General features: G+C 43.6%; 4 protein-coding genes and 1 long non-coding RNA gene across 5 annotated transcripts; 2 read left to right on the forward strand and 3 right to left on the reverse strand.

Moving 5' to 3' along the window:
- Positions 1-25953: 25953 nt before the first annotated feature.
- Positions 25954-31366, forward strand: LOC133067994 (nucleus accumbens-associated protein 1-like). Its single transcript, XM_061159096.1, has 2 exons — positions 25954-26042; positions 29260-31366. Exons 1-2 carry the CDS (start codon positions 25954-25956, stop codon positions 30638-30640), a joined length of 1470 nt encoding a protein of 489 aa, XP_061015079.1. The 3' UTR covers positions 30641-31366.
- A 37836-nt stretch (positions 31367-69202) lies between these two features.
- Positions 69203-83478, reverse strand: MTHFS (methenyltetrahydrofolate synthetase). Its single transcript, XM_061158838.1, has 3 exons — positions 83348-83478; positions 76459-76720; positions 69203-69666 (listed from the first exon to the last, which is right to left on the reverse strand). Exons 1-3 carry the CDS (start codon positions 83465-83467, stop codon positions 69443-69445), a joined length of 606 nt encoding a protein of 201 aa, XP_061014821.1. The 5' UTR covers positions 83468-83478; the 3' UTR covers positions 69203-69442.
- Positions 83414-97274, forward strand: LOC133067852 (uncharacterized). The gene is made up of 4 exons (XR_009695420.1): positions 83414-83521; positions 91944-92110; positions 94690-94870; positions 97120-97274. It is a non-coding gene; the product is annotated as an uncharacterized LOC133067852 (long non-coding RNA).
- On the reverse strand, positions 96186-120863 carry BCL2A1 (BCL2 related protein A1). The gene is made up of 6 exons (XM_061158837.1): positions 120412-120863; positions 114148-114338; positions 110142-110238; positions 109136-109324; positions 106037-106635; positions 96186-96467 (listed from the first exon to the last, which is right to left on the reverse strand). Exons 5-6 carry the CDS (start codon positions 106547-106549, stop codon positions 96360-96362), a joined length of 621 nt encoding a protein of 206 aa, XP_061014820.1. The 5' UTR covers positions 106550-106635; positions 109136-109324; positions 110142-110238; positions 114148-114338; positions 120412-120863; the 3' UTR covers positions 96186-96359.
- A 21340-nt stretch (positions 120864-142203) lies between these two features.
- Positions 142204-142448, reverse strand: LOC133067995 (anaphase-promoting complex subunit 13-like). The gene has a single exon (XM_061159097.1). The coding sequence runs from the start codon at positions 142420-142422 to the stop codon at positions 142204-142206; it is 219 nt and encodes a 72-aa protein (XP_061015080.1). The 5' UTR covers positions 142423-142448.
- Between the last annotated feature and the right edge of the window lie 810 nt (positions 142449-143258).

A 143258-nucleotide genomic window follows, 5' to 3' on the forward strand; every position in this document is an offset into this window, starting at 1 on the left:
AATATATGCACAATACTATTTATAAAATCAGTCACCAGGACCCACTGTGTAACACAAGGAAACTCACTCCACACTCTGTATTAGCCTATAAAGAAAAAACCCAACAAATCACATATACATCTGTGTAGATGGGAAACAAGGCAGGCGTCCAAGTGGCCAATTGAAGAGATAAGTTTAACTCACGCCCTTTAAAAAATATAACATGAAAATATGTCAACATTGCTACTTGTTAGAAAAATGCAGATCAAAACTACAATGAGGCATTTCCTCACATGGTTCACAATGGCCATTGTCCAAAACTGGAGAAACAATAAATGCTGGAGAAATTGTGAGAAAAAGGGAGCCCTCCTAGACTGTCAGTGAAAAGGTAAACCAGTAACAGCCACTATGGAGAACAGCATACAGTTTTTTAAGAATTGAGAATCAAATTAGAATACTCCTTAACAGCATACACAAAAATAAACTACAAATAAAGACCTAATGGACAGATAATAGGAAACTCTTGAGGAAAAAGGTAGAACACACTTTGACATAGAGCGCAGCAAGTTCTAGTTTGACCCACCTCTTAGAATCATGAAAAATAAAATGAATAACTGGGACCAAATTCCCCTTAAAAATGATGGCAGACATACAACCCAGCAATCCCACTGCTGGGCATACACACCGAGGAAACCAGAATTAAAAGAGACACATGTACCCCAATGTTCATTGCAGCACTGTTTACAATAGCCAGGACATGGAAGCAACCTAGATGTCCATCAGCAGACAAATGGATAAGAAAGCTGTGGTACATATACACCATGGAATATTACTCAGCTATTAAAAAGAATGCGTTTGAATCAGTTCTAATGAGGTGGATGAAACTGGAGCCTATTATACAGAGTGAAGTAAGTCATAAAGAAAAACACCAAATACAGTATATTAATGCATATATATAGAATTTAGAAAGATGGTAACGATGACCCTATATGCCAAGATAGCAAAAGAGACACAGATGTAAAGAACAGACTTTTGGACTCTATGGGAGAAGGCGAGGGTGGGATGATCTGAGAGAATAGCATTGAAACATGTATATTATCATATGTGAAATAGATCGCCAGTCCAGGCAATGCATGAGGCAGGGTGCTCAGGGCTGGTGCACTGGGATGACCCTGAGGGATGGGATGGGGAGGGAGGTGGGAGGGAGGGTCAAGATGGGGAACACATGTACACCCATGGCTGATTCATGTGAATGTATGGCAAAAACCACCACAATATTGTAAAGTAATTAGCCTCCAATTAAAATTTTTAAAAATGATGGCAGAGCAGAGGAAACCATAAAGACGACAAAAAGACAACCCTCAAAATCCAACTAATATTTGCAAAAAAAAACCAAACCACCCATGAGGAATTTATCTCCAAAACACACAGTTTATGCCCCTCAATATCAAAGAAACAATGCAATCTAACAGGGGCACAAGATTTAAATGGACATTTCTCCAAAGAAAGCATAGAGGTGGCCATGAAGGACATGAAAAGATGCTCAGCATCTGTAAGTATTAGAGAACTGCAGCTCAGAAGTACCATGTATTATGCCTCACAAAGGTCAGAATGGTCAGAACCAAACATCTGCAACAACAAATACTGGAGAGGGTATGTAGAAAAAAGAAACCTCCTACCTGTCGGTAGGAATAAAAGTCAATACATTCATGAAGGAGAACAGGTAATGGTTCGTTAAAAGCTAAACAGAGAAGTTCTATAGCACCCAGCAATCCCATTACTGGGCATAGATCCAGAGAAAGCCATTATTTTAAAAGATAGGTGAACCCAATGTTCTTGGCAGCACTATGTACAATAGCCAAGACTTGGATAAGTGGATAAGGACAGATGAATGGGTAAAGAAGATGGGGTACATGCACAGTGCAATATTACTCAGCCATAAAAAGGGGTGACATCATACCATGTCCAGAAACAAGGAAGGAAGTAGAGAGGATACTAAGTGAAGTGAGACAAAGGAAGGCAAGTATCATATGATATCTCTTGGAGGTGGATTCTAAAAATGGATACAAATGAACTTCTTTACCAGCAGAAATGGCCCTACAACATAGCAAGTGAGTCACTCAGTTGTGTCTGACTCCTTGGCACCCCATTGACTATACAGTCCGTGGAATTCTCCAGGCCAGAATACTGGAGTGGGTACCCTTTTCCCTTCTCTAGGAGATCTTCCCAACCCAGGGATCAAACTCAGGTCTCCCACATTTCAGATCTTTACCAGCTGAGCTACCAGGGAAACCCACAACATAGTAAAGCACCTTGTAGTTACCAAAAGGGAAATGTGCTGGGCAGGGAGAAATGAGCTGGTGGAGGTGAACATACTACACTACTCTTTATGAAATAATCAACAAGGACCCCTCACCATTGTGCACTCAATAGCACACAACTATATGAGAAGAGAACCGAAAAAAGGACATGTACACGTCTGTGCATAAGTGAATCATGTTGCTGTCCACCTAAAAATAAAAACAAACAAACCCTACAACATTGTAAGTCACCTATACACCAATAAATACAAGTTCTAAAAAGTGAATGTCAGCTCTATTCCCCTGAGGCCTTGGTGACCCGGGCTGCAGTCACGTCCCTGGAGCCTGGGCAGGCTTGTTTCCCAAGGATGCACTGTCACGGGGCTGACGGAGCTGGGGAGGGTGTGCCAGCCAGTGAGCCCTGCCCCGTGGCCCTGTGAGCCTGTTTTCTGCACGGGCCCACAACCTCCACATCCAGGAGGACCTCCTGCAGTGAAACTACGCCTACTGCACCAAAGGATGTGGAGCCTCTGGGCTGGAAGAGCTTTGACAATCCCCGTGGGCTCCTGTCTCCTGGTGTTGGGTTCCCACCTCCAACCGCCTTCTTTAGGGTCGCCCCACCTGTGGATGAAAGCACTCTCCCCAGAGTGGTGTTGCAGGAACTTGGATGTGTCCAGGGGATGGGGTAAGGAAGGAAGAAGGAATGGGACACAAGCTGTAAGTGTTTCTTACGGCACTTTCCACTCTAATTGACAAACCAGGAACAGGACTTTTCTAAGGTCCGGTTCCCCCAGTAACTCAAATTAGGCATTAAGACATGCTGCCCCCTGGTGGCTATTTCCCATAACAACTGTAAAACCCACGCTCATGGGCCCTTCACATTCACAAAGCCTGAGGGGCTATAAATAAAAAACACCTGCCCTCAAGAAATGTCCTAAACGAGGTCAATATTCAAAATAGGGAAGCCATTCAAGAAGCCAATTTGAATAAGTTTAACTCACACTGTTTAAAAAAATCACATGAAAAGATACAAGCATCCACAAACATGAGAGAAATGCAAATCAAGACTTCAATGAGGTACCATCTCACACCACTCACAATGGCCATAGGCAGAAACTCTACAAACAATAAAATCCTGAAGAGGGTATAGAGCAAAGGGAACCCTCCTACACTGATGCTGGGAATGGAAATTGGGAGCAGCCACTGTGGAGGACACCAGGCAGGTTCCTTAGCATGAAGATGAGAATGAAATTAGACTACAAGCTAACACCATACACAAAAATAAACTGCATGTAGATTAAAGGTCTAAGTAAAAGGAAACACACACACACACACACAACATAAATAAATAAAAGGACAGATACAATGGAACTCCTAAAGCAAAAAGCAGAACATACTGTGACATGAAGTGCAGCAAAGTTCTGTTTCGATTCACCACTTAGAATCAGGACAAATAAAACAAAAACAAACAAATGGGACGTAGTAGACCTTAAAAGCATTTGCACAGCAAAGGAAACCATCAGTGAAAGAAAAAGACAACCATGAATGGAAGAAATTCTAGCAAATGAAGATACCCACAGGGAATTTATCTCCACACATACAAACAACTCATAAAGCTCAATATCAAAAAATAAAGAATCCAATAAAAAATTGCCAGAGATCTAAATGTGCATTTCTCCACAGAAGGTATAGAGATGGCCATAAAGTACAAGAAAAGATTGTCAGGATCATTAGTTCTGCAGTTCAGTTCAGTCGCTCAGTCATGTCCGAATCTTTGCGACCCCATAAATTGCGGCATGCCAGGCCTCCCTGTCCATCACCAACTCCCAGAGTCTACTCAAATTCATGTCCATCAAGTCGGTGATGCCATCCAGACATCTCATCCTCTGTTGTCCCCTTCTCCTTCTGCCCCCAATCCCTCCCAGCATCAGGGTCTTTTCAATGAGTCAACTCTTCGCATGAGGTGGCCAAAGTACTGGAGTTTCAGCTTCAGCATCAGTCCTTCCAATGGACACCCAGGACTGATCTCCCCTAAGGTGGACCAGTTGGATCTCCTTGCAGTCCAAGGGACTCTCAAGAGTCTTCTGAACACCACAGTTCAAAAGCATCAATTTTTCGGTGCTCAGCTTTCTTCACAGTCCAACTCTCACATCCATACATGACCATTGGAAAAACCATAGCCTTGACTAGATGGACCATTGTTGGCAAAGTAATGTCTCTGCTTTTTAATATGCTGTCTAGGTTGGTCATAACTTTCCTTCTGAGTAAGCATCTTTTAATTTCATAGCTGCAGTCACCATCCACAGTGATTTTGGAGCCCAGAAAAATAAAGTCAGCCACTGTGTCTACTGTTTCCCCATCTATCTGCCATGAAGTGATGGGACCAGATGCCATGATCTTAGTTTTCTGAATGTTGAGCTTTAAGTCAACTTTTTCACTCTCCTCTTTCACCTTCATCAAGAGGCCTTTTAGTTCCGCTTCACTTTCTGCCATAAGGGTGGTGTCATCTGCATATCTCAGGTTATTGATATTTCTCCCGGCAATCTTGATTCCAGCTTGTGCTTCATCCAGCCCAGCGTTTCTCATGATGTACTCTGTATATAAGTTAAATAAGCAGGGTGACAATATACAGCCTTGACGTACTCCTTTTCCTATTAGGACAGTCTGTTGGTCCATGTCCAGTTCTAACTGTTGCTTCCTGACCTGCATATAGGTTTCTCAAGAAGGGGGTCAGGTGGTCTAGTATTCCCATCTCTTTCAGAATTTTCCACAGTTTATTGTGATCCACACAGTCAAAAGCTTTGGCATAGTCGATAAAGCAGAAATAGATGTTTTTCTGGAACTCTCTTGCTTTTTCAATGATCCAGCAGATGTTGGCAAATTGATCTCTGGTTCTTCTGCCTTTTCTAAAACCAGCTTGAACCTCTGGAAGTTCACGGTTCATGTATTGCTGAAGCCTGGCTTGGAGAATTTTGAGCATTACTTTACTAGAGAAAGGCAACTCAGTTGTCCAATGAGGTAACACTTCACAACGATTAGAATAACCATCTCAAAAAAATCTACAATAAATTCTGCAGCAGGTGTAGAGAGAAGAAAACCCTCTGACAGTGTGGGTGGGAACGTAAATGGATACATCCACTATGCAGAACATTATGGAGGTTCTCTAAAAAACTAAAAATAGAAGTACCAAGTTACCCAGAAATCCCAGACCTAGGCATAGATCCAGAAAAAAATGTTTTTTACAGATACCTGCACCCCAGTGATCATGGCAACACTAGGTACAATAGTAAAGACAGGAAAGCAACTTAAATGTACAAGGACAGATGAATGGATACAGAAGATGGGTACGTATGCACAATACAATAATACTCAGAAATAAAGAAGGATGAAATAATGCCATTTCCAGTTACAGGGAAGAAATCTGAGATAATCATACTAAGTGAAGTGGGACAGAGAAAGACAGCTATCATAGGACATCATTTCTGATGGAATCTAAAAATGGATACAAGTGAACTTTTTACAAAAGAGATTTAAAAAACAAACATATTACAAAAAATAAAGGGGCAGAGAGCAACCAGCTGGTTCAGATTAATAGATACACAGGAAAACAGGTGCTGATATACTCTCAGAAGTCAAAAGTCCAAAAGGGCTGTAAATGACAGCTGCCTTCAAGAAGTGTCTCAGGGTAAAGCATCAGAAAAGAATTCCAAACAGGACCAAGTTTCAGCAAGCCAGATTCAAGAGTTAAATTGTACCCACAAGGTGCAAAATAATAAAAGCACGTGGAAAGATACTCCACATCAAGAATTGTTAAAGCAAATCAAAATTACAATGAAGTATCACCTCACATTGGTCACAATGGCCATCATTGAAAAGATCTACAAAAAATCAATCCTGCACAGGATGTACCGAAAAGGGAATCCTCTTACAGTCTTGGTGAGAATGTAAATGGTGAAGCCACTCTGGAAAACAGCATGTCGCTTCTATGAAACACTAGACATAGAGGTATCATATGAGCCTGCAATCCCATTCCCAGGCTTAGATCTAGAGAAATTCATCATTCAGATTACATGTGCTCCTCAGTTTTCACCATAGCACTATTTATAGTAGCCAAGACATAGAACCCACAAAAAAGGTCCATTGACAGAAAAATGAAGACTACGTGATGCATTTACACAGTGAGATACTACTTAGCCATAAAACAGAAAAAATAATTATATTGGCAGCAGCATGTATGGACTGAGAAATTTTCATTCTAAGGGAGGTAAGTCAGAGAGAAAAAGACAAATATTGTAAGATACTGCAGACAGTTGGAATCTATAAATTCATACCAGTGAACACTTTTACAAAACAGAAATGAACTCGCAGATTGAGAAAACCAAATTATGATTATCAAAAGAAAGTTAATTACTCAGCTATTAAAAAGAATGCATTTGAATCAGTCCTAATGAGGTGGATGAAACTGGAGCCTATTATACAGAGTGAAGTAAGTCTGACAGAAAAACACCAAATACAGTATATTAATGCATATATATGGAATTTAGAAAGATGGTAATGATGACCCTATATGCAAGACAGCAAAAGAGATACAAAGAACAGACTTTTGGACTCTGTGGGAGAAGGCAAGGGGGGGGATGATTTGAGAGAATAGCACTGAAACATGTATATTACCATATGTGAAATAGATGACCAGTCCAAGTTTGATGCATGAAGCAGGGCGCTCAGGGCTGGTGCACTGGGATGACCCTGAGGGATGGGATGGGGAGGGAGGTGGGAGGGGGGTTCAGGGTGGGGAACACATGTACACCCGTAGCTGATTCATGTCAATGTATGGCAAACCCACCACAATATTGTAAAGTAATTAGCCTCCAATTAAAATAATTTTTAAAGAAGAAAGTTAAAAGGGATAAATTAAGAGTTTCAGATTAAAATACATACACTAATAGCTATCAAACTATAGATAATCAAATAGAATCTACTGAATAGAACAGTGAACTCTGCTGAACTGTAATAACCTATATGAGGAACAAAAAGGAAAAGAAATAGATGTATGTCTATGTAAAATCAAATCAAATTCCTGTACACCTAAAACCAATGGAACAATGAAAATAAACTCTACTCTACTATAAAATAAAAAATTACCTGAGCTTAGTGAAAGGGAAAGTAGACAGTGGTGACCTATGAATTAGACATGTGATATGCTATGATATTAATGCGACACCTCCAAAGGTTTTCATTCTGAAGAACACAGCAGCAACCCACTCAAAGGTGCCTGACCTCATATGAATGTGACATGGTGAAGAGAAGAAAAAGGACCACAGGTTAATCAAGGCAACACCCTCAATTCAGATGCTGGGAATCTCTGAGGAGACAAGACACACTGCAGGTAAAGAGCAGATATAGGGTCTCTGGGTACAGATTCATGACCCATGTGGATGGGGTGAGACCCACACAATCCCCAGACCCTGCACCTGGGGTCCCACGATTGTTGGTTAGGACACGGTGTCTCAGCTGGTTGAGCCCCTAAGGTGGAAACAAGTGGGTTCCTGTAGCCTCCTGGAATGGTAGAAGTGTAGGGTCAGATTCCTCTCCCCACACTTCTCCCAGAGAAGTCCTCCTTTTTCCCTTTGGTTCTGTATGGTATTAACTCTTTTACAGCTGTCATGATAATCTCCAGAACAGTACCGTGGTTCCGACAGGCTCGGTCCTTTCTTGTTCCACTGAGGTGTTGAGAAAACACGCCAGCGGGCTAGGAGATGAGGGCAAGTCTGGTCTCTGCTGAGGAGGGACGGTCGACTTGAAGGCGATCACAGCAGCAACCTCACCTGCTGCCCACTGGATTTTTGCCTGATCCGTGTGCCCTGCATTCAGTTCACCAGGTGAACCTGCCTCCCCTCCCTCCATGGTCGTGCTGGTGAATTGGAGTAATTCCCAGGTGGCCACCCGAGGAGTCTCCAGGAGCCCCAGGGAGGGTGAACCCCGCAGGGGTAAAGAGGCAAACAGGCCCAGGCCTATATAAAGTGAATACCATAAAGCATTAATTCCTAAACACAAGTGAAGCTCTCGTGTATTCTTCCCTGTTTCTTAGTTTTGTTTGTGGTCTCCCCATACACATGATCCTGACCCATGCAGATAGAGTGAGACTCACACAGTGCCCAGACCTCCAAACTGGGGTCACACATCCCCTCAGTCAGGACACCATGGCTGTGGTTGGTGGGCCCCCAATGTGTGAACAAGCCAGGACCCTGGGGCCTCCAGGGACCCTAGAAAGAAGTCTAGGGTCCATCTCCTCCCCCCACAATTGTTCCTGAGAAGTCAGGCCCCTCCTGTTTTCACTTTGGTTCTGTGTGATTTTTGCTGGTTTGAAAGCTCATGCTAGACGTGAACACACTACCTCGGTTCTGGCAGGCTCTGTCTTTCTTGTCCCGCTGAGGTTCTGAGAAAACAGGAGAGCTGGGCTGAAAGATGAGGGGCAGCTCTGTTCTCTTCGGAGGAGAGTGTCGACAGGAAAGAGACCACAGCAGCAACCTCACCTGCTGCCCATTGATTTTTGCCGGATCCCTGTGCCCTGGAATCAATTCACCAGGTGAACCTGCCTCCCTTCCCACCATGATCGTGCTGGTGAATTGGAATAATTCCCAGGTAGCCACCCGAGGAACATCCAGGAGCCCCTGGGAGGTGAACCCGGCAGGGGACAGACTAGGAGCCCTACCGCAGCACTGACCCCGGGAGGGCCATGGAACCCCACTCAGAGGAGAGCAAGGTTACCCAGAGAAGCCCACCTCAGCCCCAGACCCCAGACATCTGAGCACTGACGTTCAGACGCAGGCATGGAGTTTTCTAGGACAGAGGCCAGGCCAGGTCTCTACCCCGGTCTCCATGTCCTAGTGCACAGAGCACAAGGTCAGGTCTAAATGTTCTCATCGCAGAAAGTGCATGGTCTTGTCTAAACATCCTTAGTGTACACAGGACTTAGAGAGGTCTAAACCTACTGTGTAGACAGAACTCGGTCAGGTTCAGACTAGTCTAGGGCTGGTCTCCCAGGAGGCACAGGTCACCCACATGCAGGGTCTCTCGTTGTTGGACACGGGGCTCACCCTCATGTGGGAACTAGGATGTACATTTCTTAAAGAAATCATCACTGGGCTCCACACTTCACCCACATCAGGAAACTGCAAGGATCTGTGTCATTACACATTTCAACAGGCAAAACAACAATGTTACAAATTTCTCTGGCCACATCATGGGGAGATCCAGGAATTTCTTACAGTGCCTCCCCATGTCCTATAAAGATAGACAGGAAGTGGCCTGATTCCAGTATCCCAGGTTTTCAGCAGGAAGCAGCCACACTGGAAGTCTTCTGGAAAAGTATATTCTTTATCAGAATAAAAATATATTGGTTTAATTCCAAGTATAGTTTAATTAATACTAGTTATTTGCAAACCTAAAATATTCTTAAAAGTTTGGAACCATGATTTTGCAGTTTTCATTGTTCCTTTGGTTCAGATTTTTTAGGTAGAAGCCAGCCATCATTTCAAATTACTTTCTTCTAATTCTGTTATTTGTTAGTATATGAATAAAGGGTCACACTTGAAAATAAAATCAAACTCCTGCAAACAATTAATGGCTCAAAGAGCATATGAGCTGCAGGGACTTAGTCTTCTCTAACAGTTTCATCTTTCTCCATGAAGAAAACAGAAAACTTAGGCCCCCTGTTTTTTTTGCTTCTTTGTTCAAACTGAGCTAGATAGAAATTGACATTTATATCAACAAGTAACAGGTCATAGAAGGAAACAGGACCTGGAGAAAGGGGAATGCTCCTAGGCTGCTGGAGGGAAACCACATCCAAAAAATAAGGCTAAGATTCAAACTGGATTTAATTATGACACTATAGGGTTACATGGAGTATGAACCAAGAGTCTAAATATAGCAGACAATATGTGAAAACAAATTCGACATTTCAGATATGAGAGTAAGGTTTCTTGTCAGATCTGCAGCTGGTATTCACAAATTCTTTTAGAATACTGCATGTATCTTTTCGAATTATGGCTTTGTCTGGATGTATGGCTAGAAGTGGGATTGTTAGATCATATGGTAACTATTCTTAGTTTTTTTTAGGAACCGCCATACTGTTCTCTACAGTGACTGTACCAATTTACATTCCCACAAAGTATGTAGGAGGGTGACCTTTTCTCCACACCCTCTGCAACAGTTGTTATTTGGAGAGTTTTAAATGATGGCCATTCTGACCAGTTTGAGGTGGTACCTCACTGAAATTTTGATTTGCATTTCTTAAATAATTAACAATGAGGAGCATTCAAGATGAGTCTTTAATTTTCAGATGTATAAAATAAATTAGGTTTGACATCTCAACTTGACAATTTTTTCACAGATAAGGATTTATGAAATATTTAGTTGTTTCCTTTCTTCTTAGTCTAACTATAGGGACATGCATTATCATGTTACTCAAGGTGATACACTCAGTTTTGCATTTTTGAGCAGTTTTAAAGATGTGCACTTGTCCCTTCAAAGGGAAGGCTTCTGGTGGGACCAATAAAACCTGTTCCTTGAGCCAATACTATCATAACCAAGGGGGCACACAGTGAGACCACCATGTCAACAGACACTTCCCACATCTCAGGCTTCAGTGTGACCATTCCATTTGAGGTTTAACAGTTTGCCCTGGTGATACAGCTTGACCTCTTTCTGTCTGACTAGGTGAGTTGTTAAGGACTTTTTAGGATTCTACTGGGGCTTCCCAGGTGGCACTAGTGGTAAAGAACTGTCTGCCAATGCAAGAGACATAAAGACACTGGTTTGACCCCTGGGTCAGGACGATCCCTTGAAGGAGGGTATGGCAACCCACTCCGGTATTCTTGCCTGGAGAATCCCATGAACAGAGGAGCCTGGTGATCTATGGTCCATAGGGTCACAAATAGTGGGACACGACTCAAGCGACTTAGCACACAGACACGCACACCCTCAGGAAAGGTCCTGCAGCAGATACTGCAGAAATAAATTACAAACACAACCAACTTTCAAGAAGCCAATGGCAAAAGGTAAATTTTCCTCACACCTGTAAGAAAAAAAAACCGCAAACTGTCACAGGATAATATGCTCAGCATCCTGAATTATTACAGGAGAAATACCAATCAAAATGACAACAAGAAATCAAATCCAACCTATCAGAATGACCATCCTCACAAGTCTGCCACAATACATGCGGGAGAGAGCTGGGTAGTGATGGAACCTACTTGACATAGTCAGTGGGAATGGAGATTGCCAACAGCCCTAGAAAGTACAGCCTCCGCATGCTAGAAAAAGATCTTCAGAAAAACTAAGCCTCGAATCCGACATACCTCCACATGGGCTTATATCTGAAAAATCACCATTCAAAAAGACACGTGCACCCCAACATTCGCTGCAGCCCTACTTACAACAGCAGAACACAGACCCAGGAAAATGTGCACTGACAGACTGAAGCTAAAGAAGACGCAGCACACATGGACCACGAGACACCGCCGCTGAAATCATGGAACTGCGCCCCCGGGTGCCACAGGGCTGGACCCTGAAGAATCTTACACCAACCAAGTCAGCCAGTCAAGGAAGACAATAGTATCCTGTCTCCCTTCTATGCAAGATGAAAAGAGAGATGCAATGGAACTAATTTACTACATAAAAAGAGACTGAGTATTCAAACAGAAAGTGTTCCCCACCCCTCAAAAAAAAAGTGAAGGGCTAGGGATGAATTAGAAAATTGGGACTAACATATAAATAGGAATATGAATCTGTAATAGATAATCCACAAGGAATATCTCCTACCTACCTTCCACAAATATAAAGAATCTGTATCTCTAATGTATACACAGAAATCTGTATCTATAATAGAAAATCCACAAGGATTACCTCCTTCCTTTTTCATATACACATAAATCGGTATCTTCAGTAGGTAATCCACAAGGAATATCTCCTTCCTTGCTCCTCCCTCCCATATAAACACAAAATCTGCATCTCTAACATATACACAGAAATCTGTATCTGTAATAAACAATTTGCAAGGATTATCTCCTTCCTTCATTCCATCCACATTTACACAGAAATCTGTATATCTAACAGATACTCCAAAAAACACCTGATATTCAGCACAGGGAACTTTGCTCGAATTTCTACAATAACCTCTAGGGCAAAACAATCCAAAAAAGAACAGATATGCTGTATATAAACATAAGTCATAACAGAATCAAGTGATTGAATACTGATGACAAGCAAAAAGTGGCAAATCAACTATATTCCCATATAGCATTGGCATTAGATTAAAGAAAAGGAAAGAAAAGTAATGCCTAGTTAATTTCCTCCCACCTTCCTGCCTTGGGCTGCTATCCCATCCCTGAAGTCTGAGCAGCCTTGGAACCCTGACGGCCCTGGAGTGGGGCTGAACAGCTGGGCAGGATGTCCTTAATCGAGTACTGTCTGGTTTGCTCTGGCTGGGACCAGAGCAAAGGATGGTCAACCTAACCATCTGGCCTCAAAGTCTGGAAAAGTAACCTGGACCAAGTCTAATTGGTGCTGGGGACCCCTATTCAAGCCTCCTTCTTGAGAGCGCAGCCTCCTAGGCACCTCACCCGGTGCACTGGCCCAGGTATGGATGGGTCTGGAGGGGAGGTGTGGAGCTTTCGGGGGAAGAAGCAGTGAGACACAAGCCGTTGGGTGTTTGCTCAGACACATTCCACTCTAATTCACACACAGGAAGCTGACTTTCCTAAGGATCAGACCGCCCAAGGAACCAGAATTGGGCATGAAAAGTTCCGCCCCCTTGTGGACATTTCCTATAACTACACCTTGATCTCGTATTTATCAGCACCTCCAACTCACAAGGCCTTTGGGGCTGTTGGGCTTACCTTGGCTCAGAGGTTAAAGCGTCTGCCTGTGTCTGCCCGCAATGTGGGAGACCTCGGTTCGATCCCTGAGTCGGGAAGATCCCCTGGAGAAGGAAATGGCAACCCACTCCAGTATTCTTGCCTGGAGAATCCCATGGACGGAGGAGCCTGGTGGGCTACAGTCCAAGGGCTCACAAAGAGTCGAACATGACTGAGCGATTTCACTTTCACTTGGGGCTGTTAATGACAGCCACCCTCTAGAAAGGTCCTGGGGCTGGTATTGCAGAAATAAATTCCAAACACAACTGACTTTCAAGAAGCCAACTGTAACCGGTAAATCTTCCTCACACCCCTTAACGAAAAGGAAAAAAAAAAAAGGCCACAGGACAAGATGCTCTATACTCATAAATATGATGTCAATCAAAATGACAAGAAATCACATCCCACCTGTCAGAATGGGCATCCTCACAAGATTACAAATATTACATGCAGGAGAGAGATGAGAGAAGAGGAACCCCCTTACATGGTCGGCGGGAAAGAACATTGAAAACAGCCACTAGAAAGGACAGCCTCCATAGGCCTGAAAATAAAATTCCAAGAGAGTTCAGCCCAAGATCAGACATACCCATACCTGGGCCTATATCTGAGAAAACTATCAATCAAAAAGTCACATGCACTCCAATATTCACTGCTGCACTAGTTATAACAGTCAAAACACAGAACCAGCGAGATGTCTTTTAACAGATTAAAGGTTAAAGATGTGGTACAAATATACAATGGATTACTATCAGCCATGAAAAATGGCTACTGAAATTATTAAATTATGCAACTAACTGTCACAAGAATGGGCCCTGGAGGATTATAAACTAAGTGAAGTCAGCCAGACAGAGAAAGAAAATAGCATATGATGTCCCTTGTAGGCAAAATTTAAAAACAGATACAAAGGAACAAATTTACAACACAGTAAGTGACTCTGAGAATTCAAACACAATCAGAAGTTTCCAAGAAAAAGTGAAAGAAAAAGGATGAATTAGAAGATCAGGGCTAACATATACACAGAAATCTGTATCTGTACAGAGATACAGATTTCCTTCCTTCCAAATATACACAGAAATTTCTAACATATACAGAGAAATCTCTTATCTGTAATAGATAATCCAAAATCATCATCTCCTTCCTTTGACATATGCACAGTAATCTTTATCTCTAACATACCCACAGAAATCAGTATCTATATTAGGTAATCCACAAAAATTATCTCCTGCCTTCCTTCCATGCACATATACACAGAAATACTTATCTCTAACATATACATAGAAATCTATAGCTGTAATAGATAATCCACAACTATAATCACAAGGATAATCTCCTTCCTTCCTTCCTTGCACATGAATAGAAAAAGGTTTAACTTTAATAAATGTTCCACAGGCACTGGGTGTTCAACACAGAGAACCTTACTCGAACTTGTTCAATAACCCTTATGGCAAAAGAATTTTTTAAAAATACAAATATGCTGTGTGTGTATACACACACACACACACACAGACACACACATATAAAACTGAATCAGTCCATTGCACATTTAGGACAAGCACACTGCAAATCAAGTGTACTTCAACATAGCATCAGTATGAGACTAAAGGAAAGAACAGTAATGCCTAGTTTATTCCCTCTGACCACCGTGACTTGGGTTGCTATCCTATCACTGGAAACTGAGTAAACTAGAGTCCTAGGGCTGGACTGGGGTGGGGTCAAGACAACACTGCAAGGTGCTCTTCATAGAGACTCCTCTTAAGCCTGTACTGTCTGGTTTCCTCTAGCTGGGACCAGAATCCCTGGTGCACCCCAACAATGGTGGCCTGACCCTCTGGTCTTGAGAACCAGGGTAACCTCACCAGGTACCAGGTCTCCTGGTACTGGGGTCCCCAGCTGAAGCCTCCTTCCTGAGAGGGCAGCCTCCTAGGCACCCACCAGGGAGTCGTTCCCCAGGTACTGGTGAGTCTGGAGGGGAGGGGTGAAGCTTCAGGGGTAAGAAGTAGTGAGACTCAGGCCCTTGGGTGTTTGCTCAGGCACCTTCCACTCTAATTCACCATCCAGGAAGCCTACTTTCCCCGAGAATCTGGCTGCAGATGGAACCAGAGTTGGCATGAAGAAGTACTGCCGCCTTGTGGACATTTCCTGTAATTACAACTTGGCCCCAGGCGCTTACTGGCATCTCCAATTCACAAGGCCTGTGGGGAAGATCCCCTGGAGGAAGGCATGGAAACACAAGTACTCTTGTCTGGAGGATCCCATGGACAGAGGAACCTCACAGGCTACAGCCCATGGGGTTGCACAAAGTAGGACACGACTAAAACGACTTAGCATGCACACACGTGTGGGGCTATTAATGACAACTGCCTTCAGAAAAGGTCCTATGGTGGGTATTGCAGACATAAATTCCAAACACAATCAACTTTCAAGAAGCCAGTTATAACAGGTAAAGTTTTCTCACATCCTTTAAGGGAAAAAAAAAAATACCAGACAGTCACAGGACAGGATGCTCAGCATCCCTAATTATTACAGGAAGAATACCAATCAAAATGACAAGTAATCAAATTCCATCTGAGAGAATGGTTATCCTGACTGTAAGCAAACAGTAAATGGGGGGGCGGGGGGGGGGGGACTGGAGATGATGGAATCCCCCTACATGCTCCATGGGAATGGACATTGGCAACAGCCCTGGAAAGGACAGCCTCCACAGGCAACAATGAAAAATTTCAAGAGAGCTAGGCCTAGGATTTTAATACCCACACCTGAGCCAATAATACAAAATAAAATCATTCAAATGACACATGCACCCCAGTGTTCTCTGCAGTGTCACTTCCAACGGTCAACACACAGACCAAAGAAACGTTCCATTGAAAAATTAAATCTTAAAGGAATGTGGTACATGTATACCTTAGGCTTTTGCTCAGACATGAAAAACCACCATGAAATTATGCCATTGGTCCAGACGAGGATGGATATTAAAGGATCATATATTTAGTGTACTCAGCAACATAGAAAAAATATAGCTGATGATATCCCTTCTCTGCAAAAAAAAAAAAAAAAAAAGACATACAGGGGAAGTAATTTACCACACAACAAGAGACACTAAGATTCAAACACAAAGCTTTCCAAAAAATGAAAGGACCAGGTATGAATTAGGAGGTTGGTACTAATATATACATAGAAATCAATATCTATAATACACAATCCACAAGAATTATCTCCTTCCTTCCACATATGCACTGAAATCTATCTCTAACATACCCACAGAAATCTTTACTAGGTAATTCACAGGGATTATCTCCTACCTTTTTCCTTCCTTTTCTTTCATCTTTCCTTCCATGTACATATACAGAGAAATATTTATCTCTAACATATACATAGAAATCTGTAGCTGTAATAGATAATCCAAAAGGACTATCTCCTTCCTTCATATCTTGCACATATACAAAATATCTGTATTTCTAACAGATATTCCACAAGGAGTGGGATGTTTAGCACTGAGAAATTTATTTCACCTTGTTCAATAACCTCTATGGCAAAAAAAAAAAAAAAATTAAGTACAACTATGCTGTAAGTATATGTCATAACTGAATCAGTCCCTTGTACACTGAGGACAAGCACAAAACTGCAAATCAGCTACACTTCAACATACCATTGGCTTGAGATTAAAGGAAAGAAAAGTAATGCCTAGTTTATTCCCGCCAACCTCCCTGACTTGGGATGCTCTCTGACCCCTGGAACCTGAATAGGCTTGAATCCCAGAGCTGGACTAGGGTGGGGCCGATACAGCCTGGTAGGGTGTCCAGCACTGGGACTCCTCTTAAACCTGTACTGTCTGCTTTTCTCTGTCTTGGACCAGAATCCCTAGTGCACCCCAACGATGGTGGCCTGACCCTCTGGCCTCGACAACCAGGATAAAGTCACCAAGTATCTAGGGCCCTGGCGCTAGGTCCCTAGCTGAAGCCTGCTTCCTCAGAGTGCAGCCTCTTAGGCACCTCAGCAAGGAGCAGTACCCCAAGGAAGGATGAGTCTGGAGGGGAGGGGAAGAGCTTTAGTGGGAAGAAGTAGTGATATTTAAACCCTTGGGTGTTTGCTCAGGCACATCCCTCTCTAATGCACAGCCCAGGAAGCCAACTATTCCTAAAACTGTGGTTGTTTCAGGGTTGGTATGGAGAAGTGCTGCCGCCTTGTGGTCATTTCCTGTAACTGCAACTTGCCAGTAACCGGTGCTTACCGGCATCTTCACTTCCGATTCATAAGGCCTCGGGGCGGGGGGCTGTGACTGACAGCTGTCCTCAGGAAAGGTCCCGTTACTGGTATTGCATAAATAAATTCCAAACACAACCAACTTTCAAGAAGCCAACTGCAACAGGTAGACTTTCCTCACACCTTTTAAGGGAAAAACACACACACTCACATCCACAGGGCAAGATGCTCAGCATCGCTAATTACTACGGGAGAAATGCCAACCAAAATGACAACAGGAAACCAAACCCCGCCTGCAGGATGTCCGACCTGTCTGCAAGCAGTAAATGGGGGAGAGAGCTGGAAGGCCATGGAACGCTCCCTACACGCTCCATGGGAGTGGACATTGGCAACAGCCGCTAGAAAGGGCAGCCTCGACAGGCAAACAGAAAATTTCAAGAGCGCTAAGCCTAAGATTTTAATACCTACATCTGGGCATATACTATGGAAAAAACATCATTCAAAATGACACATGTACTCCAAGGTTCACTGCAGTGGTACCTGCAGTACTCAAGATGCAGACCCAAGAAGAAGTCCATTAACAAGTTAAATCTTAAAGAAATGCGGTACATATGTACAGTGGGCAATTACTCAGACATGAAAAACTACCACCGAAATTATGAAATTATTCCAATTTTTCCCACAAGGATGGACTTTTGAGGATCATACACTAAATGAAGTCAGCAACAGTGAAGAAAATAGCAGGTGATGTTCCTTCTAGGTAAAATGAAAGAGATACAGGCAAAGTAATTTACAATACAAAAAGGGAATATGAGATTCAAACACAAATATATATATGATTTAGATAATCCACAAGGATTATCTCCTGCCTTCCTTCTTCTTTTCTTCCACACCTTATACACAGAAATATTTTTCTCCAATATACACAGAAATCTGTAACTTTAATAGATATTCCACAACAATAGGATCCAGCAATCCCATGCCTGGGCACGCTTCTGGAGTAATTCCAAAATATAAAAGACACAGGTACCCTTGGAATCTCGACCCCACAAGGTACAATAGCCAAGTCTGGGAAGCAAGCTAATTGTAGAAAATACAGATGAATGGATCCAGATAATGGACACAATGCAGTATTTCTCAACCATAAAGAAGTAGGAAATAATGCCAAGTACAACTATAGAAAAGAAAGTAGTCTCAACATCTCTCATTATCAGAGAAATGCAAATCAAAACCACAATGAGGTACCATTACACGCCAGTCAGAATGGCTGCTATCCAAAAGTCTACAAACAATAAATGCTGGAGAGGGTGTGGAAAAGAGGGAACTCTCTTATACTGTTGGTGGGAATGCAAACTAGTACAGCCACTATGGAGAACAGTGTGGAGATTCCTTAAAAAACTGGAAATAGAACTGCCATATGACCCAGCAATCCCACTCCTGGGCATACACACCAAGGAAACCAGAACTGAAAGAGACACGTGTACCCCAATGTTCATCGCAGCACTGTTTATAATAGCCAGGACATGGAAGCAACCTAGATGCCCATCAGCAGACGAATGGATAAGAAAGCTATGATACATATACACCATGGAATATTACTCAGCCATTAAAAAGAATTCATTTGAATCAGTTCTAATGAGATGGCTAAAACTGGAGCCCATATACAGAATGAAGTAAGCCAGAAAGATATACACCAATACAGTATACTAACGCATATATATGGAATTTAGAAAGATGGTAACGATAACTCTATATGCAAAACAGAAAGAGAGACACAGATGTATAGAGCAGACTTTTGGACTCTGTGGGAGAAGGCAAGGGTGGGATGATCTGAGAGAACAGCATCAAAACATGTATAAAATCAAGTGTGAGATCGCCAGTCCAGGTTGGATGCATGAGACAAGTGCTCGGGGCTGGTACGCTGGGATGACCCAGAGGAATGGGATGGGGAGGGAGGTGGGAGGGGGGTTCAGGATGGGGAACACATGTAAATCCATGGCTGATTCATGTCAATGTTTGGCAAAAACCACTACAATATTGTAATTAGCCTCCAACTAATAAAAATAAATAAAATACTGTGCTTAAGAAGAAAAAAAAATAGAAAGTAGAGATGATCATTCCAAGTGAAGTAAAGGAGACAGGGAAAGGCAATATTGTATGATATCACTTCCAGGTGCAATTTAAAGATGGATACAAATGAACTTCTTTCCCAAAGAGACACAACCTCTCAGACTTTGGAAATACACAACCTCTCAGATTTTGGTTACCTCTAGTAACCAAGAAAGAATGAGGTGAGTTAGGGAGAAATGAGTTGCTTCGGACCAACATGCACACCACTATCTATAAAATAAGTCGCCACGACCCACTGTGCAACACAAGGAAACGTATGCAACTCTCTGTAATAACCTATATGGAAAATAACCCCCCCAAAACCCATATGTACATCTATGTAGAACTGAATCAATTTGCGTTAGACTGAAAAAGGGGGGGAAACCCCCACAAGAGTGTAATTCATCAATATACTTCAATTCAAATTATAGAATAAAAACATTTTAAAAATGCTGACTCTGCTCCCCTCAGGCCATAGTGACATGGGCTGGTGTCACATTCCTGGATCCCGATTGCTTGGGGTACCTATGCTGGAATGTCCTGGGACTGAGGGAGCCTGGAGTAGGTAGCAGGTAGAGTGCCTCTTGCCCCCTGCAGAGACCCCAACCTCCAGATACAATCCGGATAAATTAAGAGTTTGGTAACATATATGTTGATATATATCAAATAAATGATCCATAGGAAATACTAAAAAGCAGAGGGAAGCTTATTGAATACACTGCAACCACCTATATGCGAAAAAGAACCAGAAAGAGAACAGATAAATGGCTACGCATAACTGAATCGAGATCCTCTACACCTGAAACAAACGCAAGATCAGACATGAACTCTATTCCAAAGTAATGTAACAAGGAAATTATAAGAAAAAACAGAAATGGTGTGTGCATGAAGAAGTGCTGCCGCCTAGTGGCCACTTTCTGTAACACCACCATGAAGACTTGTGCTGCTGGATATTTAACATTCACAAGGATCCAGGAGCTGGAAGTAAAAAAACATATGCCCTCAAGGAATGTCCTAGGGATTGTCATCGGAAAAGAATTTAAAACAAGGCAGGCATTCAAGTGGCCAACTTCAAGTGGTGGCTTAACTCACACCCTTTAAAAAAAAAAATCACAAGAAAAGATGTCAGCATTGTTTAACATTAGAGAAATGTAAATCAAAATTTGGAAACAATAACGTATTTGCTCACACAGTTCACAGTCACCATTGTCCAAAAGTCAACAAACAATAAATGCTAGATAAAGTGTGGAAAAAGGGAACCCTCCTACACTTTTCAGGAAAAGGTAAATTAGTAACGGCCACTATGGAGAATGGTGTGCAGGTTTTTAAAGAAATGATAATGAGAATACAATTACAATACTCCCTGACAGAATACACAAAAATAAACTCCAAACAGATTAAAGACCTAAATAAAAGGTTGGATACAATGAAATTCTTAGGAAAAGAGCAGAACACACTTTGACATAAAATGCAACAAGTCCTTTTTTGACCCACCTCTTAGAATCATAAAAATTAAAACAAAAATAAATAAATGGGACCTAATTACCCTTAAAAGTGTTGTAACAGAAGAGGAAACCATAAACAAAAAGACAAACCTCATAACGAAAGTAATGTTTGCAAACAAAGACACCCACAAGGAATTTATCTCCAAAACACACAAACAGCTTATGCACCTCAATATCAAAGAAACAACACAATCAAATAGGGGAACAAGATTTAAGTGGACATTTCTCAAAGAAGACAGAGAAGGCGATGAAGCACATGAAAAGATGCTCAGCATCTATAAGTATTAGAAAACTGTGGATCAGTAGTACAATGTGACCTCACAAGGTCAGAATGGTCAGCATCAAAAAATCAATAACAATAAATGCTGGAGAGGATATGAAGGAAAAAGAACCCTCCTCCCTGTTGGTGGGAATGAAAGTCAGCTAATCCACAAAGGAGAACCGGACAAAGGTTCATTAAAAACTAAACAGGGAAGTACCATAGGACCAGCAATCCCATTCCTGGGCATAGATTCAGAGAAAACCATTATTTTAAGAGACAGGGGCATGAAATGTTCAAGGAAGCACTATGTACAACAGCCAAGACATGGAAGCAACCTAAGTGGAGGAGGACAGATGAATGGATAAACAAGATGGGGTACACACACACAGTGCATTATTACTCAGCCATAAAAGGGTGACATCATGCCATGTCCAGCAACAAGGAAGAAGTAGAGACAATCATACTAAGCGACGGGAGACAAAGAAAGACAAGCATCATGTGATATCACTTAGTGCTGAAACCTAACGATGGATACAAATGAACTTCTCTACCAAACAGAAACTCTCACAACATAGCAAAGCACCTTATAGTTACCAAAAGGGAAATGTGATGAGCATCGAGAAATGAGCAGGTGGAGACGAACATACACACACTGCTCTTTACAAAAAATCAGTGAGGGCCTCTACTCCACACTGCATAATAAACTATATGGGAAGAGAACCCAAAATGGACATGTACACATCTATGCATAAGTGAATCATGTTGCTGTCCACCTAACAAAAAACAAACAAATAGACCCTACAACACTGTAAGTCACCTATACACCAACACAAAGTACAAATTATGAAGAGAATTCTGACTCTATTCCTCTCAGGCCTTGGTGACCTGGGCAGGCTTGTTTCCCAAGGATGGTCTGTCATGGGGCTGAGGGAGCCAGTGAGCCCTGCCCCGTGGACCTGTGAGCCTGCTCCTCTCTGCACGGTCCCACAACCTCCAGATCCAGACAAGTCCTCCTGCAGTGAAACTACACCTGCTGCACCCAAAGGAGCCTCTGGGCTGGAAGAGCTTTGAAAAGCCCCATGGGCTCCATGTCTCCTGGAGGTGGGGTTTCCGCCTCCAGCCTCCTTCCTTTGGGTCCTCCCACCTATGGATGAAAGCACCCTCCCCAGAGTGGTGTTGCAGGAATTGGGATGTGTCCAGGGGACAGGGGTAAGGAAGAAGAATGGGACACAAGAAGAATGGGTGTTTATTCTGGCACTTTCCACTCTAAAAGACAATACAGGAACAGGACTTTCCCCAAGGCTCTGGTTCCCCCAGTAACCAGAGTTGGGCATAAAGACATGCTGCCACCATGTGGCCATTTCCCATAACAACAACTTTGAAACCTTTGCTCATAGGCACTTCATATTCAAAATGTCTGGGGAAAGTGAAAGTGAAGTCGCTTAGTCACGTCCGACTCTCTGCAACTCCATGGACTGTAGCCTACCAGGCTCCTCCATCCATGGGATTTTCAAGGCAAGAATACTGGAGTGGGTTGCCATTTCCTTCTCCAGGAGACCTTCCCGATCCAGGAGTTTTGAACCCTGGTCTCCCGCATTGTAGGCGGACGCTTAACCGTCTGAGCCACCTGACTGTAAGTAAAAAGCACCATCTTCAAGAAATATCCTAAAAGAGGTCGTCAGAAAAATATTCAAAATGGGTCAGGCATTCAAGAAGCCAATTTGAATAAGTAAGTTTAATGCACAGTGTTGTAAATGCATGAAAAGATGTCAACATCGCTAAGTATGAGAGAAATGCAAATAAAAACTTCAATGAGGTATCACCTCACACAGGTCAGAATGGCCGTAGGCCGAAACTCTGCAAACAATAAATGCTGGAGAGGGTATAGAGCAAGGGGAACCCTCCTACAGATTCTGGGGATGGAAACTGGGAGCAGCCATCATGGAGGACACCAGACAGATTGCTTAGCATGAAAATGAGAATGAAATTAAACTACTCCCTAACACCATACACAAATATAAACCGCAGATAGGTTAAAGGTCTAAATAAAAGGACAGGTACTATGAAACTCTTAAGGAAAAAAGCAAAAAACACACTTTGACATAAAATGCAGCAAAGTCTTTTTTCATCCATATTTTATTCAAGACAAATAAAAAATAAACAAATGGAATTAATAAATGTTTTAAAAAAGCATTTGCACAGCAAATGACACGCCATCAGTAGAAGAAAAAGACAACCCTCAGAATGGAAAAGATTCTTACAAACTAAGATACCCACAGGGAATTTATCTCCAACACGTACAAACAACTCGACAGTGCAATATCAAAAAACAAACAATCCAATAAAAAATAAGCCAAAGGTTTAAATTTACATTTCTCCAAAGAAGGCATAGAGATGGCCATAAAACACAAAAAAGGATACTTAGCCTCACTAGTTCTTAGAAAAAGGCAAATCAATTGTCCAATGAGATATCACATCACATTGACCAGAATGACCATCTCAAAAAATCTACAATAAAATCTGTAGGAGGTGTGGAGAGAAGAAAACACTGCCACTGTGGGTGGGAATGTAAACGGGTACACCACTAGGGAGAACATTATGGAGGTTCTCCAAAAAACTACAGAGAAGTACCAGGTGACCCAGCAATCCTATACCTAGACGTAGATCTGGAAAAAACCAAAATTTTTAAAAGGTAACTGCTGCCCAATCATCATGGCAGCACTAGGTACGTTAACCAAGACAGGGAAGCAACTTAAGTGCAGAAGGACAGGTGAATGGATACAGAAGATGGGGTACATATACATAATGCAGGATTACTCTAACAAGGATGAAAAATGCCATTTCCAGTTACAGGGAAGAAACTCGAGATGATCATACTAAGTGAAGTGAGACAGGAAAGACAGTTATCATAGGATATCATTTCTGGTGATATAAAAAACAGGTATAAATGAATTTCATTACAAAGGAGAAATAGCCTCACAGACTTGGAAAAGAATCTCATGGTTACCAAAAAAAAAGTTGACAGGGAGCAGTTAGCTGGGTCAGATTAACAGAAACCCTGTAAAACAGGTGCTGAAGGTCTCTTACCAGTCAAAAGTCCAACAGGGCTTTAAAGGACATCTGACACAAGAAATGTCCTGCAGTAAATCATTGGAGAATTCCAAACAGGGCTAACTTTCAAGAAGCCAGTTTCAAGAGGTAAACTGTACTCACAAAGCATAAAATAATACAAGCATATGGAAAGATACTCCACATCAAAAATTATCAAATCATTGCCAATCAAAACTACAATGAGGTATCACCACACACTCATCACAATAGCCATCATTGAAAAGATCTACAAAAAATTAATACTGCAGAGGATGTACAGAAAAGGGAATTCTCCTACAATCTTGGTGGGAATGTAAATAGTGAAGCCACTATGGAAAACAGCATGGAGGTTCCCGGAAACACTGAACATGGAGGTATCATATGGTCCTGCAATCCCACTCCCAGGCTTAGATCTGGAGAAATTCATCATTCAAAATGACATGTGCTCCTTGATTTTCAGGGTAGCACTATTTACAATAACCAAGACATAGAATCCACCAACATGTCCACTGAAGAAAAATGAAGACTACGTGATACAACTATACAACTGAATACCACTCAGCTGTAAAACAGAAAAAATGACATTTGCAGCAACATGGATGGCCTGAGAAATTTTCATACAAAGTGAGGTTAAGTCAGAGACAAAACAACAAGTACTGTAAGGCATCATACACAAGGGAATCTGTAAATTCATACCAATGAGCTAGTGTAGAAATGAGAAACAGACTCACAGACTGAGGAAACCAAATTATGATCCTCAAAAGAAAGCTAAAAGGGAGGGATAAATTAATTTGGATTAATACATACACACTAGTATCTATCAAATTGATAATCAAATAGGACCTACTCAATAGAATCAGGAACTCTACTGAAAAAACTGTAATAACCTATACGAGGAAAAAATGGAAAATGAATAGATATAACTCTGTTGTCCTGCTGATCCTGCTCACAGTGCCAATTGCATCATTGTATCTCACTGTGCATGCTATTCATTGAACCAATGACAGGCACGGCATGGGCAGGGAGCTGGAAGAAAATGCAAGGAACTGTAGGAACTGCGGACACATTTATCCTCTCCTGGCTGACGCAGCAGCCATAGCAGCAGTCATAACATAACCTAATATAACCTCAAGGGCTTTCCAGGTGGAGCTTATATGTACTTACTGTACAAAAGTAGCCCATGGCCAAGCGAGTACCTTGTGACGCACATGCACAGTGCTCTTAAGTGATCTCAGCTGTTAATAATCATTATTTACAAAACGTGCGGGAAAAGCAAGAGGCCATGGGGCAAGAGAGTCTGAGATCACCATCTTGGCTAATTTGTTCTTTCCCTACATCTGTGTAAAATCAAATCAAGTTCCTGTACACCTAAAACCAACAAAATAAGGGAAATCAACTCTACTCCAATATAAAACAAAAATTAAATTACAAAGCAAATTACCTGAGGTTGGTGTAGGGGAAACCAGTGGTGACCCCTATGAATTAGATATGGGATATGCTATGATAGTAATATGACACCAAAGGTTTACACTGAGCAGAGCACAGAGTGACAACCCACTCAAAGGTGCCTGACCTCATGTGAATGTGACAAGATGACGAGAAGGAAAAGGCCATGGGTTAATCAGGGCAACACCCTCAATTCAGACACTGGGAATCTCCAAGGGAACAAGACACGCTGCAGGTAAAGAGCAGATATGTGGTTTCCGGGTACGGGATCCTGACCCATGTGGATGCGGTGAGACCACACAATCCCCAGACCCTGTACCTGGGGAAACACTTCCACAGTCTCCAAGGTGACACCACCTCCCCAGACCGTGCACCTGGGGTCCCAACGACCCTTGGTTAGGACAGCAGGTCTCTGCTGGTTGGGCCCCTAAGGTAGGAACGAGTGGGCTCCTGTAATCTCCTAGGATGGTAGAAACAAGTGTAGAGTCTGTCTCCTCCCCCCAGGCTGTCCCCGAGAAGTCCTCATCTTCTCCCTTTGGTTCTCTGTGATAGTAACTGTTTTTACAGCTGTCATGACAATGCTGAACGCACTACCTTGTTTCTGGCAGGCTCGGTCCTTCTTGTTTCACTGAGGTGTTGAGAAAACAAACATGAGGTGCAGGTCTGGTCTCTGCTGAGGAGGGGCGGTCGACTGGAAGGAGATCACAGCAGCAACCTCACCTGCTGCCCATTGGATTTTTGCCTGATCCGTGTGCCCTGCAATCAATTCACCAGGTAAACCTGCCTCCCTTCCCTCCATGCTCGTGCTGGTGAATGGAATAATTCCCAGATAGCCACCTGAGGAACATCCAGGAGCCCCAGGGAAGGTGAGCCCCGCAGGGGTAAAGAAGCAAACAGCCACAGGCCTGTATAAAGTGAATACCGTAAAGCATTAATTCCTAAACACAAGTGAAGCTTTCATATATTCCTCACTTTTTCTTAGATTTGAGTCTGTGGTCTCCCCGTACACATGATCCTGACCCATGCAGATGAGGTGAGTCTCACACAGCCCCCAGACCCCCAAAACTGGGGTCACACATCCCCTTGGTCAGGACACCATGGCTGTGGTTGGTGGGCCCCCAATGTGTGAACAAGCCAGGACCCTGGGACCTCCTAGGACCCTAGAAAGACATGTAGGGACCGTCTCCTCTCCCCTCAATTGTCCCTGAGAAGTCAGGCCCCTCCTGTTTTCACTTTGGTACCATATGATTTTTCACTCGTTTGAAAGCTCATGCTAGAGGTGAGCACACTACCTCGGTTCTGGCAGGCTCCATCTTTCTTGTCCCGCTGAGGTGTTAAAAAACAGGAGTTGGGCTGAAAGACGAGGGGCAGCTCTGTTCTCTTCGGGGGAGAGAGTCGATGGGAAGGAGACCTCACCTGCTGCCCATTGACTTTTATGCCTGATCCCTGTGCCCGGGAACCAATTCACCAGGTGAACCTGCCTCCCTACTCAACCTGAATGTGCTGGAAAATTGAAACAATTACCAGGTAGCCCACCTGAGGAGGCTACATGAGCCCCAGGGAAGGTGAACCTGGCAGGGGACAGACTAGGAGCCCTACCACAGCACTGACCCCCGGGAGGGCCATGGAACCCCACTCAGAGGAGAGCACGGTTACCCAGAGAAGCCCACCTCAGTCCCAGACCCCAGACATCTGAAAACTGACATTCAGACGCAGGCATGGAGTTTTCCAGGACAGAGGCCAGGCCAGGTCTCTACCCAGGTCTCCATGTCCTAGTGCACAGAGTACAAGGTCAGGTCTAAATGTTCTTATTGCAGAAAGCACGTGGTCTTGTCTAAACATCATTAGTGTACACAGGACTTAGAGAGGTCTAAACCTACCATGTAGACAGAACTTGGTCAGGTTCAGAAGAGTTTAGAGCTGGTCTCCCAGAGGCCCAGGTCACCCACATGCAGGGTCTCTCATTGTTGGACACGGGGCTCACCCTCATGTGGGAACTAGGATGTACATTTCTTAAATGACACTGGGCTCCACACTTCACCCACATCAGGAAACTGAAAGGATCTGTGTCATTAAACATTTCAACAGGCAAAACAACAATGATACCAATTTCTCTGGCCACGTGATCATCAGGACCTAGGGGAGACCCAGGAATTTCTTAAGAGTGCAACCCAGTGTCCTTTAAAGTCAGACAGGAAGTGGCCAGATTCCAGCATCCCAGGTTTCCAGCAGAAGGTGGCCACACTAGAACCCTTCTGGAAAAGTATATTCTTGATCAGAATAAAAATATATTGTTGAAATTGCAAGCATACTAGTTATTATTTGCAAACCTAAAATATTCTTAAAAAGCTTGGCACCCTGATATTTGCAGTTCCCATTGTTTCCTTTGGTTCAGATTTTCTAGGTAGAAGCAAGCCATCATTTCAAACTACTTTCTTCTAATTCTGTTATTTTTTATTATATGAATAAAAGGTCACACTTGAAAAGAAATAAGAGAAAATTCCTGCAAACAGTTAGTGGCTCAAAGAGCATGTGAGCTGCAGGTGGTTTTTCTTCTAACAGTTTCATTTTTCTCTATGAAGAAAACAGAAAACATAGGCCCCTGACTTTTTGCTTCTCTGTTCAAACTGAGCTAGAATGCAATTGATATTCATATAAACAAGTAACAGTTTTTGAGGTTTGAAATGTCATACCAGGGAAACAGGACCTGGAGAAAAGGGAGATCTCCTATGCTGCTGGAGGGAAACCACATCCTAAAACGAAGTCTAAAATTCAAATTGGATTTAACTATGATACGATCGGGTTACATGGAGTATGAACCAAGAGTCTAAATATAGCACACAATATATGAAAACAAATTTGGTATCTTAGATGTGAGAGTAAAGTTTTCTTTTCAGATCTGCAACTGATAGGCACAAATTCTTTTAGAATACTGCATGTATCTTTTTGAATTCTAGCTCTGTCTGGATGTTTGGCTACAAGTGGCATTGCTGGATCATATGGTAACTCTAGTTTTAGTTTTTTTGAGGAATTGCCATACTGTTCTCTACAGTGACTGCACCAATTTACATTCCCAGCAACAGTGTCAGAGGGTTTCCTTTTCCCCACACCCTGTGCAACACTCATTATTTGGAGACTTTTTAATCATGGCCCTTCTGACCAGTTTGAATCGGTACCTCAGTGTAGATTTGATTTGCATTTCTCAAATAATAAACAAGAGGAGCATTATAGGATGATTCTTTACTTTTCAGATGTGTAAAATAAACTTTAACATGTAAACTTGACAATTTTTTCACAGATAAGAATTTATTACATATTTAGTATTTCCTTTCTTCTTAGTCTAACTATAGGAACATGTGTTATGTTACTCAAGGTGATGAGTTTGGTTACGCATCTTTAAGCAGTTTTAAAGATGTGCATTTTGTGTAATGGTATTTTGAATTGATTTAAAGTTCAAATATTGCCGTGCAGCCCCAGTCCTTCCAGCAGATCCTCAGCTTCTGCTACACGGGCCGCCTGAGCATGAACATGGGTGACCAGTTCCTGCTCATGTACACGGCCGGCTTTCTGCAGATCCAGGAGATCATGGAGAAGGGGACCGAATTCTTCCTCAAGGTGAGCTCCCCCAGCTGCTACTCCCAGGGCCTGCACGCTGAGGAGGCCCCCTCGTCCGAGCCCCAGAGCCCCGTGGCGCAGACGTCGAGCTGGCCGGCCTGCGGCACTCCGCTGCCCCTGGTGTCGCGCGTCAAGACAGAGCAGCAGGAGTCGGACTCTGTGCAGTGCACGCCCGTGGCCAAGCGGCTGTGGGACAGCGGCCAGAAGGAGGCCGGGGGCGGCAGCGGGGGCAATGGCAGCCGCAAGATGGCCAAGTTCTCCACGCCAGACCTGGCTGTCAACCGGCCGGCCCAGCAGGCCCCCGTGGTGGCGGCGGCACAGCCCACCGGGGTGGCGGCGGGGGCGGGAGCCGGGCCGCCAACAGCGGGGGCGGCGGCGGCAGGCGGTGTGAGCGGGCCCAGCACGTCAGAGCGGACCAGCCCCGGCACCTCAAGCGCCTACACCAGCGACAGCCCCGGCTCCTACCACAATGAGGAGGACGAGGAGGAGGACGCGGGCGAGGAGGGCACGGACGAGCAGTCCCGGCAGATCTGCAACGTGTACACCATGTACCGCATGATGAACGTCGGCCAGACTGCCGAGAAGGTGGAGGCCCTCCCTGAGCAGGTGGCCCCTGAGTCTCGGAATCGCATCCGAGTGCGGCAGGACCTAGCGCCTCTCCCCGCCGAGCTCATCAACCAGATTGGCAACCGCTGCCACCCCAAGCTCTACGACGAGGGCGACCCCTCAGAGAAGCTGGAGCTGGTGACAGGCACCAACGTGTACATCACGAGGGCGCAGCTCATGAACTGCCACGTCAGCGCAGGCACACGCCACAAGGTCCTGCTGCGGCGCCTCCTGGCCTCCTTCTTTGACCGGAACACGCTGGCCAACAGCTGTGGCACCGGCATCCGCTCCTCCAGCAACAACCCCAGCCGCAAACCGCTGGACAGTCGCGTGCTCCACGCCGTCAAATACTACTGCCAGAACTTCGCCCCCAACTTCAAGGAGAGCGAGATGAACGCCATTGCGGCCGACATGTGCACCAACGCCCAACGCGTTGTGCGCAAGAGCTGGATCCCCAAGGTCAAGCCGCTCATGGCTGAGGGCGACGCCTACACCACCTTCATCAGCTACACGGGCAAGATAGAGCCGGACATGATGGGTGTGGAGCACGGCTACGAGACGGCCAGCCACGACGGCGAGGCCGGCCCCTCAGCCGAGGAGGCCCTCCAGTAACCCCCAGCGGACCCTCCCGCGGGGCCGCCACACTCCCCCTCCTGTCACACCCACCCGCCATCCTGGTCACGAGCTACTGTCTGTCCTTCCCCAGGACCCGCGGGGGGTGCTGCATGCTCCCAGCTCCTCTGCCTCCCCGTCCCATCCCCTGACCCCAAGCCGATCGGGGATCCGGGCTGGGAGAGGATGGCAGGTGGTGCGAGGTCCGCGTGGCCTTCTCTAGCACACACTCATGCACAGTCGGGGGGCTCTTGCTAACCCCTAGTGACTCTCTCCCCACTCACCAGGCCAGGCACAGGGAGGGGCCAGCCTGGGGGGGCTTGGGAAGACCCCCTTCCCAGGCCCTGGGCCACCAAGCGGGAGCATTCCTCAGCCTCCGCCCCCCCCCCCCCCCCCCCCACTGCAGCCCCTCGGGACTTGCAGGGGCCCCCGGGTTCTCAGGACCCCTCCCGCCACCACCTCCCAGTGCTTCCACGTTTCCAAAAGCGCCTTCCTGTTTCCCTCGTCTGTCCCTGCACCTGGGGGCTGGGGTAGGCGAGGCCGTGAGGACTGCCCATTTTACAGCTGAGGAAACTGAGGCTCAGAGAAACTGGCCGACCCAAGGTGGTGGGCGGTGGCAGGCCCAGCGCCCTTCTCTTCCCCTCCCCATGCTCAGCCTCTCTTGCCATCACCAGTCCCCTGGGGCCTGAGAGGGGCAGGTCCTGAGTCAGGGGAGCCCTTGGGGGCAGACCGTAGGTCTCTGAGGACAGGAGGAGAGGTTTCCGGGGCATGCAGAAGCGTGCGCGCATGCGTGTGTAGAAGTTTTGCTCTTAAGCAAATGAAGACAGACGAGGCAGTAGGACCGGGGTGGAACCCAGGGGAGCCGGCTAGGGGGAGGGGGCTGCTGCCTTGCCGCCCTTCCCCACCCCACCCCGCCCCCACGGCAGGGCTCCCAGCCCCCACCCCCTGTACATACTTTTTAAAACATTTTTTTAGCTAATGAAATATTGAAGTATAAGATTCCTTTTATTTTTCAAACCAATGGGACTGGGTCTGATGTCCCCTTTGGTCCCCGGAGCTGTGGAAGGCAGGACGGGGTGGGGGGCCAGGGGACAGGCTGAATGTGCTGTGCATGTGTGTGGAGTGTGGGTGTGCGTTTCCAAGGTGGGGCCCCCCAAGGCCCGCTCTGCCTGGGCTCCTGTGGGTCCGGCCAGCTCCCACTCACCCTTCGATGCCTCCCCCATGGGACTCCATTGCAAGGGTGTCCCAGGTTTTTGAGTTCTACATGTAAACTCAGAGGGTTCTTTTTTTTTTTTTTTTTTTTAACTCTACTCCCCTTCCCCCATACACACCCACTGGGTGTCATTTCTTTGCAATTTCACAGTTTTGTCTCCAGCCCTTGTTCTCATGCCTCTGTCTTCTCCCCAATCTGACTCGCCCATTGCTCCCAGCAGCCTCTCTCTCCAAAGGCAAGGGGACTACAGGAGGTGGTGGGGGCCCACTGGACCCTTGAAACCTGACTTGGAGGCCTGCCCCCCCAACCCCAGGAGCCCCCGCCAGCCTGTGGGGCTGGGGTGGGGAGGTCCTTCCTGACATCTGCTTGTTGCACGGGTGGGGGGATCAGTCCAGCTGGGGTCCCGGGACTCTGCTTTCGTGGCCTCAGCTGGCTCGAGTGTGTGGGGGGAGTCAACACCCCCAACTAAAGCACAAGCACCTTAGTCACACCTACCCTGCACCCCCCCAATCCTGGTCTCAGCACCCACCCCAGCATAGATCCCAAAGCACAATATCCTGGTCACTTGGCAAGCTGCTGGGCCGACCAAGGCCGAGGGATGGGGCTGGGGCTCCAGCCAGACCCCACAAGGAAGCCGGAGTCCCCAGGCGCTCCCCTCCTTCCAGGCCTTAGTGGGGGCCAGCTCTCTGGGACTGGGGTCTTCTCCCTCCCCACCCCCTTGTCCTGGGCAGGCCTCTGTCCAGCCCCTCCTCGCCTTTTTCCTCGAGCCCCTGCAGCACTGGGCTGGGTGGCAGAGCCCTCTTGTTTCAGGGACCCCAGGAGGCGCCCCCCCTGGCTCTCTGGACTGTGTGTGGCGGTCTGAGGGGTGGGGAGGGGTGGGGAGCGGGGCTGGGCAGGGGTGCAGGGGAGGAAACTCCTCACCAGGAGAGCCAAAGACAGGGTTGTGCCTTACCCCGGGAGCCACCCCTGCGCCCTCGCGCCCTGCTTCCTGCTCCTGGGTGGCCTGCTGCTTTTCCTTCTTACCTTCCCTGCTCCCTCCACCCGAGCCCACCCTGCCCTGCGCTGCGCTGCATGGACCCCCAAGCCCGGGCAGCCAGGAAGGAACATGGAGAACCACCGACCAACGCAAAAAAGACTGTGGGGGGGGCCCCCCCTCCCCCGCCGGCCGCCCATTCACCCTCACCTCTTTCACGCAGGACAGTCTGTCTGCGTGGAGTGCCAACACCCTCCCCGCCCCGGCCGTAAGTGAGATTGCGCATGACTACTGTAAGAGGAGGAGCCGCACTGGGAAATGTGAACCGTGAGGACATCAGTGATACTGATGAGGAGAATAAACTAAACGCCTTTGTAACAAAAAAAAAAAAAATAAAGTTCAAATATTTGTATCAATGATATGTGGACTCTTTTTTTGTATTGAAAACGGGTATATTTTTAATTGAAGAATAGTCGTTTCATGTTGCTATGCTAGTTCCAGGAGCATGCCAAATGGATTCAGTTTGATATATTACATATATCTAGTATATAATATACTTTATGTTTATTATATATAAACATACATAATACATACATATATAAACACACCTACATACATGCTTTCAGGTTATTAGGTGATTCCAAATATTGAATATAGTTCCCTGTGCTATACAGGAAGGCCTTATCTATTTATATATAGTACTGTATATCAGTTAATACCAAATTCCTAATTAATCCCCCATCCCTTTCCCCTTTGAAAACCCTAAGTTTGTTTTCTCTGTCTGAGACTGTTTGTCAAGAAATTCATGTGCATCATAGTTCAGAGTCTACTCATAAGTGATATATAATATTTGTCTTTCTCTGTCTTTACTTCATGTGCTAATGTCTACATCCATCCATGTTGCTGAAATGGCATTATTTCATTTTTACAACTGACTAACATTCCATTATATATTCTATGATATGTGGACTCTTGATTCAGGCCTTACGGATGTTACACACAGAACTGTTAGCATGAACGTCCTCTCATGGTGAGGGCTAAATCATGATTCCCCAGAAGAAACTTACCTGACGGTCCGGCCCTCCTGGAAGAAATCATCTGACATGGAGCCTTCCTTGATCGCCTTAACAGAACATCACACTGCCCCTTGAACCTGCCCAGATGGACTGCTCCAAACAGGCCACTTCCTAGCTCCTTCAACACAGTTCTCTGTTCACTTTGCAGTCCCCAAATTCCTAATAATGCAAGACAGGAGCACTTTAGGTTGAGAACAGAAGACTTTGGGGCTAAAAGCCTCACAAGTGACTTCCTCTCCAATGAGAATTTAACATTGGCAAGATGAAGTACAGCACAACTTTTTAAAAAATTGCTCAGTTAAAAAGAAAACCCCTGGTAATGTGGTCTTAAGACTTGTTAGACCACATGATATTGCCACTAGAACAATATTGTTCCTGGCATAGCTATAATTAGTGACAAGAAAGGATAAAGTTAAAAAAAATTTTTTTGCCAACCAGAGACATCTTGGGAAAACTTGGTGACAAAATGGGCTTAGTGTCCTTAGCTTGGTAAGGTTTAGTGTTAGATAGATTAATTGGCTTGACTGGACTAAGAAGTTCTTGGAAAGCAAAAATTACAATAGTAAAGCTACTTTATGTGATTTTTAAAATTCTCATCAAAATTAGTCTCTTGATGGAATCTTCTCTTTTTAAAATTTCCCCATTTTTATTTTGCTTATTTTTTTCTTTTTGATTAGTTTATTATTTTTGTAGGTAACCACAACAATTTTTTATATTGAAATACAGTTTATTTACAATACTATATTAGTTTGGGGTATACAACATAGTGATTCACTATTTTTAATGGATTATACTTCATTGAAAGGCATTACAAATAAAGACTATGTTTACTTGTGCTGTATAATATATCCTTATAGCTTATTGATTTTATACATAGTAGTTTCTATCTCCTAATCCCCTACACCTATCTTGCCCCTCCCACCACCCTATCCCCCTGGTAACCTCTAGTTCTCCATATCTTTGAGTCTGTTTCCATTTCATAGATAAGGTCATTGGCGTCATACTTTAGATTTCACATGTAAGTGATATTATATGGTATTTCTCTTTGTCTTTCTGACTTACATCACTTATTATGAAATCTTTAGGATTATACTGCTAAAAATGCCATTATTTTAATCTTTTTTATAGCTGAGTAGTATTCAGTATATTCAAATATGAAAACCTAGGTACAAAAAAAAAAGAAAACCTAGGTATATATTTCATATATGAATATATACATATATATTTGCAGATAAATATATATATATATTTTTCCTTTGCTATTGTTCTTTAACCAATAGAATGAAAGTTTTAGTATAACTTATAATGATACTAATTCTTACAACTTGGACTTGGTAAAATGTGTGTTTTGCCAGGCCTTCCAGGGCAATAGTCCTCAAACTTCAGTTTGGTTCAGTGCTTCAGATTTACCTGGGCAGCTTATTAACTAAAATTGTCAGACAGCAACTCCAGAGCTTCTGATTTAGTAGATTTTTAAATACCAGTACATTGACCATAATGAAAATCATTGTGCCTTTTGAGTAAAGCTTTTAGAGACTTAAGATAACACTTCTAAATCAAGTACCCTGTCTTCATACATACAAAAGTCTTAATTTGAAACTAGAAGATTGCTAAATGACTTCAATTTATAGGACATTGTGAACTGAAATTAATATGTAGGCATCAAAAATAATGAAAATAAAATGTTTTGTCAGAGAAACATTGACAGAAGCAACTTAAGTTTTTTAAAAAACATATTTATCCTGTAGTTAGATTAACTGGCTGACTTGACTGATAAGTTGTTTGTAAGGCAAAAATTCCTGGAGGATGGCATGGCACTCCAGTATTCTTGCCTGGAGAATCCCATGGACAGAGGAGCCTAGCAGACTATAGTCCATGCGGTCTCACAGAGTCAGACAAAACTGAAGTGACTGAGCACACATAAAGAAAAAGGGGTAAAACTATTATGTGATTTTTTAAAAACCTCATCAAAACCTGTTTCTTGATGACATCATCTATTTTTTAAATTGTCCTGTTTTTATTTCGCTATTTTTCTGAGTTGTATTCCATATGTATTTCATATATGAAAATAGAGTCATATATTTCATATATGGCAATATAGGTATGTATGTCTTATGTGAAAATATCTGTATACATCTCTTATATGACAATATAGGTACATACCTCATACATAAAAATAGAGGTATATAAGTCATATATAAAATACAGGTATATATTTTTATATCATAAAATTTTAAACTTTCAAAGAATTGAATCCTTTGATTGTGTGGATCACAACAAGCTGTGGAGAATTCTTAAAGAGACTGGAATACCAAACAACCCAACCTGCTTCTTGAGAAACCTGTTTGCAGGTCAAGAAGCAACAGTTAGAACCAGACATTGAACAATGGGCTGGTTCAAAATTGGGAAAGGGCACATCAAGGCTCTATATGGCCACCCTGCTTAATTAACTTCTATGCAGAGTACATCAAGCGAAATGCCACGCTGGATAAAGCACAAACTGGAATTGAGACTGTTGGGAGAAATATTAACAATGTCAGATATGCAGATGATACCAGCAGAAAGCAAAGAGGAAATAAAGAACCTCTTGATGAAGGTGGAAAAGGAGAGTGAAAAAACTGGAATAAAACTCAATATTCAAAAAACTAAGATCATGGCATCTGGTCCAATCACTTTATGACAAATAGATAGGGAAGGAATGGAAACAGTGGCATATTTTATTTTCTTGGGCTCCAAAACACTGTGGATGGTGACTGTATCCATGACATGAAACACCTTATCCAGAAAACCAAAAGATGAACCACAGACTGAAAGAAACTATTTCCAAAACACATTTCAGAGAAAGGATCTGTACTCAAATTATACCAAACAGCTCCTTAAAATTTGGTAAAGATTGAAAAACACACCTGGACAAAGAATATAAACAGATATATACACAGATACTTATATCAATATATAGAGAACTTTTTATATCTCTCTGTAGATAGATGTTTACATGTCTAGGTAGATAGATACTTATATCTCTCAGTAGATAAATATTTATATCACTACACAGATATTCCATAAAATTAATAACTTCCATAAAATTGAAAATTTCCATAAAATTAATAATTTTCATAAATTGAATAACACATAAAATTATTTACTTTCCTAAAATAAATAACTTTCATACATTAATAATATTCATAGAATTACTTCCATACAATTACTCACTTTAATACAATTTAAAACTTCTTCAGGAAATTAAAACCTTCCTCAGAAAATTAAAAATTTCCTCAGAAAATTAAAAACTTCCTCAGAAAAATAAAAATTATAAAATTATTTATAAAGCCTCTACTCTATGAAACACCTTATTCAGAAAAATAAAAAAATGAACCACAAACTGGAAGAGACCGTTTTCAAATCACATATCATTTAAGAGTCGGACATGACTAATCGACTTTCACTTTCGTTTTCTCTGGATATAGGCCCACATGTGGGAACATCAGATCCTAGGCTTAGCTCTCTTAAAAAAAAAAAAAATTTTTTTCTGGCAGGGGAGGCTGTCTTTTTTAGTCTCTATTGCTAATGTCCATTCCCACGTACTGTGTAGGTGGGTTCTCTCTCCTCAAGTTATACCAAATTATACCAAACAACCGAACTAAAATTTAGTAAGCATTGAAACACACACCTGGCCAAAAAAGATAAACAGTCAATAGGAAGGGAGGAAGAACTGGATGGGGTAGAGACAGCCCCTTGAGGCAGTTAATCCTATGATCTGACCTTCCCACACCTGGGTCAATGTCCTGAGAAAACAAACATTCAAAAAGGCATATGCACCCCAACTTTCACTGCAGCACTCCATACAATAGCCAAGACACAGAACCAGCAAGAAGTCCACCAACAGGCTAAAACTTAAAAGATATACAGTACATGTAGATAATGGACTGCTACTCACCCAAGACAAACTGCCACTGAAATTGAAATTACTCCACTGGTAGGCACAGGGATGAAACTTGGACGATCATACACTAAGTGGAGTCAGCCAGACAGAAAAAGACAATAGCATAGAGTCCATTCTAGGCAAAATAAAAAAGCAGATACAGGGAACTAATTTACAAGACAAAAAGAGACTTTGAGACTTCAAACCCAAAAAAGGAGAGCCAAAAAAAAAAAAGAGTTTATCTCCTTCCTTCCTTCCACATGTGCAGAAAATCTGTATCTCTAACAGATATTCCACAAAAATTTGATGATCATCACACTAAACTTTACTTGAGTTTGTGCAATTTCCTCTATGGAAAAAGAATTGAAAAAAACAACAGATATGCTGTCTGTATACGCACAATTGCACTCATCTCACACGATAGTAAAGTAAAGCTCGTAAAGCTCAAAATTCTCCAAGCCAGGCAGGCTTCAGCAATATGTGAACCGAGAACTTCGAGATGTTCAAGCTGGTTTTAGAAAAGGCAGAGGAACCAGAGAGCAAATTGCCAACATCCTCTGGATCATCGAAAAAGCAAGAGAGTTCCAGAAAAACATCTATTTCTGCTTTATTGACTACGTCAAAGCCTTTGACTGTGTGGATCACAATAAACTGTGGAAAATTCTGAAAGAGATGGGAATACCAGACCACCTGACCTTCCTCTTGAGAAACCTATATGCAGGTCAGGAAGCAACAGTTAGAACTGGACATGGAACAATAGACTGGTTCCAAATAGGAAAAGGAGTACGTCAAGGCTGTATATTGTCACCCTGCTTATTTAACTTATATGCAGAGTACATCATGAGAAATGCTGGGCTAGAAGAAGCACAATCTGGAATCAAGATTGCTGGGAGAAATATCAATAACCTCAGATATGCAGATGACACTACCCTTATGGCAGAAAGTGAAGAGGAACTAAAAAGCCTCTTGATGAAGGTGAAAGAGGAGAGTGAAAAAGTTGACTTAAAGCTTAACATTCAGAAAACTAAGATTATGGCATGTGGTCCCATCACTTCATGGAAAATAGATGGGGAGACAGTGGAAACAGTGTTAGACTTTATTTTGGGGGGCTCCAAAATACTACAGATGGTGATTACAGCCATGAAATTAAAAGACGCTTACTCCTTGGCAGGAAAGTTATGACCAACCTAGATAGCATATTAAAAAGCAGAGACATTACTTTGCCAACAAAGGTCCATCTGGTCAAGGTTATGGTTTTTCCAGTGGTGATGTATGGATGTGAGAGTTGGACTGTGAGGAAAGATGAGCGCCGAAAAATTGGTGCTTTTGAACTATGGTGTTGGATGAGACTCTTGAGAGTTCCTTGGACTGCAAGGAGATCCAACCAGTCCATCCTGAAGGAGATCAATCCTGGTTGTTCATTGGAAGGACTGATGCTGAAGCTGAAACTCCAGTACTTTGGCCACCCTGATGCTAGGAGGAATTGGAGGCAGGAGGAGAAGGGGACGACAGAGGATGAGATGGCTGGATGGCATCACCGACTCGATGGGCATGAGTTTGAATAAACTCCGGGAGTTGGTGATGGACAGGGAGGCCTGGCATGCTGCGATTCATGGAGAAGCGACTGAACTGAACTGATACGTCACAACTGACTCAGGTGGCTGTGCACTGCCAACGAGCACAAAACTGAAAATCAAAATGACAATGACAAATCAAATCCCATGACTCAGAATGGCCATTCTCACATGTCACAGCAATAATGCAGGAGCAAGCCAGGAGAAAAGAGAACCCACCTACACAGTACGTGGAAATGGACATTAGCAATACCTACTAGAAAGAATAGCCTCCCCTGCCAGAAAAAAAATTTTTTTTTCTAGAGAGCTAAGCCTAGGATCTGACATTCCCACATGTGGGCCTATATCCAGAGAAAATGAAAGTGAAATTTGCTTAATTGTGTCCGACTCTTCTCGACCCAGGAATTCTCCAGGCCAGAATACTAGAGTGGGCAGCTGTTCCATTCTCCAGGGGATCTTCCCAATGCAGGGATGATGTTCCCACATGTAGGCCTATATCCCAAGAAAACCACCATTCAAAAACCCACATGCACCCCAACGTTCACCGCAGCACTACTTACAGTAGCCAAAATACAGATCCAGGAAAATGTCTACTGACACAATAAAGCTTAAAAATGTGGTACATTTAAAAAAAAAAATGTGGTACATATATACTATGGACCATTACTCAACCATGAAAAACCACCACTGAAATTAAGAAATTATTCCACTGGTCACTACAAGGATGGACCTTGGAAAATCAGATTAAATTAAGTCAGGCAGACAAAGGGAGAAAACAGCATATGATGTGAATACTAGGCTAAATTTGATAAGAAATAGACAATTTACAACACATAAAGAGACTCTGAGAATTCAAACTCAGAGGGTTCAAAAAAAAAACTGAAAGAGCAAGGATGAATTAGAATGTAGTGACTAACATATACACAGAAATCTGTATCTAAAATAGATAATCCAAAAGGATTCCCTCCTTTCTTCTTTCCTTGTCCCTTCCTCCCACAAATGGGTTTCCCTGGTGACTCAGACAGTAAAGAATCTGCCTTCAATGCAGGGGATCTGGGTTTGATCCCTGGGTCAGGAAGATCCCCTGGAGAAGGAAATGGCTACTCACTCCAGTACTCTTGCCTGGAAAATTCCATGGACAGAGGAACCTGGTAGGCTACGTCCATGGTGTGGCAAAAAGTCAGATATGACAGAGCGACTAACACGGTCACTTTTTTTTTCTACTTTCCTCCCACAAATACAGAAATCTCAGAATCTCTGAGATTTACACAGAAATCTGTATCACTAACACATACACAGAAATCCATATCTGTAATAGATAATCACCTTCCTTGCTTTCTTCCTCCAGATATAAACAAAAATTTGTATGTCTAACGTATATACCAAAATTTGTATCTTTAACATATACAAAGAAATCTGTATCTCTAATAGATACTCCACAAAGACCTGATGCTCAGCACAGGGAACTTTGCTAGATTTTCTGCAATTCCTCTATGGTAAAAGAATCCAAAAGAAGAGATATGCTGTATGTGTATGTCATAACCAAATCAGGCAGCAGTATAATGATGACAATATAATAATTTCATGGGCTCCAAAATCACTGCAGATGGTGGCTACAGCCATGGAATTAAAAGACTCTTGCTCCTTGGAAGAAAAGCTATGACAAACCTAGACAGCATATTAAAAAGCAGAGACATCACTTTGCCGACAAAGGTCTGTCTAGTCAAAACTCTGTCTTTTCCAGTAGTCAGTGTACCTGACTGTACAGTGTACAGTGTACAGATGAGAGAGTTGGACCATAAAGAAGGCTGAGCACCAAAGAATGGATGCTTACCAATTGTGATGCTGGAAAAAACTCTTGAGAGTCCCTTGGACTGCAAGGAGATCAAACCAGTGAATCCTAAAGGAAATCAATCCTGAATATTCATTGGAAGGACTGATGCTAGTGCTGAAGCTGAAGCTCCGAGACTTTGGCAACCAGATGTGAAGAGCTGACTCACTGGAAAAGACCCTGATGCTGGGAAAGACTGAAGGCAGGAGAAGGGGATGACAGAAGATGAGATGGTTGGATGGCATCACCGACTCAGTGGACAGGAGTTTAAGCGAGGTTCAGGAGATGGTAAAGGACAGGGAGCCTGGTGTGCTGGCAGTCAACGGGTTTGAAAAGAGTTGGACACAACTGAGCAATTGAAAACAACAAAAAACTACCATGAAAAATCACCTGACACAGGTCAGACTGGCCACCATCTAAAACATCCACAGAGAAGCCATGCTACAGAGGACGGAGGCCAAAGGAAATCCTCCTACAGTCTTGGTGTGGACGTAAGTGGGTTCAGGAACTATAAAAGCCAGCAAGGAGGTTCCTTATAAACTAAACATCCAGAAACCACGTGGTCCCATAATCCCACGTCTGGGCTTAGACCTAGAGAAAATCAGAATTCACAGTAATCTATGAACCCTTGTTTTCAGGGCAGCACAGTTGACAATGGCCAAGAACTAGAATTGCTGCTGGACAAAATATTGGCTTTCTCTGCCTGGTGAAGCCAAATAAAAAATATGGAGACGGGGGTTGGAGGAAATAAAGTGGTTTAATTCTCAGTTGGTGAAGAGGGGAACACACTAGGTTCGAGCCTCAAGAATTGTGTCCCCCCATGAGGAGTTTAGGAGTTCATATAAGATGAGGATTCACAGTCAGGAGTCAGTGATGAGGAACAAAAGTGATAGGATTTTGATTTCTTCCTCTTGCATGGTTTCAAGGACAGTCATAAACTGGTGTCAGTAATCCAGTAATTGAGTCTGGCAGTTCGGTGGTTCTGCAGCCTTCTTTCTCATGTGCAACTACAAGGGGGAGGGTGTTGTAAAAGCAGACACCAGACAGGAGATGTATTTAGCCTAGAGTGCAAGGAAAATAGGTCCAAAGCATAGCTCCTGCAGGGTTAGGGGGCAGAAACCACACTTAGTTACAGACACATAGAGTTAGAAGCAAAGTTAAAAAAACTAGGAACTTTCAGGCCTGCTCACTGTTCTCTTCATCGTCTTTGTTCTCAGGAAAGCGAAAGAAAAAACTCTCTTTTTTTTTCCTTTTCACTGCAACAAATTCAACCAAGAAATCCATCAACAGAAAAATGAGGACCGAGTGGTGCTCCTCTACACTGGAATACTACTCAGCCATAAATCAGAACAGAATAATGCCACTGACAGCAGCACGGATGGACAGAGTGATTACCTTACTAAGTAAAGGAAGTCAGAGAGAGAAAGACAAATATCACAGGGTATCACTGACAGGTATATTCTTGAAATGAATGCATATTTCAGATATTACACAAGAAAAACAAACTTAGAAAACAAGATTATTATTATAAAAAAAATCTTAGGATTAAGGGATAAATTAAGACTTTGCTAATAACACATGCTCATTAATATTTATCAGATAGTTGATCAAAATAAATCCATTGAATAGTATAGGGTAGCCTACAGAACACATTTTAATTATCTATATGGAGAAGAGAACCCCCAAAAGAACTGATAAATGTAATATCAAAAATCAACTCTACTCCAAAATAAAATAATGGAAGTCCAGAAAAAGGAAAAATGAAAAGTGGGACATGAAGAAATGCTGCCTCCTTGTGGACATTTTTTGTAACAGCAACTATAAAAGCCGCGCTGATGGACACTTCATATTCCCAAGGTCCGTGGGGCTGGAAGTAAACAACTGCCCTCCAGAAGTCCCCTAAGGGTGGTCCACAAAAAAGAATTCAAAACTGGGCAGACGTTCAGGGAGCAGATTTCAGCAGGTACCTTTAACTCACATCCTTTAAGAAAAAAGTCACACGATGTCAACATCTCTTAGTAATAGAGAAGTCCAGTCAACCCTGCAACGAGGTATCACTCCGGTCAGAGCAGCCATTTTTAAACACTCCACAAACGTTAAATGCTGCAGATGCTGTGGAAGAACGGGAACCCTTCTCCTGTGATACTTGAAATACAGATTGGTGACGGCCACTCTGGAGGACAGCGTGCCGGTCATTTCCAACTCATGCAGTGGTAAGTGGCAGCGAGTGATAGCTGGAAGCAGGGTCTTAGTTTCCCAGACCGAGTCATAACCACTGGGCCACAGGAGCCAGCAGTCAGGGCTAAAGTCCCTAGTCTTTGCCTGCCTTGTCAAGAATGAATTCAGGTGAGGAGACAGAAGGTGAAGAGTAAAGTAAAAAGTTTATTTAAAAGAAAAGTACAGGAAAAAAAAAAAAACACGACAAAATAAAAATTAAAAAAAAAGAAAGAAAAGTACATGGGGAAAGGTGCATGGGGGAGCTCAGAGACAGAGTCGTGCCTTTGGAAGTTTATATCCTTTATAAGGGGGCAGGTTCTCCAGGTATTTGTCTTCCCTCAGGCCAATCGTCTTTGTCTCCCACATCCCAGTAATTTGCCTCAGGACCCACAGGGTATGCACACACACCTTAGCCAAGATGGATCTTGAAGGCTTCTGGGAGGAGCAAGGCTCATTATGGCCTGGGATTATCCTCTGACTTTTGACTCCACAGAGCCTTTCTGCGCATGTGTAGTGTTCTTCCTAATCCTTTACTCAGACAGGTTTTGCCTCTCTTTGTCCTTGCCAAGATTATTCCCTGGAGGTGTTTACAAGAGACAAAGACTGGCTACTTACTCTGTTTCTGTTGTTACTTCAATTTCTGAGAGCAAACAGGGGGCGGGTTGTAAATTCTTCAACTGGTACCCACCTATCTGTTGCCCCAGGGAATGCAGAATGGAAGCTGGCTGTGAATTTCCAACCTGGAGCCCATCTGTCTCCTATCTCACTGGTTCCTTGAACAGTGACTTCCCTCGTGGCTCAGATGGTAAAGCTATTAAGAGATACAAATGACTATGTATAAAATAAATAAGCTACAAGGATGTAGTGAACAGCAGAGGGTAAATATAGCCATTATTTTGTAATACCACTGGTCATTGTTCAGTCGCTCATTCGTGTCCAACTCTTTGTGATCCCATGGACTGCAGCATGCCAGGCTTCCCTGTCCTTCACTATCTCCCAGAGTTGGCTCAAGTTCATGTCCACTGAGTCGATGAAGCCATCCCATCATCTCATTCTCTGTCACCCTCTTCTCCTCCTGCCCTCAATCTTTCCCAGCATCTGGGTCTTTCCAGTGAGTCTGCTCTTTGCATCAGGTGGCCTCAGTATTGGAGGTTCAGCTTCAGCTGAACCAGTGAGTATTAAGGGTTGATTTCCTGAATCAAAGGAAATTAAAATTTAAAAAAAAAAAAAAGGAACTAAGTAAGTCACAACAGAAAAAGAGAATCGGAGAATACGAACACAAAGGGCTCCCCCGCTGCTGCCCTGCCAGGCCGAAAAAGAAAGTGAAGGGCTGGGGATGAATTAGGAGGTCAAGACTAACATATTCACAGACATCTGTATCACCAACATAACCACAGAAATGTGTATCGCCCACAGATCCTCCAAAAGGACCTGATATTTAGTACAAGGAAGTTGGCTCAACCTCTATAACAACCTCTATGGCAGAAGAATCCAAAAAAGCATAGATATGCTTTAAGTACATGTTATAAATGAATAAGCCATCTGTACACTGACAACAAGAAAAACACTGCACATCGATTATACTCCAGTACATCACAGGCATGAAATTAAAGAAATTTTTAAAAAGCCACGGTTTGTTTTTTTCCCTCCGACCTCCCAGACATTGGCTGCTTTTGATCCTTGGAGCTTGAGCAGGCTTGGGTCAGATGGCTGGCCTGCATGGGGTCAAGAGAGCCTGGCAGGGTGCCCTTCACTGAGCCCTTTTTAAACCTCTACTGTCTGTTGTCCTCCAGCTAGGACCAAAAGTCCTGAGAGGGAACAAGGCCCCAAGGACCTTGGGGCCAACAGTCACCAGAAACACACACCCCAACCAACAATGCAGCACTAATTCCAATAGCCAAGGCAGGCGACAAGCACAATCTAAACCAAGAGGTTGAAAGCTTAAAAAAACATGTGGTACGTATGTATGATGGACTATGACCCAGCCATAAAAAACCGTCATTGAAATTAGGAAGTTATGACACTGGTCTAGCCACAGAGATGGACCTTGAAGAATCATAAACTAAGGGAGGTCAGTAAGGCCAAGGAAGACAATAGTATATGATGTGAGACCCTGAGTACTGAAAGGGTTCAAAGAAAAAAAAAGTGAAAGGTCGGGAATGAGTTAGGAGGTCCGGACTAATATAGATACAGAAATCTGTACCTGTAATAGATAATGCACACGGATTATCCTCTTCCTTTCTTCCTTCCTTCTTTCCTTACACACGTACACAGAAATCCATTATCTCTAACCTATACAACAGAAATCTGTGTCTCTAGAAGAAAATCCACAAAAGTTATATCCTTCCTTCCTTCCTTCATTGTATATACAAAACACTGTACCTGAGATACATTATCCACAAGGACCCTATTGCTTAGCAATAGGCTTGACTTTTATGGCAAAATGTCCAAGAAAGAATCCAGATACCCCATAGGTATGTCATGCCTGAATCAAGCGGCTGTACACTGACAACAATCACAACATTGCAATTGACTGTGCTGCAACATAGCAAGGCCATGATGTTATTCCAACCTCCCTGACTTGGGCTGGTGTCCCATCCCTGGACCCTGAGTGGGCTTGGGTCCCACAGCTGGACTGGGATGGGGTCAAGACAGTCTGGCATGGTGCCCTTCACTGAACTTTTTTAAGATCTACTGTCTGCTATGTTCTGGCTTACACCAGAGTCCCAAAGGGAATCAACGTCCTGAGGAACTTGGGAGCAATAATTACCAAGCCTCCTAATCTCCTGGTGCTGGGGATCCCAGCTCAAGCCTTCTTCCTTCAGTGCAACCTCTTAGGATCCTAAGCACCCCGAGCAGGGTGCTGCGGACCCAGGAGGAATTAGTCTAGTGAGTGTATGTATGTGTGATGCTTTAAAACAAGAAAGTCTTAAGAAACAAGCTCTTGGCTGTTTGCTCAGGCATTCCACTCTAAATTCACAGCCCAGGAAGCCAAATTTCCCTAAGGCTCTGGTTGCCCTGTTAGCCAGAGGTGGGCATGGCAAAGTGCTACCGCCTTGCAGACATTTACTATAACTACAATTTAATCACAGGTGCCAACTGGCACCTCTGATTCTCAAGACCTGGGGTTCTGTGACTGACACCTGGCCTCGTGAAATGTCATGGGGTGGGTATTGCAGAAATAAATTTCAAACGCAACCGACTACCAGGAAGGCAACTTCCACCGGGAAATTTTCCTCACACCATTTACTGAAAAAAAAAGAACACAAACCTTCACTGAACTTTTTTAAGCATCTAGCCCACAGGACTAGATGCTCAGCATCCCTAATTGTTGAAGGAATGCCATTAGAACAACAGTTGGAAATCAAATCCCATCAGTCACAATGGTCATCCTCATATGTCTACAAACAATAAATGGAAGAGAGAACCTGGAGGAAGAAGAATCCCCCTGTGCCGTCGATGGGAAGAAAATTGGCAACAGCCCTTAAAGCAGTGGAAGAGCCAAATAGATTCAAGTGATTAGATCTGATAGAGTGTCTGAAAAACTATGGACAGAGGTTCATAACATTGTATAGGATGCAATGATCAAAACCATCCCCAAGAAAAAGAAATGCAAAAAGGCAAAACGGTTGTCTGAGGAGACCTTGCAAATAGCCAAGAAGCGAAGTGAAAGACAAAGGAGAAAAGGAAATGTATACCCATCTGAATGCAGAGTTCCAAAGAATAGCCAGGAGAGATAAGAAAGCCTCCTTAAGTGAACAACGCAAAGAAATAGAGAAAAACAATAGAACGGGAAAGACTTAGGATTTCTTAAAAATTAGAAATACCAAGGGAACATTTCATGCAAAGATGGGCACAATAAAGGACAGAAACAATATGGACCTAACAGAAGCAGAAGATACTAAGAAGAGGTGGCAAGAATACACAGAAGAACTGCACCCAAAAAAAAAAGTATTTTCCATGACGTGCAGCCGAGGCATGCTCTATAAGACACACACTTCTAGACACGAGAACACTTGCAGAGTCAACTGAATCATCCCAATTTGCAAGAGTTCCCCTTTGTTAATGGGAAAACTGCAACAACCCATTTCAGGCAGGACTGTTAAAGATCTAGGTAGTGATCAGCAAAATGTAGCCCAAAGGCCAAATCTGTCTCTCCACGTATTTTTGTAAATAAAGTTTTACTGTAACACAGCCACACCCATTTGTTTATATGTTGTCTGTGACTGTTTTGCAGTGACATATTTTATTTTCTTGGGCTCCAAAATCACTGAAGATGGTGACTGCAGCCATGAAAGTAAGACACTGCTCCTTGGAAGAAAAGCTGTGACAAATCTAGACAGTGTATTAAAAAGCAGAGACATCACTTTGCTGACAAAGGTCCATCTAGTCAAAGCTATGACTTTTCCAGTAGTTGTGTACGGACATGTGAATTGGACCATAAAGAAGGCTGAGCAGCAAAGAATGGATGCTTTCGAATTGTGGTGCTAGAGAAGACTCTTGAGAGTCCCTTGGACAGCAAGATCAAACCAGTCACTAAAGGAAATCACCCTGAATATTCATTGGATGGATTGTTATTAAAGCTAAAGCTCCAATACTTTGACCACCTGATGCAAAAAGCCAACTCATTGGAAAAGACCCTGATGCTGGGAATGATTGAGGGCAGGAGGAGAAGAGGGTGACAGAGGATGAGATGGTTGGATGGCATAGGGAAGGACAGGGAAGCCTGGTGTGCTGCAGTCCATGGGATGGCAGAGTCAGATACTACTTAGCAACTGAACAACAACAAATGCCTGTCTTCCGTTGTAACCACAAAGTTGAGCAGTGGAGACAGAGACTCTATGACCCTCAGAGCCCAAATGTTTACTATCTGACCCTTCACAAAAAAACTTGCAAATTGCTAGCCTAAACCCACCACCCAGGTACCTACTGTAGGCAAAGGAAATACTGAATGAGCAAGGAAATAAGGTACTTATAAATGCCAGCTATGACAGGTAACCAGTTGTAGAAAAGGAGACTATCATGCTCATGACTGTTTCTTATTTTGATATAAATACTGGTACAAGTAAACCAAGTACTGTTCTATCACCCCCTCAATATCTGCATAAGGTGCATTAGCAACATTTAGCTTTATTGGTCAGTACTTAATATCCCAAAGGGAGAGTGGTAATTGGTTAAGAGAAGAGGGAACAGTACCCCAAGACACAAAAAAAAAAAAAACAGGACTCTATATCCTCTTCTGAGAAAACAGTGAGTGCCTCTTTGACTGAATGTAGGTTCGTTGTAGCATATTACACACAAGCATGACTTTGTCATTGTTTTTATTTGGAGACTGAGTATAGATTAAAGTGATACGGGTGGGGGCCATATGACAGAAGCTTGGACCATAGGTTTCCTAGAAAAAGATGTGTTGTTTCAACCAGATGTTGCAGGAGAGCAGTTTGCCTTTTTTTCCTTTGTGTGTAGAATGAGTTAATGCATTTCGGTGGGACTGGGTGGGAAAAGGTCATTCTGCAAATATTCAAAAGCAATTTCATGAAACAGTGGGTTGTCATCCATCTGCCATAACAAACTGGCTGAGCCCTGTGCAGCTTTAAGCACTGTACATTCAGTGAAATTATGACTCCCGTCGGGGGTAGATCATATTTTTTTTCAAGGCTGAAATGAAAAAATCTACAGTCCACTGGACACCCAGAACTGTTAGACTGGGGGAAGTCTTAGAGCCATTTTGCTGTTCGTGGAAGATGGGTGATAAATCACCCTGTGTAATCTGCAACCGACTATTTCATTTGTTCTTTAATGTTCCTCAGCTCTTTCGGAAATAAAGGAATTTCACATAAAACGAGTAGTTTGATGAACTTTAACCTTACTCATAATTGGATAATAAAATTGGGTTCGTGCAGTAATTAAAAAGATTGAGATGGGAGAGTCAATCTGCAGTTTCATTCTGAGCCTTTTCCATAAACTGAGGCATTCAGTTCAGTTGTTGTCAGCGGAAATGTACTTAAAAGATAAGATATACCATGTCAGTGATGGCCAACATTACCACCGCAGGCGCCCTGAGATCAGGGGCATCAGTTTTAAAGATTAGGCTTCGACTTGTTAGCGAGCAGGAAATGAACTGCTCAATTTTCACTTAAGTGTCTTCATTTGTCCAGGTTATCTGCAGATCAGTTCATCTATTACCCATGCTCCACTGCTGCTGGTTTTGCATAAATGCAGACTTGCAACTTGCACACAAGTCCACCTGTGTCAAAGTAATGCCTGCCAGGCTAGCTTCCGGACTCAAAAGTATTCAGTCTCTCCTCTGCCCAGTTGAATCCTCCTGGTCTGGTTTCTGCTCTTTTTTTTTGCGGGGGGGGGGGGGGGGCGCTTCAAGTCCTATATCTGACCACCAGGACCCTGTATTGGACCTCCAGGGAGACCATCACTGCTAGGTCAGCCCCTGCACCTCTCTCCCTCAACATTTTCTGGTTTTTCCAACATTTCTCTTTGGCCTTCTCCAGTCCTGGCTGTGGCTTGCTACCAACCTCTCTATCCTCAACTAGTAACTGACCACAGACCCAACAGTGCAGACCAATTTCCCCCCAGGCCCTGCCCAGCCTCAACTCGGCCACCACGCCACGCCATGCCCCTCTGTGCTGTGGTTAATCACTCAGTCGTGTCCAACTCTTCACCAACCCAATGGACTGTAGCCTGCCAGGCTTCTCTGTCCAAGGGGATTCTCCAGGCAAGAATACTGGAGTGGGTTACCATACCCTCTTCCAGGGGATCTCCCCAACCCAGGAATTGAACCCAAGTCTCCCACATTGCAGGTGGATTCTTTACCATCCATCCTTGGTCAGGGAACTAGATTCCACATGCCACAACTGAGAGAGTTCTTGTGCTGCAACCAAGACCCAACACAGCCAAATAAATTTAAAACAAACAAACAAAAAAAGGACCTGTAATCAGGAAAATCCCAAACATATATGGATGCTATTACATGGAGCAAAGACCACTTCTATGTTACAGATGAGGAAACGGCCCCTCAAAGGGCCAAGGTGACCTGCTCAGGCTCTCTTAGAGCAAAGGAGGCAAATTCACAACTAGAATGGAAGCCACTCTTCCCACATAATAGTGATACTATTCCTACTTTCTTTCTGTCTTTTTGAATAACTCATGTCTCTGATTTTTTGTGTATGATAAAATAAAGTGATATAGCCATATTAACAGTATATGTTTTTTCATTGATTTTTTTCCTTCTATAAAATGCAATTGTTGTGATATATTGCTTTGTAAGCTGTTTTTCTTCTCAAAGCTTAAAACTTGAACATTTCTCCTCTTTAAACATTCATCAGCAATATTTTTAATGGCTATGCAGTGTATCATTCGTATAATAATGCCAGTCCCCTGTTGTTATGTGGCTGTATTTCACCAGATAACACCAATTATCACTATGAAAACAGCCCCATGCCGAACATCCTTGTATATAACTCTGGGCAAATAGCTTACATTATTTCACTAGGATGATGGTGTTGCTGTTCAGTTGCTAAGTCATGTCCAACTCTTTGCAAAGTTCCTGCAAGTAAAAACACAGGGTTGGGACTTCCCTGGGGTCCAGTGGTAAAGAAACCACCTTCCAATGCAGGGGATGCAGGTTCAATCCCTGGTCAGGGAACTAAGATCCCATATGCTGTGGAGCAACTAAGTCCACATGCTCTGGAGCCCACACACAGTAACTGAGCCCACACAGCCGAATTTAAAGAAACAAAAAAATCCAACCCAAAACAACAACAAAACGCACAGGGTCAGAAGTCATAGAAAATTACAAGATTTCTGTTACATTTTGCCAAATTGCTTTCCAGAAAGACTGAAAAATTTATAATCTCACAGCAGTATATGCATATGTGCGTGCTCAGTTGCTCAGTCATGTCTGACTCTGCAACCCCGTGGACTGTAGTCTGCCAGGTTCCTCTGTCCATGGAATTCTCCGGGTAAGAAAACTGGGGTCGGTTGCCAAACTCAGAGCCCAAACTCACTATGATTATTCTGACTAGTGCTTTATCACTCTTATGGTGGGACTTGCAGTTCTGTGATGATATATGAAATTAATTTTTTCTCATACATTTATGGCTATTTGTGCCTTTTCCTTTATGAATTACCTATTCACATCCTTTTTTTCTTCTTCCTTGGGCATATTTCCCTGCTTTCTTATTGGTTGTTGTTCAGTCACTAAGTCGTCTCCGACTGTTTGTGACCCCATGGACTGCAGACTGCTAGACTCCTCTGTCCATGGGGTTTTCCAGGCAAGAGTACTGGAGTGGGGTGCCATTTCCTTCTCCAGGGCATCTTCCTGACCCAGGGATCAAACCCGAGTCTCCTGCATTGGCAGGCGCATTCTTTACCACTGAGCCACCAAGCTGGCAAAGGGAACTTACACTAACAGAGGGAGGAATGGAGGTGAGGAGGGACTCCTAGGCCACCCAGGTACTCTGGGCTCATCACCCCAACCCCAGATTTTAGGGCCCTTTCTACAGCACCACTCTGTCTTCTGCGCTAAAGCCATTGCAAATTAATGGACCTTTAAGAGGAAAATAACTTCCTCTTAGACTGAAAAGGCTGGCTGAAGACCAATCATTTTTCATCTCTGATTAAAATGTCTGAGGAAGAAATTGGAAATAATTCAGCAAAAGGAAGCTCCCACTCTTGAAGCTGTGGGATGCAAAGGAAATTTGTAGAGGGTAGTGAAAAAGCATCTCTCTGCCCTGCCTGTGTCTCAGGGCAACCAGGCTCTTTCTCATCCATATACATAGGGCTTGCTGGTAGGTAGAGAGGGGTCACTGGGGTAACTGGAATAGCTTGGACAAGCAGAACACAAGTGGAATGTGCTTTGGACTCTTAGTCAGGGCTTCCCTGATGGCTCAAGAAGTAATGAATTCGCCTGCCAATGTGGGAGACACAGGAGGCATGAATTCCATCCCTGGGTGGGGAAGATCCCCTGGAGGAGGAAATGGCAATCCACTCCAGTATTCTTGCCTGGGAAATCCCATAGACAGAGGAGCCTGCTGGACTACAGTCCGTGGGGTCACAAAGAGTTGGACACGACTAAACACACATGCACACACGTACTTGGACCTAGTCACGTTCACTGTTTCCCTATCGTGCCTGTGTTAGACGTACTTGTTGGAACTACAAATCATCGGTCTTTTTCCCTGGAGCCTGTGATTCAGTATGCCTAAGGTAGGACCAGAAATAAGACTTTTAAACAAGGGCCTCAGGTGCTTCTTATGATCTGTCAAGCAGTTGATTCTATCCAGCACTTCTCACACTAAAATCCTCTGAGAAGATCTGACAAACAATACCAAGGAAGCTCCATTTCTGTGGCAGACTAATGTATACAGTCAGTCCTGAATATTCATTGGAAGGACTGATGTTGAAGCCGAAACTCCAATACTTTGGCCATCTGATGCGAAGAACTGACTCATTTGAAAAGATCCTGATGCTGGGAAAGATTGAAGGCGGGAGGAGAAGGGGACGACAGAGGATGAGATGGTTGGATGGCATTACTGGCTCAGTGGATGTGAGTTTGAGTAAAGCCCGGGAGTTGGTGATGAAACAGGGAGGCCTGGCGTGCTGCAGTCCACGGGGTTGCAAAGAGTCGGACACAACTGAGCGTCTGAACTGAACTGAATGTATACAGATCAACATTTTTACCACAAACAAATAAAAACTATGAACAAAACTATATTTTTTTAAAATTCTGTTTAAAAACAACAGAGAGGGGACTTCCCTAGTGGTTCAGTGGTTATAATTCTGTGCTCCCAATGCAGAAGATACAGGTTCAATCCCTGATCAGGGAAGATTCCTGCCACATGTCTGTGGCCAAAAACTAAAACAAAACAGAGTTATCAAAGGTGGTAAGATCTTAAGGCACTGAGATGGCACAAAAGGAAATCACAAGAGGAGAATCTGATATTTGGCACAGCTTTTTGCCTTGAGACATTTGCTAATTCTTAAGAAACCTAAAAGCAGAGACGAGCTTTGTTGAAACGGATCACTGAGGAAGCCAAGAGAAGGAGAAACAAAGTAGAAACTATCAGCCAAGCAGATTGAAGCTAAACAGGGTTTTCGTCATCTTGGCAAACTGGGGGAGCAAAGATGGGGGTTCAGGGCAAGAAGTGGAATCCTGGCGTGCACCCCAAGATTTCAGATGGGATCTGAAGCCTAGGAATATGGACTAACCAGAAAGAGTCATTTCCGTTTTCACGAAGACTAAAGTTCAGTTCAGTCTCTCAGTCGTGTCTGACTCTTTGGGACCCCATGGACTGCAGCACGCCAGGACTCCCTGTCCATCACCAACTCCTGGAGTTTACCCAAACTCATGTCCATTGAGTCAGTGATGCCATAGACTAAAGCCTAATTTCAAATCTGCTCAATCCTAGACAGGATCATAATTATCCGCCCCTCCTTTAACTTCCAAGAACAAGAGTAAATCCTCTCAGAGTCTCGGATTATCTCGCAATTCATAAACAATATCTGACACTTAATAAGCAAATTATAAAGCAACCGGGGTGTGTGTATGTATTGTTTGCTCAGTCATGTCCGACTCTGCGACTCCATGGTCAATAGCCTGCCAGGCTCCTCTGTCTATGGGAATCTCCAGGCAGGAAAACTGGAGTGGGTAGCCATTCCACTCCCAGAGGGATCTCCCCGACCCAGGGATCAAACTCAAGTCTCCCAAACTGTGGGGAAACACTCTTACCGTCTGAGCCACCAGAAAAGCCCACAAAGCGTCCTAGGAGATGTGAAAGGCCAACGACCAAGAGAAAGAACAGACACAAAAACAGATCCAGGGAGATGTAATAGTGGAATTATCAGATAGGCTTTCAAGATAACTGCGAGTAATATGCCCAAGAAAATGAAGGACAAGATGGAGAATATTACTACTAATGAAAGATGAAAATGTGTTTTTAAAAACAAATAAAAATTCTAGAACTGAAAATAAAATAACTAAGAATTCCATAGGTGGGTTTAATAGCAAATAAGGCCATGCAGCATGTGGGATCTAGTTTCCTGACCAGGAATCGAGGACCTCCTCTTGCTCTGGGAGTGCAAAGTCTTAACCACTGGACCACCAGGGAAGTTCCCCCTTATTTTTTTTAACCTTTACCTCACACCTACAAGGTAGATATTATTATCATTTCCCATTTTTACAAAGAGACACAGAGACATTAAGTACCTTATACAAGGTCACACAGTTCCTAAGTGGGGAACCCAGGAATTGAACTCCTAGAGCTTGATTTTAGAATCTATACTTGTAACCTCTACATTTCACAGCCTCTACCTAACTCCCGTGCCCCTTTCACCTATCAATTCTTGCACATTTATCCCTGAGGCCAAAAGATGGTTCCCCTAACATCTCCCTCTAGACTGCTTTTGGTGGTAAGGTAACCTGATAGAGCAAAGTGTGCATGTGATTAGGGCTTGGAAAATCTGGGCTACTGCCCTAGCTCTGCTGCTCCATTCCATGATTCTGTATTTAATTTTTAAATTAATTAATTTTTTAAAATTATTTATTTATTTTTGGCGGCACTGGATCTTCACTGCCAAGCAAGTTTGTCTTTAGTTGCAGTGAGCAGGGTCTACTCTCTAGTTGCACCGTGTGAGCTTCTCACTGTGGTGTCCTGGGCTGTGCAGCACAGGCTCTAGGCCACATGGGCTTCAGTGGTTGCAGCTCCCAGGCTCCAGAGCACAGGCTCAGGAGTTATAGTGCACGAGCTTAGATGCTCCTCGTCACATGGGACCTGCCCAAATCAGGGATCGAACCTGTGTCCCCTATACAAGCAGGCTGATTCTTAACCACAGGCCCACCAGTGAAGCCCTGTGGTCCCTCCCTCCTGTGCTCATCAATGTTCTTCCCCTAGCAAACAGGGGTAATGATACGTATCTCAGGATTCTGGTGGGTATTAAATGCCTCTAAAGACCTATCACTGCTCAAAAAGGGAACTCCAGGGTAAGGCTTGACATGGAAGGGGGTGAGCTTGGGTTCTGTTGCTCTCAGGCACACCTAGACACTCTGCCTGCAGGGGCCCGGCAGCACGGTGGCGGCTGCTAAGAGGCTCAGTCTGCAGTGTGACTCTGTGCTGTTGGCTGGCCTCGGGCCAGTGTTCATCTCCCTGCTTCTGACCACAACCCACACGGCCAACAACTCCCACATTTTTAAATGGCCCGCCTAGCTGCTCTTGTTTTTTAAAATGGCCTGAGCAGCCATGCAGTTATCTATCTATAGGTTTTTCAATGAACTTGGAAATCTGAATATCTCATTCTCTGAAATCTCCCTTCTGGTGCCAGATGTTGAGGGGATTGTTTTTAAACTTTATCTAAACTTTAATAATAATTTTTAAAAAAGGATGGATTTGACAGTAGAAATAAATCGCATTTACAAGCAAAAATAACACCGGCAGCACTAGTTCTGGGCAAAACTGTCAAGAGGATAAAATGAGGTGGGGAAACCCTCCCCTCTCCTTCTGTCATGTTCTCGCTCACTCAGGGGGTGGGAGGGGCAGATACCCACCTTCATTCCCACAGCAGCTGCCCCAAGCCTAGCGCCTTTCAGAGAGTTTTCATCATATTCAGACTCCTTCATGAACCCTCAGCCCCCAGCAGAACATTCCCAGGGTACTGCTTTCTGTTAGATAAAGGGAGAGAGGGTCTCGAACTGACTTTTGGACACAGAGTGGGAAGGGGAGGGACAAATTGGGAGAGTAGCATTGACATATATACACTCTGTGTGTGTGTGTGTGTGTGTGTGTGAGCTCAGTCATGCCCAACTCTTTGTGACCCCAAGGACTGTAGCCTGCCAGGCTCCTCTATCCATGAGATTCTCCAAGCAAGAATACTGGTTGCCGTTTCCTTCTCCAGGGATCTTCCCAAACCAGAGATCGAACCTGAGTCTCTTGCATCTCCTGCACTGGCAGGCAGGTTCTTTACCACTAGCACCACCTGGAAGGCCCCACACTACAATGTGTAAAACAGACAGCTAGCAGGAAGCTGCTGTGTAGCACAGGGAGCTCAGCTTGGTGCTCTGTGGTGACCTAGAGGGGTGGGATTCGGGGGTGGGAGGGAGGCTCCAGAGGGAGGGAATATATGTATACATGTAGCTGATTCATGTTACTGTACAGCAGAAATTAACACAGCAGTGGAAAGCAATGATACTATGATTTAACATTTTTTAATTAAAAAAAATATGGGGGGGTGCCTCATACTCATGTGACCGAGACCCCTCCTTTGCAGATAGCCCTGTCCGTGTAGGGTTCAAAGTGAGGGGCTTGGGGAAGAAGAGAGAGGAAGAGAGAGACACAGAGATGGGAGACAGATTTAGAGGGAGGCAAAGGAAGAAGGAGAGAAAGAACAAAAGAGAGGGGGCCAAGAGATGCAGGGGTCGGGGGAAGAAGAAAGAAAAGGGGAGGGGATGCAGATGTGTGATGGTTGGACCATATGTAGAAACTGAAAAGCAAAAAACATCCTCACTCGGTGGTGACGGAAAGGCTGATAAGGAAATCAAGAGAAAACCCAGATTTGAGGAAAGTAGCCTGCGGAAGATCGGAGAAGGCAATGGCACCCCACTCCAGTACTCTTGCCTGGAAAATCCCACAGATGCAGGAGCCTGGTGGGCTGCTGTCTATGGGGTCACACAGAGTCGAACAAGACTGAAGTGACTTAGCAGTAGCAGCAGCAGCAGCCTGCAGAAGGGGCTTCCTAGGTGGCCCTAGTGGTAAAGAATCCGCCTGCCAATGCCCAAGACAGGTTCCATCCCTGATCTGGGAAGATCCCACATGCTGCGGAGCAACTAAGCCCCAGGAGCTGCAACTACTGAGCCACGTGTCAAAACCACTGAAGCCCATGAGCCCTAGATCCTGCGCCCTGCAACCAGAGAAGCCCCCACAATGAGAAGCTGGCGCACTGCAACTAGAGTAGCCCCCTCTCTGCAACTAGAGAAAGCCCGAGTACAGAATCTCCAGAACAGAAAAAAAAAAAAAAAATGAAGTTAATATAACTTAAAAAAAGGACCAGGTAGGGGGAGAAGTGGAACTGCAATGCAGGCATGCACAGGCACATGGCCTCAGCCAGGCCCATGGTGGCTGCCCTGGGATGGCCCCTCACCGGTGGCCTGCCCTGAAGCAAAGGGGCCAGACCTTCCCACCTCTTCAGTGACCAGATGCTAGTGTGGGCTGTCACCAAGAAGGGGCTCTAACCTTGGAAGAGATGCCTTTGTTTTGTTGTTGCTGTTCAGTCACTAAGTCATGTCTGACTCTTTGCAACCCCATGGACATCGGCACACCAGGCTTCCCTGTCCTTCACCATCCCCCAGAGTTTGCTCAAACTCACGTCCATTGAGTTAGTGATGCCATCCAACCATCTCATCCTCCTTTGCCCCCTTCTCCTTCTGCCCTCAATTTTTTCCAGCATCGGGCTCTTTGCATCAGGTGGCCAAAGTACTGGAGCTGCAGCATCAGGAGCAATTGTTTAGCCAGGAGCAATTCCAGGGGAGGGGCTCAGCTCTGGGCCACCAGCACCTGGAGAAAGCATAGTTTAGACCTCAAGGAGGGGTCGGGCAACTCGTCACAGCACCCGCTGCTCCTTCCATCATCTTCTTCTCAGACTTAAGTTCAGTCTCTGCTTGAAGTAAAGGACCACAACTGATTTATTCAGACACAAAGAGATCTCGGACCTCTTGCCTTTGGAGAGCTCTCTTCAACAGCTAACTCCAGCTTTGTCTGTCCACTGTGCACAACCCCAGTCAAAAACGAGCACAAGAACGTGAACTTCTATCAGCAGAAAAACTCTGCAGACTGCTAAACATCGTAGAGTTTTGCCTTGGCATAAGTTTGCCTGTTGACCCTCCAGGTCCAATTACCGTGTGAAAATGGTTGTTACGCAGGTTTTGCCTTCTGTGTGGAATTTCTGGAATCTCCAAGGTAGGGACAATGGGAGACAGGTATCTACATTTTGTTATTGTTGTTCTTGCTGCACTGGGTCTTGTGTGTGTGTTAGTCACTCAGTCATGTCTGACTCTCTGTGACCCAACCCCCACACCAGGCTGTAGCCCTCCAGGCCCCTCTGCCCATGGGATTTTCCAGGCAAGAATACTGGAGTGGGATGCCATGCCCTTCTCCAGGGGATCTTCCTGACCCAGGGATCGAACCTGGGTCTCCTGCATTGCAGGCGGTTTCCTTACTGTCTGAGCTACCAGGGAAGCCCATATGCCGGGTCTTAGTTGCATGTATGGGCTCTTGTTCCCTGACGAGGAATCGAACCCAGACGCCCTGCATTGCAAGCACAGAATCCACATGGGACCACAGAACACAACTGGGATAGGCCACAAGCCTGCAGAACACTGCTGACTTGTGGGGTTCACACCTCTTCCACCCTACACAACTTTGGTGTCAGAGGTTAGTCCCACCAGGTGAAACCTACTATACCTGTAGACAACTGCATATACTTTTCACAGCGGGCAGAAAGGGCTTTCCAGTTTAAGCTGAGCTTCTCCATTACCCATCCCCACATTTGGAGAAGGAAATGGCATGGGATTTCTTGCCTGGGAAATCCCATGAACAGAGGAGCCCGGTAGGCCATAGTCCATGGGATCGAAAAAGAGCCAGACATGACTGAGCAAGTAAACATTACATTTATCTCTAAACATCAGACTCTAGTTCTCTATAAAAGCTTTCCTATGACTTTAACATGCATAAGAACCCATAGGGGTGCTTGCTTACAATGCAAATCCCTAGGCCACTACCCCTAGAGATTCTGATTTAGTAGATGGCCTGTAGAAAACAGTTTGAAAAACAGCACTCTAGAAAACAGTGCTGTCTAATAGAACTTTCTGAGTGATGGCCATGTTTTATCTCAACACTATTCAGTATAGTAGGTACCTAACAGGTGGCTAGTGTGACAAAGGAAGTGAATTTTAAGTTTTATTCAGTTCTGAAAAGTGAAAGTGTAATCACTTGGTCGTGTTTGACTCTTTGCCACCCCATGGACATGAGGGAGACCAGCAGGCTCCTCTGTCCATGAAATTCTCCAGGCAAGAATGCTGGAGTGGGTAGCCATTCAGTTTTAATCAATTTCAATTTAAATAGCTACAGGTGATGAGGGTCACCATCTTGAACAGCACAGCTTAGGACCTTGATGTCCAGGGTGCACAGCAAACCAACAGCAGCTCCTGGGGTTTGTTAGAAATGCAGAATTTCAGGTCCCACTCTAGACCTACTGAATCAGGATCTGCAGTCGAACAAGATGCCCAAGCAGAAGCTCCCTGGAGATCCAGTGATTAAGACTCCAAGCTTCTACTGCAGCGAGGAGTGGGTTTGATCCCTGGTCAGGGAACTAAGATCTCACATGCCAAAAAATAAACGTAATAAAAATTTAAAAACGAACAAGATCCCCAGGCAAACCATAAGTCAATGAAGGTTGACACTCACTTTTAAGAACATTTTGGTGCCTCACTGAGATGCCCCATTCCTGAGCCACCTGCCATCTGTTAACACCACCCTCTTGTTATAAACAAATTCTACTATCCATACTGTATTAACAGTCTAACCCAATTTTTACCCAGAATACTGGATTCTGATGTAACTAGCATTATTGGTTTAGAAGAAATAAGAGGATGTGTGTGCCTGTTAATATAAAGAGGGAAAGAGAAAGATGAGGAGATGGTATAGTCAAGTTAGAAAGGGTCCTATATGCTAGCCAAGGGTTTCGGCAATAGAGAACCATCAAAGATGTTAAGCAAGCAGATAATATAAGTACCGTTGTTTTCTGACAATAAGGCTCCTAACTGTGGAGGATGGGGTGATCACACAGGAATCTCCATTGTCCATTGGGTCTTAAAGTATAATTACAGGGAGAAGCATTTGCTATCCAATCTTTATTACTAGATTTGAGGAACAGCAAATATTTAGGACTTGGAAAATCTATCTATCCTCCAGCATCCATGTCCATAAGTATCTCAACCCAGATCTTCAGAATAATGTAGTATTCTCTTTTCTTGAGAGAAAATAACAGACACTTTTTGTATTTTAATCCCTAAGAGATGATTTCTCAGCAATAAACCAGAAGTCCACCATTTCTAGTAGTGAACTATCTGGGATCCAATTCACTCCTGTGCCGGAGCCTGCCGGCAAACGAACTGGTCAAGAACGCAATTACCAGAGTACCTAGGAAAAATAACTCAGAAAGAAGATTCAGAAAGAGAAAGATGGGGTTGAGAGGGACGGAGTCCACTTGCGTCTGACTCCGCCAACTTTATTGAAGAATACCACGCCTATATATACGCTAACAGGAGTTACTAAGAATAGATCGAGGGTTTGCATACGTGCAGAGCTACAGATGTTTTAAATTCCCACACTTAAGATCAGTAAAGCATTAATTACCCTAGCGCCCAACATGATTAAGATCAATAGAACATTAGATAGAAAACAGGCTTCATCAATAGAACATTAGATGGAAAACAGGTTTCATCAATAGAACATTAGATGGAAAACAGGTTTCGAGCATGATGAGCTTATCAGCACCAGAAAAACAGGCAAAAAGGTCACCGGTGTGTTTTTTCCCTGAAGGAGACAAATGCCAGTCTATACTTTAACAAGAAGGGGTGGCAGGACAAAGAGAGACCTTTTGATCTCTCTTAGGGCCGTAAGGGGCCTGTACATTCAGGCCGGCTCCCTCCACTCCTGCAACAATTGTTTGCTTCTAAAGTATACTTTTTTAAAATTTTATTTATTTTGAATTGAAGGATAATTGCTATACAATATTGGTTTCATTTCTGGCATATATTAACATGAATTAGCCATAGGTATAAAGTATACTTTTTCATACTTCGTTGTACAGCAGAAACTAACACAACATTACAAACCAATTAGACTCAAGTAAAAATAATGTAAATATACATTTAAAAAATAAAGTGTAAAAAATTAAAAAAATAAAGTGTACTTTCTACACGCTAAAATATAAGGAGGATATTCACGGAACACACAAAATCAAAACAATGGACTTTCCTTTAGATATCTTTCCCATTAGTATTCATGTGGTCTATTGTCGAAAACATGAAAATGAAAAATAGCTGCAACTGGGGGTGGACAGAGGGATGACATGCAAGAAAGTGAAGGACTTAAAAAGTGTTCCTCATCTTTTATCCGGGTTCAGAAGTCCTTTGATGCACCCAAAGGGTGGAGATTGGTCAGCCAGGGTCTCTGAGAGGGAAAGAACCAAGACATAGGGATCTGCTGTTTTCTAGGCAAAAGGGTTCCTTAGGCCATGCTGTTTTTCAAGGAAAAACTTAGAGAAATGATTTCTCCTAGTACTCGAACATGAGCAAGAGAATAGCCTGGCAGAGCACTCTGAAGACAAGACCAGAGAGATGAAGGGGTCATGAGAGGCCAGATACATGTGGTCAGTAAGAGGCAAGGAGAGGGACTTTCCTGTTAGTCCAGTGGTTAAGAATCCACCTGCCAAGGCAGGGGACACAGGTTCAGTCCCTGGACTTGGAAGATCCTACGTGCTGTGGAGCAACTAAGCCCGTTCACCACAACTACTGAGCCTGTGTTCTAGAGCTCATGCTGCACAACAAGAGAAGCCACTGCAATGAGAAGCCCATGCACTGCAACTAGAGAGTACCCCTACTCGTGAACTAGAGAAAGCCTGCAAGCAGCAATGAAGACCCAGCATAGCCAAAAATAATAAATCAATAAAAAATTTTTTTTAAGAGGCAAGGAGAGAAGGGGTGGATGAAGTCAGTTCTCCAAAGCTTAGGCAAGTCTGTTAGTGGAGGGACCAGCGAACTGAAACCTCTACCAATCCCACTAGGAGGACAAGTCGTTGGAGCAGTGGTCTCCAAACAAGGTGACATGCACCAGGGAGTGGGCAAGGTGAACCACTGGGGCTTCAGAAGAAGAAATTAGAGTCTCTATTTATACTTACTTTTTATCTTCAAAAGACAATGAATTAAGTTTTGCTAAAACTTAAAACACAGATTGGCATCTGCCTTGAACTCCACTGGCACATCAGAAAGTCCCATGTCCAGTTAGGCTGCAAACCAGAAAATAGTTGTTGGAAGTGTGAACAGAGGTGTTTAGTTCCTTTCAGCATATTGAGATGTACTGTGTTTTTCCAATATTCCCAGACATGTGATTTATGTATTATATTATGTAGTTTTTACTAAATCCATCCTCTTAAAATGGGTCTGTGTGTTTGTGTGCTCAATCACACAGTCGTGTCGAACTCTTTGCGACCCCATGGACTGTATCTCACCAGGCCCCTCTGTCCGTGGGATTTTCCCAGCAAGAATACTGGTGTGGGCAGCCATTCCCTTTTCCCAGGGATCTTGACACTACTGTCATCGAAATAATACCACTTTCTGAACAAACTTACGGTTGCTGGGGGGATGGGATAGGTAGGGAGTTTGGGATGGACATGTCAATTCAGTCACTCAGTCGTATCCGACTCTTTGTGATCCCATGGACTGCAGCAAGCCAGGCTTCCCTGTCCATCACCAGCTGCTGGAGCTTACTCAAACTCATGTCCGTTGAGTCAGTGATGCCATCCAACCATCTCATCCTCTGTCGTCCCCTTCTCCTCCCACCTTCAATCTTCCCCGGTATCAAGGTCTTTTCAAATTAGTCAGTTCTTCGCATCAGGTGGCCAAAGTATTGGAGTTTCAGCTTCAGCATCAGTCTTTCCCATGAATATTCATAGTTGATTTCCTTTAGAATTGACTGGTTTGATCTCTTTGCAGTCCAAGGACTCTCAAGAGTCTTCTCCAACATTGATGTTGGAGCTGATGTTCAAAAGCATCAATTCATCAGCGCTCAGCTTTTTTGGAGTCCAACTCTCACATCCATACACAACTACTGGAAAAACCATAGCTTTGACTAGATGGACCTTGTTGACAAAGTAATGTATCTGCTTTTTAATATGCTGTCTACGTTGGTAATAGCTTTTCTTCCAAGGAGCAAGCATCTTTTAATTTCAATTGCAATCACCATCTGCAGTGATTTTGGAGCCCCCCAAAATGAAGTCTGTCACTGTTTCCATTGTTTCCCCATCTATTTGCAATGAAGTGAATGGGACCAGATGCCATGGTCTTAGCTTTCTGAATGTTGAGTCTTAAGCCAACTTTTTCACTCTCCTCTTTCACTTTCATTAAGAATCTCTTCACTTTCTGCCATAAGGGTGGTGTCATCTGCATATCTGAGGTTATTGATATTTCTCCCAGAAATCTTGATTCCAGATTGTACTTCATCTAGCCTGGCATTTCTCATGATGTACTCTGCATATAAGTTAAATAAGCAGGGTGACAATATACAGCCTTGATGCACTCCTTTCCTGATTTGGAACCAATCTGTTTTTCCATGTCCAGTTCTAATTGTTGTTTCTTGACCTGCATACAGGTTTCCCAGGAGGCAGGTCAGGTAGCCTGGTACTCCCAACTCTTTAAGAATTTTCCACAGTTTGTTGTGATCCACACAGTCAAAGGCTTTGGCATAATCAATAAAGCAGAAGTAGATGTATTTTTGGAAATCTCTTGCTTTTTCTATGATCCAACAGATGTTGGCAATTTAATCTCTGGTTCCTCTGCCTTTTCTAGATCCAGCCTGAACATCTGGAAGTTCACGGTTCATGTACTATTAAAGCCCCGCTTGGAGAATTTTGAGCATTACTTTGATAGCCTTTGAGATGAGTGCAATTGTGTGGTAGTTTGAACATTCTTTGGCATTGCCTTTCTTTGGGATTGGAATGAAAACTGACCTTTTCAAGTCCTGTGGCCACTGCTGAGTTTTCCAAATTTGCTGACATTGAGTGCAGCACTTTCACAGCATCATCTTTCAGGATTTGGAATAGCTCAACCGGAATTCCATCACCTCCACTAGCTTTGTCCATAGTGATGCTTCCTAAGGCCCACTTGACTTCACATTCCAGGATGTCTGGCTCTAAGTGAGTGATCACACCCTTGTGATTATCTGTGTCATGAAGATCTTTTTTGTATAGTGCTTCTGTGTATTCTTTCCACCTCTTCTTAATATCTTCTGCTTCTGTTAGGTCCATACCATTTCTGTCCTTTATTGTGCCTATCTTTGCATGAAATGTGTCCCTTGGTATCTCTAATTTTCTTGAAGAGATCCCTAGTCTTTCCCATTCTATTGTTTTCCTCTATTTCTTTGCATTGATCACTGAGGAAGGCTTTCTTATCTCTCCTTGCTATTTTTTGGAACTCTGCGTTCAAATGGGTATATCTTTCCTTTCGTCCTTTGCCTTTAGCTTCTCTTCTTTTCTCAGCTATTTGTAAGACCTCCTCAGACAGCCATTTTGCCTTTTTGCATTTCTTTTTCTTGGGTATGGTCTTGACCATTGCCTCCTGTACAATGTCATGAACCCTATCCATACTTCTTCAGGCACTCTGCCTATCAGATCTAATCCCTTGATCTATTTGTAGCTTCCACTGTATAATTGTAAGAGATTTGATTTAGGTCATACCTGAATGGTCTAGTGGTCTTCCGTACTTTCTTCAATTTAAGTCTGAATTTGGCAATAAGGAGTTCATAAAATGAGCCACAGTCAGCTCCCGGTCTTGTTTTTGCTGACTGTATACAGCTTCTCCATCTTTGGCTGCAAAGAATATAAGCAATCTGATTTCAGTATTGACCATCTGGTGATGTCCATGTGTAGAGTCTTCTCTTGTGTTGTTGGAAGAGAATGCTATGACCAGTGCATTTTCTTGGCAAAACTCTGTTAGCCTTTGCCCTGCTTCATTCTGTACTCCAAGGCCAAATTTGCCTGTGACTCCAGGTATCTCTTGACTTCCTACTTTTGCATTCCAGTCCCCTATAATGAAAAGGACATCTTTTTTGGGTATTAGTTCTAAGAGGTCTTGTAAGTCTTCATAGAACAGTTCAACTTCAGCTTCTTCAGCATTACTGGTCGGGGCATAGTTTTGGATTACTGTGATACTGAATGGTTTGCTTGGAAATGAACAGAGATCATTCTGTCATTTTTGAGACTGCACCCAAGTACTGCATTTCGGACTCTTTTGTTAACTACGAGGGCTACTCCGTTTCTTCTAAGGGATTCTTGTCCACATTAGTAGATATAATGGTCACCTGAGTTAAATTCACCCATTCCAGTCCATTTTAGTTCACTGATTCCTAAAATGTCGATGTTCACACTTGCCATCTCCTGTTTGACCACTTCCAATTTACCTTGATTCATGGACCTAACATTCCAGGTTCCTATGTAATATTGCTCTTTATAGCATCAGACTTTACTTCTGTTACCAGTCAAATCCACAACTGGGTGTTGTTTTTGCTTTGGCTCTGTCTCTTCATTCTTTCTGAAGTTATTTCTCCACTGTTCTCCAGTAGCATATTGGGCACCTACCGACCTGGGGAGTTCATCTTTCAGTGTCCTGTCTTTCTGCCTCTTCACACTGTTCATGGGGTTCTCAAGGCAAGAATACTGAAGTGGTTTGCCATTCCCTTCTCCAGTGGACCACGTTTTGTCAGAACTCTCCACCATGACCCATCTGTCTTGGGCGGCCCTACACGGCATGGCTCATGGTTTCATTGAGTTAGACAAGGCTGTGTTCCATGTGATCAGTTTGATTAGCTTTCTGTGATTGTGGTTTTCATTCTGTCCAGCCCTCTGATGGATAAGGATAAGAGGCAAATGGAAGTTTCCTGATGGGAGAGACTGACTGAGGGGGAAACTGGGTCTTTTTCTGATGAGCAGGGCCATGCTCAGTGAATCTTTAATCCAATTTTCTATTGATAGGTGGGGCTGTGTTTCCTATTGTTTGACCTGAGGCCAAACTATGGAGGAGGTAATGAAGATAATGGCAACTTCCTTCAAAAGGTCCCATTGCAGGCACTACCACACTCAGTGCCCCCAACCATGCACCTGGCCATAGCCGACCCCTGCCTCTGCCAGACTCCTGGATACTCACAGACAAGTCTAGGTCAGTCTTTTGTGGGGTCACTGCTCCTTTCTCCTGGGTCCTGGTGCAAACAAAGTTTTATTTGTGCCCTCTAGGAGTCTGTTTCCCCCATCCTGTGTAAGTTCTGGTGGCACTATGTTGGGGTTAATGGCAACCTCCTCCAAGAGGGCTTATGCCATACCCAGTTTTGCTGCACTCAGAGCCCCTGCCCCTGTGGCAGGCCACTGCTGACTCGTGCCTCCACAGGAGAAACTCAAACAAAGGCAGGTCTGGCTCAGTCTCTGTGGAGTCTCCTGGTACACACAAGGTTTTGTTTGAGCCCTTTGAGTGTCTCTGGTGGGCATGGGGTTTGATTCTATATGTGCTTTTGCCCCTCCTGCCACCTTGCTGGGACATGTACACACTGCTATATTTAAAATGGGTAACAAAAACTATTGTATAACACATGGAATTCTGCTCAATGTTATGTGCCAGCCTGAATGGGAGGGGGGTTGGGGGGAGAATGGATACATGTATATGTATGTCTGAGTTCCTCCACTGTTCATTTGAAACTATCACAGTGTTGTTAATTGGCTATACCCCAATACAAAACATTTTTGGTGTTAAAGAATAAAAATAAATTTGAAAAGAAAAAAAAAAAAAAAACTGGAGTGGGTGGTCATTTCCTTCTCCAGAGGACCTTCCTGACCCAGGGATCAAACCCACATCCCCTGCATTGGATGACGGATTCTTAACCACAGGATTGGCATGGGAGGTCCCATGACAACTAAACTGACATGAAGGATGATGTGATGAGGTGAACAATGCCCAGGGCCACTTATGTAAGTGAAGGGACAGGGGAAGACTTCACAGAAGAGGAGGCAATGGAGCTGTCTTGAAGGATAAACTGGAGTCTCCCAGATGAACAAAAGAGGGAGAAGCACTGCAGCCAGAGAAAAATTAGCCCAAGAGGCAGGACGGGTGGAAGAAACTGGTGGCGTTTGAGGAGCTGTGTGGTCGTCCACACAACTGGGACAGGGAAGAGTGCCGGGAGAGCTAAGCCTGGAAGGAGATGAGCAGGGGTCCTTTGTGGTCAGGTTCATGTCTGGTAAGATCACCGTGACTGTGGTCTGAGAAAGAAAGGGAAGAGAAGTAGACAAAAGGCAGGAACTCAGGGCAGGGCTCTTGCCCAGTTCAGCTTAGATACTCAGAGTCTGGACAAAAGGGACAATAGGACGAGGTGAGGAGGGAACAGGTTAAGAGAGACTTCCCAGGTGGCTTGGTGGGTAAGGAATCCGCCTGCAAAAGACACAGGAGACATGGGTTTGATCCTGGGGTTAGGAAGATCCCCTGGAGAAAGGCATGGCAACCCACTCCAGTATTCTTGCCTGGAGAAGCCCATGAACAGAAGAGCCTGGTGGGCTATAGTCCATAGGGTTTCAAAGAGACAACCAAACACAACTGAAAAGACTGAGCTTGTATGCATGCTCAGAGGCAGAAACAATGGGACCTGGGGATAGGTACGGTGTGGGACATGAGTGAAAGAGCAGCACCCTGGAAGCCTCCTGGGTCTCTGGCTATAGCCAGACTTCCCCCACGAGACTCCTGTTCCCTGGCTGTGATGCCATCTACCAACCATCAGCTCAAATCTCACTTCCTGAGCAGACACCACCAATCAATAGAAATAACATCTAACTTGCAGGACACCAGACCTTTATTTTATTTTTTTATTTTAATTGGAGGCTAATTACTTTACAATATTGTGGCAGTTTTTGCTATACATTGACATCAATCAGCCACGGGTGTACATGTGTCCCCCATCCTCAACCCCCCTCCCACCTCCCTCCCCTTCCCATCCCTCAGGGTTGTCCCAGTGCACCAGCTTTGAGTGCCCTGTTTCATGCATCGAACTTGGACTGGTCATCTATTTCACATATCGTAATATACATGTTTCAATGCTATTCTCGCAAATCATTCCACCCTCACCTTCTCCCACAGAGTCCAAAAGTCTGTTCTTTATATCTGTGTCTCTTTTGCTATCTCACATATAGGGTCATCATTACCATCTTTCTAAATTCTATCTATATGCGTTAATATACTCTATTGCTGTTTTTCTTTCTCACTTACTTGACTCTGGCTCCAGTTTCATCAATCCCATTAGAACTGATTCAAATGCGTCCTTTTAAGACACCAGTGACTTAAATTCATCAGTGACTGACACCCGGAACAGTAGAGATGGGAACACATCAACCAGATTTAAATATTTAAATCATAAAAGGTTTCAGTCTGTTGTCCATCAAATGTTAGAAAGCGTCAGACATAATTTCAGGCTGAGTAAGTGAAGCCATGATGAAAGGGGAGAATATTCTTGGGGAACTCTGAATGCAAAGCAAACTCCAAGTCATTCAGTAATTGCTGGGTCTCTCTGTGTCCGCCAGACTGACCCAGACCCCTGACAGGACTTCATGACAGTGTCCATTCCCCATGTTTCCTTTCCCCTCAGACTCTGAGTTGGAGCACAGCACCTCATGAATGTTCAGCTTACACTTCAAAACAGAATCAGGGATTCCCTAAGGGCTCAAGTGGTAAAAAATCTGTCTGCAATGTGAGAGACCTGGGTTCAATCCCTGGGTCGAAAGGAGGTAACAGCAATCCACCCCAGTATTCGTGCATGGAGAATCCCATAGACAGAGGAGCCTAGCGGGCTATAGTCCATGTGGTCACCAAGAATCAGGCTCAACTGAGCAACTAAACCACCACCACCACAAAGCAGATGGACCAACCTGGGACATTAAGGCCAGAAAGTTAAATTGAAAATCACACAGTGATAGCCTCTGTTTTAATCAATGTTCTATTACACACAAGGCTATTGATTTTTAAAACTGGTTTCATGTTAGGTGTATCTTACGTTAAAAACAATATAGCCCATATTCACATTAGTGTGCAATTTCTACTAATTTCTGACAAAGAGAAAATACATATAATCGACTTTTTTCTGGCACATAACCTTGATTATTCAGCTGCGGTCGTCAGAGCCAAAGATGCTCAGCAGTCTTCGTAAAGCACTTCATCTACCTTCACATCGTTCTCATCCACCGGGACCTGGAGGCAGATCTGCTCTTTGAAAGCCAAGGCCAGAGTGTAGGGTTTCATATCCTGGGACTGCAGACAGCGCTTCAGGTAGGCGTCATAGTAGCCCTTGCCCCGTCCCAAACGGTTGCTCTGTTTGTCGAACCCGAGACCCGGCATGAAGATGAGGTCAAGTCCCCCTGTGGAAAAGAGGAGCAAATTTATAAGGAAGGTTAATATGGACAGGGGCAAGGGCCACACCAGGTACCCACTGACCGGAGAGGGGGCAGCTACTGTATTTGTGATTGATGAGGCCACAGGCAATATCCGTGTCACCAAGAGCCTGGGCCAGGAGGGGAAGGCACAGTACGTGCTACTGGCCCAAGCCGTGGATCAGACCGCCAATTGACCCCCGGAGCCCCCACTGGAGTTCATTATCAAGGTGCAAGACGTCAGTAACAACCCACCCATCTTTCTCCTCGGGCCCTACCATGACACAATGTCCAATGTGGGCAGGAAAAGACTGATCACTTCCCGATCTGGTTTTTGTTTTTCAACGACGTCCTTTTTCTTTTTTGGAGTACAGTTGCTTTACGATGTTGTGTTAGTTTCTCTGTACAGCAAAGTGAACCAGCTATATGTTTACATATGTCCGCTCCCGCTTGGATCTCCTACCCTCACCCCTCGAGGTCATCACAGAGCACCAAGCTGAGCTCCCTGTGCTACACAGCAGCTTCCCACTAGCTAGTTCACACATGGTAATGTATATAAGGATTGATAAATGATGTCTATTTCTTCTATGACTTTTAATGAAATACACGATCACTGTAGAAATTCTGGAAAAACTAAAAAGACAAAGAAAGAAATAAAAATTACTCAGCAACTAGTAAGCCCATCATCCATCCTCTGGCAGTTCTTTCAAGTATGCATGCTAAATTTGCTTCAGTCGTGTCTGACTCTGCGATCCCACAGACTGTAGCCTGCCAGGCTCCTCTGTCCATGGGATTCTCCAGGCAAGAATACTGGCACGGATTGCCATGCCCTTCTCCATTTTTCATGTATACATGTATGAAAATGCCAGATTCCCAGGCCCTAGCCACACCTAGTTAAAGAAAATCTCAAGACCTCCCTGGTGGTCCAGTGGCTGAGAGGCTGCTATCTCTACACAGGTGCCCTGGATTCTATCTCTGGTCAGAGAACTAGATCCCACGAGCCACAATTAAGAGTTCACATGGCTCAACTAAAGATCCCACATGCCACAACTAAGACCTGGCACAGCCAAATAAATAAAAATAAATGTTAAAGAAGATAAAGAGAATCTCCAAGGATAGGGCCTAAGAAGTCCTTTTTCTCTTAATTTCTTTCTCTAAGCATACAGATGACCCTACACACACTCCTGCCAAGTTTGGGAGCCAATGTCCTAGTGCACTGACAACTGGCAGAGTGGGAGAGGGTCAGAGGGAAATCAGGAAGGACAGAGCTCTTGTCAAAGTCGACGAGCAGCAGTAGGGTGAGCTGTTAGGAGGGCCAAGCTGACCCTTTTCATCTCCCCTCTTACAGAAGCAGGGAGGCCAAATTGTCCTGCTTTCCTGGATTCACGTGAATACGACCTTTGACCTATTCAGGAACATTCCGAAGGTACCAGATGGGGTCCCGTGGTTGGTCCTCTGGCCGGAACTCTCCCAGGGACACAAGGACCAGAAATGGCCACAGTGTTATCACCACAGGGCTCAGAGAGGAGGGCAGGGTCTTCAAAGTTACAAAAAGCTGTCCACAGTTAGAGGAGTGCAGAAGGCCACAAAGGTCATGAGGAGCTCCGTGGACTCTGTGAGTCCAGGGAGTGACCCTCCAGCCCCTGGCGGGGAGCCGGACACACCAGCGCTGCTCACAAGCAGCAGAACACACCCAACCCAGCCGTCTACCTGGTGGCCATCCTGTATCGAGCCTCAGCCTTCTGAGGGCTGTCCTGGGGGGATCCAAGTGACCTCCAGCTTAGCAGGGACTGACCACGCATGCAGCGTTCCTGGCAAAGATGTACCAGCAAGGGCTGGGAGCCATGAATTCTCTGGAATGGGCTGGTCAGGGTAGAGGTGTTCACACTGCCAGCCAGGCTGGCCCCCCACTATCAGCAGCTGCTCTGACTGCCTGCGGAACTGCGAGATGAACTCAGCTTCTCCTGGGCACTCAGCACACCTGCCAACCCCTGCCTGCCAAAACCTGGCTGAGCATACCTCCAATGACAGGCATGACCTTCTTGAGGAAACCTGCTCATCTACCCTAATCCCAACTTGCTATAGGGCTCTGGCCACTGACCGTCACCTTCCCTCCCTGTCCCTGTTCTGCTCATCTCTCTCAGAAATCACAGTGACTTCTGGCTTAGACTCCGCCCCCTCCAAGTCCTCCTCCTGAGCTTAGAGTTCAGCTCTGTCATTACGCCCAGAACACACCTGCACACATCTTTTCCTCCGTTCCTTTGCGGACCCACGTCACAGAACATAACGAAAGAGTTTCCCGTAGAAGGAAGTGGAAACAACGTCAGGAGCTGGAAAAAAGGACAGTAAGGTGCAGACAGGACACTATCATCAGAGTCAGCAACAAGGGAATTGGCAGGGTAAGGTCAACTTTGGGAGATGGGGCAGACGCTGAGCTGTACAATCTTCGTCAACACTCCCCCGCACCCTGGCAAAAAAATAAAAGCCTAAGAACTAGGCCCTGAAAAAAAATGAGGAAAGAGGATTCTCTAAAGGCCTTGATTTATTCTTGAGACTGAAAGTACATGCTAGGCACTGAGGATTCAGTTCACCTTCACAAAACATCCTTTTTACCTCTGGCCAAGGAGGCAGCAGCTAGGCCACAGACACCTCTTAGGATGCTCTGAACTCAGACTGTCCATCCTGGGTTTTGTAGGACAATATAATCAGCTTGGCCAGAGGACTCCTTTTAATACTAAAGAGAAAGCTGAAAACAGTAAGTGTGAGAGTCCAGCAGTTAAACGGAGCTTTCTAACATTCCTTTCAACACATCCTATGCATAACCTTCTCTCTCTTTCTCCTTGCTCTTAGCTTGCTAAGTTCAGTGTCATGGCCACAGCTCCCACAAAATCCTCTACAGGAACTTGATAAACTTCTCCATGCCCGCTCTGTATCCTGCCAGAAACCTCAGCTCAACTTTTTGAAGATGCCATTTCTCCTGGAATTCCAACTGTCATCCCAGCTCCAGGCCCTGCTGGTCCAAATCCATCTTTCACCATGACTCCCTATGTCCCAAAACTCTCCGTCAATAACAATCTCCTAAAGGTAACATCCACATCCTTAACTGGGGGCACAGCCACAACACTCTCACCCAATCACCTCGCCCATAGCATCTCCCATTACACTTGGGCGATCCTAGATAAATGGATAGATTCCTTGTCCCACACGTCTGCCCCATGACTTCCTGCTTTTGCTCTTGGGATGCTATTTTCCATGTCTGCAAATAATCTTTTTTTTTAACTTTTTATTTTGTTTTGGGGTATAGTCGATGAACAATGTTGTGATAGTTTGATAGTTTCAGGTGAAGAGAGAAGGGACTCAGCCATACATATACATGTATCCATTCTCCCCCAAACTCCCCTCCCATCCAGGGTGCCACATAACATTCAGCAGAGTTCCCTGTGCTGTACAGTAGGTCCTTGTTGGTTATCCATTTTAAATATAGCAGTGTGCACATGTTTAATCTTTTCATCAATTTCTCTATTATAACAGTCCTTACGGACCACAGTGAAATGTCCATCCAGCTATCCCTGCCCATGCAGTCTGGTGTGATCAGCTCATATCCTACACTGCGAGGTGCCCATGGTCCATTAAGCAGACAGAATCCTTTCTCCTACCTCTGGGAACAGTTTTTGTGGTTCCCCAGAAAGATGCTGATCTCAGTTCTATTTACTATGAAAGGAAGAATGAGAGTAAAAGATAAAATAAGACATCTCTTGTTATCTAAGTTTCCTGACTATATTCAAGTAGCTACCTGTTCAGATCATCCTATGCAACATCTGACTCTTATCCAAAGTCCACCTTCTAGAAGAGAAGAAGCACAGAAGCTAACATTTGTGAAGTGTCTACAATGTGGCAGGCACCATTCTATACCCCTGGGACAGAAGGATGAATCACATAAGCTGATCAGTTCATGTACCTGGTGAGGCAGGAGGGCAAGCATTACTACCATCCCCTGAAGAAAGATACATACACAGTGCTCAGAGAGGTTTAACTGCTCCTTGAAGGCATTCAGCTCATAAGAAATGAAGCTGAGGGCTTGCAGTCCAGGTGGATCGCAATTCCACAGCATACGCTGCTCCTGCTGCTGAAAGGCACAGGTGACCTCAGTCAAACGGACAGAGGATAGAGGACAAGAACAGGCACCTTAGAGCCAGTGGTGCAGAGGAGTTGCGGGTGCAGGGTACAAGATATGCTATTATTGTTGTTTAGTCGCTCAGTCATGTCCACCTCTTTTGTGGCTCCATGGACGGTAGCCCACCAGGCTCCTCTGTCCATGGGATTCTCCAGGCAATAATACTGCAGTGGGTTGTCATTTCCTCCTCCAGAGGATCTTCTTGACTGACCCAGGGATCCAACCCATGTCTCCTGTGGCTCCTGCATTGCAAGCAGATTCTTTACCGAGCCACTGGCAAAGCCCATCATGGATGGATATATTATCAAATGTTACATGATCTCACTTGTATGTGGAACCTAAAAAAATAATACAAATGAATCTACATACAAAATAGAAACAGACTCACAGACACAGAAAACAAAACGGGGGAAACAGGTTTGGATAAATTAGGAGTATAGGACTAACAGACACAAATTACTATTCATAAAATAGATAAGCAACAAGGATTTACTATATAGCACAGGAAACTATGTTCAAAATCTTAAAATAACTTTTAATGGACAACAATGGAAAAAATACATATATGTAACATATGTATGACTGAATCACTTTGCTACACACCTAAAACTAATACAATATTGTAAAGCAACTATATTTCAATTTTTTTTTAAATAGGATTGGGGAACTGAAAGAGATTCAGAGTGGGCTGGAATTCAGATGATAAAGTAAGGGAGTAGAAAGATGTACAAATGGAAAGAATAGCAAGGCTCAATCAGGAAGACCCTTGGATTTTTTGTTTCATTTTTATTTTTTTGGTCATACCTTGCAGCATGTGGGACCTTAGTTCCCTCACCAGGGATCTAACCTGCACCCCTTACACTGGAAGGTAGCATCTAAACCACTGGACCTCCAGGGAAGTCCAGGAAGAATCTTGTTAAGGAATGTTTACTTCAAAGTAAGGGCAGCAGAAAGTCAATGAAAGACTTTAAACTGGGGAGAGAAGAAGTCAACTTTGCATTTCAGAAATCTTGTTGCAATGACTATATAAATAATATGACTGAGAGGGAGGACAGAATACAAGGCGTGGATAGGAAGAAGAGTTGGGAGGCTATTATAACCCAGACAAGGGGGGATAGTGGCTTGGACTGCAGTGGGATAAGAGAGAAGTGGATAGATTCAATAAGTATTAATCCTCAGGGGTTTCCCTGGTGGCACAGTAGTAAAGAACCTATCTGCCAATGCAGGAGACCTGGGTTCAATCCCTGGATCAGGAAGATCCCCAGGAGAAGGAAATGGGAACCCACTCCAGAATTCTTGCCTGGGAAATCTCATGAACAGAGAAGTCTGTCGGGCTGCAGTCCATGGGGTCACAAAGAGTTGGACACAACTTAGTGACTGAACAACAAGTAAAATCACCAGGAGTTGGCAATGGGCCACACATGGAACATGCGAGAAAGAGAAGAATCAAGGGTGATCTTGAGACTTCTGACGTGGTCAACTGGGTGAGTGATCGTACAATACACTATGAGAAACACAAGACAGGAGGCATGAGGGAGCATGATTCACTTTGAAACATGTTGTGTGTGATATGACCATGTGACGCCCAAGTAGTTGACAAGTCTGTGCTGGAGACACAAATGCTTACAGCATTAATAATAACGTACTCATGACCAGACTTCCCTGGTGGACTTCCCTGGTGGCTCAGATGGTAAAGTATCTGCCTACAATGTGGGAGACCTGGGTCCAATCCTTGGGACGGGAAGATCCGGAGAAGGAAATGCCAACCCACTCCAGTATTCTTGGCTGGAAAATTCCATGGATGGAGGAGCCTACAGTTAATGGGGTCGCAAAGAGTTGGACACAACTGAGAGACTTTACTCACTCACTAATTACCAGACAGATTGCAACTGAAACCACGGAGAATGCAGGTTTTTTTTTTTTAATTTGGCTGCGCTGGGTCTTTGCTGAAGCACAAGGGTTCTTCCTACAGCTGGAGGGTTTATTTGCCCCAAGACATGTGGGATCTCAGTTTCCCAACCAGTGATTGAACCTGCATCCCCTGCATTGGAAGGCGGGTTCTTAAACACTGGACCTCCAGGGAAGTCCTGGGAAACAAAGTATTATTTAGGAAAAATGTATTATCCAACCCAGAAGTTCAGGGCAACAGTCTGTGAAAAGGAACAATACCTTCGTCCTGCTTAGTCACTCAGTCATGTCTGACTCTTTGTGACCCCATGGACTGCAGTCCGTCAGGCTCCTCTGTCCATGGGATTCTCCAAGCAAGAAAGGTGGAGTGGGTTGCCATTTCTTTTCCCAGGGGATCTTCCTGACCCAGGGTGCGAACCCAGGTCTTCTTGCATCGTAGACGGATTCTTTGCCAACTGAGCTTCCAGGGAAGCCCCTAACAATATCTTGATACTTCACTATTACAGTTGACATGTCACAGAGGGCATCTCACCCTAAGTCAGGTTAGGTGGGTGGCTTGGAACGTAAGTGAAATGCACATTCATCCCTGTAGAAAAAGTGACCCTCCCGACTCGACCACGACAAGCAGATCAGAGTTCTAACAGCCAGCGCAGCAGGACAGCATCCTAAGGTGGCAGTTCTAACATTGTAACGCTCACCTGTTGACAAGGCCTCCTCCAGGACCGCATCCTCCCCGGGCTGCTGAATGTTCCAGGAAGTTCTGGGCAGTGAAGCGATCTCCTCTGGCGATGCTAACTTCACCATATCCATGTGATTGCTCTGCAACTGGTATCGCGGGATAAAGCAGGTTTTGCCTTGTCGGAAAATGTCCTTGATGATCTCCTCTGTCTCAATTTCATCTGGCATGCTCAGAAAGATGGACACCCTTTTGGACTTCTGATATTCACTATGGGTAAACACCTAAGCGAGAAATGATGGCAGTTAAATTTTCCCAGATGATACTTTTAAAACAAGTGGCTCCCCTTAACAGGTTTAACACTTCCTCCCTTTTCTCTCAGACTTCTCCAAACTCTTTAACCAAAAACACACATACAAACAGTGGAGTGATAAAATATGTCAAATAATATTGCATCCTGAAGCCCGACTCGTACTTCTGGACCCAGCGCTTACTTCTCTGATCCCTTAATGCCTCTCTGGCACATCTACTCTTTGTTATTGTTGTTGAATCTCTAAGTCGTGTCTGACTCTTTGGGACCCCATGGACTGCAGCACGCCAGACTCCCCTGCCCTCCACTATCTCCCAGAGTTTGCTCAGATTCATGCCCACTGAGTCGGTGATGCTATATAACCATCTCATCCTCTGCTGGCCCATTCTCCTTTTGCCCTCAATCTTCCCAGATCTCTTCCTACTCTAGCAGATGCAAAACTTCATTAAAAGGTCACGGTGGGACCCTGCTGTCTAAAAATATGGAAAATTCCAAACTTGACCACCACCACTGGACCACAGGGAAGTCCTTGTCTTTGTTAACATTTTAACATTCATTTGAATAGAAGAGCTTTAGCAATTAGGAGGGAGGTGTGTAGTGCCCATTGTAGCAGACTTCCCTCTTTCCCTGAGAGTCTCTGCTTTAACTCTGAACCTTGGCTCCTACAAGCTTGTTTTTTTTCCCTCTGTGGCTGTTGTTGTCATTGTTTTAATATTTATTTATTTGACTGCATCAGATCTTACTTGCAACATGTGGGATATTTAGTATTTAGTTGTAGCATGTGGGATCTATTTCCCTGACCAGGGATGGAACCCAGCCCCCTACATTGGAAGCACATAGTCTTAGGCACTGGACCACCAGGGAAGCCACCCCCCAATCCCCAACCAGCACAAGTTTCCTTACTCCCTAGATTGTCAGCCTTCTCTCCTCTCAAATTCCACCACTTAAGCCCAATTCAAGTCCTAACTTTTCCTGACTTCTGCAGAACCCTTACTATGTGTAGAGTCACTAAACAACCTAACAGCTATGTGCTGCTGCTGTAAGTCAATTATTCATTGTTTTGTGTGTCCTAAACAGAGCATCCTAGCCAGTCTATAAACTCCCTGGTGCAGACGACATGCCATACAATTCTGTTGGCACTACCCAGGTCCCTCCCAATTGCTAAAGCTCTTCTATTCAAATGAATGTTAAAATGTTAACAAAGACCAGGACTTCTCTGATGGTCCAATGGTTAAGACTTCCACTGCACAGGGCAAGGGTTGATCCCTGGTCGGGCAGCTAAAATCCCACATGCCACAGTTGTTGCTGCTCAGTCGTGTCCAACTCTTTGCAACCCCGTGGACACACCAGGCTTCCCTGTCCTTCACCATCTCCCAGAGTTTGCTCAAACTTAGGTCCATTGAGTCGGTGATGCCATCCAACCATCTCATCCTCTGTTGTCCCCCTTCTCCTCCTGTCCTCAATATTTCCCAGCATCAGAGTCTTTTCCAATGGGTCGGCTCTTCACATCAGGTGGCCAAAGTATTGGAGCAACAGCTTGGGCATTATTCCTTCCAATGAATATTTAGGGTTAGTAGGTGCACCAAAAATAATTTTTTTAATAATATAAAAAATAAAAGTGTTCACAAAGATGGAAGATGGGGGATCCTGGAGGACCTATGAGTGCCAAGTTGTGTTAATAAGAAGGAGGGCCTGGGTGAAAGCATTCTTTTGTGCTCAGTTTAACAAGAAGCAGGAGCAATGGGCTGAGCATTGCTCACTATAGAAATGTTAATAATCCCAGAACATCCCCAGTCTCTGAAGTTAGCCCTCAGCTCCCTTCTGGTCTGCCCTGTTCTCCGAGCTAAGAAGGAAAAGTGACTGCAAAGGTGGCTTATACATATGAGTGCCAGAAAGACACAGGCACAGTGTCCAGTTATTCCTAATAAAAAGGGACAGAGTTAAAAAAAAAAAAGAAAAAAAAAAAAAAAGGGACAGAGTTAAGCAGACAAAGCACACCAAACCAGTGCCAAGGAAGGAAGCTAACTCCATCTTTCTGAGCAGTTACAAAGCTGTTATCAGGCCCGAAGTGGGCAAAGCAAATGGAACTGTGAGACCTGCATACTGGGCAGACCTGAGGCTTTTGGCACCCAACTACTTTCTGGGAAAGTTAAGTGTCTGTCTTGGGCTCTTTAAAGCAGAACATAGAAAATCAAAACCTGAACAAGCAGTAACAAACATCAGTTAAAATTCAGTGTGAGACTGTGTATACACACTTACCTTTCTTCCTCAAATCTCATTTATGTGCACACACACATGCGTGCACATAAGTGCTCAGTCCTGTCCAATTCTTTTGCAACCCCATGGACTGTAGCATGGCAGGCTCCTCTGTTCATGGGATTTCCTAGGTAAGAATACTGGAGTGGGTTGCCATTTCCTTCTCCAGGGGATCTTTCCCACCCAGGGATGGAACCTGCATCTTCTGCATTTTCAGATGGGTTCTTTACTACTAAGCCACCAGAAAAGCCCTGGATAGGACAGTATTTACAGATAAGAGCAACAGATTACAACACTGGGAGAACAAGGATATAGGTCAGACAAGAATCCGTTCTTACCACAGAATTCCAAAGTGACTACTAAAAGCAAAGGAAATCCCCATTTTAGTGATCACACCCTCATTCATAAATATGTACAGACAATAAAGGTTGATCAAATATTTTAGAAAGCCAAATACTTAATTAGAAGGATTTTTTTTTTTTTAGAAGGATTTTTTAAAAGGGGAGGTGAGGGGAGTGATCCAGCAGGAAACAGATAATTATAATTCAGAGAACATGGATTTTTTTTTTTTTTTTTTAATTCTAATTAGTCTTCTCAGACAAGTTCAAGAAGGCAGATGTATCTATAGGGCAAAAGGCTGCTTTGGAAAGAAAGCAGAGAATTTTTTTAAATACTTGGAAATTAAGATTACCAAAATTAAAACAATTCAGAAGTGGGACTTCCATGTTGGTCCAGGGGCTAAGACTCTGTGTTCCCAATGCAAGGGTCCTGGGTTCCATCCCTGGTCAGGGAACTAGATTCCACCTGCTGTAACTAAGTTCCTCCTGTGTGCTTAGTCACTCACTTCTGTCCAACTCTTTGCGACCCTATGGACTGTAGCCTGTCAGGCTCCTCTGTCCATGGGGATTCTCCAGTCAAGAATATTGGAGTGGGTTGCCATGCCCTCCTCCCCAGGGGATCTTCCCAACCCAGGGATCGAACCCAGGTCTCCCGCATTGCAGGCAGATTCTTTAACATCTGAGCCACCAGGGAAGCAGTCCCAGCACAGTCAAATAAATAAATATTTTTTAAAAAAGAAAGAAATTGGCACATAGGATGTCAGATAAAATGAGTACTGGGCACTCATTTCCTCATCTTATTTGCTGAGAAGTCAAACTACAGCATAAAGTTTAATTTCTTTACTATATATCATTTTCTGGTAACAGTTCTAAATTATTTTCTAAAAATTTCTGTGTCAATAAGAATATGCCTATTTTAAAATTATTGGAGAAAGACATCATTTAATGCCTTTATTGTATTGAACACACATTATGGCAAATCACTGTTCTAGTCCCATTACGTTGATATTTTGGGCCTTGATCCATGGGTTGGTCATGAAACAACAGTGAGTTATAATCAGCAAATGAAATAGAAAATACTGGAGTTCATCATATACAGTAAGTTATGAAATCTTTGGTTATGAAATCGACGTCTTATATGAGTACATCTGGGTATATGGGCTCAAGTGTATTTATTACTGAGAGTTGTGGGTCTCTCCTCAGATGCTAGTGCTCAGCTGTAAGTGTACTACTAGCAGTGGTCCTGTCTCTATATGGCTCCTATTCCCACCTCGAGTGTTTTGTTTCTAATCTACCATAAGACAAAGAAACCAAACTGAACTCATCTTTATTTTCCCCATGCCCCTCCAAAATCCACTCCAACACCTATATTCCTTGCACCTAGTAATGTTAAAAACCCTTTATCAGGACTTCCCTGGTGGTCCAGTATTTAAAAATCCACCTTGCAATCCAGGGAAAGCAGGTTCAATCCCTGGTTAGGGAGCTAAGATCCCACATGCTGGGGAGCGACTAAGCCCATGTACCTCAACTAAGACCCAACACAGCCAAATAAATAAGTATTAAAAAGTAAATAAATAAACCTTTACCTCCAGCTCTAAATTCTGAAATCATAAGTGACTCCCCATTCCCAGTACTTTCTAATGTCATCCAATTAATTGCCCAATCCTGCTGGGTCTCACTGCATAGTCTCCCATTCACCTGCCTTTTTCCACTCAGCTTCACCATCCACACCCTTGTTTATAGCTTTATTATCTCTCATCTAAACTATCACAACAGCCCCTTACTGCCCTCCATATATTTTTTCCTCATTCTTCCATCCCCAACCTATATTCCAAAAGTGCTGCCAATATTCTCTTCCTACAGGATTTATCAATACATCCCTTAGCCACTTATATAATCCTCATAATAGGTCTTGCAAGGATGGCATTATCCCTTTTACAGATAAGGAACCAGAGGCTCAGAATGATTAAGGGATTTGTCCAAGGCCCTAGGCAGCTAAAATGCAGTGTAGCCAGATTTAATCCAGATCTGCAGAGCTCCAAAATCCATGTTCAACTGTGCCTTTCCTTCTCTTGCCAAATTATTCCGGTACATGTTCATTCATCCTACCTTCCCTTCACCTGACAAAATTCATCTTGTACTACGAAAAACATCTCAAACATCTCCATATAGAACGAAAGCCTTCTGAGTCCCCCTCCCCTAAGTTATAATTCTACAGTTGATGTTCACCAGATCCAGATTATCTGAAAGTACTGGAATTCTTTATTCACATGCCTGTTTCTTCTTTCAGACTGCTCCTTTAGATCAACAATCCTATCTTTTTCATCCTATAACCAAGCACATGGCTAAGTATGGGCCACAGTAGGGTTCAAAATGGGCTTCCCTGGTGGCTCAGTGGTAAAGCCTGATGGCTCCTCCAGTGAAGGAGACATGGGTTTGATCCTTGGTCCGGGGAGATCCCCTGAAGAAGGAAACAGCAACCCACACCAGTATTCTTGCCGGAAAAATTCCATGGACAGAGGAGCCTGGTGTGCTACAGTCCATGGGATCACAAAAGTCAAACATGCCTTAGTGACTAAACAACAAAGGGTTCAGTATATGTGAATTAATTAGCTAAAATTTAAGCACCTAGAGAGTAAGGATAAGATGGTATGCGTCTCTACATTCACTAAAGCAACCAATGCCTTCCTCAAAATCGCTAAAAATACTGAGTTTGAAGAAACTAACATCTGCATAGAGCACACCCCTCATGCACACCTATATACACAAAGAGTGGAATGAAATGCTTGTATTCACTTTACTGTTTTAAACCATAGGAACTTTGAATTTGAGAAACTAATGGATGGTAGAATAGTGAAGGGTAATTAGGAAATTCTTATGGCACATCTAATTTCAAGGCACATCAAGGCAAAGAAGCTAATTTAACAAATATATTTACCAAATATAACATTGGTATATTAACATCCTGATAACATCCAAATATAACATCCGCATGTTGAGGAAGACGGATCACTAGTTTGACACAGAATCACTAATATTTATTTAGTTATTCACAGGACACTCATTTTTTCCCCCCCTCTGGTGTCCAACAAAAACCAGTCTCACAGACACCTTTGGCACATGCCGCTGGGACAGGATCTGTCGACCGTTTTACTGATAAGAGAAACTGGTATCATCACATGAACAAAGTATCAATGTATAGCAAGTTAGTCCGCGAAAGTAACAAACTGGAGGCACCAAAACCAAGAAACAGGAAACCGGAATCCGTTCCCTCTCTCTCTTGCTTCCTATCTTCTTGAGCAGACTGAGTATGAGAATCAGTTCTTTCTGCCATTAATTCAAAAATGTACTTAACGTTCACCTACAGCGTCATAGAAGGATAGGCCCGAGGCCACGGAGACAGGGCCCAGCCCTCCACAGGCCCCAAAGGGCTTCCATCCTTGAGCATCTCTGCACCCTATTTTGCACTTGCTCCTCTGAAGTAACTGTATCTTTCTCTGGTCATTTTACTGCTATGGACTCTTTCTCATAACTTTTTTTTTCCGGCCACATCACGAAGCGTGAAGGATCTTAGTTCTCCAAGACCAGAGATCAAACCCGTGGCCCCTGCATTGGGAGGTCCGCAGTCGTAACCATCGGAAGTCCCTATAATTCTTTAAGCGTCACTAAAGGCACCTTGGACCCAGGTGGTCCCGCCCTCCAGATCTTTCTGTTCTCACGCTGCTCTTGCCTCAGCACCCTGTCACCCACCTCCACCCTCTCCCTCACAAGGCTCATAACTCTCCACGCCGCGCTGATTCCCGCCACACTGTGCCCAACAGCACCCCGACACCCACAGTGGGACTCGCGCGCGCTCACGGGGACATGGCACGCGTGCGCTCAGCGAACGTGCGCGCGGCGGGCGGACGTGCGCGCGCCCAAAAGGGCCGCGCCTGCGCAGATCCGCAGGTCTGGCGTCGCCCAGCTGCAGCCCCGGCGCGGAGGTGGCTGTCGTCGTGGTCTCTCACCTTCTGGGCCAAGAGGTGGGACTGGCGCAGCCGCTCCTCAGCGCTTAGCGCCCGCAGACGCTGCTTCAGCTCGGCCCGCAGGCTCCGCTTGGCGCCGCTCACGGCCACCGCTGCCGCCATCTCCTGGTGCGATCCAGCCCCAGGCCGCACTCCGCGAGGTTCGCCGGCCCAAGGGTGGGTCTGGCCGCGCCCCCCACCCCCTCCGCTTCCGGCCCCGGGTGCACCACGCCTCCCGCCCTGGCGACCCGGCGTCGTACCGCCTTCGCGATCGATGCGCGCCCCACCCCCAGCAGATGAAGGGAAGGGGTTTCCCTGCTGCTCGCTGGCTCTGCAGCGGTGACAGCTCTACACGCCTGACCTCTCGGCCTGTCGATTCCCTGGGTGCCACGGCCCCTGCAGTACTGGGGCCTGAAAAAGCAGAGGCAGGTGGAGTTGAGAAATTCACATGACGTGGCAGTCCTACTAGCTAAAGGGAAAACGACCATTTTTGTTTGTAATAACTCTGAAACTGTGTAACTCAGATCGGGACCAGAAACCATGATCTGTTAACTGAGATCTTACACCTAGCCTCTGGTCTTAAAGAAGTTCAGGTTCTTGATGTCTCATTGTGGGAAGAATTAAGAGAGAGATGAAGTGAAAGGTAAGAAGTGGATTTATTTGGAGACAGTCCACAGTGTGAGCCCGCTCACAGAGCAAGAGCAGCCTCAGGGTTCGGGGGTTACTGGGTTGTCACTTTTTATAGGGGTGGGTAAATTCATAGACTAATAAGTAGGAGGACTATTCCAGCTATTTTGGGAAAGGGGTGGGGATTTCCAGAAAGTGGGCCACTGCCCACTTTTTGACCTTTGTGGTCAGCCTTGTCTTGGTGTTGGTGGGTGTGTTACCTACTTTCTGATGTGTTATAATGAGCCTACACTGAGGCTCAAGGTCTTGCAGCTCAAGATCTCTTGAGACATGCCACCTTGGACCTATTTGGTTCTAATCTAATCAATTTATGTTGTGTCCTTGGGCTGTGTCATTCTGTTCAAGGTTGTGCCCTGCTTCCTTTCCCTACTGTTTCAGTGCTTTCCTCTTTTTCTTTTTCAGAAGCTGGAAGGGTGAGGTGGTTGGATGGCATCATTGGCTCAACAGAATATGTTGGGTGTGCTCAGTGGCTAAGTAGTATCCAATTCTGCCACCCCATGGATTGCAGCACACCAGGCTTCCCTGTCCTTCATTATCTCCCAGAGAGTCAGAGATGCTCCTAACTGTCTCATCTTCTACCTCCCCCTTGTCCTTTTGTCTTCAATCTTTCCCAACATCAGGGTCTTTTCCAGTGAGTCAGCTCTTTGCATCAGGTGGCCAAAGTTTTGGAGCTTTAGTTTCAGCATCAGTCCTTCCAATGAATATTCAGTATTTATTTCTTTTACGATTGACTGGTTTGATCTTAGTGTCCAAGAGACTCTGAAGAGTTTTCTCCAGCACCACAATTCAAAAGCATCAGTTCTTTGGTGCTCAGCCTTCCTTATGGTTCAACTCTCACATCTGTATGTGACTACTGAAAAAACCATAGTGTATATATATATATATACACATATCAAAAGCTAATAGATACATTATTAAATATACATAATATAAGGCATATGTATTTATATTCTATAGGATCAGCTTCTCTGAAGAAAGCTGATTAATACAGATTTCTATATGCTAGCAATGAACAATCTGACATTTAAAAAACAGTTCCATTTACTATAGCATCGACAGGGGTTTCCCTTGTAGCTTAGTTGATAAAGAATCTGCCTGCAGTGCAGGAGACCTATGTTCGATTCCTGGGTTGGGAAAATCCCCTGGAGAAGGAAATGGCAACTCACTCCAGTATTCTTGCCTGGAGAATCCCAGGCTCTTGCCTGGCAGGCTACAGTCCATGGGGTCACAATAGTTGGACATGACTTAACAGCTAAACCACCACCACTACAGCATAAAAACAAGATACTTACTAATAAATTTAACAAAGAGGGTGTTAAACTTCTGAAAGCCAAATGCATTGTTGAAAGAAAGACCTATATAAGCAAAAGGACAGCCCATGTTTGTAGATTGAAAGACTTAGTATTTTTAAGATAGTAATACTCCACAAATTATAGAATCGATGCAATACCTATCAAACTTGGCCTTTTTGCAGAAACCAATAAGCCAGTCCTAAAATTCATATGGAAATGCAGGGAACTCAGAATAACCAAAGCACTCTTGAAGAACAAAGTTGGAAAACTCACTCTTTCCAACTTTAATTGAAGCCTGCAATGATCAAGACAGTACAGTGTTTGATTAAAGGGAAATAGGAAAATGTCACAGAATTGAGAATCCAGAAATAAGTGTTTAGATTTATAGTCAATTGTGCATTTTTTTGTTTTTGTTTTTGTTTTTTTACAAGAGTACCAAGATAATTCTATAATGAAAGTGTAGTCTTTTCTAACAAATGATGCTGGGACAACTGAATGTCTACATGCAAAAGTTAACTCAAAATAGATTTTAAAAAGCTTAAATATAAAAGCTCAAATGAAACTCTTGGAAGAAAACATAGGCACAAATTTTCATCACCTTGGATTAGGCAATGGTTTCTTAGTTATAACACCAAAACCACAAGCAAGAAAAGTACATTGGACTTCATCAAAATTAAAAACATTTGTGCATCAAAGGACACCATCAAGAAAATGAAAAAACAGCCTACAGAATGGGAGAGACTATTCACAAGTCATATATCTAAAAGAGACCTGTATCTAAAATATACAAAAACTCATAAAACTCAGCAATTTAAGAAAAAAAGATAATCCTATTTAAAAATGAGCAAAGGACTTGAATAGACATTTCTTCATATCAAATATCCAAATGACCAATAAGCACTTAAAAAGATCATAATTAGTCATTAGAAAAATTCAAATCAAAACCACAGAGAGATACCACTTTGCACTAGAGTGTCAACAGTCAAAAAAATCAGAGATAAATGTTGATAAGAGTTAGGAGAAATTGAAACCATTATAATGTTCTACATACATATACATGCAAGCCAAGTGTTGAGAGATGTCAAAATATTAGAATACACGCAGGGACAAACAAACTGAACTGTAATGTAAGTGATTAACATAACCACAAAGAAGTGGGTAGAGAAGAAAAGAACTAAGTTAAGTAACTTTGGAAAAGAGTATTTTGACTATATACCATAAGGCCAAAGACAAAAATAACTTTATAAAAATACTGCACTCTAGTTAGTACATTTGTTTTTCACAGGGATGAATATTAACACTTGTGAAATGACTTTATTCTAGAATTGAACAATAACGAAAGATATTGTGGATAGTGAGAGCCAGGTTTCTCTCTGTTGGAAAAACAAGTTACAAATAAAGAAAGACTTGGGGAATGAACCCTCTAGTGCAGGTTTGCAATTGTTGTTGCTATTGTCAGTCACTCAGTCGTATTCGACTCTTCGTGACCTCATGAAGTGCAGTATGCCAGGCCTCCCTGTCCTTCACCACCTCCAGGAGCTTGTTCAAAATCATGTCCATTGAATTGGTGATGCCATCCAACCATCTCGTCCTCTATCATCCCCTTCTCCTCCTGCCTTCAATCTTTTCCAGCATCAGGGTCTTTTCTAATGAGTCAGCTCTTCGCATCAGGTGGCCAAAGTATTGGAGCTTCAGCATCAGTCCTTCCAATTAATATTCAGGATTTATTTCCTTAAGGATTGACTGGTGTGATCTGTTTGCTGTCCAAGGGACTCTCAAGAGTTTTCTCCAGTACCACAATTCGAAAGTATCCATTCTTTGGCGCTCAGCCTTCTTTATGGTCCAACTCTCATATCCATATGTGACTACTGGAAAAACCATAACTTTGACTATACAGACCTTTGTCAGCAAAGTGATGTCTGCTTTTTAATACACTGTCTAGGTTTGTCATAGCTTTTCTTCCAAGGAGCAAGAGTCTTTTAATTTCATGGCCTCAGTCACCATCTGCAGTGATTTTGGAGTCCAAGAAAATAACATGTTGTAATTAGAAGTCTCGGTACCAGGACTTCCCTGGCAGTCAAGTCGTTAAGGCTCTGCACTTCCACTGCAGGGAGCACAGGTTCAATACCTGGTGGGGTTATTAAGAGCCCATATGCTGGGCGATATGGCCAAAAAAAAAAGAAGTGTCAGTATTTGAACTAACACACAAAAATAGAAGTATCAGTATGAACCCATGGTTTTATAAACATAGTAGGAGGGGGCAGTTATTTGGCTGCATCATCACTCAGGCTTGTTGATCTTTGTTGAGACATGCAGGATCTTTAGTTGTGGCATTCAGGATCTAGTTCCCCAACCAGGGATCTTACCCAAGCCTCCTGCACTGGGAACTCAGTCTTATCCCTGGACCACCAGGGAAATCCCAATTCACAATAAAAGTCTGAGAAATAAACTAGTGAAAGCATGGAATGGGAAAGCTCCTACTGTGAAATTTTAATTGACCCAGGTGTAAATCAACAAGTATTCACTAACCATCCATTCCAGCAGGTTCCTCACGCATCTCCCAGCCAGTAAGCTCTCCTGCAGTCAGGGCACGCACACGCACCACCACCAAACCCAGCTTCCTTACAAAGAAAACGTTCTGTCCATATCACTGTCTCTTTCAAAACCAGCCTCGCATCATGGGACACAGGCTCCTCTCCGCCTGGCCCCAGATGAACTGAGCAGCTCCATGACTCACCACTTGGGCCACAGCGTGCGGTGCTCCTATACTCTGTGCATGGCTGATGTCACAGCTGTCACAGTGTGCTGATAGGAGAAAGCTTCATTCACTTGGCTTAGAGAATGAAAACCAGAGTACTGAAAAGATGGTCCCTAAGCTGCTGTGCATAAGATGACTTTACGTTGCTCCTCAAAGCAAGAGAAGGAGGGTAGTGACTCAAATTGGGGAAAAAAAAAAAAAGAAGGGGAGAGATTGTGGAGCTCATGAAGCTAGTTTCCGCTATGTTTGAGGGAAGAGAAGTGTGGAGTCCTGCCCCAAGGCCACAGATGGGAGGCCTTGCACCAAGGCCACAGACTTGGAGCCCAGAATCAAGGTCACCTCTGCAGCTGATGGAGCCCCTTTGTAACCATTGCCAAAACCCTCCCGATTATCACCAGCAGACTTCCTGGCCCAAAACTAGGCAAAAACACCCACCTCAATAGTCTCCCCATAGCACCCTAACAAATCACCTAACACTGACATTCCAGCAGAAATTTTCTTTGACTTGAGGCTATAAGAATTGGCTGCTCATTAAAAAGAATGAAATAATGAGATTTGCAGCTACATGAATGAACCTAGAGAGTGTCATACTGAGTGAAGTAAGTCAGAGAAGGAGAAATATTGTATGACATCCCTTATATGTGGAATCTAAAAAGAAATGATACAAATGAAGTTACTTACAAAACAGAAAGATTCTCACTGACTTAGACAATGAACTTTTGGTTGCTGGGGGTGAGGGAAGGATGGGGGAAAGGATAGTTTGGAATGGACATGTCCACACAGCTGTATTTAAAATAAATAACTAACAAGGTCCTGTTGTATATAGCACATGGAACTCTGCTCAGTGTTATGTGGCAGCCTGGATGGGAGTTTGGAGGAGAATGGATACATGTATATGTATGGATGAGTCCCTTTGCTGTTCACCTGAAACTGTCACAACATTGTTAATCAGCTATATGCCAATACAAAAGAAAAGTTTTTAAAAACTTAGATATTAACCCAAAAGCATTGACTCTCTGGCCTGTCAGGAGGTCAGTCTGCTGTGCTTGCATTGCCCACGTTATCTCAGCTCTTTGTTTTTAATAAGCTCACTCCTTTCTGCAATACTCTTTCTGGAAATTCTTTTCCAACCTGCGTTTGGACTGCCATGACAAGGAGGAGGCAGAAAAGCCCTTGGAGCAGCACAGCCAGGAAGAGGAACTCTGGAGAACAAAAATGTCGAAAGGATTTTCTCAGTTGGATGCTATGTGATGGTGGATGTGAGACTTCTCACCTCTCTGACAGAACATTCAGTGGAAGCAGTGGAAGCGAGGAGTCTTAACCACTGAACCATCAGGGAAGTCTGTGGGCTAACTGCACTGGTCCAGTGGAGGAAATATTCTAGGATGCAGAAGAGTGAGGCTGCAGAACTGTTTCTGCAGAGGCAGTAAGGAAGAGGGTAACTGTGGTGCTGGAGAAGGCTCTTGAGAGTCCCCTGGACAGCAAGGAGAACAAACCAGTCAATCATAAAGAAAATCAACCCCGAATATTCATTGGAAGCATTGATACTGAAGCTGAAGCTCCAATACTTTGACCACCTGATGTGAAGAGTCAACTTATTAGAAAAGATCTTGGTGTTCGGAAAGATCGAGGGCAGGAGGAGAAGGAGATGAGAGAGGAGGAGATGGCTGGATGGCATCACCGACTCAATGGACATGAGTTTGAGAAAACTCCGGGAGATAGTGAAGGACAGGGAAGCCTGGTGTGCTGAAGCCCGCGGAGTCGCAGAGAGTCGGATACGAGTGTCTGAAGACAACAACAGTGGTTGGCCTTCCAACAGCTGACTCACTAATAATAGGAGGGAAGGAAAGATAAACCACTTTCGATGCAGGTAGGTAACTAGAAATGGGAGGGAAGATATGTCAAAATTCTCAGTGAAATAAAAAGCAGAGTCAATGGGAATCAAATTGTGTCAAAAATAATCATGTTGCAAGTGTTTCTAAAAAATACTTCTTGTGTAGACGTCCTCATGTTGCAATCATCAACCTTTAATTTGAGCATAGTTACAGAGAATGTTGGTAATGGGTTTGACTCTCATGTGAGTTGGTTGCGTTTATGTTATTCAGGCAATAAAGGAGCCATAGGCTCATTTAGCTGTCTTGAAGTCCCACCTTTGGTCATCAGGCAGATGAATCAGAGAAACCCGCCAGCACTGTGGGGAAATTATTTAACCCCAATGCCCAATCCCTAACTGCATCTTCCAGCAGAAATGGCCACACAGAGCAACGGATTACAAGGAAACAGTCTGTTTTATCTTTATGTTCCGTGGAATTATATTAATACAAAGCAACATTTCCCTGTCAGCAGCTCTGCAGCCTGTGAAAACAGTTGCAAGATGTAGGACTTTCCTGGAGACTCAATGGTAAAGAATTGACCTGCCAGTGCAGGAGACACATGTTCCATCCCTGGTCTAGGAAGATCTCACATGTGGAGGAACAACCAAGCCTGTGAGCCACAACTACTGAAGCCCTCTCTCCTGGAACATATGCTCTGCAACAAGAGAAACCAGAGAGATGAGAAGCCCAAGCACCCCAACAGAGAGGAGCCCCAACTCGCCACAACCAGAGAAAGTACACATGGCAATAAAGACCCAGTGTAGCCATTAATTAATTAACTTTTTTTTAAGTTTCCAGATCCAGAATCATAATGGCTAACTTGGATTGGGCTGCTGCTCCAAGGAGGACATGCATAGTTTAGTGAAGATGATGAGGGGAGAGGCTGAGGACACCCACAGGGTTGCTAAAGACATGTGCAGTCAGCTGGGAGCCGGCTGGCCTTCACACACAACCCCAGCTTGTGAAAAGGCTAGAGAAGGAAGTGGAGGGTCTGGGCGGCCCCAGGAGATGAGGAGGAAGTGCAGCAGAGAGAGGAGGTCCAGGGCAGTGAGCCCCAGTCTGGGGCCCAGGGGCCAGTGTGACACACCCATGCAACTCCAGGACCTAGGGCGAGTTTCTCACTGCCTTTATGCCTGTTTCTCCAGTTCGTAAAATGGGAGTAGGCTGTTCCGGTGGCTCAGATGGTAAAGAATCTGCCTTCGATGCAGGAGACCCCAGTTCGATCCTTGGGTTGGGAAGATCCCCCGGAGAAGGGAATGGCTAGCCACTCCAGTATTCTTGCCTGGAAAATTGCATGGGCAAAGGAGCCTGGTGGGCTACAGTCCACAGGGTCACAAAGAGTCGGACATGACCAAGTGACTAAAACACACACATACAAAATGGGCGTAATACCTTGTTCTTGGTGGTGGTTTTGAGTCACTGGTCCTGTCCGACTCTGCGATCCCATGGACTGCAACATTCCAGGCTTCCCCTGTTCTTCACTGTCTCCTGGAGCTTGCTCAAACTCAGGTCCATTGAATCAATGATGCCATCCAATCATCTCTTTCTCTCTCATCCCTTTCTCCTCCTGCCCTTCAGTCTTTCTCAGCATCAGGGTCTTTTCCAGTGAGTTGGCTCTTTGCATCACATGGCCAAAATATTGAACTTTCAGCTTCAGCATCTGTCCTTCCAATGAATATTCAGGATTGATTTCTTTTAGGATTGATTTGTTTGACCTACTTCAGGGAACTACCATAAAAATAGAAAGAGATTGAATATCCGAAGCTCCTAGCACGTGGAAGACAACCAATAAACAGCCATCACTCCCTTCCACACACAACACTCAGCCCAGCTGCAGCCTCATGTGTGACCCATCCCCAAACCAGCTGACGTCCATTCATTTATTTTTTTTTTTTAGATTTTTAAAAAATGTGGACCATTTTAAAAGTCTTTATTGAACTTGTTACAATATTGCTTCTGTTTTACATTTTTTTTTCTTTTGGCCACAGGGCATGTAGGATCTTAGCTTTCTGACCAGGGATTGGACTTGCACCCCCTGCACTGGAAGATGGAGTCTTAACCACTAGACTGCCAGAGAAGTCCTCATTCATTTATTTTTGAAACACATGTTTATTGAACTTTCATTTGGCTCTGAACAGGACTCTGAGAGAGAACGGTGAGTACAGAGAGCCATGGATCCTGCCCTCCTGTTGAGGAAACAGGTCTACAGATTCCAAACTCACACAAATATGAAACTGTAATTGAGATTATGGTGTTTCCAGAGACTATAATAGGAGAGTCTAACCTAGTCAGGGGAGGCGTCCCTAAGCAAATGACCTTTAAACTGAAATCCAAAGGGCAAGTAAACATGACCAGATGTGGGGGGCAAAGATGTGTCCTGAGCAGAGGGAACAACAGATGAAAAAGACCGTGGTCTCAAGGGTTATGAAGACAGACCAGCGAAGCTGCAGAAAAGACAAGACACTGGGAGGAAGCATTGGAAACAAGAGGGATGAATGAAGGGAGGGCCAGATACACACAGTGCCTAGTAGGGCATCAGCAAGTCTTTAATATCTGGCCAAGTCCTTTTGCATGACAAGGAGGTGAAAATCAAGTGCTACATGATTTTATCTGAATGTGAGTAGCATTTCACTTCAAATTAGTATTGAGGATGGTATTTATTTCTCTCCTTGTGTATTTTTCCTTGTTGTTTACGTCATTTGTAATGAGTGTTTATTATTTTTTCCCTCACACAAGAGCTTTTTTTCTAAGTCAGTTTCATTGATATATTATTTATCTGCAACAAAAGGCACATATTTTAAGTGTGAACCTCTCTGAATTTTGGCAAATTTCTGCCAGCTCAAGCAAGACATAGAATGTTTTCTTCACTCCCTTCACCCACACACCAGTCCCTGGCCACTACTCAGCTGCTCTCTGTCACTATGTATTAGATTTGTCTTTTCTGGAATTTCACTTAGATGATATAGTATGATATATACTCCTTTTGTGACCAGCTGCTTCTGCTCAACGTGTTTTTGAGGTTTATCCATTCCATTGTGTGTATCAGTTCTTCATTTGTTTTTTCCATTCGTAATATTCCATCATGTGGATATGCTACAATTTGCTGAACCACTCACCTGTCAAATAAACATTTGGGTTGTTTCCAGGGTTTTGGGTTTTTTTTTTCTTTTGGCCATTGTGAATAGAGTTATGATGAATAGTACAGACATATGTTTTTATTTCTTTTGAGTAAATACCTAGGAGTAGAAAGTCTGGGTCTTACAGTAAATATACTTTTACTTTATGAGAAATTGCCAAGCTGTTTTCCAAAGCAGTTGTGGTTTTCCATTACCAGCAGAGATGGACAAGACTTGCAGTTATTCCATATCTTCCCCAAGGATAGTATTATCAACCTTCTTCATTTTAGCCATCCTAGAGGGTGTGCAATGGTCTCACTGTGGGTTTTTATTTTTGCTTTAAGATTTTTTATATTTTGGCTGCACTGGGTCTTAGTTGCAGCATGCAGGGGCTTCTCCCTAGTTGCAGCGTGTGGACTTTTGATTGCAGTGCATGGGTTTCTGTTGGTTGTGTCACACAGGCTTAGTTGCTCCACAGCACGTGGAATCTTCCCAGACCAGGGATAGAACCCATGTCTCCTGCATTGGCAGGCAGATTCTTAACCACTGGACCTTTAGGGAAGTCCTCTCATTGTGGTTTTAATTTGCATTTGCCTCATGATTAATGGTGTCCAGAATCTTTTTCATGTCTGTTGACCATCTACATTTGCGAAATGTGTGATCAAATTTTTTGCCAATTTTTAAATTAGGTCAATGGTCATGTTTTTATCAAATTGTAAGAGTATTATATTTATTCTGGATACAAGTCCTTTGTCAGATAGTAATGTGGCACATATTATCTCCCATTCTGTGACTTGCTTTATTTTTTTAAACAGTTATATTGAGATATAATTCACATACCCTCTCTGACTTCTCAACTGTAGCTTTTAAAAATAATTTTTAAAAGTTTGGTGATTTCTAAATTACCAATCTTTTCTTTTCCAGTTCAGGTTTTTTGTGTTGTCACTAAGAAATCTACCTGTTCCAAGGTTGTGAAGGTTTTCTCCTATGTGTTCCTCCAGGAGCTTTATAGTTTCAACTTAACATTTATGTTTGTAATCTGTTTCACTTTCATTTTTGTTTATGGCATCAGTTAGAAGTTGAGATTCCTCAAAGCTTTTTTCTTTTAACTAAGGTGCTAAACAAGCACACAGCAAGCTGTAGTTTGAAAGACCAAGTCACCAGCCAAGCCAGAAACGGTCAGTGATATCTCACCGTCACTTTGTTAAATACATTATTGCAGAATATAAAAGCCAGGGTTTGTGGTTTCCTGTGCAAACCTATTCCAGGTAGAAGTGCTCTGACACACACTTCCTGTTGACATCCATTCATGATTATTCATTCCCACCGTTAGTGCTGATTAATGCAAAAAGTGATTAATACTGAACACAATTGGTAGGGGGAGGGGAGGTGAAGGAGGAAAAGGAAAATGCTCTTCGCCCGCTGCAGACACTGCCCAGGTGACCTAGGATTTGCTAAGTAGCCAGAGCTACTTTGATCGGAAATATCTCCCTGCTAACTCACCCCAGTGTCCTAATCCCCACCGTTAAGAATCACCTGTGGTCCAGTGCTTAAGACTCCAAGTTTCCAAAGGAGTTGTTCCTATTAAGTCACTAAATTGTATCCAACTCTTCTTCAGGGGGCACAGATTCGATCCCTGGTCAGAGAGCTAAAGAGTGAAAGACAGGGAAGCCTGGCATGCTTCAGTCCATGGGATTGCAAAGAGACAGACTCGACAGCAACTGAACAACAACAGGGAGCTAGAATCCCACATGCTGCATGGCACAACCAAAAACAAAGAAAAAGAATCACCATGAGAGGTAAAACATATATTAACTGAAACCCCCTGTGAACATGCCCATAGCCTGAAGGGGCATAGGGAAAGGAGGCTCTGGTTTCTTTACTGGATCCTTCAACAACTTCAGAGGAAGGGTAAAACAAGCCCCAGGATGGGTAGAGATTGTATTGTGGGAGGAGAGGAAGAAGGAGAAAGTCTAGAGCAAGGTACAGTGCTCCCATATTACAATCAGATGTGCTGACCTAAAAATCAGAACACAGGGGCTAATAAATGACATCATTTTCCACTTTGTGAAAAAAATTTTTTATTTGTTTTTGGCTGCATCCGACCTTAGGGTTAGGTTGTAGAGGCACACAGGCTCAGTAGCTATAGATCATGGGCTTAGTTGCCCTGTGGCATGTGGGATTTTAGTTCACCAACCAAAGATTGAACCCATGTCCCCCGGATTGGAAGGCGGACCTTCCAATGGACCTTCCACTGGACCACACAGGAGTCCCTACTTTGTGAAATTTCTTAAATGGAGAGTTTAACAGTGGCTCAATGTTGAGTCATTTACCTGACTATCCTTGTTCAGATTCTCCCAAGGTATCCTCCATATCTCGCTGCCATATTCATAAACTTTAAAGGACACCTCTGAAGTGAGCTGAGAAGGCATCAGTAAAAAACCACATGTAGCCATTCAGGGGCCCTGGGGTCTTCAGAAAACTTGGATCCCAGAGGCATGTGGGCAGCAGACCTCACCCACTGTCAGTCTAGACTGTGGTGTAGTGGTTTAGTTGGTAAGTTGTGTCTGACTCTTTGTGACCCCAAGGACTATAGCCTGCCAGGTTCCTCGGCCCAAGGAATTTTCCAGGCAAGAATACTGGAGTGGGTTGCCATTTCCTCCTCCAGGGGTCGAACCCGGGTTTCCTGCATCTCCTTCTTGGCAGCGAATTGTTTACCGACTGAGCCACCTGGGAAGGGGCTTCCCTGCTGGCTCAGAAGGTAAAGAATCTGTCTGTAATTCGACCCCTGGGTCAGGAAGATCCCCTGGAGGAGGGCATGGCAACCCACTCCAGTATTTTTGCCTGGAGAATTCCCATGGACAGAGGAGTGTGGTGGGCTACAGTCAATGGGGTTGCAAAGAGTCGGGGCACGACTGAGCACAGCACCTGGGAAGCCCATCAATCTAGACTACTGACACTGAAAATGATTTGGGGGTAGTGGACACACCCTTAAGAAAATCTGCCAAAGTCGTCACCTTCCCGGTCATCCTTCTCTTAGTTCAGCCCCTGTTCCCTATATTGAGCTTTATCGTTTTGTTGTTAGACTCCCAGATGGTACACATCACATACAGCTATAAGTAATACATACAATTTATTCACTAAAATGGGGACAAAATTCCCATAACTCCAGAATGTCAAGTTACATCATCAAAGTTCTCTGTTTAGAAGTAGGAGTAAGTGTTGACAGTACTTCTTGTATGAGATAAAAAATTAGACAAATTTCACAATGTGGAGTGTCCTTTTCAGTCAATAGTATTGCTTCAGGCGACATAATGTCTCACAGATCTTTCCTGTAACTTCCATAAAAGTCAGCCAGCCAGATTTGGTTTCAAACTTCTTTACAAAGCCATTTTCCTACAAGAAAACAAAGTTAACATTTTAAAAATCAGTGGAGACTAAATTTGTTAGAATGAAAAGCAAATAAACTGTCATTTAATTAATATAGGTAGTCTCTATATTTTCACTGGCTTTATTCTATTCATCCTCATTACCATTCTCTATCTTCAATTCCAGACCACCCTAGAGCAGTACTGTCCAACAGAAATATAGTGCAAGCTACATATGTAATCTTTTTAGCCACAGGTTTTTTTTTTTTGCTGGATCTTTCTTATTTCCCCAAGCAGGGATTGAATCTTCTCCCTTGGCATTGAAACCATGGAGCCCTAACAATTGGACTGCCAGGGAATTTCCAGTAGCCACATATTTAAAAGTAAAAAGAGGCAAAATTAATTTTTAAAATATAATCAATTTATCTAAAAATATTATGATTTTGGGACTTCCCTGATGGTTCAGTGATTAAGACTTTGTGCTTCCAATGTGGGGGGCGTGGGTTTGATCACTGGTGGAAAACTAGGATCCTACATGCCTTGCTGCACATGGCCAAAAATAAATAAATAGATAAGCAAACAAATAAATTTTGATTTCAATATGTAAGCACGATGGAAATAAGATATTTTACTTTATTGGTACTAAATCTTTACAATCCAATGTGTGTTTGAACTTACAGCATATCTCAATTCAGACCAGCCACATTGAAACTGTTCAACAGTCACCAGTGACAAGTGGCCACTGCATTGGACGGCATAGCGCTAGAGGGTAGAGAGTCTATCTTATCCCCCCTGCCCTCCACCGCACTTTTTCTTCTGAATGTTTGGGACTAAAATATGCATTTATTAAATAATTTTCTTTATTGATTTGTTTTTGGCTGTGCTGTGTCTTTGTGGCTGCACGCAGGCTTTCTCTAGTTGTGGCAAATGAGTAACTCTCTAGTTTTAGTGCTCAGGCTTCTCGTTGTAGTGGCTTCTCTTGTTGCAGAGCAAGGGCTGTAGGTGCTTAGGCTTCAGTAGTTGCAGTATGTGGGCTCAGTGGACATGGCTCTCCGGCTCTAGAGCACAGGCTCAATAGTTGTGGCACATGGGCCTAGTTGCTCCAAGGCATGTGGGATCTTCACGGATCAAGGATTGAACCCATGTCTCCAGCATTGGCAGGCAGATTCTTTACCATTAAGCCACTAGGGAAGCCCCTGAAATAAGCATTTATTTGTAAACTCCTTTGTGCTGAGAGTCATGAGGATGCAACAGTAAAGCCAGATTACATTCATTCCTTTTTTTAATCAGACTTTTTTTTTAAAGAAGCATATAAACTGGACCCCCTGGAGTAGGAAATGGCAACCCAATCCAGTATTCTTGCCCAGAAAATTCCATGAACAGAGAAACCTGGCAGGCTATAGTCCATGGGGTTGCAAAGAGTCGGACACAACTGAGCAACTGAGAATGCATGTACACATAAACTGGACACTGTAGTTAATTAACTTTTGATATATTATTATAGAGCACCCTCACTGAAAAGCACCTCTAAGCTTATCCAGTCTAATGTCCTCTCTTATTTTGACAAATGAGGAAACGGAAATCCAGAAAAAAATGTAAGTAAGGTTACCTGATTTCTTAGTACCTGGACCTGTACTGAAATGCAAGCACTGCTCTTTTCACTCCATAAATTTTCAAACCACTCCAAAGAAGATTAGAAAATTGTTTAAAAAAATTTTTTTAGATGTTCATCTAGTAAAGTTCCATTTCTGGGGTTACAAATGTCTTCAAGTAGTTCGTAGTTCACAGTCTAGTGTGACTAACACGAAAGTGTAAACCAAACATATTTCTTTGACTGAGAACTCCATAATGCTGTGGAACTGTCTTTTGGAGCATCACCGGCAGCGAAGACTAACACCATTCAGGAGGAATTTTCCATTGAAAAGATTGCATAAGAAAGCCAACTTCTGCCTCCTTGTGAAGTGTGATGTCATGCCCAGAGGCACTTGCTGTCACAAGCTCCCAGAGGGGACAGGCTGCTCCTGCTTTTCTTCCTCTTTCTCCTGCCTTTACACACTCAGGCATTTCCCACACGTCCCAGGTGTGAGATCCACTTCAGTGCTCCTCTTCCTAGAATTTCTATAAACCCCGTACTGTGGGGGCACTCTACAATGATTTTTATTATTATCAACAATGATCACCATTATGATCAGGCAGTTAATGGGTTAATATGTCACCCTCTTATATTTAAGTTCTAAAGCAAGAACAAAGGAAAAAAACTGACAATTCAGCTATATGAAGATTCTTTTTTTTTTTAAGCTATAAGAAACTAAAATAAGAACAACAGACCAGGATACTATTTGTTACACATTTGCCATGAAAGAGTTCATTCAAACATAAGAGAAAATCATCAAGCCCTCAATAATTTAAAAGGCAAAGGCTGTTGAGAAGATAAATATCAATCATGAGCAAGTATATGGGAAAAAAACTCCACATTATCAGCTGTTAAATTTACATTTTAATAGAATCTTACTGTTTTTTAGACCTATTAACTTGACCTTGTTAATAGAAGTCTATTAAACCCTCAAGAATAATCTTTTTTTAATGGTTCCACCTAATGCTGATCAAATTGTGAGCTTGTCCCATTGGTAACAAAACTTTTGAAGGCAATGTGTATTCCAAAATGTATGAGTAGTGTGATTATAGATGAACCAATCATTCTATTGTAAGAAGGTGATCATGACGCAGCCGTCTTTTTTTGAGGCAAGGAATAAGACTTTATTCGGAAACCCAGCTGACTGAGAAGATGGCAGACTTTAGTCTCAAAGTAACCATCTGTTTGGCCCTGGATACCAAGTTCTTTTATAGTGTCAGAGAAAGAAGCAGTGAGGAACTAGAGTCAAAAGGCAGAATGGAGAGGGAGAGGCAGTGAAAGGCAGTCTTCTTTTATGTGGTGGGGGGTGGAAAACCATCTCCATGTTTAGTACTGAAGCATTATCTCTAAGAAGGAAAAACAGAAAACAACCCAAATGTCTAGCTGTTGGAAACTGCTTAAGTAAATTATGATGCATAAAAACGATGGGATAGTCTCTAAACATTGGAAGTGTTAACATGGAATATGTAAGGCGAGTTATTTTAAAAATTCCTCTGATGGCTCTAATCACTCTGCTATATGGGGAACAGAGCATCACAGGGCAAGCTTGGAAGCAGGGAAGCTGAGAGGAGCCTATTGACACAGTTAAGTGAGAGAAGAGAGTTGCTCCAATGTGCTGGGTGTGCAGAATCAGAATTTGCTGATGCATCAAATGCCGGCTATGCACAGGAGTCACAGAGGACTCCCAAGGGGAGAGAGCTGAGCTGGTCAAGTGGATAGGATACTCCACAAATACTCCCTGGAGGAGCCCTCAAGGAGGCCTGAACTACATCTAACCTTATTCTTCATTAAATGATTTTTAAATCTCAAGTTAAAATTCAAAAAGACATACAAGAAGAATCTGGCCCCCAAATCTATTTTATACATCAAAGGATATATAAAAAATTTTGAGCTTATATTACATCATTTTGGAAATGCCTTTGCCAGGCTGAACACTTGGTCAAGCATCTACACGCCTGTGTAGGTCCTTTGGTCTGCCCTCAAATTTACCAGACCATTATTGAGAGCTAGATGATCATAAGAAAATAAAACCTACTTTGCATAACTCTTATGACTCAGACTTTAACATGCTGGTTACATGGAAAGCACCAGTTCCGATTGTACATTCCTACTTTCAGAAGGGGCTTTCTTTTGGTATTGGAGTAGTTTTGAGAATTTGCATATTTAAACTTTTTGGAATTTCCCATGTAACCTTCACAGTTGTATTGTATCTGACAGTTTACAAAACACTCTTACAGAAAAGTTCTTTCAACTTTTAACTTTTAACGGTATTTATTATTGTCTTTATTATATATTATGTGAGGTGAAGTGAAAATGTTAGTCCCTCAGTTGTGTCCCTCTTTGTGAATCCATGGCTGTAGACACCCAGGCTCCTCTGTCCATGGGATTCTCACGGCAAGCATACTGGAGTGGGCATCCATTCCCTTCTCCAGGGGATCTTCCCCACGCTGGGATTGAACACGTGTCCCCTGCATTACAGGGGAATTCACTGTTTGAGCCACCGGGGAAGCCCATATATTATGGAAAATATTATTTTATATTATATTAGAAATTTGGGTCTCAAGTGACTTCAGTAACTCACCCAAGATCGCACTTCTAGTGAGTGGGAAAACCGGAATTTAGATCTCACTTTCAATGCTAGTTCATTCCATCACCCCATTAACAAATATTTGCTGGCTATGTTCTATACCACAGGCTCTGGGCCAAGCATGATGTATTTATTCAGTATGCATTAGATAGAGGTGATTCCTCTCATGTGAAACTGGAGGTAGGATATCCTTTCCACTCAACCAGCACAGGGCAGGAGAGTGTTTTACTGAAGTGGGCAAAAGCAGGAAAGCCACCTGGCTGCAAAGGAAAGGCAATCCCAGGCGGTGAGATGAGTGTATTCTCAGATGCATTCTGCTGGTTTTTAAGAACCAGCCTTTCCTCGTGAATGCCAAACTGCTTTAAAAAAGAAAAAATAGCACTGGTTCTCCTGTCAGATCTACGAGAGCCTTTTCATTCTAGTATGTAACGCTGGCAGAGACAGGAGGAAGTAATGGTAAATGTGGAAGAGGAATAAAAAGTGACATGAGAAGCAGCAAAGAAAAGAAGGAAAGAAAGGAAGGGAGAAACAAGGGAGAGGGGAAAGGAGGGAAGGAAGAAGGAAAGGAAAGCAGCTCAAGATGATAAAAATTAAAAAAAGAGCCATATGACCCAGCAATCCCACTCCTGGGCATACACAATGAGGAAACCAGATCTGAAAGAGACACGTGTACCCCAGTGTTCATTGCAGCACTGTTTATAATAGCCAGGACATGGAAGCAGCCTAGATGCCCATCAGCAGATGAATGGATAAGAAAGCTATGGTACATATACACAATGGAATATTACTCAGCCATTAAAAAGAATACATTGAATCAGTTCTAATGAGATGGATGAAACTGGAGCCCATTATACAGAATGAAGTAAGCCAGAAAGATAAACAACAATACAGTATACTAACGCATATATATTGGATTTAAAAAGATGGTAATGATAACCCTATATGCAGGACAGAAAAAGAGACACAGGTGTATAGAACAGACTTTTGGACTCTGTGGGAGAAGGCGAGGGTGGGATGATCTGAGAGAATAGCATTGAAACATGTTTATTATCAAGTGTGAAATAGATTGCCAGCCCAGGTTAGATGCATGAGACAAGTGCTCAGGGCTGGTGCACTGGGAAGACCCAGATGGATGCAATGGGGAGGGAGGTGGGAGGGGGTACAGGATGGGGAACACATGTAAATCCATGGCTGATTCATATCAATGTATGGCAAAAACCACTACAATATTGTAAAGTAATTAGCCTCCAACTAATAAAAATAAATGAAAAAAAGAATAAATCTCACTGGTCTTTTTTTTTCCTGTAGGGCATCTGTTTTAGATGGTGGCTAATATCTTAACTATAGCTGGTGATATAATTTCTGGAGATTACACCTATCTATTCAAGGAAGTTGGGCTTCCCCCGGTGGTGCTAGTGGTAAAGAACCCGCCTGCCAGTGCAGGAGTCATGTGAGACTCGGGTTCGATCCCTGGGTGGGGAAGATCCCCTGGAGGAGGAAATGGCAACCCACTCCAGTATTCTTACCTGGAGAATCCCATGGACAGAGGAGCCCTACAGTCCATGGGGTGCAAAGATTTGGACACAACTGAGCGACTGAGCAGGTATTCAGGAAACTTAGGCAATACTATGATGCTACTAATAATAACAGTAGCCCTAAACTTGTATTGAGTTTACTACTTAAGAAGGCTTTCTTTCTTTCCTTGCTATTCTCTAGAACTCTGCATTCAGTTGGATATATCTTTCCCTTTCTCCTTTGCCTTCTGCTTCTCTTCTTTTCTCAGCTATTTGTAAGGCCTCCTTAGACAACCACTTTGCCTTCTTGCATTTCTTTTTCTTTGGGATAGTTTTGGTTACCGCCTCCTATACAATGTTACAAACCTCCATACACCTGAAAGGTCAGGTATACCCTTCTAGAATTTCTCAGAGACATTTTCATACCATCCACTAATTATGAATTCCAGGAACTTACAACATTTACTGTGAATAAGTTAAAATTTTTCAGGAACATTTCTTAATTTTGTGTGTGTTACAAATACAGTCCAAGCTCATACGTTGTTTTTGCTGCTATTGTTGAGTCACCAAGTCGTGTCTGACTCTTTGCAACCCCATGGACTGTAGCCAGATAGGCTCCTCTGTGCGTGGAATTTTCCAGGCAAGAATACTGGAGTGGGTTGCCATTTCCTCCTCCAGGTGATCTTCCTGACCCAGAGATCAAACCTGCATCTCCTGCAATGGCAGGCAGAATCTCTACCATTGAGCCACTCATATAGAATTTGCCAACTAGGATTTCTGTACACATGGACCTCTGTGCTAGAGACCTTCTGCATTCACTTGAAATCTATGCAACATAATAGCTGCAATTTCCATCCATCCTTCAGTATAGCTCCCCACAGCAACCAGAAGAAATCATGACCAAACATCTCGCATGTTTTGTCCAGCCCCAAGTCAGGCTGAGTTCCAAGAAAAAAAGGTGATAGAGAAAGGAGAGTGATTGAAGGAAGCCCTTTCATTATGCAGAAAGATATCAAACAAAGTGCAAAAGACATCGAGTAAAAGATTAATACGTGTGATTTCATCAACTTTTAAAACATTTGTAAGCACTGAAAACATCTATAGTTTTAAAAGGCAGTCAACATATTAGAAGATATCCACCATATACAAGGGGCTTCCCAGGTGGTATTAGTGGTAAAGAGTCTGCCTGTCAATGCAGGAGATGTCAGAGACATTCGATCCCTGGGGAAGATTTCCCCTGGAGAAGAAAATGACAACCCACTCCAGTATTCTTGCCTGGCAAAGCCCATGGACAGAGGAGACTGGCAGGCTACAGTTCACAGGGTAGCAAAGAGTCAGACACGACTGAAGTGACTTAGCGTATATAAAACATATAAAAATAATTTGTGTCCAGAATATTCCAAGAATTCCCACAAATCAGTGAGAAAAAGACAAAAAAATGGGAAAATGGACAAAGGAGAGAAATAGGCAGTTCCCTGAATAAGAATTACAAATAGTCAATAAACATATGAAAAGATGCTCAGTGTGAAAAGACACTAGTAATCAAGGAAACTGGTTTAAAAAAGAATTAAAACAGCAAAACAGAAGATGTCCCTGGCAGTCCAGTGGTTAAGACTCTGCGCTCCACTGCAGGGGGCATGGGACTAAGATTCCATGTGCCACAGGGGGTGGACAACAACAACAACAAAAAGATAATTAGGTATGTATTTCTAAGCCAACAGAGTAGGGAAACTATGACAGACCACCATAATGTAATATTAGTCAACTGGGAAGAAAGGAAATGTGGTGTATTCCATTGAGCTGTGATAGGAGGGTAACTAGGTTAGAAACACTTAAGAGGACAAGCATCTACTAAGTTTGAAAATGTGTTGACACACGACTTAGCCATTCTATATCCCAGTATTCACCGTAGAAAAGCACACATGTACAGGGAAGACATGACTAAAGATATTCAATGAAGTATCTGGAATAACTCTGGAAATAAATAACTATCCATCAGCTAGAAATGGTCGTTCAACAGCATTCACATACAACAGCATATATGTAGTACTCGTGTGTGTGGCCATGTTGTTTGCAGGATCTTAGTTCCCCAAACAGGGATTGGAACCCATCCCCCTGCAGGAATCTTAATCACTGGATCTCCAGGGAAGTCTTTGTGCTGAGCTCAGTCATGTCTGATTCTGTTGGACCCCATGGACTGTAACCCTCCAGGCTTCTCTGTCCATGGGATTTTCCAGGCAAGAATAGTGGAGTGGGTTTGCCATGCTCTCCTCCAGGCAATCTTCCTGACCCAAAGATCAAGCCCATGTCTCTTATGTCTCCTACATTGGTAGTCAAGTTCTTTACCACTGAGCCAACAGGGGAGCCCCAAGGAAGTCCCTGTAGTACCCTCTAAAATACTTATTACATATCCCTGGGTGGGGAAAAAAAGCAGAATAAGTACCAAGAACTATTTACATAAATAATTTCTGAAAGGCTACCCATTCCAGTATTCTGGCCTGGAGAATTCCATGGACTGTGTAGTCGATGGAATCGCAAAGAGTTGAACACAACTGAGCAACTTTCACTTCAAATATTAGTATTAGTATTGTTAAATATTATTTAACAACTTATAATTTTTTTTACAAAGAAGTGCTATGTATATTTTCTATGGATATATCCAACAAGCTTTTTTTTTTTTTATTAATAGGGATGCTTTGCATGTAAAATAATTGATAACAGTGGACAGCTTTGAGAAGAGAGGAGGCCGGGGATTGTGGGTTGAAGAGAGGTTCTATGGGAAATCAGTGCCGTAAGAAAAGTGAGCATTAAGTTTATTGGAATATCAAGAAAAGCATGTACATTCAGCCGGGACAGGCCCCTTATCAATGAGTTATGTGGGGTTTCCCTGGTGGCTCAGGTGATAAAGAATCTGCCTATAATGCAAGAGACCCGGGTTCAATCCCTGGCTCGGGAGGAGGCCCCTGGAGGAGAGCATGGCACCCTATTCCGGTATTCTTGCCTGGAGAATCCCATGGACAGGGGAGCCTGGCGGGCTACAGTCCATGGGGCCGCAAAGAATCAAACACAACTGAGCATGCATGATATGCTACAATTTGAGTTGTAATCTAGGACCCCTGCATGGTTTCAGTTTTTGAGGCACTGATAATAAAGTGAATTTTTATTTGGAAAATCTTGAATAGATTCTAGCTGGTGATACAGTACATTATTTTTTTTTAATCATCAAGCTTTACTGGCCAGAATTTGGTATATTAGAAAACTGGGTGAGGCAGGGAGAGGGGGCAGGAAGCAACAAACTGGCAAAAATTTACACCTGTCTTTTGCAACATAATAAATACCTAAATATAACAGATTCTAATACCAACTCATCTGTACTAATTCTACATTGTCATGACAACCCTGGCAAGAGCTCAGTCCTGTGGACTAGACTCTGAAGAAGCATCAGGGAGGTGCTTTATTAATCCCCCAAACTCACTCCTCCAATTTACACTGTAGGAATAAAAATTGAAACCACAAGTGTTTCCCAGCTGTAAAGTTTTAAGATTCACTGGAAATCAGCTGGAAATGCCCTTTTTTTATTATTTGAATTTATTTGGCTGTGCTGGGTCTTGGTTGCACCATGTGGGATCTAGTTCCCTGACCAGGGATTCAAATCTGGGCCCCCTGGGTTAGAAGTGCAGAATTTTAGCCACTAGACAACCAGGGAAATTCCTCTTTATTTTAAATTTTAAAAAATTTTTAAGCAAACTACTCAAAGAAAATATAATCCTTTAGGTAGATTTCTTTTTTAAATTAGCAAAGAGACTTGCTATTTCAATTCCTGTTTTAAAGTAAAGAACAAAGAATACTTCCATCACACATACCCAGCCTCCATTTTGCCTTATCCATTCTCCTGTGTTTTCGGTGATGAACTCCGCCACAAAGTAAGAAATGTCCTTGCACATGTCCATGTCTGGGGCAATACACTTGCCCAGAAGTTTCTTGATAAGAATACCTGCAAAGGCGAATATGGTTACAATCCTGCCCCAGTTAACAATGCCATCTTCAAATTCCTTTTCCATCACTTGGTTGAATATTCTTCTGGCAGTGTCTATGGACACCACATCAAACTTATCCAAGCACTGCTTCAACGTTCTTTCCACTTCGTTCTGGACAGAGGAAGCCACAACTTGTAACACCCTGGATGTTTTGCTTGCCCCGGATCCAGGTTGCTGTATCTGCAACACATATTTCAGATAGTCCTCGGCCAGCCTGTGAACGTAGTTCAACTCAGTGTCAGTCATCTTCTCCTTTCCGGGGAGCAGAGTCTTCAGCCTGCTCACCTGCGAGTGACCAAGCCAGTCTGAAGCACAAGCTTGTGGAGCCTGGCGAAACATGACACATGATGGTATCTGGAGGCCGGTGGAATTTCTGTTTGCATCATCTAAAGCTATCCTTCCTCCTGGTCGCTTTCAGGCGTGGGCTGCATGTGAAAGAGAAAGTATAAAATGTGAAAGAGGAAAATGTCTCAAAGACAAGCCACTTCCTCATCCTGTAAGTGATTAATGTAGTTTTTGAAGTCTTAAATTCAAGGAAGCGGGGGAATCAGAACCCTCCTGCATTGCTGGTAGGATTGTAAAACAGTTTTCACGAACTTTCACTGTGAAACATTTGGCAGTTCCTCAAAAACTTAAATACAGAGACCCTTCCTGGGGGCCAGTGTTTAATTTCCACTTCCAACGCAGGGGGCGCAGGTTTTATCCCTGGTGGAGGAACTAAGATTCTACATGCCGAGTAGTGTGGCCAAAAACAAAGAAAAAAAGTTAAATATAGAATTTCCATATGACCCAGCAATTCCAGTTATAAGTATATGCCCAAAAGAAATGAAAATAGGGACTCACACAACTCCTGACATACGAATGTTCACAGCAGCATCACTTACAATAGCCAAAAGGTGGAGACAAACCAAATGTTCATCCACAGATGAAGGGATAAATGAATCGTGGAACGTTCTTAAACCACAGAAAGAAATGAAGTGTCCATACACTTTACAGCATGGATGAACCTCAAAAACAGGACGCCCAATGGAAGAAGCCAAATGTAAGAGCTCTCATACTGTATGATCCCATTATGTTAAATAGCCAGAATAAGTAAATCCACAGAGACAGAAAGCAAATCAGTGTTTGCCAGGGGCTGAGGGGAGAAGGGAGTAACTGCTGAGTAGGTACAGGTTTCTATCTTGTGATGAAAATGATTTGGAACTACATCGAGGTGGTGGCTGACTGCGAAACATTGTGAAGATGCTAAACATCATTAAATTGTACACTTTAAAATGGGTCATGTGGGGACTTCTCTGGTGATCCAGTGGGTAAGACTCCGAGCTCCCAATGCAGGGGGCCCAGGTTTGATCCCTGGTTAGGGAATTGCCACAACTAAGACCCAGCACAGTGAAATAAATTAATTAAATATAAAAAATAAAGGGAATAAAATAAAATGGATCATTTTTACATTGTGTGAATTTAACCCCCAAAAGAAAAAAAGTTCAATATAGCCCAGTGGCTAAGCTGAATTAATGAAAATTTGGAATACAGATTAGCAAACGGCCAGTAAACAGGGCCTCTCAAGCACTGCTGAGGCAACATGGCCCTTGACACTTTGATGCTCAGATAGGATGACATGGGGGGAAGAAAAACGTATCTGCTTTGTTCCTCACATCACATTTACCCCAGAACTTTGTTTTTTTAGGCAAATATTTGTTGCATAACTACCAGATGAACACAAATTTTTTAAAAGTACAATCAAGAATGAAAAATATGTTTCCCAAGAGCATTAAGCAACAGGTTAGGTGTTAAACACATACAAATCTAAAGACTGCAACACAAGATACTTCTAGATAAAACTAAAGGGGTTCAGGACTTCCCTGGTGGTCCAGTAGCTAAGACTCTGGGCTCCCAATGTAGGGGGCCTGGGTTGATGCCTCAGTGGGTAAGAAGTCCACCTGCCAATTCAGGGGCCACAGGAGATGTGGGTTCGATCCCTGGGTTGGGAAGATGTCCTGGAGAAGGGAATGGCTACCCACTCCAGTATTCTTGCCTGGAGAATGCCATGAGCCGAGGAGCCTGGTAGACTACAGTCCATGGGGTAGCAAAGAGTTGGACACGACTGCGCGACGGAGCACACACATAGGGAACTAGATCCCACATGCCACAACTAAGACCCAGCACAGCCAAATAAACAGATAGTTAAAAAAAAAAAAAGACAAAATCTTGCTATAAGCCAATAACTCTATTTCCTCTTATTAAGTCAGCCAAGTTGTCCAACGTGCAGATAGAATTTAGGGGCCAGAAGAAACACTAAACTTGGAGTCAGAGGACCCAAGCCTCATTCCTGCCCAAATCTCTGTTCCCTTACTCAGTATGTGCCCAGGGTTTGTAAAATGCAGCCATACACAATGAACTCCCAGGGGTGAGGTATGCAACTGATGACCTGTGACCTGTGTAGCACCTGTGACCACAGCTGGCACAATGTGGGGGCTTCATCAGCCCTAATTCTCCATCAATCTTTTAGAGACTAATGAGAAATTCAGCTTCCCAATAAGGGCATATCTTCCTAAACGTTCAGGTTCAAATGAATTGCAAATCTGTCACTCATTTAGCTTTGGCACCAGTTCTGGGAAACAGTTGGTGGAAACGGTGAAAGTGTTGGCTAAGAAGAGCCCTGGGGAACAGAGTATGTGGCAATGAAGGCAGTCAGGGCACTGTATCCCTGTCTGCCGGCCGCATCTTTCTGTCGACCGAGGAGCCAGGGTTGCTAGTAGGCAGGAGTAGAGAGTGGGAGAAAGAGTAAACAGTGCAGGGGCCCTAGAGAGATGAGATTCACTATTTTTGTTGTTGTTGTTCTATCCACATGTGGAGTAACTTTAATTCTTCGCCTCAGTGTCTCTGAAGAGTGGCAAACAGAAGAAAAAAAAAAATCCCACATACCTTGTATTTCTGAATTATCTCCAAAGGGTTAAGGAGGACGGGAGAGCTGCTGCTTAGGGTGCTGGCTGAGAGGGACTTGTGGTGGCCATGAAAATGCACCCCTGGGACTTCCTTGGTGGTCCAGTGGTTAAGGCTCAGCCTCCCAATGCAGAGGGTGCAGGTTAGATCCCTGGTCGGGGAACGAAGACCCTATATGCCACAGGGTGTGGCCAAAAGTTTAAAAATAAATTAATTAATTACTTAAATTAAAAAATAAAAATTTTTGGTAAAAATAAAAAAGAAGAAAGAAAACAACAATGTACTCTGAACCTTGTACCACAGTGGTGTAATTGATCAAGGGCCCCACGGCTCGGCCCTTAATCTATCGCCCCCATGACTTGGCATGAAGGTTGTGCTGCCTGCAGGCTGTCCCTGTCGATGACTAGTCAAGGCAGGAGTAGGAAGAACCATCCCTGTAGGTCAACCTCCTTTGAAAGGTGGCTCGATGACTCATCATCAGCTTCGTGAAGAATGGCTGAGACTTTGCTCCAACTGAGACTCTTCCTCCTGGGTCCTCCTTCCTCCTGGTTCTTCTTCAGCCAGGCCGGCCCACACTGTGGTCTGACAGCTCCCTGCCCGTCCTCCCTCACAGGCATTCCCCCCACTAAATCTCTCACACATCTAATCCTCTCTTGGCACTTTCTGCCTAGAGTTATAGAACAAAGGAGCACACAGACCTGTGGTCAAGTCACTTCTCTGGGATTTTCCCTGGGGGGGTTCCTCCTCCCCTCCTCCCACCACCCGAGACAATGCCTCTTGGCCCACAGGAGCAGGAAGCCAAGTGCAGGCAGCTTTTTCTCCTCATGGTGCATATCCTCGAGCACCATACGAACCATGGCAATGATGGAAAAATGTGTTATATCCTGCCACCCCCCCACCCCTGCCCAGTTACATTCCTGTGATGATGAGCATTTCTGGAAAAATAGTATGAGCAGGTGGTTTAGGAGTTATTGTAAAGGGGACCTACCTGGTGGTCCAGGGGTTAAGATTTTGCCTTTCAATGCAGGCAAAACCTTTCAATGCAGGTTCGAACCCTGGTCTGGGAGTTAAGATTCCACAAGCCTCTGGGCCAAAAAACCAAGACATAAAATAGAAGCAGTGTTATAACAAATTCAAGAAAGACTTTAAAAAAAAAAAAAGTCTGACTTTAAAGAGCTGCAGTTCAGTCTCCTAAGGTCAGGGTCTACTACCTTTTTCCCCCTCTCTTGCCAGTGTTCGAGCCTGGACCTAGGGAAGCCAGGGACAGATCTCTGTTGAATAAATAAAACACGACCAATCTCACACCTGGAGCCAACTACATTTAGGGCTCTGGGTTCCTGATCTGGAATTGAAAAGAAATTGTTGTAAAAAGTCTTTAATATTATAGTCTGCTTTAGTTTATTTTGCAGCATTTCCAAATAATCACTTTTCCTGAATAGGTGGAGGAAAGATGAAGTCTTTTCCAAAAAGAATTATTTGTATATAAAGTATGAAAAGACTGGAATGGGGTGTGTAGGCTTAAAAAACAATCACAACCTAAAAGTTGAGTTGTTTTATTCAGTGGGAATTTTTAGGACTTCAGGCTAGGAGGTAGCATCTTAAGTAACCCTGAAAGAACTACTCCAAGGAGGTGAGGTGGGAGCCAGTTTATACAAGTTTTGCAACAAAGGGAAGGTAGCCTGAAGGTCAAAAGGTTATTGTTTGTTAAAGGAAAACCAGACGTCTCAAGATAGTGCTTTTCTTTGTATAGGAAGATGCAGGAGGCTGGGCTTACTGAAATCATTCCTTTGATGTGCACCCCAGGTATCTGGGACCAGTGTCCTGTGCTCTCTCATCCTGAGTTTCTTCAGGGCTTCCTGTAGGGCATGGCTGCAGTCTGATGGCTGCTAGATAGCAGGTGTTCTTTCCTTCTTAAGCTCCTTCAGGCTCCCCAACTCTAGAGTGTGGCACCTGCTGATGACTGTGAAATTCTTACTGATAGGGCAGGAAATGTCCCATTTCTTGAGTGTGTTGAGATGGAGGGCCGTGTGGGACAGAGACAAGTAGCTGATCATGAAACAGGTGTAGCCAGAGGACGTATCCTTTGTTAATGCCACTGTGACCTGGGTTTGCATTCACCAGGCTCCAGGGCTTCCCTGGTGGCCCAGACAGTAAAGTATCTACCTGCAAAGCAGTAGATGTAGTTGGATCCCTGGGTCGGAAGCTCTCCTGGAGAAGGGAATGGCAACCACACCAATATTCTTACCTGGAGAATCCCATGGACAGAGGAGCCAGGTGGGCTACAGTCCATGGGGTCACAAAGAGTCAGACAGAACTGAGCAATTAAACACACACACACACACACACACACATGTGAACTACGCCTTCATGTCTATCTGTGGTGTTTATGTAAATTGCCACATCTGTACACATATGTTACCTACTGCTTTCTAACTGCTTCCTCACAAAGGAGTTCCCCAAAATCAGTGGCTTCAAATGATAATCACGCATTTTGCTCATGAAATGAACCTTGGGCAGGGCTCAGATGGATGAATGGTCTCTCCTCCACGGTGTCTGGGGTTTAGCTGGAATGTTTAAAACAGTGGCAGCTGGAACAGCTGGGGTTGGCTGGGTGTCTCTCTTCACGTAGTCGCAGAATTTTTCTGTGTGGTCTGTCCAGCGTGGCAATCTCAGATTGGTCATACTTCTCATGTGGTGGCTAAAGGTGCCAAGAGCAAGCATTCCAGTGACCAATATAGGAGTTGAATAGCCTTTTATAACCCAGGTTAGAATTCACAGAGTATCAGAACTTCCCTGGTGGTCCAATGGTTAAGAATCCTTGCTAACACTGCAGGAGGCATGGGTTCAATCCCTGGTCAGAAAACTAATATCCTACATGCTGTACAGCCACCCCCCGAATGAAAAAAAAAAGAAAAGAAAAGAACTCACACAGTATCATTTCAAAACTACTCTAGTTGTACAAGTTATTACATGACTGCTCAAATTCAAGGAAAGGAAACATAGATATTTTTATTGATAAGAAGAGTGTCAAGAATTGGTAGCCATGTTTTAAAACTGCCACAAACATGCAACTCACATCCAAAGTCACTTATAGACACAATCAGGTACAATTTAACCAGTGTCACTCTCTTACACTGATGCTGGGAATGATTGAAGGCAGGAGGAGAAGGGGACGACAGAGGACTAGATGGTTGGCTAGCATCACCGATTCAATGGACATGAATTTGAACAAGCTCTGGGAGATGGTGAAGGACAGGGAAGCCTGGTGTGCTGCAGTCCATGGGGTCCCAAAGAGTCAGACACGACTTAGTGACTGAACAACAACAATACCCTCCTGCCATCCTTTGGATTGGGAAAGCAGGAAGGCAGTTCAAATCTTGGAATGATCCAGGAGGTCCTTCAAAGCCACCTTGCTCACCTCTATAACCATCAAGTTACTGGAGGTCTGAGAATCCTCTGAAGTAGACTCTCCAAAGACAGAGGTATTCTAAGTGGCCTGAAGCACAACTGCCTGAATATTTCATTTCATCTCCCTCCTGACCTCGGAGATCTCATTAGGTCATGAGCCCACCTCCTGCTATGACCCAGGAGGAAAGAGCAACTACTGACAGAAGTGGAGTTTTGATGGGGAATCTGAGGGGAGAACCCTGAAGCTACCCTGGCTGATGAGTGGCCAGAGGAACCCAAACTCCGGGACGAGGGGCCCGTGTGCATGACTTCAGGAAGGGGCTGCTGAGGTCAAGCTCTCTTTTCTCCAAAAGCAGACATTGGGAGGAAACTTGCTGCGCTTTCAGCTGTTTCAGAGGGGCCCAAGGAAACTCCCAGCCTGGCTCACTCTTCAGGGCCTCTGAGCTTATTGTGACAACTTCCTTTTTCCACGCCTCTGACTGGGGCCCAGCAGAGAACAATGGTCTTCAGTGGGAACGCCATCGAAACACAAAAGGGAGGGGGGAATAGAAGTCACCTGTGTGCCCCCCACCCCTACATCATCTCCCTGGTCTGGTGGGGCCAAGCCTTGATCATCAGAAAGCACAATGGAAGCTTGTCCACACTCTGTGTCAGGAAAAATGAGTTGCTCAGTATGACAGGGCTCCCAGCAGAAGCTTGGTTCCTATCTGAGGAGATCAATATCTGGGAAATCCTATGAGCAAAATAAGCAGGCGGGACTTCCCCCAGCTCCCCTGTCGAATTTGGAGACAAGGCTGAAAGTGGGCCCTGGAGAGAACAACCAGTTGTGAACCAAGGAAGCTGAGAGGCAGAGAGGGAAGACAGCAGGCATCATAAATGCGGCTGTTGGGGTGGGTTTTTGACTAACATTGTAGAGGCTACAAAGGAGATGGAGATGAAAAGAGGAGGGGAGAAAACCAAGGAATGATTGCCATTCCCTTCTCCCGGGGATCTTCCTGATCCAGAGATTGAACTCAGGTCTCCTGCATGGCAGGCAGAATCTTTACCGTCTGAGCCACAAGGGGCTGAAGCTGTATTACTATGTCTGTGAAGTTTTACTTGGCAAAGCAAAAGTAAAATTATCTTTTCTTTCCCCAAATGTCATTTCAGGGGAAGTACAAGACAGAAGCCTATTTGAATAGGACCTTCAAGTGATCTGGGTAGAAGGCCTCGGACTTTCCACTCCCTAAATGGAATGGCCATAAGACACAAAGCAAATGCAGGAAGTGTACTTGGTGAGAGCAAGTGAAACTAGGCCCCTTAAGGGCAAGTCTCTGCTGGAGAGGCCAGAACTCAGATTTCCCCAAAGAGCGAAGCGCAGACACCCCACAGCCACTCATTAGGCTAATCGCTCAACAAATTTTACAAAGCGCCCACCATGCACTGGCCCTGCCCTGGAGCTGGGGATGGGTATGCAGGGAGTTTGTTTCATTAGCACAGGTGTAAGGGGATCTCACATAAAACCACTGGAAAATTCAAATGCAGAATAAGTGCCACGAGACTCCGAGACATGAAAGTTCAGCCTGAAGGAGAAAGTAAGGACTTACCAGAGAAGGCTGGGATGTGGCCATGCTTCCTGCTTTGGGAAGGAAGTTGGTAAAAGTGAATGAAGTCCTTGTGCAGAAAGGAGGGGGGCTGACAGATGGTGAGAGGGTCCCCGTGGCCTTCCAATCCTTTGTTCCAGTTGTTCCATCCCTGTTCAGGTATCTGAGACATCTCAGGGTGCTTCCTATAAATTCTTAAAAAAAAAAAAAATTATTGGCTGCTTTGGGTCTTTGTTGCTACATGCAGGCTTTCTCTAGTAGTGAGAGGGGGCTACTCTCTAGTTGGGTGCGGTATGTGGGCTTCTCATTGTGGTGGCTTCTCTTGTTCTGGAGCACAGGCTTTATGGCATGCAGGCTTTAATGGTTGAGGTACATGGGCTCAGTAGTTGTGGCTCATAGGCTTAGCCCCAAGGCATGTGGGATGTTTGTGGACCAGGGATTAACCTGGTGTCCCCTGTGTTTCAAGGTGGATTCTTAACCATTGGACCACCAGGGAAGCCCACTAAATTCTTCTTCTTGTCAAAGTAAGAGTTGCTTCATGGAAGGGCTTCAAACAAATATATTTCCCCAACACAGTGCCAGCAGAAGAGCAGGCTTTGTCTCTGCTAAGAACTTTCCTGAAAAAATGGTCCAGATTAAAGTGTCCTAAGAAACACAGTTCATCATCGAGGGAGGTGAACAGTGGCTGCCATGAGCTGGATGCATTGTGAGTGTCAGGTCTGGTGTTTCTCCCTTTCCAGTGTGGAACAGTTGTCAGGGAGTGTTTGACGGAGGATTCCTACGTGCTGTCTCTCATGAGCCCTTTGTCCCTCTTCAAGCGGAACAGCACGCTGCTCCCAGGGACTGAGGTCATTGTGTGAGGCAGGCTTGGGTCTCCTTTAGTAAACATTCTCTTTTTGACAAAATTGCTTAGTCTTGTTCCCCTTTCTTGAGATATGGATTGCCTCCTGACCTTGTGACTAAGATTACCCCTTGTTCCCTTGGTAACGGTTGCCGACATTTGGTTTTCTGATCTCTATCATTCCTGAAAGAAGTTTCTTGTACCACAGCCTAAAATCATTAAAGCACCTTTGCTTCATCAGAGCTTAGGTCCCCGTCTTTTTTGTCTCTCTTTCTCTCTCTCTCTCTTTCTCTCTCCTTTTCTGGCTGATTCTCTGGAGCGTGGAGACCCGTCGTGCTCACTTTCCTGCCCAGGCTTCTAAGACACTCTCGAGAAGGCACTTTGTGCCTTCACCCCCTTGAGGGGGTGCCTGGTGCCTTTGTGAGTGATGCAAGTCCTGTGTCAAGGACTTTATTGGTCCTCTGCATAAACCAGGAAATATCAGCCTCTTTCTCTCTTTTACTTTCTTTTTTTTTTTTTCTCCTCTTTTACTTTCTTATCCTTGACTCTGTACCACCAGGTTCTGGTCCATTAAAGGACCCCAACAAGTGGCGCCCGAACAGGGACACTGGTATACGTGGCCTTTTGGGCAGAGTGACTCAGGACCTATTGAGGTTGGTAAGTACTAAGACATGGGTCAAACAGCTGGAAAGCCTCATCATTTTTCTACTTTACTTCATCATTTTTTTAAAGTTCAGGGACTTCTGGTTTCACGCCAATGAATAGAGGCTTGCCTTCAAACAGTAGTTGAATATAATCCCTGGTTCCCTGATGAAGGCAGTTTTGATTTAGAAATTTGGCACCGGGTCAAAGAAAATGTTGAACGAGCCGCCGGGCAAGGAGAAAATATTCCAATTGATTTTGGCCCTTATGGGCTCTCATTAAAGCTGTAATGCTGCCATTTCAAGGTAATTCTAGCTCTCCCGATATTCGACAACAGACAGAACACTTATTGCATGAATATGAATTAGATGATGAAACTTTACAAAAGGCTCAATTAGAACAACATAAAATATTTCAAAACTTTCCTACTAGCCTTGCCCCGGCTGCTCCAACTCCTCCTCCTCTTCCTCTGCCAGCGGGCACAAATCCAGAGGTCTCTCCTTTGTTAAAACTTAATGATTCTGATAACGGCTCTCCTGAGGCATTTCTTGATACCAAAACTGGCAACACTTTTATGGACAATTATGATAAGTCCTTGACACAGACTCATACTTACAAAAAATCAGCACTTATCTGCTTTCCTTCGCAACAGAGACTTTCTGAATTACTGGCTTTGCAGTCACAAGTTTCTGATGCCAATAGTTTTTCTGTCCTTCCAGTTTTAAGAAATTCTGACACTCAAGGGCACATAATACCTCAATATGACAGTATTAATCTTTGTCACATGCAACAAATGAAAAAGCCTATAGCTATGTATGGCCCACATTCACCTTTTACAAGAGAGCTTCTAAATGTTGTGACATCTTCTATTGGAAACTTTATTCCCTATGATTGGCGAACTTTAATAAAAGCTCTCCTTAAACCTGGAGAATATCTTCAGTGGACAATGTGGTTTCATGATATAGCCAGAGATCATGCTAACAAGAATGCTCGAGCTGGCACTCCCCAAAATCAAATTACTTATGAAATGTTAACTGGCTCTGGACAATTTGATACTATAGAAGCTCAAATACAATGCCCTCCTTTGTTGCATGAACAATTAAAAACAGTGGCCCTTGAAGCTTGGGATCGAATTACTCTTCAAGGAGAGCCTACAAGTAGTTACACTAAAATATTACAAGGACCTAATGAAAGTTATGCTGATTTTTTTTTGCTAGATTAGAAACTGCTATTTCCCGTACTGTAATTGGAGAAGAAGCCAAAAGACAGCTAGAGAGATTACTTGCTTATGAGAATGCAAATCAGGAATGTCAAAGAGCTATCGCTCCAATTCGTGAGACTGGAACTATTATTGATTATTTGAAAGCTTGTCACAATCTAGAATCGGAAACTCAAAAGATGCAAATGCTAGTTGAGGCAATGGCTGCTACTTTTAGAAAGGGAAATGATGGATGCTTTACATGTGGAGACAAAAATCATTTAAAAAGGGACTGCCCTAAGAAAGCTAAGAAAAAAAACCAAGAATTTGCCCTTGCTGCCGTAGAGAAATGCATTGGGCCAAAGATTGTAAATCTAAATTTGATATTGATGGAAAACCTATTCCGGGAAACTCCAAACAGGGGACCCCCCAGGTGCCCTACAACAAAAAATATTTCCCCAGGGGCAAATTCTATCTTTTCCCTCAAACCCTCAACATCTGGCAGTGCTGCCATTGATATACCAGCCCTAAATGATTTTTCCCTTTACCCTAAAGCAATCCCTTCTAGAGTGCCTACCGGATTTTTTGGACCCCTGCCCCCACAAAGTTTCGGTCTTTTGCTTGGCCGATCTAGTCTGACTTCTAAAGGAATTACTGTTCACCCTGGAATAATTGATTCAGATTATAAAGGAGAGATTCAAATTATGATGTCATCTCAGATTCTATGGCAATTCAAAAAGGGGGACAAAATTGCTCAATTACTTCTTTTACCTTACATTTCTATTAACTCCTCTAATAATGTACAGACAGGTGGATTCGGCAGTACGGATCAAAAGACAATCTTTATGGACATCATTAGTATCTGAGTATGCCCAACCAAATATAAATATCAAAATTAACTGTAAAAGATTTTCCAGTCTCCTTGACACTGGATCTGATATTACTAATATTTCCAAACATGTATGGCCCAAATCCTGGCCTATACAAAAGACCTCTTGCCAAATTGCAGGAATTTCTCAAACAAAAGTACAAGAAGTTTATCAAAGTGTTCAAATATACCCATGTGAGGGACCAAAAGGCCAACCTGCAACATTAAGATCTTATGTGATAAATGTACCCTTTAATCTAATAGGAAGGGACTTACTTATGCAATGGCAGACTCAAATACACATTCCACATTTTGCCTAGGGGCCACTGCTCATTTAACAAACAAAGCAATTATTAAAATAACTTGGAAGAATGATGAGCCTATTTGGACAGAGCAGTGGCCCCTTACGAAAGAAAAATTACAGGCTGCTAAAGAACTTATAGACATGCAATTAGAATTGAAACATATTGAGGAATCTTGCTCTCCGTGGAACTCTCCTATTTTTGTTATAAAAAAGAAATCTAACAAATGGCACCTCTTAACAGACCTTAGAAAAGTTAATGCATCTATGAAACCTATGGGTGCATTATAACCAGGAATCCCATCACCTACTACTATTCCTCAAAACTGGCATATTATTATTATTGATTTACAAGATTGCTTTTTTAATATACCTTTACACCCTTTAGACCAAGAGAGATTTGCTTTCTCTCTCCCTTTTCCTAACCACAACGGGCCTCATAAATGATATCAATGGACTGTGCTGCCTCAAGGAATGATGAATTCTCCCACCATGTGTCAATACTACGTGGCTAAAGCCCTTGAGCCTGTGAGAAAACAGTTTCCTGACTTTCTTTTTATTCATTATATGGATGATATATTATTTTCGGCTCCATCTGTTTTAAAAACTCAACACATGTTTGATATAGCTCAACTATGCTTAAAAAACTCTGGGTTAATCACTGCCCCTGAAAAAATTCAAACCTCTACACTTTACCATTACTTAGGATTTATTGTTAATAGTGTATTATTTCTCAATTAACTCAGATTCATACTGATAAATTATCAACTTTAAATGATTTTCAAAAACTCTTGGGCGATATAAATTGGATTAGATCCTCATTAGGCATTTAGAAATTTGGCACCGGGTCAAAGAAAATGTTGATTATCAACTGACTAATCTATTTAATACTTTGAAAGGAGATCCTAATTTAGATAGCCTTCGTTCACTTTCTCAAGAAGCACAAGAGGAACTCTATTTAGTGCAAAATAAATTACAAAAACAGTTTCTTACTCGCATCAGATTAAATTTACCTCTAGAATTATTTGTACTGCCCTCTCTTCCTTCTCCCACAGGACTTCTTGCCCAACAAAAACACCCAATAGAATGGATTTATACACATTTTAGAGGAATAAAGTCACTTACACCTTACCTTGATTTAATTGCTCTTATCATTATCAATGGAAGAAATAGAACTAAAACTTTAATTGGCTCTGATCCTCATAAAATTGTAATACCTATCAATAAATCTCAATTTGAGAACGCGTTACAAACTTCCACAGGTTTTCAAATAGCCTTTCTAGAATATTTTGGAGAAATTTCATTCCATCATCCATCTAGCAAGCTATGGAATTTTTTCAAAAATACTGAATTTATTATTTCCCACATCATCAGCTCACAGCCTATACCACAAGCTGAAGTTTTCTATATAGATGGAACTAAAACTGCAAGAGCCTCATTCTGGTCTCTCAAAGAATATAAAGTCTTTTACACTAAGTTCCATTCTGCTCAACAAAATGAATTATATGCTCTTATTCAAGTTATTTGCCTACATCCTTACCCCATTAATATAGTCTCTGATTCCTTATATTCAGTTTTTGTTTTAAAGAATATAGAAACCTCTACTATAAATTCCAATCAACCTATTATTCAACAACTTTTTTTCAGAATTACAATCCATTATTAGAAACCGCACTTCTCCCATTTATATTACCCATATTCAGGCACATTCCTCCCTTCCTGGTCCTATGACTCATGGTAATGAACAGGCTGATAAACTTGTTTCTTTTGCTACTCCAGAAGAACAACATGCTCTACTGCACAACAATGCTGGTTCGCTACACCAACTATAGAAAATTCCATACTGCCAGGCTAAAGAAATTATTAATAATTGCTCTACTTGTAAAAATCCCTACATCTTCGACCCATTGCACAAGGTACTAATCCTTGGGGATTGCAGCCTAATGAACTATGGCAGATGGATGTGACTCATTGTCCTGAACTTTCTCATCTTCCTTCCTACATGTCTGTATCAACACCAATTCTTCTTTTATATGGGCCACATCTCTTCGCAGTGAAGCTACACATCACGTTATAACTCACTTATTAGCCTGCTTTGCTGTAATGGGAACTCCTAGTTCTATTAAAACAGACAATGGCTCTGCCTACACTTCAATATATTTCAAACAATTTTTACAATCCTTTTCTATTAAACATATTACTGGCATTCCTTATAATCCACAGGCACAAGGCATAATTGAACAAGCACATCACACACTAAAATTACAAATAAAAAAAATTGAAAAGAGGAAAATACATAGGAACATTGCTGTCTTCCTTATCTAAAACAGACTTGACTAAATTCCAACATAAGATATTTTCTAAACCTGCAAATATTGTTAATACAGCTTTATTTGTTTTAAATTTTTTAAACTTACCACAAGGAGATATCTTGACTAGAGCAGAAAAACATTTCGAAGAATTGAAGGATTCTTCTCTTCCTCGGCCCATTTGTTACCAAGATGGGTTAAATAAACAATGGAAACTTGGGAAATTAATCTTACAGGGAAAGGGGTATGCTTGTATTTCCCCAGATGGATCCAAAGAGCTCATATGGCTTCCTCTTCGGAAGATCCGAGGCAGGGGGGCCCCCAGCCTTCAAGATAGAGAAGAGACAACAAAAACCCCGGGAAGAAGAAATTCCAATACGGGCCATGACAGCTCTAAAAATCTCCAGAAAATGCCACTCTCGGCGGCATCAACCTTATGATCTCCCCTCTTGGGGACAAATAAAAACACTCACTTTGATAATCAAACTGAAAATCTGGTTTCTCAATAGGGAATGCCTCGGAATCCTGAAAATGTTTTAGTTGCCCTGCTTGCTTTGCTTGCTTGTGCCTCCCCCGCTCAAGCTGAATCAATAAATCACCCTTACTGGGCTTACATACCTAACCCCCCTTTACTAAGGGTCGTAGAATGGACGGAAAGAGGACCAATCGTATTAACCAATGACTCCACACTTATGCCTTCTCCCTGGAGCTTTAAAGGGCCCTCACACCCTGAAGAAGAAGGGAAACTAATTAATATCTCTTTAGGTTATGAAGTCCTTCCTTTATGTATGGGCCCAGCAGAATTATGTATAAACGTTAGCCGACAAACTTGGGCTTTCGTCCTGCCTCCAGAAAAGGATTTTCAGACACTGCTTGGATTATTTACTGCCCTTTCTTTGTCAATGAACCATGTTTATACTACTGAAACTTTAGGGAAAGAACAAAGAACAATATGCCAAGGGTTTACTAATGAGGACTTTAAATATATTCCTGTTCATTGGGACAAATGTCAGGCCAAATCAGGAAAATTAATGTTTCTGGCCAATCATACAATTGTTGATTGGGGACCCCATGGTATGTGGTTATCTAACTGCTCAGATAATATTAACAGTACTGTATGTGATTACATTACTCAAGGGGTATGGAATGTTACCAATACTACAATGGAGCATTACCATGACAAAGGACTTCTTGGATGGCATGACAGTGGAATGGCCCCCACTCATCCTCAAATCGTCCTCGATGAACAGACTGGGCCTGAACAATGGGACATCTGGAAACTTGCTGCAAGCACTGAGGAACTTGGGACTTGGACCGGACATTTCACAGGGACCAGTCAAAGCCATAGCAATTATTTCTTTCGCTATAATCAACCATATTTTGTACAAGCCTGTGTTCCATTTCCTTTTGTTTTAGCTATAGAAAACTTACAATTCAATAAGATTTTACATTCTGTAACTTGCATAAATTGCAGATTATATACTTGTCTTAACTCCTCTATTTCCTTGAGATATGACTCCCTTTTGATTCTTCGATTTCGAAGTAGTCTATGGTTACCAATAAATCTCCAACGGCCCTGGGAAGAAGGTCCCATGGCTGGACTTGCTTCCTGGTTACTTACTAAATTCCTCCAGCAATCTAAACAGTTCATTGGATGGCTAATTTTTGGCATTTTGGGATTAATAGCTATTTGCACCACTGCTGCTGTTGCTGGTGTTGCTTTACAAACCTCTATTCAGACACATAATTTTATTCAAAATTGGACTAAAGATGCCCATACTATGTGGACCACTCAGACTGAGGTACTTGAGGATATTCAAGAAGAAATACAGGAACTGAGAACATCCATCGAATGGGTTGGAGATCAATTAATAGATGTACAAAAACAGGTGATACTAAAATGTGATTGGAATTCTACTCAATTTTGTGTTACTCCTGTTCATTTCAATCATAGTGCCTACAACTGGGAACAAATCAAGTTTCATTTACAAAACATACATTATAATGTCTCTCTGAATATACAATTATTACAAAAAGAAATATTTGAAACCTTTTCTAAGAATCTGCCCTCTTCCATTAGTTTGGAAACTTTAGCTGAACAATTAGCTGATCAATTATCTGGGCTAGACCCACATGGATGGCTTCAAAGCCTTAGTCATAGCATTGGGTCTGGAACCATAATTTTGGTGATTGTCTTAACAATTATATTGGTTGTCTACAGTTGCTTCATGCAAAGATTGTCAGAACAACAAACTCTGATGGTCAGAATTCTTCCTACAAATATAATAAATAAGGGGGAATTGTCAGGGAGTGTTTGACGGAGGATTCCTACGTGCTGTCTCTCATGAGCCCTTTGTCCCTCTTCAAGTGGAACAGCACGCTGCTCCCAGGGACTGAGGTCATTGTGTGAGGCAGGCTTGGGTCTCCTTTAGTAAACATTCTCTTTTTGACAAAATTGCTTAGTCTTGTTCCCCTTTCTTGAGATATGGATTGTCTCCTGACCTTGTGACTAAGATTACCCCTTGTTCCCTTGGTAACGGTTGCCGACATTTGGTTTTCTGATCTCTATCATTCCTGAAAGAAGTTTCTTGTACCACAGCCTATATATACTCATAGAAAAATCATTAAAGCACCTTTGCTTCATCAGAGCTTAAGTCCCCGTGTCTTTTTCGTCTCTCTCTCTCTCTCTCTCTGGCTGATTCTCTGGAGCGTGGAGACCCGTCGTGCTCACTTTCTTGCCCAGGCTTCTAAGACCCTCTCGAGAAGGCACCTTGTGCCTTCACCCCCTCGAGGGGGTGCCTGGTGCCTTTGTGAGTGATGCAAGTCCTGTGTCAAGGGCTTTATTGGTCCTCTGCATAAACCAGGGAATATCAGCCTCTTTCTCTCTTTTACTTTCTTATCATCGACTCCGTACCACCAGGTTCTGGTCCATTAAAGGACCCCAACAATGGTGGTCTCATGATCTCCATTATTATTATTTTCTTTTTTTTTTTTTGGTTGCACCGGGTCTTGATTGCTGCATATGGGATCTTCTGTTCTTATTGCAGCAGCATGCGGGCAGTCTTTAGTTGTGACATGTGGGATCTAGATTGCCCTGACCAGGGATGGAACCCAGGCCCCCTGCATTGGGAGCACAGGGTCTTAGCCCCTCCCCAGCCTTTCAGGATACCTCCCAGTGGGCAGTGAGGGAGAAGCCTCACTCTGGAAAAATTCTGTGTTCCTTCATGCCCAAAGGTTTCCAGGATGCTCTTTTGCTCTGCTGCACCAGGAAGCAGGAAGATGCTCTCTTGCTTGAGGGGAACCCCCTGCACCCTGGCCTCAGTCAGAAGTCACTGTGGCATCAGCCATGAGCAGATCTCTCAAAGGAGAACAGATTCCCTCCCCTGACAAAGCCACTGACTCTGTGGGTTTTCTTCTTCAAGGTGAGGCTATAATTAGTCCTTGGAGGCCCAAGGCTCTTGGAGTTCAGAGAGCAGGTACCCATCAGTAAAGCCCCACCCCCACCTTCCAGCGGGGACATAGCCCAGATGAGAGAATGGCCCTGGGGCCAGGAAAGATGTTCTCAGATCTGGGTGCTAGTCCTGGCTCTGCCACTCGCTTAAACCACTTTACTTTCCAGAAGCTTCTATGGCTTTAGTGGACACAGGGGAGGAAGGGGAGGGCAGGATGAATTGGGAGATTAGCACTGATATATCTACACACTGTGTGCTCAGTCATGTCCAACTCTTTGTGACCCCATGAACTGTGACCCCATGAACCCCTCTGTCCATGGGATTCTCTAGGCAAGAATACTGGAGTGGGTAGCCATTCCCTTCTGCAGGAGATCTTCCTGACTCAGGGATCAAACCCAAGTCTCCGGTGTCTCCTGCATTGGCAGGTGGATTCTTTACCACTAGTGCCACCTGGGAAGCCCCTAGAATAATAACACCTTCCGTTATAGATGTTGTGGGGATCAAACTCCATAACCAAATTCCATAACCAGCAGCTCCATGTCAGTGTGAGCTGCTTCTTTGTGCTCTCAGGACTCTGGGATTTAAGTGCTCCTAACATTTTCCCTCCTTCACAGTAGATTTTGCTGCAGGGGTCAGTGGCCTTTCATTGCCTGGAACCAGAAGAGTCCATGACACTGGGAATGCCCAGGCCTGGTTTCTTGGCCCATTTTCTTTATTGAGCCTCAGTTTTTGCACCTGTAACCTAAGAAAGGCTTCGATGGTGGCTCAGTGGTAAAGAACTGCCTGCTAAGGCAGGAGATATGGATTCGATCCCTGGGTTGGGAAGATCCCCTGGAGAAAGAAATGGCAACCTACTCCAGTATTCTTGCCTGGAGAATCCCCATGGACAGAAGAGGCTGGTGGGCTATAGTTCATGGGGTCACAAAGAGTAGGACACAACTGAACGACTAAACAACAACTTAAGAATGTTGGACCAGAACATTTTCAGATTCCCTTCTACCTTCACAAATTCTTCAATCCTTATCTTAGATCCTTATAAGGCCTTATTAGCCTCCTAAAATAAGTTGAGCAGTGGCTACTCTAACAAAAAGGTTGGGGCAGGGAGAAGTCGGGCGAGAGATGAAACTAGCTAGGCAAAAGGCTGAAAATATGTGAAGCTGGTTGAGGAGCACTTGGAAGTTCTCTATTCTCTTTACCTTGTGTACATTATTAATGCAGTTTTTCTATGCTAGAGTTTCCCATGTGGCTCAGTGGTGAAGAATCTGCCTACCAATGCAGGAGACATGGGTTCAATCCCTGATCCAGGAAGATCCCACATGCCTTGGAGGAACTAAACCCATGCACCACAAATATTGAGCCTGTCCTTTAGAGCCTGGGAGCCGAAACTACTGAGCTCACGTGCTGCAACTACTGAAGCCTGTGTGCCTAGTGCCCATGCTCTGCAACAAGAAAAGTCACCAAGACAAGAAGCCTGTGTACCACAACTAGAGAGTGGCCCCTTCACTCAAACTAGAGAAAGCTTGCACGCAGCAATGAAGACCCAGCACAAAAATAAATACAAATTTTTAAAAATTCTGTCTATGCTAAAAAATGTTTTTCTGTCTTTTCTTTTTTTTTTTTTTTAAATAAAAGTTCCATTGAATTTGAGTGTCTCTATGATCTTTATTTTCTGGCACCCTCGAGAAGTAACCATCCTAATAACAGGTACCTTCCAAAGGAAAGCCCCTCTCTTTGTCACCCTTGGCATCCGCATCTCCATCCCTGGGACAGACAACTTCAGCTGCTATGCTGCTCCAGCATTAGAAAAGCTTGGGGACTTTCCAGAATCTTCAATTCCCACTTCCCATTTCTCAAGAGATGAACTATCACATTTCTAAAGAAAAAAAGTCACAAGCAGGGGAAAATTCAAATCCAGGGCCAGCCAAGTTAGGGACTTTAAGGAAGCCTCCCAGGGGAGCTGCTCATTGGTGAACTGGTTGCAGTTCAGAATGAGCTGCTCAGCTCTTCCCTCAGGCTGAGAGGACTTGAGGTCACTCCCCATTGCCAACCTGGCTGGGTTAGCAAACCCAAGGGCACGTCCTGCTCTCCCCAGGCCTAGGAAAGGGCTCCCAGGGAGATGCCTGAACCTCTTCCCTTGGGGGAAAAAAGGGTTTTCAGGATTGCTGCTATTAGTCGTTAAGTCATGTCTGGCTCTTTGCAACCCCTTGGACTGTGGCCCACTGGGCTCCTCTGTCTCTGCGATTTCTCAGGCAAGAATACTGGAGTGGGTTGTCATTTCCTCCTCTAACGGATCTTCCTGACCCTGGGATTGAACCTTCGTCTCCTACATATTGGCAAGTGGGTTCTTTACCACTGAGCCACCTGCTGGCAGGAATACTGAAACTGAAACAGAACCCCAGGACTTGATCCCATGGGCTACAACTAAGACCTGGTGCAGTCAAATAAATATTAAAAAAAGAAAAAATACAGAACCCTAAACAGAAGGAGGGCAACCCCAGCCCGCCCGCCCGCCCTCTCTGACTCTGTGCTCTCCCTGCCTAGCAAGCCAGGGTTGTAAGGGCTGCCTACTGGCTCCTGCCCACAACAGGTGAGTTTGCATCTACCTGAGGAGTTGTGCACCTCTGCACAGCCCAGGAGGGCGGGCCTGCCAACCACAGGACTGCAGGCAGGCTGCAGATTGTGCATGCAGCCAAACAAGCCTCCGGGGTTGCTGGCAGCATAAGTATCAGTTCAGATTTTACCAGATTTTCCCCTTTGTGTGTTTTATGCAAAAAAAAAAAAAAAAAAATAGCCATGAACCTAGACCTGAATAACTTAGGTTTTTATCTGGCCCAGGAAAAGGACACTGGTGCTAGGGGAGGGTTATGAGGAAAGAGAGGGGAAAAGAGTGCTGTGTTTAGTTAATATCATTTCATGGAATATTTACCAAATATCCACTATGTACCTGGTTCTGAGCTGCGTGCTGAAGTTAGAGAAAGATCAGACAAGCCCTGCTCTCAAGGAGCTCCCAGATTAGAATAAGTAGCAACAAGACAGGTGATGTTGTTGTTGAGTGGCTAAGTCGTGTCTGACTCTTTATGACCCTGTGGACTGTAGCCCGCCAGGCTCCCCTGTCCATGGGATTTCCCAGGCAAGAATACTGGAGTGTGTTGCTGTTTCCTTCTCCTGGGGATCTTTCTGGCCCAGGGATTGAACCCACATCTCCTATTTAGCAGGCAGAGTCTTTACCAATGAGCCACCTGGGGAGCCTGAGACAGATAAAGAAGTTATTAAAAAAGAAAAATAGATGGAGAAGGAAATAGCAACCCACTCCAGTATTCTTGCTTGGAAAAGTCCATGGACAGAAGAGCCTGGAGGGCTGCAGTCTATGGGGTTACATAACTGAGCCATGCGTGCATGAGGGTGGAGGGAAACAGGTTGGTAGCAATAAGCTGGTAGAACTAAAAAAAAGAAAAGAAAGTAGAAAGCAGTGAGTGTCAAGGAGGCATAGATGGTGATACAAAAATGCTTAAAAGGAAAATGAATATTTTTTGAACATCCAGCATGTGCCAAAAAGGATGCCAGAAACCTTGAAAACCTCATTTCATTCAAAACTCATAGAAGTATCAACGCTGTTCCACCGGGACGGAATCTGACCCCCAGAACCTGACAGGTCACACAGCTAGAAGCAGCAGAACCAGGAGTGAAACCTGCATCGTCTGAATCCAAAATACATAGATAAAATTCTGCCTGTAAAAAAAAAAAAAAAAAATGCTGCCTGTAAGTTTTTCTTACATTCACATACACACATATATGAAGAGATGCAAACATCTGTTAGCTCTATTCATCATGACAAACACGTGAAGTGTCAGTTTTGTTCCGGATCATCAGGGCTCCTTTGTTGCTGGACCTCCACTGGCCTCCGTAGACCGCCACCTGGTGTTTCCAGGCGGGACTGCAATGGAGGAACAGAAGCCTTTGCCTAGGTTTAATATTCAGACAGGGGGTTCCCTGGTGACTCAGATGGTGAAGAATCTGTCTGCCAATGAAGAAGTTAAACCAGTCAATCCTAAATGAAATCAACCCTGAATATTCATTGGAAGGACTGATCCTGAAGCTGAAGCTCCAGTACTTTGGCCACCTGATATGAAAAGCCAACTCTTTGGAGAAGACCCTGATGCTGGGAAAGATTGAAGGCAGGAGGAGAAGGGGATGACAGAGGATGAGATGGTTAGATAGCATCACTGACTCAGTGGACACGAGTTTGAGCAAACTCCAGGAGATAGTGAAAGACAAGAAAGCCTGGTGTGCTGCAGGCCATGTGGTCGAAAAGAGTTGGACACAACTGAGCGACTGAACAACATCAGAAATATCGTGTGGAAAGGGCTGCAGTGCCCATCACCAAAGATTTGGCTTGGATTGCAAAAATCCAAGCCCCTGGCAAGGGCAATAACAACTCTTCATGGGGAAGCACCTGCAAATCTAAGTGGCTATCTCTTTTGTTTACAATAAAGTCCTTTGTGTTTTAAGAAATCCCTTGTCTGTCACAGCTGTTTGGGAGGCATCAGAGATTTGGGAGGGAAGAGGTTGTCCTTTGAGTTGTTCACAGTCTAGAAAGGAGATGGCCAAGTGCATGAGCATTGTAATCCCGTGTGCCAAGTACTCTGATAGAAGGGAACACAGGGCAGGTAGCAGAGCCTCCCCACGAGATTACCAGGGAACTGGCACTCTAGCACGTGTAGGAGTTTATCAGGCTGAGGAGGAGGCGTGGAGAGATGCGGTGGGAAAGAGAATAGACGTCAGGGGCAAGCTCAATATCACCCAGTGCCCTACAAACGGAGCCTCAAACACCAGGGGAAGAAAGGGGAGCAGTGGTCAGGGGCCCAGGTCATAAAGAGTCTTAAGCCATGCTAACAAGAGTAGTACTTATCCTGTGGATGGTGGGGCTTGAAGTAAGGCACTGACAAGGTCAGATTTGCATTTGAGAAAGAACATTTCAGGAACAGAGGAGACTGGATGGGAGAGGACTGGAAAGGATGAAGGCCGGGTAGGATGCTTTGGGTTTTTTTCTTTTCAATATTCATTTTTAATTATTTGGCTGCAACAGGTCTTTATGGAGCCATGTGGGATCTAGTTCCATGCTCAGGGATCGAATCCAGGGGCCCTGCATTGGGAGTGTGGAGTCTTAGCCGCCGGACCACTAGGGAAGACCTAGGACTCTTTTGTAATTCTGTAATGCTTGTGTGGGCTTCCTAGGTGGCGCTAATGGTAAAAAAAAAAAAACCCGCCCACCAATGCAGGAGACATAAGAGATACCCTGGAGCAGGACATGGCAACCCACTCCAGTATGCTGGCCTGGAGAATCCCACGGACAGAGGAGCCTGGCAAACTACAGCTCATAGGGTAGCAAAGAGTGGAACACGACTGAGGATGCACACACACAATGCTTGTATAACTAGGAGAGAGATGCTCGGGACCCAGATAAAAGTAGAGCTCCTGAGGATGGAGAGGAAAAGATGGGAGAGAGGCATTTGTGAAGCAGACCAGCAATGACTAGCAACAGCGGGATGAGGAAGCTGGAGGCGCACAGGAGGTGAAGGGCACACTCTCAGACACCCAAGAAGGAAGGCGTGTCTGGGGGAGAGGAGGAGAGCTGCCCAGGACATGCTGAAGGAATATCCAAGGGAGGCAGTCCAAGGGGTTTGTAGCTTAGGAGAGATGTACTTGGAGCTGTGTATAAGAGAGTGTTCATAGCAACTTATTCATGATAGTAAAAAACTGAAACAACTCAGATATCCCCCAACAGGGAAGAGAGAAAGAGATTTAGAATAGTAGTTCTCTTAGGAAAGAGGCTAAGTGATTTGAAAAGACACTGGGAAGTCTTTTGGTTTGCTGTAAGTTTCTGTCTTGGTCTGAGTGGTGATTACATGGGTTTATACTCTGTAAAAATTCCTTGAGCTGTATATTTAATCTCTCAGAGAACCACGCATGTTAAGTCACTTTAGTCATATCCAACTTTTTGTGACCCTATGGACTGTAGCCAACCAGGCTTCTCTGTCCATGGAATTCTCCAAGCAAGAATACTGGAGTGTTGTCATGCCCTCCTCCAGATATATATACATACATGTATAAAAATATGTACATTTACATACACATGCATACATATATATGTGTGTGTATATATTGTTGTTATATATATTATTATGGAGATATACATATACGTGCATATGAAATATATGCATATTTACACACATGTGTATATATGTGTGTCAATTATTATTTTATTATATATATTATTCTCTCTATATATATATTATTCTGGATATATATATATATATATACTAGAATAAGGAAAGAAAGAGTACACAGTAAAAAAAAATTAGTGAAAGACTTAGATGAGCACTTTGCAATAGAGAATAGTAAAGGGCCAATAAATAGCTATAAAGTGTTTTTAATTTCACTAATCATCAGAGAAATCCAAATTAAAACCATTTACCCTCACCAGAATGGTTAAAATTTAAAAGACCAACAATACCAAGTGTGGGTACAGATACAAAGCAGCCTCTACTCCCATAACCTTCTGATGGGAACATAAGCTGATACAATCACTAGTGTGCTGGATTTGTTCCAGTGGATAACATGCATACCCTAAGATCCAAAAATTCCACTCTAAGGTATGTCTCCAGCAGAAATGAAGGTGTGTATAGAACAGCAGAAGTGCTAAAGAACATCCTCAGTAACATTATTCACAATCAGCAAAAATAGAAATAATCCAAACACCTGTCACAGTAGAATGGATAAATAATCTGTGGTGCATTTATACGAAGGAAATCTATGCAACTTTGTAGTACAGCTATGCACAACCACCTCGATGAACCTCACAAGCACACAACTGAGGCAGAGAAACAAAACATAAAAGGACATTCTGCATGATTCCATGTATACAGTGCTTGAAACAGGCAAAACGAAATGATAGAATTTAGGGCTGCATTCCTATGTGGTAACAAGAAAAAAAGAAAATGCAGGGACGTGGTTTACATAAAAGTCAGGATGATGGAGAGGGAAGATTGTAATTAGAAAAGGCTTGGGGGAGGGGAAATTGAAGCTGGAGGAGGCAACGCTGGCTGACTGAAGAGGTTCTATTTCTTGAAGTAGGTGTTGTTACTTAGATATTTGCTTTATAATAATTCACGGAGCTGTGAATTTATATTTTATGCACTTTTTTTCTGTGTGAGTGTTACATTTCACAATATTTTTTAAGAAGAGACAAAAATTACTGGGGGGAAAGTACAGTAGAGAGGATTCCACCAAGCAGAGAAGGAAGAAGGGCATCAGAGAGATACGGGCCTTACAGAGCCCACGCCACGGTGGGCAGGAGGGTTGTCTGATGGTCCCCCAACAAAAGAGAGAGAAACGGGAGATGAAGCCAGGACAATTCGAGACCAGATTGTGCAGGACCATGAATACAGCCACTATGTGAGCCTGTGAGGCTGTGCTACACTCAGCCAAGAGGGCAAGGGGTCCACCCTGCATCTGCTGGAGGAAGGGAGTTCTATTTTGCACAAAGTCCCACCTCCTTGGGACTTCTCTGGTGTCCCAGACTTAACCCAGCAGGTGGTTAAGACTTCACTTTCCAACGCAGAGGGTGAGAGGTTCTATCCCTGGTCGGGGAGCTAAGATCCCATATGTCTGGGGGTCAAAAAACCAAAGCATAAAGCAAAAGCAATATTGTAATAAATTCAGGAAAGACTTTTAAAATGGTCCCCATCGGGGAAAAAAAAACCACAAAACTTCAAAAAAGTTCCACTTCCTGGAGGGGACAATATCTCTTCATATTATTTTCTCCTGCAAATCTGAAGTTTTCTTTTTTCAATATGGTTAAGACAAGGGACTTTACTCTAGAGGTATTGCCACATGATAATGTGTACCAACATCAGACTCCTCAAGTCTGTTCAACACCCACTTCCTGGCCCAAGGTGAGGGCTCCTGAAGAGAGCCTTTGGCTTCTTGGTCATCCTCCACCCCTCTGCATCTGGGAAGCTTTCCTCAAACATCACAATCACTAACTCAAGGGCTCCTTGCCTCCACTCAGCGTCATTACTGAGGCTGGGCACAGATGGCAGAAGAATTAAGCCATTATAGTCATTAGTGGAATGTGGTGACCTCACAGGTGGGGCAGGTCCCAACTGCTCCAAAACACAGAACAAGGAAAGGCCAGACTGTTGGGAGAGATTTTACAGGGGCAGGCTTTGTGGACAGCGGGATCAGAGGGACCAGAGAAGAGTCTGACATGAGGTGTAAGCCCCGCAACTGTCCAGGTGAGTTTCCTCAATCTCACCTCCCACCCTGCTCCATTGCACTTCAGCTTCTCTCTACAAAGGCCTTATATTGGGCAACTCCCCAGGGAGTCCAGTGATTAAGATCCACCTTACAACGCAGGGGGTGTGGGTTCAACTCCTGGTCAGGGAACTAGGAATCCACGTGTTTTGTTCAGTCACTCAGTCATGTCTGCCTCTTTGTGACCCCATGGACTGTAGCCCGCCAGGCTCCTCTGTCCACGGAGTTCTCCAGGCAAGAATACTGGAGAGGGTTGCCATTTCCTCCTCTAGGAGACCTTCCCGACCCAGGGATCAAACCCATGTCTCTTGCATCTCCTGCATTGGAGGTGGGTTCTTTACCTCCAGTGCCACCTGTGAAGCCCTTCGTTTAGGTTACCTTCATCCTATGATTGTTTTTACTCTTGCCTCCTTCCTTCTTGACATTTCACACACAGCAGCCAGAGAGATCTTAAGATCTGTATCAGATCATGTTAACTCTCAGCTGAAAGTACTTCAATGATACACCATTATACACGCCATGGAAACTTAGCCCTCACAGCACAACAAAGTAAAGAACCAGCACCGCCTCCAAACCCCCAAATAAAATAAATAAATATGACTTTTAAAAAAGGTCTGGTATTGGCTGAATATCTTGGAAAGCATCCTCTCCCCTTTATTAGATGAGTAGGAAAACTAACTATAAGCAAATACCCTTCAAGTCAGCAGGAAGGTGAGCGGGAAGCTATGCTGTGTTGACCATTCCTCGTGAACACATCAGCACCTGCTAGGCTCTCAGCTGTCCTCCTTTCCTCACTGTGGCTCTCTGACTCCTAAGCTCCCAGACAAGCAAGACTTACGGGGCCCTGGGGCATTGAGGGGCTTCAGCAACAAGGCAGTTTGGCTGCCCCCTTCTGCTCCTGACCTCAATCTTTCCAAGCATCAGGGTCTTTTCCAATGAGTCGGCTCTTCACATCAGATGGCGAAAGCACTGAAGCTTCAGCTTCAGCATCTGTCCTTCCAGTGAATATTCAGCCTTCATTTCCTTTAGGATTGACATGATAGCAGAAGAGGTAGGAGAGAGGCATGTTACTATGCTTCATCTAGTTGAAGTTAATTGCTCCACACTTTACCTGGTGGATCAGATGGTAAAGAATCTGCCTGTAGTGCAGCAGACCTAGGTTTGATCTCTTGGAGATCAAACTGGAGAAGGGAGTGGCAACCCACTCCAGTATTCTTGCCTGGAGAATACCATGGACAGAGGAGCCTGGTGGTCCCAAAGAACAGGACATGACCGAATGCAGAAAGTGAAGAAGAACTAAAGAGCCTCTTGATGACAGTGAAAGAGGAGAGTGAAAAAGTTGGCTTAAAGCTCAACATTCAGAAAACTAAGACCTTGGCATCTGGTCCCATCACTTCATGGCAAATAGAAGGGGAAACAGTGGAAACAGTGGCTGATTTTATTTTGGGGGGCTCCAAAATCACTGCAAATGGTGACTGCAGCCAAGAAATTCAGAGACGCTGACTCTTTGGAAGGAAAGTTATGATCAACCTAGACAGCATATTAAAAAACAGAGACATTACTTTGCCAACAAAGGTCCATCTAGTCAAGGCTATGGTTTTTCCAGTAGTCATGTATGGATGTGAGAGTTGAACTATAAAGAAAGCTGAGTGCTGAAGAATTGATGCTTTTGAACTGTGGTGTTGGAGAAGACTCTTGAGAGCCCCTTGGACTGCAAGGAGATCCAACCAGTCCATCCTAAAGGAAATCAATCCTGAATATTCATTGGAAGGACTGATGTTGAAGCTGAAACTCCAGTACTTTGGCCACCTGATGTGAAGAGCTGACTCATTTGAAAAGACCCTGATGCTGGGAAGGACTGAAGGCAGGAGGAGAAGGGGATGACAGAGGATGAGATGGTTGGATGGCATCACCGACTCAATGGGCATGGGTTTGGGTAGACACCGGCAGTTGGTGATGGACAGGGAGGCCTGGCATGCTGCGGTTCATGGGGTCGCAAAGAGTCAGACACAACTGAGTGACTGAACTGAACTGAACTGAATGACTAACATCAACCACATCACAAGAAAAGCCAGAGGTGAGGTTCAAAAGTTGGCCATTTAATCTGATGCTCTAATACATTTTGCATGACAGTTAGGAAGATGAGGCATAAGTACCTTAAAATGAAACTCAGTCATGTATAATTACCATGTAATGAAAAGAATATAATTTTAAATTATTAAATTTTTAAAAATGTCTGCGTTGAGAGTTAGGGATCTTCCATTAAGGATAAATCTTCATGAAACATATGGCTTATAGTGGCCTAGGGGTCTCGCTTAAACCTCACCAAAGGTGAGTTCAATTAGAAGTTCATCTTAGCTTCAAACTTTATCAAAGCCTTGACTTCATTAATATTTTCAATAGCTCATCTCTCTCATTTTAAGCCTTTCAGGCTCCATTACACTTAATTGGCTCCTGGATTTGAACCTATTGAAGTCTTTTTTTTTAAACCCAGGTCTTTGGACAGAACAGTATTTTAATTATACAGAATACTGTAATTCTTTAGTTCCCACTTTCTAGTCTCTGTTATTGTCACCTATTCATCTGCAAATGCTTAGAAATGGCTACTCTTCCCAGGATGAAGAAGCCAGAAACTATTCTGACACTGTAATAGTCTCAAACTATACAGGATTTTCTCATAGCTTAAAAAAAGTGTGTGTAGCAGAGAGTTGTGTTTCATAAAGTCATCTTTTGAAATATGTTTACTCTGTTTAATGTTCTCACATTAAAAAAAAATTTATTTTCTATACCTAACAACTATTTTAAAATTTATTTTCTTTTTTTTTTTTTAGTTCTACCAGTTTATTGTTACCAATCCATCTCCCTCCACCCTCGTGCACACATGCTCTGTCATGTAACCCCATGGACTGCAGCCTGCCAGGCTCCTCTGTCCATGGACTTTTCCAGGCAAGAATACTGGAGTGGGTTGCCATTTCCTTCTCCAGGTAAAATTTATTTTCCATACCTCTCTCTTTTTAAAAATTTCTGGCCACACTCCCATGGCATGTGGGACCCTAATTCTCTGACCAGGGATTGAACTCACATCCCCTGCATTGAAAGGCGGTGTCTTAACCACTGGACCACCAGGGAAGTCCCTGTTCTTATATCTTTATGAAAGGCTAGCAACTCAACCTACAGAAGTGAAAGCACAGAACCCACCCCACATTCTCCCACTCCTCCAAGCCCCCTGGTCTGTGGGGGGTATTCAGGGGACAGTGGAATTCTGAAGGAGCTCCCTCAGAACTGGGGTACAAATGGGGCCAATGGACCAAATGGTGTAAAAAGGCTGGAGGTGAAGGTAGAGATGTGAGATGCAGACAGAAGGGGAATATCCTGGACTGAGGGAGCCCCAGCAAGGATGGAAGTGAATTTCAGAATGTGGGAGGTGAGTGGCAAAAATCCCATGGAAACCTTCCAGGGGGTAGGTTGAGAAGCAGGATAGGGGGCTCTGGTCTCCCTACCCTCTGTTTTCTTGGGACACTAAACGTTGCTTTGCATCTGGGGCATGTATGCTAAGTCGCTCAGTCATGTCCAACTCTTTGGGACCCCATGGACTGTAGCCCACTAGGCTCTGTCATGGGATTCTCCAGGTAAGAATACTGGAGTGGGTTGCCATGCCCTCCTCCAGGGGGATCTTCCTGACCCAGGGATTGAACCCACGTCTCTCATGTCTCCTGCATTGGCAGGTGGGATCTTTACCACTATCACCGCCTGGGAAGACTTTTGAATCTGGGGGAACCAGAAATTTAGGTTAGCTTATGTGATGACTGAGCAGCTTGTTGATACAGAAGCCTGAGTAGTATTCTGGTGAGGAGACCAATGGACATTCAGACAGTACCCCTGAAGCAGAATTTTTCAGCCTACTTGCCTAATACCAGCTCTGTGAGCAGTCATAGCATAGTTAAGAGTCAGGGGCTAGTTTATATGGGTTCAAATCCTGACTCTGCTGCTTGTTAGCTGGATGTCCTTGAGTTACTTAACCACCTGTGACTCAGTTTCCCTATCTGCAAAATGGGGATAATAATAGTGTTGTAGGAAGGGGGACCCCTTCCAGGGCCCGAAACTGGGCTCTTGTCTAACACTCGGAAATGAATTGTCCGAGGAGACACATGCTGACAAAGCAAGAGATTTTATTGGGAAAGGGCACCCGGGTGGAGAGCAGTAGGTAAGGGAACCCAGGAGAACTGCTCTGCCGCGTGGCTCGCAGTCTTGGGTTTTATGGTGATGGGATTAGTTTCCGGGTGGTCTTTGGCCAATCATTCTAATTCACAGTCTTTCCTGGTGGCGCACGCATCGCTCAGCCAAGATGGATGCTAGCAAGAGGGATTCTGGGAAGTGGACGGACAGGTAGTGTCTCCTCTCGATTTTTCCGGAACTCTTCCGGCTGGTGGTGGCCTATTAGTTCCGTATTCCTTATCAGGATCTCCTGCCATAAAACAACTCATGCAAATAGTTACTATGGTGCCTGGCCAGGGTGGGCGGTTTCAATCAGTGTGCTTCCCCTAACAATAGTATTTCTTCTATAAGGTTGTTGTGAAGATTTCATGATTAACATACGTGAAGATCCTACAACACGGCCTGGAACATAGTAAGCATTCAATTAATACTAGCTACTATTGGTATTACTGTTTCCACTCTCTTGGTTCAAGATCCTGACATCTGAAACCTCCTTCATAATTCTTCCTTCCTCCCCCAGGCTCCTCCAAATTCCTACCCACCATTCTTTACCCCTGGACACCAAAAGTCCTTATTCACTCATTTTTTCTTACAGTAGCCGTAGAGTTCCTGTCAGACACAGCCTGATTAATTTACAAACAAGCTATCCTGTTGCCTAAACAATAAAAGAAAAAAATAATACATTGGACTTCACCAATTTTCAGAAAATATTCAAAAGATATTATTAAGAAAATGAGAAGACAAGTAGTAGCCTGGGAGAAAAAGTAGACAGAATGCATATATCTGACCAAGGACTTGCATCCAGAATACACTAAGAACTTTTATAACTCAACAACAAGAAGATGAACAACACAACTTTGAAAAGGGAGCACAAGACTTAAATAGGCATTTCACAATAGATCGACTGCTGATTAGCACATGAACAGAAGCTCAACATCATTCCTTGGGATGAAATGCAAACTAAAATCACACTGAGAGACTTGGCAAGGATGTGAGAAAAGGGAACCCTCACACACTGCTGGTGGGACTGTAAATTGGTGCAGCCTCTACATAAAACAGTATGGAGGTGCCTCAAAAAATTAAAAATAGAACTACCATCTGATCTAGCAACCTCTCTTCTGGGTATATATCCAATGAATGAAATCACTATCTGGAAGAGACACCTGCACTCCCGTGTTCATTATTTATTCACAATAGCCAAGACATGGACACAATCTAAATGTCCATTGAGAGATGAATGGATAAAGAAGATGTGGTCTATACATACAATGGAATATTATTCAGCCATAAAAGGAAGGAAATCCTGCCTGTGCAACCACATGGATGGGGCTTGAGGGCATTATTCTAAGTAAAAGAAGTCAGAGAAAAACAAATAATGCATGATCTCTCTTATATGTGAAATCTAAGAAATAAAATCAGCTTCCCAGAAACAGAGAGTAGATTGGTCGCTGCCAGGAGCTGGAGGGAGGCAATAGGAAGATGTTGCTCAAACGGTACAAACTTTCAGGTACAACAGTAATAAGTTGCAGCATGCAAACTCTTAGCCGTGGCATGTGAACTCCTAATTGCCCCAAGTGGATCCAGTTCCCTGACCAGGGATTGAACCCAGGCACCCTGCATTGGGAGTGTGGAGTCTTAACCACTGGCACCAGGGCATGCTGCAACTAAAGATCTGGCATGCCACAATGAATGACAGAAGATCCTGCATGCCACAACTAAGATGTGGTGCAGCCATCAGTTCAGTTCAGTTCAGTTCAGTTCAGGTGCTCAGTCGTGTCCGACTCTTTGTGACCCCATGAATCGCAGCACACCAGGCCTCCCTGCCCATCACCAACTCCCGGAGTTTACTCAAACTCATGCCCATCAAGTCGGTGATGCCATCCAGCCATCTCATCCTCTGTCGTCCCCTTCTCCTCCTGCCTCCAATCCCTCCCAGCATCAGGGTCTTTTCCAATGAGTCAACTCTTCGCATGAGGTGGCCAAAGTACTGGAGTTTCAGCTTCAGCATCAGTCCTTCCAATGAACACCCAGGACTGATCTCCTTTAGGATGGACTGGTTGGATCTCCTTGCAGTCCAAGGGACTCTCAAGAGTCTTCTCCAACACCACAGTTTAAAAGCATTAATTTTTCGGCGCTCAGTTTTCTTCACAGTCCAACTCTCACATCCATACATGACCACTGGACAAACCATGGCCTTGACCAGACGGACCTTTGTTGGCAAAGTAATGTCTCTGCTTTTTAATATGCTATCTAGGTTGGTCGTAACTTTCCTTCCAAGGAGTAAGCGTCTTTTAATTTCATGGCTGCAATCACCATCTGCAGTGATTTTGGAGCCCAAAAAAATGAAGTCTGACACTGTTTCCACTGTCTCCTCATCTATTTCCCATGAGGTAATGGGACCAGATGCCACGATCTTAGTTTTCTGAATGTTAAGCTTTAAGCCAACTTTTTCACTCTCCTCTTTCACTTTCATCAAGAGGCTTTTAAGTTCCTCTTCACTCTCTGCCATAAGAGTGGTGTCATCTGCATATCTGAGGATATTGATATTTCTCCCGGCAATCTTGATTCCAGCTTGTGCTTCTTCCAGCCCAGTGTTTCTCATGATGTACTCTGCATATAAGTTAAATAAGCAGGGTGACAATATACAGCCTTGACTTACTCCTTTTCCTATTTGGAACCAGTCTGGTGCAGCCATATCTTAATAATAAATAAATAATTATAAACATTTTTTAAAAAGAAGTTCTGGAGATAATGTATAACATGGTGACTATAGTTAATACTACAATATTTTATACTTGCAAGTTGCTGAGGGTACATTTCAAGCATTCTCACCAAAAAACGGGGGAAAAAAGTTAATTCTGTGAGGTGACAGAGATGCTAATCAACTCGATTGTGAGAATCATTTATTTCACAGATATGCATATATCAAATTGTCACAATGTACACTTTTAGTATATATTACTCATTTGTCAACTGTACCTCAATAAAACTAGAAAAAATGGAAATAAAACACTTTGAGAGATTACCTTTCAGTATCCTCTAGCATGGATGAATTAAAGGAAACAAAAAAGATGGAAACAAGTGTGGCAAGGACATACACCAAGTGAGACCTCATACACTCCTGGTGGGACTGTAAAATCATACGGTCATTTTGGAAAAGAGATTGGTAGTTTCTTATGAAGTGAGACATAAATTTATCATCAACCTCACAATTCCACTGCTTGCTATTTTACTCAAGAGAAATAAAAAGATAACCACACAAAGAAGCATACTCCAACATTTGTAGCAGCTTTATTCATAACACCCCCAAACCTGAAACAACCCAAATGTCCATCAACAGAGGGATAGATAAAAGAAACGGTACCTCCATGCAATGGGACACTGATCAGCCATAAAAACGGATTGCCAATACATGCAAATCCAGGGAGACTTTTTAACGCATTATGCTAAGTGAAAGAAGACAAACACACAAAAATTACACGCTATCTGATCCTTTCATAGGAAATTCTTGTACAGGCACAACTCATAACAGCAGAGAAAGCAAATCGGTGGTTTCCTGGGGCTGGAGTCCAGGGACTACACAGGGGCATGAGGAACTGTTGGAGGTGGTGGAAATATTCTACAGCTTGCTGGCGGTTACATGGGTTTCAAAACTCGTAAAAACCCACTGAACTGAAAAAAAAAAAAAAAAAAAAAAAACCACATCAGATTGTATGTTTAAAATGGGTACATTTTATTGTATGTAAATCTGACCTCAGAAAACTTGATTTTTCTTTTTAAAAAAAGCAGTCAACCTCATTTCTTTAGCAACAGAAAACCCAGTTCTAATTAATTTTTTTAAACAAGTAAACTAGATTGGATAACTCTTTGTCCCAAATACTTTGAAGACATGTCATTACTTTTAGAGAGAACTCTGACATCCTGAAGCTGTCTTTAGAAGCTTTGTATGACCTCCTCCTGCCAGCCTCTCTGCAAGCATCTGATGCCTGCTTCTTCTCACTCCTGATGCTTCAGGCTACCCTAACCCTCCCTCCTCTTCTCCAGTACACCCCCTTCCCTGCCTCGGGGCCTCTGCAGGTGCTGTTCCCTCTTCTTGTGTGGTCTTCTCCTCCACTCTTCACTTGACCTACACTCCAGGCTTTAGTTTAGAAGCCACATTCTGCTCCTTTATGGAATTTTTTCTTCATGCAATTTGTCATATTTTAAATTATACATTGATTTGTGTGATTATTTGTTCCCTGTCTGTTGCCCTAAAGGGCATAAAGGGCAACAACAGTGTCTGACTGTCTCATCACTGGATGCTTGAGGCTCGGCATTGTACCTGGCACTGAAAAGGCTTAAGAAGATATTCTTTTTTTAAAATTAATTAATTAATTAAATGGCTGTTCCGGATCTTAGTTGCAGCATGCAGGATCTTGGATCTTCATTGCAGCATGTGAGATCTAGCTCCCTGACCAGGAATGGAAGCCAGGCACCTTACACTGGGAGCTCAGAGTCGTAATCACTGGACCAGCAGGGAAGTCCAAAAGATATTCTTTAAATGTATGGATGAATGAATAGAGGAGGATTTTTATTTTTATGTTTGTGTATTTTTTTTATCATACCAACTTATGTGCAAAGAGGGACCTTCCACTTAATATAAACAGAGTCTCATACTAGAAATTCCTTGGGAAACTCAAGCCAGTCCTTACTTGCATTCTTTTAAACAGAACATATAAACTGGACAGCTCTCCTTGTGTAGGAAATGTAATATCACAAGTTGATCATGGACTGACCCCCTTGTCATAATCCCCCGATACTGTTACAAAGTGCTGAGTTGCTTGGTTCGGCATTTCCACAGTCTTTCTTTATCTTAGCTCTCTTTTAAAAACAAAAATGTACTTAAATGAATTATTTTGCTGGCTGCTTCCATATTGCTTCATTCAAAGTCCAAGATGGGAGTTTAGAAAGAGAACAAATAAAATTGTATCTTAAGTGCAAAATACATGTCTGAGTATCTGCCAAATTGATACACCCAATCCAGTATACTTCTTCCAATATCCATGCATTCTCCATTGGACCCCTCTTGAAAGTGTCAGTAATTTTCATGAACCACACAGAACTGTCGCTTAGTTTCTTTTCTACTCTTTTTTAAAAGTCTTTATTGAATTTGTTACAATATTGCTTCTGTTTTATGTTTTGGGGTTTTTGGCCAGAAGGCATGTAGGCTCTTAGTTCCCCAACCAGGGACTGAACCTACATCCCCTGCATTGAAAGGTGAAGTCTTAACCACTGGACTCCCAGGGAAATCCCTCCCTAATACTCTTTAACATAACCAACTGCTTAGAAAGTACCATTATTATCATCCTGTTGTCAAGTCGTGTCTGACTATTTGGGACCCCATGGGCTACAGCATGCCAGGCCTCCTTGTCCCTCACCACCTCCCGAAGTTCGCCCAAGTTCATGTCCATTGAACTGATACAATGCTGTTCAACCATCTCATCCTCCGCCACCCTCTTCTTTTGCCTTCAATCTTTCCTAGTATCAGGGTCTTTTCCGATGAGTCTGCTCTTTGCATCAGATGGCCAAAATATTGGAGCTTCAGCAGCAGTCCTTCCAATGAGTATTCAATGAAGTGTTTTTATTTTTATTTTTTCAGAATTAAACGCAAATGTTTAATCAATCATGTTCAATCACAAGCTAGTCAATGAAGAACTTTAGGTTCAAAGGGCCAGATGTTCTACATTCCTAAGAAACTGCAATCAGCTTCTCAACCTGATTGAGTATTTTCACATTGCATTTTGCTGCCACAAAATTAGTTGTACATTTTTGAGTGTGGATCTGTCACTAAAAGATTTAAGTTAGGAGACAGAAAGAAAATGTTTTGTATCTGTATTTAAAAAAAAAAAAATCTGTTGATGAACAAGAAGTCAGTTTCCTACTGGGGGGGAACATTCCCACGGAGGCACTGTAAGGCCAAGTCCATCCACTTCATTTCTTGTTCTTTAACAGATTCTGTGGTGCCTCTGTTGTCCTGTTCAGGTTCAGGGAGCTCATTCAGTGGTATTGCAACATCCTCATAAGGCAGCTTGTCTTCTCGCCAAGCATTGTCAATCAAATCCAAGATGCTTCCATCTCTCTGTACCTCACTGTCCATTCTCTTGTAGCTTTGATCTTGTCGGATGGGACTTAAGCCAGGGCGCGGGAAACCTTTACCAGCACTGGCCCAGCGTGGCCAGGACCACGACCCCTCAATGAAGTGTTTTTAAAATCTAGGCTTTATTACTTTTTAGGTACGGTGAGGTCAACAGATCAGGAGACAACTGCCTCTGAAAAAATAGTTACACCCAGAGAGCCCAAGAGAAGGGGACATGGAAAACCATGGGTGAAACACAGAGAAGCCTCAGAGTCAGTCGGCAGCAGAGGAAGTGAGGGGAAGTTTGGACAAGAGCCTCCACTGGGGTTTCCTCAGGAAGTTACAGGTGACGCAGGCAAAGAAGGCTGAGGATTGGCTGGTTTAAATAATCTCAGCCGATGCTGGGCATATTGGGGGCTGTCCTTAGACACTTGGAGCCTTGCTCCTGGGTGATGAGGGCAGGTAGATAACAATCTGGAGTGGAAGAACCCAGTAAAGGAAGTGGTTAGGGGTACAAGCTCTGGATTGGTCTACATTTGAAAGGTCCACTCCCAGGTGAGTTGCTTACTATCTCTAGGAACTGGCTAATCCCACAGAAGGGCAATCTCTCCAGGGCCAGCAGGGCCCCAAGATGTCAGAGTATCAGAGAACAACAAACAGAAGATGTGACTAATATAAGAAGCAAGCTGAGTGTTTAGTCTGAAGGAATTCCCCAGAAGATTAGTCCTTCAGTTATTAACACACACACACACACACACACAGGAAGCAGCTCCTGGGCCAGGGTTATTGAAAGAGGTGTTCAGGACTTCCCTGGTGGGGATGTACAAGGCAGTGGGGGTGGAGTACACTTCAGGGAT

This window comes from Dama dama, chromosome 13, assembly GCF_033118175.1.
Source record: "Dama dama isolate Ldn47 chromosome 13, ASM3311817v1, whole genome shotgun sequence".
NCBI lineage: Eukaryota > Metazoa > Chordata > Mammalia > Artiodactyla > Cervidae > Dama > Dama dama.

What these genes read in the sequence shown, in the direction of transcription:
- MTHFS (XM_061158838.1), bottom strand. Translation starts at nt 83,467, where the DNA reads ATGGCGGCAGCGGTGGCCGTGAGCGGCGCCAAGCGGAGCCTGCGGGCC. An exon ending in CCCACCTCTTGGCCCAGAAG is followed by an intron (nt 76,721 to 83,347) that starts GTGAGAGACCAC and finishes TTTCTCGCTTAG; the next exon opens with GTGTTTACCCATAGTGAATA. An exon ending in GGAGGAGGCCTTGTCAACAG is followed by an intron (nt 69,667 to 76,458) that starts GTGAGCGTTACA and finishes TCTTTTCCACAG; the next exon opens with GGGGACTTGACCTCATCTTC.
- LOC133067994 (XM_061159096.1), top strand. Translation starts at nt 25,954, where the DNA reads ATGACGAGAAGGAAAAGGCCATGGGTTAATCAGGGCAACACCCTCAAT. An exon ending in GGGAACAAGACACGCTGCAG is followed by an intron (nt 26,043 to 29,259) that starts GTAAAGAGCAGA and finishes ATTGATTTAAAG; the next exon opens with TTCAAATATTGCCGTGCAGC.
- LOC133067995 (XM_061159097.1), bottom strand. Translation starts at nt 142,422, where the DNA reads ATGGACAGTGAGGTACAGAGAGATGGAAGCATCTTGGATTTGATTGAC.
- BCL2A1 (XM_061158837.1), bottom strand. Translation starts at nt 106,549, where the DNA reads ATGTTTCGCCAGGCTCCACAAGCTTGTGCTTCAGACTGGCTTGGTCAC. An exon ending in TAAGGCAAAATGGAGGCTGG is followed by an intron (nt 96,468 to 106,036) that starts GTATGTGTGATG and finishes GTTTTCTTGTAG; the next exon opens with GAAAATGGCTTTGTAAAGAA.